Source organism: Dama dama, chromosome 2 (assembly GCF_033118175.1).
Source record: "Dama dama isolate Ldn47 chromosome 2, ASM3311817v1, whole genome shotgun sequence".
NCBI lineage: Eukaryota > Metazoa > Chordata > Mammalia > Artiodactyla > Cervidae > Dama > Dama dama.
The window spans coordinates 1,076,014-1,216,479 of NC_083682.1; the positions used below are offsets into that span (position 1 = coordinate 1,076,014).

Consider the following 140,466-nt stretch of genomic DNA (forward strand, 5'->3'; position numbering starts at 1 on the left):
CTGGCCCTGGGGCGGGCAGGTCGGGCCGAGGGTTCACGCACTCCCCTCCCGGCCATGATGCGGGGAGCACAGCGGGCTTCCCGGGCATAGCTCTGAGCTTGGGGGCCCTGCTGCAGCAGGGCGGGTCCCGGACTCATGAGGCGACGCTGGAAACCGCCCACCGCCGAGGAGATTGGCGCCCAGAGGGTGCCCTGGGCCCCAGCCCCGCGTGGTGTCCCGTTCACTTCAGCTTAAGAACCGGGGGGAGGGGGGAGTCTGGTTGCTACATCCTGGCAAGGCGCGTGGCCGTCAGGCTCTTGACCGGCCGCCAGAGAGGTTTTCTTGACCCCATGGTTCTGCACGTGCTTCACTGAAAGCAGCTGACTCGCCACAGACCTTCCCGGCTCTCCCCCCGGCCCTCTTGCAGTCTGCAGTCTGACGAGTCGGCCTCAGTGGGCATGACTGGCATCCCCAGAGGACACCACAGTCGTCAGCAGCGCCCTCAGCCTCCCGTGGGAGCCCACCAGCGCACCCCTGAGGCGGAGCACCCCTTCCGCAGCCCCGCTTCTACACCAAGTTTGCTCTTGGTTGTAAACAAAAGAAACCAAAGCAAGCTAAGCCACAAGCTGCTAGGGCTACTGTTTCCTCCTATAACTACGTCAGTGTGTGCCAGACAGATGCCTTCTGAGCACTTTACACTGAGCACCATGTCTGTGAAGTAGACTTCAATGGGCCCTTGCAGAAAACAAAAAGGATCAGAGGATGACGTCGCAGGCCTGCTGACCCACCAACCAGTGTGGGTGCAGCCCCCCCAGGGTAACCCTGGGCGGGGGGCCCCGGGGGCAGAGTCGGTGGGCAGGGCACCCAGCTGTGGGTGGAGCCCCCACGCAGCCCTCCCTCCGACCTGCCCGGAGCCCACCCTGGCCTGTCCACGCCCTCAGCTGACAGGGGTGCCCGAGCCAGGAGAGGCGCTTCCACCCGCCGGCTTCTCTGCGGAGCAGAGCTCGCTCGCCGCAGGAGGGGCCTGGCCCTCCACCCGCCCCACCCGGTCCCCACCCCGCCCCCCGCGGCTCTGCGCCCACTCCTTCCTCACCCTAGGCCACCAGGTCCAGTCCACAGCTCCTCCCTCCTGGGCCCGCCCCCACCGCCCAGCAGCCCAGTCTCCCTGTGTGGCTTGGCAGGGGTGGAGGTGGCAGGGCGCAGAGACGGTGGCCAGGGCTGGGAGGAGAGAGAAGCAGTGTGGACGTCAAAGCCGGGATGTCAGCGAAGGCGGGGGCCGCGGACACAGTCCCCCGCCAAGGCGGGGAGGCAAGTGCCGGCCCCAGGGTGCAGGTGGGACTGCGGAGTCTATGCTGCGGTCACGCTTGTCCGTGGGGTCAGGCCCTGGGTACAGTGCCTGTGTGGACCCTCTCGGGCCCTCGATGACCTTGTAAGACTTCCATGGCCCGCCTTACACATGGTGCTGGTATAACGTGTTCTCAAAACCTAGGGGCTTAAACTATACAAACGTGCCTTCTTAAGTTATGGAGTTCATGAACGGGGTTTCACTGAAATGGCCTCACTTCTGCAGGCCCTGGGGGAAGATCCGCTTCCTTCCTTAGCTTTTTCTTTTAGCATTTGATTCACTCTTGGGTGCCCCCGGGCTCTGTCACTGGGGCACACAGGCACGGGGCCGACCAGGGATTGAACTACCCTGCGCTGAAAGCTGATTCTTAACCACTGAGCCACCAGGGACATCCCCGTGGTCAGCTTTCGGAGGCCCCCCTGCCTCCCTGGAGCCAGGAGCACAGGCCAGCCCTCCTTACGCTGCGTTGCCCTGGTTCTCCCCCCTCCGTCTGAAGGAGCCCCGTGACCACACTCGGCCCAGGCTCCCCCCTGAAGTTCAGCCGGTGAGCAAGCTTCACTCTACCTGCAGCTGTCCCCCTCCGCTGGGGAAGGTAGCAGGCCATAAGGTTCCAGGCACGTGGGGGTGGACCCTTTTTGGGGGGAGGGTGTGTTACTCTGCCCACTGCAGACTGCTCCCTAGCAAGTTCCACATCCATCTCGTGTGTAAAACACACCAGTCTCCTGAGCTTTCCTGAAGTCTCAACCTACTGCAAGGTCAAGTCAAACCCCAAACCTCACCTCAACCACCTGAACCAGGTAAAAGCCAGACGCAGAATGTGAACTGTCCTGGCACATGCTGGGGAACTGCCCCTTTCCATGTTGGGCCTCTGAGACGAGAAGTCATCTACTTCCAAAATACAACAGTAGAACAGGTACAAGAGGCCAGGTACGGGTGTTTCCATACAAAAAGGGAGAAAATGAAGGAGGCGGATTTCGAAGTCCAATGGGGCACACCCCTTGAGGGAGGTGCCCAGCAAGGCCTGGGAGTTGCCCTCTGCAGCTGAGGGCTCCACGCCCAGGACTCTGCCCCCTTCAGCCCTTCATTTTAGAGAAAAGGAGCCAGCGTTCTCAGCTGAGGCTCCATCAGCCTGTGTCCTGCCCAGAGAGCTGTGAGTCCAACAGCCTCCCACTCAACCCTCTGCCCCCTTCAGTCCTCGCTGGCAGCGTTTGTGACGGAATGAAGTTCTCAAGAACCATGGAGGTATCGTGGTACGTCGTGGGGGTTCTCTCCCTAAGGCAAGAGGCTCCTTCAGATCCTCCCGAGATCCTTCCTGTTTCCGGCTCTGCCGGGACGACTGAGGTCTGTTCCAAGACTCTCTGATGGAATCTCTGCCCTCGTTCATGTTCCGAGTTATCAGCGAAAGGCTTCCCAGCAACCCTTGGCTTTTTCTCTAGGGGGCATTTCCCGACCGGCAATCTCCTCATTCTAGTGTCTTTTTCGTCGGGCTGGGCTGAGAACTTCTTAGACCATCGAGTGTTTTGGTCCCTTTTGTCACTAGCTCTTTCTCAGTCTCTCAACGTGTATTTTGCTATAAGCAACAGAGAAAGCAGGCTGCACCTCTGACACTTTGGCTGGAGTCTCCTCAGCTAAACATCCAAGCTGCTTGCTCACAAGCCTGCTGCACGGACATTTGGGGACCCAGTAGGCCGGCTCCCTTCCACCCTCCCTCCGGCTTCCCCCAGAGGGTCCTCCCTGGGTGCCAGGTCAGCCGTGGTCCAGTTCCCCTGCGTCTGGAGGCCTCTACTTCAGAGATCCATACCCAAAGAGGAGGGGGACAGCCCATGCGGCCTGTGGGCCAAGGGCTCACAGTGAGCCGGGAGGCAGAGGGGAGCTGAGCAGGACGGGCAGGGTGGGTGGCCTGGGAGGGGCTGTGGCCTCCCAGAGGCACAGAGCTCTTGCAGCCTGCGTGTGGGCGTAGGGTGGTCAGCTAGGAGCCTGTCCTTCTGGGAGGTGGAGGGAGCAGCTGGCCCCGCCAGGCCTGGGGGCTGGTGACATGCCAGGGCAGCAGAGGAAGGGTCTGCTGGCCATGACTGAGTTTGAGGTCAGCTGAGCGTCAGGAGGGCTGGAAATTCAGGATCCAGCAGGGCACAGGCTGGCAGGGGGCAGGGGCGCATGACAGGAGTCAACATGCGGGGACGGTGCAGGGCCCTGCGGGAAACCCGCGTCTCTGCCCACAGGGGGCTGGACCAGCTCCAGGGCTGTTCATACCACCCCCCACCCTGCCACCCCCCCAGCTATCCTACACCCACCCAAGTGATGCTGCCCGTTCCAGAGGTGGCCCCCGCAGCGGAGCCTCTGTGCCAGCTGGCCAGGACGCTCACCTCTGGCCGACTGCGGCCCCTACTCCAGGGTCCCTGCTGCCCGGGTGGAGAGGGCACACCACAGGGAGACTGAGGGTCCGGAACCCCTGGGGACCTGACCCTCGGAACACAGCCCCGCCCCCAGCTCCCAGCAACCCCTGGACGCGTGCCGCAGAGGAGTCTGGGGTGGGCCCTGGCAGGAAGGCAGCACCTGCTCTCAGCCAGCACAGCTGTGGTCAGTGAGGGCTCCCTGGGCTGGCCTGCAAGGGAGGGCGCTGCCCCGGGCCATGTGAGGAACAGGGCACACGGCCAGGCCGCCCTCTGCACCGAGACGCTGAGGACACACACAGGAGCTGACCTGAGAGAAGTCTCTTTATTACACCCGCACAGGGACGCCAGGCTCTCCTAACCCCCGGCCGCGGCTCCACACAGGCCGCCCCCCGGGCACCGCGGCCCGGACCCTGGCTGGCCCGGGGCCCCTCCTGGGCAGTGAGGGCAGCGGAGGGAGACACTGCAGCTCGCGGAGCTCCAGACACCCGGCCTCCCTGGCCCTCCAGCCGGCCCTGAGCCAGAGTGAGTCCAGATCGGGCGGAGAGAGGAGAAAGCCAGGCTAGGGTCTCTAAAAGCCAGTCCAACCGGAGCCAAGACCAAGGGCGGCGGAAGCGAAGCCTGCGGCCCCCGCCTCGGGGAAGGGCCCCCCGCCCCGCTGCGTGTCTCCCCGGAGGCCAAGGCCCAGCCGGGGGCGGGGCGGACGCGGAAGACCCTAGAGGGAGACTCGGACGGGCGGCCCCGGAAGTGTCTGCCACGGACGAGCGGAGTCCAAGGTGCGCACAATCCGTGCGCGCACAGACACGGACGCGCGCGGCGCGCCGCCGCTCCCCCGGCGTGGGCGCCGCCGGGCTCACCTCTCCTTGACGTGGTTCTGTGCGCCCGCCGCCCCGCCCGGCCCGTCCCCGCCGCCCCCGCCGCACAGCGCCTCCGTCAGGTCGTCCATGACCGCCGTCTCTTTGGGGTCGAGCAGGTTGAACTCGCGGGCGAAGAGGATGAAGTGCACGTAAAGCGTGTTCAAGTGTCCGTGCAGCTCGAGCGCCAGGGTCTCCTTGAAGTGCGCCGAGTAGATGTGCGCCAGCACGTGGAACAGGTACTTGCAGATCTTCTTCACCAGGGCCTCGAAGGAGCTGGGGAACTCGCGGCCTGCGGGACGGCCGGGTCACCACCCCGGCCCCGGGGGAGGAAGGCCGTGGCACCGTCCCCAGGCCCGGACCGGGGGCCTGCCCCCCTCCCCTGCCACAGGCCGCCCTGCGTGCCCGCCTGCAGCGCCCGAGTGAGTGGGCGCCACGCGGGGTCCGGACGGTGGGTGCTCTCCCCGCTGGACCGGGCGCCTCTGGGACCAGGGGCCCGCGACCCAGCTGAAGCCGGCCCGGCGCCCAGGGCTCTCGGTGCCCCGGCCGCAGAGGAGGGGCCTGGGCAATGGTACCTCCCGCCGGCCGGGTGCTGCCGCGGCGGCTCGGGCGGGTCTGGGCTCCACCCTGGCCCCGGCGCGGCCTGGAGTGGGCGGGGCCACGGGCGGGGCGGGGCGGGGACACGCACCGTACTTCGTGGGGAACACGTCCTCGTCGGTGACCAGCTTCTGCACGGAGCTCATGACGAAGTCCACGTACTGCGGCGCCGTGCACTTCAGCTTCTTGCCGCGCTCGTCGTGCCAGTAGTACTGTCTGTGGGGACACGCGCGCTGACGGGGCCGCCGGCCGCGCTCACGCTTCCCTCCGCGCGGGCCTCCCCCTAGGTTAGGGGACCGGCAGCGCTGCCGTCCTTCCCCGGAGACCCTGCCTGGGCTTGTCAGGGTCCGGGGCTGCCCTGGTGGCTCAGATGGTGAAGAATCTGCCCGCAGTGCGGGAGAGCGGGGTCCGGTCCCAGGGTCGGGAAGACCCCCTGGAGAAGAGATGACGGGGGCCTGTCGCCTCTCCTGCACTCTCACCTGGAGCATCCCATGGACAGGGGAGCCCGGCAGCCTACAGTCCATGGGCCACGAAGCGTCCAACAGGACCGAGCGACCAACACTTTCACTTTCTCCACGGGAGGCTTCCTGCTGCCCCCAGGAGGGGCCAAACGTGCGCCCTGGGCCAGGTTGGGCGAGGGGGCCTCTGCACACTCACTCGGTCTCTGGGTACCTCAGAAACTTCCCCAGCAGGTGGGGGTAGGGCGGGCAGTCCTCAGGTGGGAGTGGGTCAGGGCGTTGGGAGATGTGGACCCCCAGCCCAGCACATATCCTAGTTCACGTAACACTGTTGTTTGGCCGTCCTTCAGACATCAGCCCCTGCGGCCGCCAAGTCCCACTCTCCCCTCCCGCCTCAGGGTGGGCTCCAGTCTTCCCAGCAGGGGGCCCTGTACCTGCAGGCGGCTGGCCAAGGGCTGCACGGAGCCAATGGCGGGGAGGGGGGAACTGCATGCTGCCTGGGTCAGTGAGTGATGACCAGGGCAGCCCCTTCTACAGCCGAGGCGCCAACCCTGCCCCAGCCAGACGGCAAGGCTGCACACAGACTTCCACCAGCACCGCACCGCCTTCTCACTGTCTTTACTGGGCTACAGAACAGACAGCTTTCCCCGACACCATCCCACTTAATCGCAGGCCAGGACCCCAGGCTGGCCCTGAGCACCCTGCCCTGATTTCCTGAGCTCACTAGGCACCCCTGGGTGACAGCCCCAGGGCCCCCCCTCCCAGCACCTGGCCAGACCTGCTGTCAGGACAGCAGGCTCTCCAGGTCTCATGGCCAAAAGAAAGGACATGGCCTAGGGGACCTCAGAACAGCCCTGCTGCCCACCCCCACTCCTCGAGCAGGAACCGGGGCTCTCCACCCCCTTTGCCTGTGAGTTCATCTGTGCCCCTGGTCGGGATGATGGGGTCAGGCTGCAAGACAGGAACACAGCCCACAACAAATAGGCAGGCCACCAGGAAAAAGGCCACCCCTCTGTGGACAAGGGAACACAGCCCTGACTGCCACTGGGTACCTGGCTCCGGCCTCCCCGATGCAGAAGGCAGACGACACCTGCCAGCCACTTCCACCTCGGCAAGGCCTCCCTGCCATGCCTGCGCCCACACTGCCCCGCAGAGCCCAGCACCCGCACACCCCACAAGGCCCCGGAGCAGGTCAGACAAAGTCCTGAGAAGCTTGCCGAGCTCCCTGCAGGCCCCCAGAAAGCAGACACCCAGCAAGGATCCAGAGCCCTCCCCACCACAGAGTGGCCCTGCTGACTGTCTGGCCCCTGCCCGGGCCCCTGCCCCATCCAAGGACGCGCTGAGAGAAGACAGGTGACTTGTCCCTCCCCTCACAGCGGCCCCTGGGGTCCTGGGGCCAGTGCAGGGAAGAGGGCAGCTCCACCCCAGCGATTCTCCAGCCTCGTTTGGTGCAGATGTCCCTGGCCACCAGTGCCAGAGTCAGAAAAACACTGCAGCTCGAAACCAGGAGAGCTTCCATGAGGTCAGACCCGAGAGACCAGGTCCTCAGGGGCCCTGCTGCGGTTGCCCTGCCTCCGTGACAGCTGGGATCCTCTGCTTTCAGCACTCCTTTTCTTCGTTCTCGTTTTATTTTTGCACTGTCTCACAGTAAAGCTGACTGGCTCTGGCGTGCAGCCTGACGGGTTTTAACCCCAACAGAGGACACGTGACGAGGCACAGCTCCCACCCCGGCCCCTGGCCTGCCGGTCAGTCCTCCGTACATTAGCGATGTGTCCACAGGAACTCCAGGTGATGTCCGGAGCCCGGCTCTGCCATCCACCCTGTCTTTTTCCTCGTTGAGATGGACTCCTATGTGGATGCACTAGTCCATCTCGTCACCTGCGGCAGGACACCTGGGTGGCCTGCAGTTTGGGGCAATTATGGGTCAGGCTGCGAAACCCTTCCTGGGCAGGTGTCTGTATGAGCTCCAGTTCCCGTTTCTCTTGGGTGGATGCTCAAGAGCAGCAGCGCCGGGTCCACAGTAGGAACGCCACCAAGATGTCCTCGGAATGGCCGCCCCACCGGCAGCCCCTCCATCCTCGCCAGCACGTGGCGAGGAGCTAACAGACGCTCCCACAGCCAAGTCTGAATTCGTGTTCTCCACTTGCTGCTGGTGCTCCTCTGTCCTGCTCGGGTCCTCCCCCGTGGCCGGTCTGAGTCCTGTGCTCAGTCATAACCAGATTTCTCACTGTGAGCTGTGAGGGTTCCTCATCCCTTCCAGGCACTAGTCCTTTCTTGATTAGTCTGCAGTTGTCTTTCCTTTCTCTCAACAGTGTCTTTCACAGAACAGAAGTTCTAAATTTCGACAAAGTCAACTTTACTGATTCTCCTTCATCAACAGACTATATCTTGTGCCAGTCAACTCTGGCAGAAAGAGGCATTTGGATGACCGGTTTTTCTAACAGCTTTAGGTGAAAAGACTATCCTTTCTCCACTGAATGCTTCTGATCCCTGCCAAACACCAAGGGGCCGTGTTTGTGGGGGTGCATTTCTGGACCCTGCTCTGTGGCACTGACCTCTGTGCCTCTTCCGTCACCAAGCCCCCAGTCTCGATTACCACAGTTTTATAGTAACTCTTAGCACAGCGCTGTTGGACTCTACTGATCTGACTGTTCTTTTTTCAAAATCACTGTAGCTATTCTAGGGATTCTGCTACTCCATGTACATTCTATAATCAGCTTATTTATGGATAAAAACTCTGCTGGGAGTTTGACTGAAGTTGCATTAAATGAATCTATACTTCTGGTATGCTGTCTTCCCATCCATGAATAGTGTCTCTCCATTTACGCTGCTGGTCTTTGGGTTCATTCATCAGCATTTTGTAGTTTCCAGCATGTACACGTTTCCTTAAGTCCATATCTAAGTATTTCACTGTTTTTGGAGCTACTGTAAATGATAAAACTGTATCAATTTTGTGTTCCAGTTGTACACTGCTAGTATACAAACTATGACTGATTTTTTTGTGTGTTGAGCTTGCTAAATTTATTGATTCAACTTTTTGCCAGAGCTCTTGGGCTTTTTTACATAGACAATCATGCTGTATGCAAATAGTTTTATTTTCTTCTCCAATTTAAATGACTTTTATTCATTTTTCTTGCCTTACTGCATTCATTACCCATCTTGGGTCAATTGTGATATTTTGTGCTTTCCAAGGAACTAATTCACTTAACCTAAACTGTTAAATTTACGTATGCAGAGATTTTTCTGATGCTTCCTTATTACCCTCTTAATTTCTGCTGGGTTTATAGTTATTTCCTCTTTTACTCCTTATATTGATAATCTGTATCTTTTCTCTTTTTACTTTTGTTAGTTTTACTAGAGGTTTCTCAATTTTACTTCTCTTTTCAGGGAATCGGCTTCTGGTTTCATTAATTTCCCCTATTGTTTTCAGAAACAATCATGTCAGTGGCTTCTATTCTTATTTTACCATTTCTTTTCTTCTGCTCCATTTAGGGTTTTGTTTTTTGCTCTTGTTTTTTCTGGGATTCCCCACGGGCTCAGTAGTAAAGAATCTGCAATGCAGGAAGTCACAGGAGATGCAGGTTTGATTCCTGGATCAGGAAGACCCCCTGGAGGAGGGCGTGGCAATCCACTCCAGTGTTCTTGCTGGGAAAATCCCATGGACAGAGCCTGGCAGTCTGTGGCTGTAAGAACTGGACACGACAGCACACATATAAACCACACGCATGCTTCTTTTTTTCTCATTTCTTAATATGGAAGCTGAGGTTGAATTGAGATCTTTCTTCTTCTAAAATAAGCATTTAATCCTCTAAACCTTGCTTTAGCTGCATCTCAAATGCAGTTCAAATATGCTGCGTTCTCATTTCAGTTTACAACGTTTTCTAATTTCCCTGGAGACTTCCTCTCTGACCCATGGACGATTTGAAAGTGCGTTAATTTCTTGGGATGTCCCCGACATTCCAGTGGTTAAGACTCTGTGTGCCCAACGTAGGGGGCACATTCGATCTGCCTTGATCAGGGAACTACGAGTCTACATGCCACACAGCGTGGCAAGGGAAAAAAAGTACAGTGATCTCTAAATGTTTGGAGACTTTTCTGTTACTGATTTCAAACGTAACTAATTGTGGTCAGATAACTTACTCTGCACCTCTGATTAGTTTGCTAAGGTCCGTTTTGTGAGCCAGGACGTGACCTCCTCTGGTGAATAATCCCAGTGCACCTGAAAGGAATGTGAATTTTGCTACTGAGGGTGCAGTGAATGTCAATTCAGTCCAGTTGGCTGGTGGTGCTATTTAGTTCCAATTCTTGATGGCTTTCTGTCCACTAGTCTGTATATTACCAAAAGAGGCATGTTGAAATCTCCAACCCTACCACTTGTCCTTTCGGTTCTGTCTGCCTGCTTCGTGTACAAGCTCTGCTATCTGGCACAGACGCATTCAAGGTCAGTGCTTCCTGACTGGAAGTCTGCTTTGTCCGTATGAGTGCAGCCACTTTAGCTTTCTTCTGACTTATGTTTTGTTGGCATCTCTTTGTCCATATTTTCACTTTCAACCTGCCAATGTCACTGCTTTAAAGGGAGTTTCTCATATACCCTGTACAGCTGGTTCATTTTGAAAATCCAGACTTACGGTCTCTGTCTTGTCACTAGCATGTTTACACCACTGACATTCACTGCAATGACGGATCTGTCTGAATTTAAGTTCACAATCATTTGCTATTTGTTCCCTTTGATTCTCACTCCTTATATTTCCTGCCTTCTTCCCCACTCTATTTCCTTTTAATTTATCTATTATGATTTATGTCCCTCATGCAACGTTTTTAGAGGTTGCTCACAGGATTACAAAGCGCGTCCCGATGTTTCCACCCTGCACCTGGCGCCCAGGACCTCTTCCGCATCTGAGTCAGAAAGCTGACCAGCACACAGGGCTCTCTGCCCGCCCCCAGGCCACCCTGTGGCAGTGCTGCAGATGCACGCTGGAGACCTGTCAGACGGTCATGGCTTTTGCTCACCTTCCAGACGTATTTCAAGGAGCTGAAGAGAAGAGGCGGCCATCACGTCGCCCCGCATCCTCTGCCCCATGCTCCCTCCTAGCACAGCCTCCCTGACTGCACTGCAGGTGAACTCTCCAAGTCTCCCTTCACTGACAGCTGTCTCTATCTTACCTTCATCCTTGAAGGACATTATGTGGAACTCCCGGGAGACTGCTGTTTCCATGCAGCACCTTAACCATGCTGTGGGGCCTCCTCCTGGCCCCCAGATGGGACAGGATGGCCACAGCCACCCCACCACATCCCTGCAGGGGCGAAGCTGCTGGCTCTGCTGGCTCTTACAGCGTGTTCTCTTCAGCAGTTTGATTACATGCCTGGGGTGGATTCATTGGATTTATCCTATTTTGAATTCATTAGGCTTCCTAAATCTGTAGGTTTGTGTCTTAGCCAAATTTGTTAAGTTTTCAGCTGTTAGGTCTTCAAATGTGTTTTGGGCACAGGCCTTCCTTCTTTTGGGACTGCAAACTCCCCTTTGGTTCCAGTCCTTCAGGCATCAGCAGGGTGGAGAAGGGTGTCCGGCCTGGGCCCTGGGTGGACTTGATGGCCCTGCAACAGACAGCACACGGCTCTGTGGGCCTGACAAACCTCCCGTTTCCTTTAAACTGACTCGTGTGAGTTTCCATTCCTTGATCTTGAACGATTCCTAGAAAGGCATCTGCTCCTTGGAAGAGAAACTATGACAAACCTAGACAGCACATTAGCCTTCTCTAACTCAATGAAACTATGAGCCATGCTGTGTAGGGCCACCCAAGATGAACGGGTCATGGTGGAGAGTTCTGACAAAACATGGTCCACTAGAGCAGGGACTGGCAAACCACTTCAGTGTTCTTGCCCTGAGAACCCCATAAACAGTATGAAAAGATAAAAAGATATGATACAGAAAGATGAACTCCCCAGGTCGGCAGGTGCCCAATATGCTACTGGAGAAGAGTGGAGAAATAGCTCCAGAAAGAATGAAGAGACAGGACAAAATGTAAACAACGCCCAGCTGTGGATGTGCCCGGAGATGGAAACGGTGACGCTGTAGAGAGCAGTACTGCACACGAGCCTGCAGTGTCAGGCCCACGAATCAGGGTAAACTGGAAGTGGCCAAACAGGAGATAGCAAGAGTGAACAATGACACTTTATGAATCAGTAAACTAAAATGGACTGGAATGGGAAAATTTAATTCAGATGACCATTATTATAGCTACTACTGTGGGCAAAAATCCCTTAGAAGAAATGGAGCAGCCCTCATAGTCAACAAAAGAGTCCAAAATGAAGTACTTGGGTACAGTCTCAAAAATGACAGAATGATCTCTTTGTTTCCAAGGCAAACCGTTCAACATCACAGTAATCCAAGTATATGCCCCAAAAGCAATGGTAAAGAAGCTGAAGTTGAACAGTTCTATGAAGACCTACAAGACCTTCTAGAACTAACACCAAAAAGTGATATTGTTTTCATCATAGGGGACTCGAATGCAAAAATAGGAAGTCAAGAGATACCTGGAGTAACAGGCAAATTTGGCCTTGGGGTACAAAATGAAGCAAGGCAAAGGCTAACAGAGTTTTGCAAAGAGAACGCACTGGTCATAGCAAACACCCTCTTCCAACAACACAAGAAGACGAGTCTACACATAGACATCACCAAATGGTCAATACCGAAATCAGACTGATTTGCAACCAAAGATGGAGAAGCTCTATACAGTCAGCAAAAACAAGGCTAGGAGCTGACTGTGCCTCAGATCATGAACTCCTTATTGTAAAATTCAGACTTAAACGGAAGAAAGTAGTGAACACCACTAGACCATTCAGGTATGACCTAAATCAAATCCCTCACAATTATACACTGGAAGTGACAAATAGATTCAAGGGATAAGATCTGATAGAGTACCTGAAGAACTATGGGTGGAGGTTCATAACACGAGGCAGTGATCAAGACCATCCCCAAGAAGTTCAGTTCAGTTCAGTTCCTCAGTCGTGTCCAACTCTTTGTGACCCTGTGGACTGCAGCACACCAGGCTTCCCTTTCCATTACCAGCTCCCAGAACTTGCTCAAACTCATGTCCATCGAGTGGATGATGCCATCCAACCATCTCATCCTCTGTCATCCCCTTCTCCTCCTACCTTCAGTCTTTCCCAGCTTCAGGGTCTTTTCCAGTGAGTCAGTTCTTCCCATCAGATGGCCAAAGTATTGGAGCTTTAGCTTCAGCATTAGTCCTCCCAATAAATATTCAGGACTGATCTCCTTTAGGATGGACTGGTTGGATCTCCTTGCAGTCCAAGGGACTCTCAAGAGTCTTCTCCAACACCACAGTTCAAAAGCATCAATTCTTCGGTGCTCAGCTTTCTTTATGGTTCAACTCTCACATCCATACATGACCACTGGAAAAACCATAGCCTTGACTAGATGGACCTTTGTTGGCAAAGGAATGTCTCTGCTTTTTAATATGCTGTCTAGATTGGTCACAGCTTTTCTTTCAAGGAGCAAGCGTCTTTTCATTTCATAGCTGCATCACCATCGGCAGTGATTTTGGAGCCCAAGAAAATAGTTTGTCACTGTTTTCACTGTTTCCCCATCTATTTGCCATGAAGTGATGGGACTGGATGCCATGATCTTAGTTTTCTGAATGTTAAGCTTTAAGCCAACTTCTTCACTCTCCTCTTTCACTTTCATCAAGAGGCTCTTTAGTTCCTCTTCACTTTCTGCCATAAGGGTGGTGTCATCTGCATATCTGAGGTTATAGAGATTTCTCCCTGCAATCATAATTCCAGCTTGGGCTTCACCCAACCCAGCATTTCACGTGATGTTCTCTGCATATAAGTTAAATAAACAGGGTGACAATATACAGCCTTGACGTACTCCTTTCCCAATTTTGAACCAGTGCATTGTTGCATGTCCGATTCTAACTGTTGCTTCTTGACCAGCATACAGATTTCTGAGGAGGCTGGTATTCCCATCTCTTTCAGAATTTTCCATAGTTTGTTGTAATCCACACAGTCAAAGTCTTTGGTGTAGTCAATAAAGCAGAAGTAGATGTTTTTCGTGAACTCTCTTGCTTTTTCTATAATCCCCAAGAAAAAGAAATGCAAACAGGCAAAATGGTTATCTGAGGAGGCCTTACAAATACCTGAGAAAAGAAGAAAAGTGAAAGCCAAAGGAGAAAAGGAAAGATATATCCAGAGTTTCAAAAAATAGCAAGGAGAGATAAAAAAGCCTTCTTCACCGATCAATGCAAAGAAATAGAAGAAAACAACAGAATGGGAAAGACTAGGGATCTCTTCAAGAAAATTAGAGATAAAAGGAACATTTCATGCAAAGATGGACACAATAAAGGATAGAAACGATATGGACCTAACAGAAGCAGAAGATATTAAGAAGAGGTGGCAAAAATACACAGAAAAACCATATAAAAGAGATCTTAATGACCCAGGTAACCACGATGGTGTGATCACTCACCTAGAGCCAGACATCCTGGAATGTGAAGTCAAGTGGGCCTTAGGAAGCATCACTACAAACAAAGCTAGTGGAGGTAATGGAATTCCAGCTGAACTATTTCAAGTCCTAAAAAATGATGCTATTAAAGTGCTGCACTCAATATGCCAGCAAATTTGGGAAACTGAGCAGTTTTGGAACTCAGCAGTTCCAGTCTGGCCACAGGACTGGAAAAGGTCAGTTTTCATTCCAATTCCAAAGAAGGGCAATGCCGAAGAATGCTCAGACTACCGCACAATTGCACTCTTCCCACATGCCAGCAAAGTAATGCTTAAAATTCAAGTCAGGCTTCAACAGTACATGAACTGAGAACTTCCAGATGTACAAACTGGATTTAGAAAAGGCAGAGGAACCAGAGATCAAATTGCCAACATCCACTGAATCACCGAAAAAGCAAGAGAATTCCAGAAAAACATCTACTTCTGCTTCACTGACTATGCCAAAGCCTTTGACTGGATCACAAGAAACTGTGGAAAATTCTGAAAGAGATGGGAATACCAGACTACCTGACCTGCCTCCTGAGAAATCTGTACGCAGGCCAAGAAGCAACAGTTAGAACTGGACATGGAATAACAGACTGGTTCAAAATTTGGAAAGAAGTACATCAAGGATATATATTTTCACCCCGCTTATTTAACTTATATGCAAAGTACATCATGCAAAATGCTGGGCTGGATGAAGCACAAGCTGGAATCACGATTGCAGGGAGAAGTATCAATAACCTCAGATATCACCCTTACAGCAGAAAGGGAAGAGGAACTGAAGAGCCTCTTGAGAAGCTGAAAGAGGAAAGTGAAAAAGCTGGCTTAAAACTCAACATTCAGAAGCTAAGATCATGGCATCCGGTCCCATCATTTCATGGCAAATAGACGCGGAAACAATGTAAACCATGATAGACTTTATTTTCTTGGGCTCCAAAATAACTGCAGATGGTGACTGCAGTCATGAAATGAAAGACTCTTGCTCCTTGAAAGAAAACCTACAACCAACCTAGACAGCATATTAAAAAGCAGAGACACTACTATGCTGACAAAGGTCCATCAAGTCAAAGGTATGGTTTTTCCAGTGGTCATGTATGGATGTGAGAGTTGGACTATAAAGAAAACTGAGCGCTGAAGAATTGATGCTTTTGAACTGTGGTGTTGGAAAAGACTCTTGAGAGTCCCTTGGACTGCAAGGAGATCCAACCAGTCCATCCTAAAAGAAATCAGTCCTGAATATTCATTGGAAGGACTAATGCTGAAGCTGAAGCTCCAATACTTTGGCCATCTGATGGGAAGAACTGACTCACTGGAAAAGACCCTGAAGCTGGGAAAGACTGAAGGTAGGAGGAGAAGGGGATGACAGAGGATGAGATGGTTGGATGCCATTACCGACTCAATGGACCTGAGTCTGAGCAAGTTCCAGGAGACGGTGAAGGACAGGGGAGCCTGGTGTGCTGCAGTCCATGGGGTCACAAAGAATTGTGCATTACTGAATGAATGAACAACAATAATCATTCATATAAATCTACAAAAGCCATATAAAGCAGGTTACAGGTAGGAAAAATAAACAGCAGAATTCTCAAGATCTCCAGATCTCCAAGTTTGACGTGGCAGAGCCAACATCTAGACACAGGTCTGCCTCACACCCAATCCTGGGCTCCTTCAAGGAGCCTCTCCTCAAGCACATTGCTGCCTGAAAGGTGCCCGGTGGTGCCTCAGAAGGACCCTGGCTCCCACACCTGCCAGCCCGCAGGCCCCCTCTGACGCCTGGGTGCCTGGCCGGGCCTCTCATGCGCACAGGCTGCAGGCAGGGCGATGCAGCCCTGCCCTGCCCACTTCCGGCCGCCCGGCCACATCTGCTCTGGAGGCCACCGTCCCACTGAGGGGCCAGGGCTCACTTCGCGTGTGCCCCCAGCACTGCTGCACCTGCCCCGGGCCAGGCCGGGCTGTGGCTCTCTGGGGAACACAGTGACACCTGATCATGCCATCAGCAGCTCTAGCCACGTAAGGAGTGGAGAGCAGCCGTCTTCTGCAGTCATGCCCTCTGAGGGGCAGGGGCTTTCAGGGGTCTCAGCAAGAGCAGGGCCCCGTGTCCGGCCTGAGCCAGGCTGCCCGCGGCAGCACAGCACGTCCACGAGTGGAGGCTGGCTGCTCGCACACGCTCATGTCAGCTCGGCATGCAGGCCGTGACCCTGACAAGGAGCCATCAGAGGAGCATCCGTGCCTCCTCCTCGGCCCACGCAGCCTCCTGTCTGTGGCCGCTTCCGTGGCTTCTGCCCCCGGGGCTGGGGGTGAGCCTGGGGCCACGTGGTGGCTCTCCTACCCATGTAGCTTCAAGAGCTGCCACAGAGGCGGGGTGTCCTGGAGCCCTGGAGCTCCTGGAGCGGGGTGCCCGTTTCCAGAAGAGAGCAGGCCCACGGGAGGGCATCCCAGCCCCATGGGCCAGCAGCACCTCCTCCACGCAGAGCGGGAGATCTGGGTCGGGCCTCAGCCGGTGGGACCAGCGCCGGGAAGTGTCTCTGGCTGCACATGCCCCACGGTCTCAGGGAGCACGGTGGGCACGTCCCGTGGAAATGTCTCTGCTCCAGGACACAGCCCGTTGGGCCCCAGCTGGCTCCCGGCACCCATGCCCAGGGGTACCCATGCTGCCCGGGTCCCCCACTCTGCTGGGCTCTGCTTCCCGTTTCCCCACCAGGTTGGGGCCTCGGGGGACAAGGGAGCAGCCCTGGTAAGGGCCCTGCAGAGACCTCAGCAGGGACGCTGCAGGAGTGGAGTCAGACAGGGGAGCCCCGGGCGTGGCCGCGCCGGGCCTGGACTCACGTGTTGCACACGGCCATGGTCTGGCACGCCTCCCCCGTGCAGAACTCCGAGATGGTGCTGTACTGCAGGTTCACGTGGTGGAAGAACGTCGTGGCTGCAAAGGAAGGGTGGCACCTGAGAGCCTCACTGTGGTGCCCGTCTCGTCTCCGGTGTCCTGCGGGCCCAAGAGGACCGGAGCTTCTCCGCAGGCCCTGGGTGTGCGGGCTGGTGCTGACCACAGAGCAGAGACCACAGCCTTAGCACAGCACGGCCCTCAGGGGTGGGCGGCACAGGCCACGGTGCTGAGCTGGGCAGGGTGCCCCTGGCCATTGAGACCAAGTGCCCTCCACGAAGGCCTGGGTAGAAAACCTCCCACCCTAGTCTTAGCATCCCCAGCTGGTCAGGAACACCATTAACATGGCCGGCAGCACCAGCTTGCGGCCACAGAGATGACTTCCCCTCCAAGGAGAGCCGGCACACGGCCCTGCGGGGGGTGTCCCGCGAGCGGAGCCCCGAGCCTGGCTGGCAGGTGTGGGGAGCCATCCCCCAGGCCATGGCCCTCCCCACCGCAGCCCTGCCACCACGCTTGCATCCCACAGCCTTCCCTGGCCCTGGTGTCCCGCCCCCGGCGTGACCAGGACCCCCACCAAGTCGCCATCTCTGCGGGGACCCCAAGGCTCTGTTGGTTGGCCATCCCGTGCCTCAGCGTCAGTCAGCTTGTGCGCAAGGATGCTGAGCACCAGCTCCGGGGTTTCGGGGGAAACGAGGGGCCGCCCCACCCTCCACCCCGCCCCGGCCCCACCCCACCCCCACGCACTGTTGCTGGCCAGCCACTCGTTGAGGTCGATCTCCCGGGGCAGCACCACCAGCTCCTTGAACCCGAAGTCCGTGATCCTGGACTTGGCGTACTCTGGCTCCAAGTATACCTTCTTCTCCTCGGTGGCGGGCTTCTTCCCGTTGGGCTTGGCTTTGGACTTCCTGCAGAGAGAAGGGAGGCAGGGGTCACGGCGGAGGCAAGCATGGAGGCCGCAGGCCCGGCCCTGGGGGCTGCAGCTCCTGCGGCCCAGGTGTGGGCGGAAGCCGCCCTGCGCCTGTGCCCTCCCTGCCCTTTCAAGGCCCAAGCCTGGAACCCGAGGCAGCAGGGGGCTCGTAGCCCACCCAAGGACAGGAGAGTGGCCACATGAGCCGGCTCACCCCCCAACGTGTGACACCACGGCCCCGCAGCCCTCCCGGCCCCCACCAGGCCCGGGCCCCCACTGCAGGGGCACCGGGGGCACGTGGCGGGGGCACCACCTGGCCGGGCCCGCGGCCTCACAGGGTCCTGTCTGACGTCCTTCCACACAGGGGAGCCAGCAGCCCACGTTCGTGGAGGCCCTGCTGTGTGCCGGCACCCCGGGCCGCCCCGAGGCCTGCTGTCCCCACAGGCCCCCCTGCCCGCTGCCCACACACTCGCTAAGGGGCACCACGTGGTTCCAGGCACAGACAGACGTCGGCATGAGCGGATGTCACAGAGATCTGACAAAATGGCCACTTCTCACTAACATTTTTCTCATCTGTTAAGAGTCTGATGCCGTATAACAGAGGACACAGGGCTTTGAGATGTTCTCTGAACATGAGCAACAAGACTCAGAGCTCCCTGGGCTTGAGGGAGGCCCTGCCCCACTTCGGCGGGATGGCGGTGGCCCTACAGCCAGCCTCGCCCCCACCCGAGGCCCGAGATGGAAGGGACGGCACATCCCCCAGGGAGGAAACGCCCAACGGAGCAGACCCGGAGCCGTAGCCGGGACACCAGCCCGGGCGGGGTTTGACCCGAGTCCCCGTGTCTGCCACAGGCTGGGGCTGAGGGAGCCAGTGTGTGCCGTGTCCGGAGCAGGGCCCCCCCCGGGCCGACACGGGGGGACACTGCTCCCCCCCGCCACGTTTCAAGGCTGGTCAGGCTCTCGCAGAGGGTGGGGGAGGCTCCTAAGAGCAGGGACTCGTGTCCTTCCTTGGCTCGAGTGCCTGGGATCTCCAGTGGCAACATCCCGACTCTGAGCAAACACACGGTCGGTCCATCAGCCGGCCTGAGCCCACCGGCCAGAAAAGGCTGCCCTCAGGGGCGGACTCTTGGGGACGGGCCATCTGGGATGGGGGTGGGGGGCATCCGAGGGCACAGACGCCCAGCGAGGCCCCCAGCGAGGGGCAGCCACAGGCCCGAGGGATGCAGCCTGGCTGGGGGTGGGGGGCATCCGAGGGCACAGACGCCCAGTGAGGCCTCCAGCAAGGGGCAGCCACAGGCCTGGGGGGATGCAGCCTGGCTGGGGGGTGGGGGGCGGGCAGACGGAGGACCCGGGCACCAACCAGACACTGTGTGCGCCCCCCAGTCCCACTGAGGTACAGAGGTCGGGGGGGTCACACGGGATGGAAGGTCTGCAGCTCCTGACCTTGCCCCTTTTGTTCTTCTGTTTTGAAAAGTTGCTAGTGGTTTATTTAAGAGAAACAGGAAGGAAAAATGCTCCCTGAATGCCAGGGAAACGCTCTCCCCTCAGCTTCTCACAGCAGATCTTTGCCTTAAAAGGCAACGTGTGCTCGGCCTCTGGGTGCGGCACGGCAGCGGCCAGCACTGGGTGGGGGCCGCGGGATCCTGCGCTGGGCCCAGGTGTGGACACTGCACACACACACACAAGCACACGCAGGGGGCACCTCGGGAGTCCTGGGGGGGGTGCGGGTCACAGGGACAAGCGTGGACACGGACCTCTGGGGGCCGTGCAGCTCCCTCAGCGGGCACAGAAGCGACCAAGGGATCGGTGGGTGGAGCGCCTTCCTGAGCCTGGGTCTGCGCCACGGAGCCGCCGCCACCCGGCGGAAAGCCTGCGCTTGCCTGGAAGGTGCCTGCGTCCACAGCCCGGGCACCAGGGGCCAGCCCGCAGAGTGCACCTCCAAACCTGGGTGGCCCTCTGCTCTGCCCACCCCCGAGCGTCTGCCCATGGGCGGACTGTCCACTGTGCCCCGGCCCCGCTGACCCGACCCCCTTGCCTCTGCTCCAGGTGGCGCATCTGGCTGGGGCCAGCCACCCCGAGGCGGTGGCGGGGGTGGAGGGCGCCACCATCGTCCACGGGGGCTGGGGTGAGGGGAGCCCGGGCCGGGAAGCCCCTGACGGCCCCGCCCCTGAGGCCTGCGCCTGGGCACGCACAGCAGCCTCCCCCGGGGGCCTTCACATGGGCGGTCGGGCAGAGGGGCAGAGGAAGTGGGTGCCATGCAGGGGTGACGCAGGGCCTCGCGCAGGCCTGCCCAGGGCATGGTGTCCCTGCGCCCACATGTCCCTTCCAGGGGGATGGTCAGCCCCTCTGGCGAGGGGTGCCCGCTGTCTCTGGTTCTTGGGGGACACACCCCCCCGGAGGAACTGGGCTTCTGCTCCATGAGATGGGCCTTGGGGGCCCTGGGCTGTGGTCTGTGTGGTCAGAGGCCTTGCCTCCCCATCCGCTCACTCCGCCGTCAGCACCTGCCCTCCTCAAGCTGGCCAGCAGAACTGCCCTGGGCCCCAGGCTCCAGCACTGCTGGGAAGCAGGCCTGGCCTTCTCTGCATCCACACCCCGCACATACCTGCGCCCCGCACACACACCACCATGAGAGGACAGCTGCTGGCCAGAAGGCGGCAGGACAGAGGGCAGGGCCTGCCTGGGGCGGGTCTGGGGGCTGGCAGGGCCGGCCACACCCAAGGGCCTCCGCCTCCGTGCTGTCCCTTCCATGAGGGGAAGGCCTGGAGCCACAGCCCTCACACACGGTGACCCAGGCGCCAGTGGGGAGGACCCGGCTCCAGGCCCGCAGGTGGTGGGTGCCCCTCCAGCCGAGGCCGCCAGCTCAGCTCAACTCCTTCCAAAGGCAACATGGATGGCTCGGCCCCAGGCAAGGCCGCCCCAAGGGCCACCACAGGGACACCTGTGGTGAGGTCCTGACCTCCAGGAGTGGCGGGCAGCGTCAGGCGTAGGCGTCCGTGCTGGGCGAGGGGCCGGGGCCTCAGGCATAGGGCCGGGTGGGCCGGAGCCGGCAAGGTGGCGCCGGACTGCGGCGGACACAGGGGGGGCGCGCCTCTCTCCCCTCAGAGCCCGGCCGGCCCGCCGCCTTCCCCAGATGCCGACACAGATACCAGCGCAGCCAGCGCATTCCCCAGGAGGGGGCTCGGGGCGGTCTGGGCCAGGGGCCGCGGGAGCAGGGCGCGCGGAGGCACTGATGGAGGCGGGCGGCCCGCCCGGGCGCGGCCTCACGGCTGGAGGGGAGCTGGGTCACGAGCCTCCTGAGACGTGAGGACGTGGACTCTGAGTGAAACCTGGGTGCTGGGTGGGCCCCACAGCGAAGCCCAGGACAGAGAGAGCGGTGTGGCAGGCGGCTGAGGAAGGAGGTGCCCAGGGAGAGCGCACCCCTTCCCCAGACCCCAGGTTCTGACAAGCGGGCCTGGGGCATCTGCACTCTTGACACCTGGAGACCACCCTGCCCCCGGCCATGTTCTCATGGTCCTCCCGGGCCCTGGTGCCCAGCCCCTTCGCAGAGCAGGGACGTGGGGGCAGAAGACCGGGAAGACCCCCACGAAACCCCCATCAAATCCCCAGGGGCTGCAGCGGCTAGACGCTGTGGGGAGACACGTGAAGGCGGCCGATCCCCGAGACAGTCCTCACACCGGGTGCTCATGGCACGGCCCACCCGGCAGCGCAGCCTCCAGGGGGCCGGCCGCTGAGACGCATCCACGGGACTTCCCTCCCCACTCCTGGCTGAATTTCCACCTTTGTGCGAAGTCCTCCTGGTCCCGCGGCAGGCCTCGGCCTGTCTCCCCCAGACGGCTCGGAGGGCCGGCCCTGCCTGTGGCCTCCAGGGCGCCCACTCCGGGTCCGGCCACCCCCGCCACGCCGGGCGCACACAGCAGCCCCCCGCATTGTTGGGGGCGTCACCACTCCTGATCAGAGCCAGCGTCCCCACACCCCACACCTCTACACGGCAGCTCACTCTGGGCTTCTGCTTGCAACCCTGCGGAGTCCTCCATGGTGGGGGGCGGCCGGGGGCGGCCCTGTGGGGGAGGAGGGCGGTAACCACAGAAACTCGGGCCGCGGGTCACAGCACCCGTCAGTGGTCCTTCCCCCAGGGCCAGCAGCAGCCACAGCTGGGCCTCACCCAGACCCTCACCCAGAGGCCTGCATAGCCTGATTACAATCAAAGAATTAGAAGAGCAAAAGACAGTTTTACTTAAGAGCTGTGATGCACCCAACTCACAAGCAAACACAAGAAGCACACACCGAGGCCGGCCAGGTCTCGTCTGAACTGCGGCTCCCAGGAGGGGAGGGCAGTGCTCCACCCGCCAGCAGCGTGTCCGGGGGCCCCCTCACCACAGGGCTGAGCCAGGCCCCCAGGGCACGCAGCACAGGGCGGACGCCCTGCCTGGGAAGGCCCAGGAGGTCTGCTCCCCAGCCCCCCGCGCTCCTGAATGCCCAACCTGGACACTTGCACCCTGACGCACAAGAGGCGGAGAGGCTCCAGCCTCTCACGTGGGACGCTGGAGGCTCCGTGGAGCAGCTGAGGGAGACGAGTGAGGAAAGAGGCCCCACGGCAGACAAGACCAGGGCAGGCTCCGGACAAGGTCGCTCGTCGCTGACTCCGGGCACTCTGCCCGGGGACCGGGGTGGCGAAGGCACGGTCCAGGGGGCTCAGGAGGGCACGACGCAGGTCTGCTGCGGGCACGGTTCACCGCAGGCAGACGCCGGTCTCGGGAGCCCCCTGCTCTCACCCAGACCCTCTGGGCTGAGTACCCGCTTTGGGGGCTCCCTGCCTCCCACAGACAGCTGGAAGGGCTGAAGTCTAGGGAAAGCCTCGTTCCAAGCAAAGTTCTGAGCACACCCAGCTGCTCCCGCCCGGGGCCCATCCGCTCCCCGGCCCAGGCAGGGTCTGCACGCCACGGAGACCTGAGCAGGGGGACGGCTACTCCTCCCCAGACAGCCCTGGGGCAGGACGAGGGACACTCCGATGCCCCGCGGCCCTGCCACGCTCACCTGAGCACTTTGCCAACTGCCTGAAGCACTGTCTTGCAGCTGAGCCCAGCCTTGGGGGGCTGGTTGAGCAGAGCTCGCTCTGTGGGGAGACCGCTGTGGTCTCCGAGCATGGTGGGCAGTGCAGAAGCGGCCGGGGAAGCAGGCGCCCAGCCCCAACGCTCCCCGCCGGCCTTGCAGCCCTGACCAGGAGCCAGCCACGCCGGCCAATAAGCACAAGTGGGGCGGGGAGGCGGACGGCCCAGCGGGCCGGGACAGCAGCTGCTCCTTTTACAGGCAGGCCGGCCAAGTCTGGTTACTTGAGGGAACATCTCAGTTGCCTTTCAAAGTGGCGCCGCTCCGGCGCGGTGTGGGGCAAGGCCTCTGCGGCGGGGTCAGCGTGGCCCCAGAGAGGACCTGCCGGGGGCCCTCCTGACGTGGCCGGGACGTTCCGGGCGGGCAGGCTCCACACAGCAGAGCGGGGCAGGCGGGCAGCATTTCCACCCGATCGGCCCCGGGAAGACAGCGTGCCAAGTGGGCAGGAGGCAGAGGGCGGCAAGCCCCGTGGACACAGCTAGAGGCCTCCGAGGGGCACGAGAGGGGTGTGGCCAAGGTCTTTGTTACCACGGGCCCCACACAGGACCATCAAGGACTAGAGAAGCAAGCGTCCGACAGGATGAGCCCGGCTGGGCTCCAGCCTCCGGCTGACCGCAGGGCCGGCTCATCGTCAGTGCGGGGCCGACCTGCAGTCAGCAGGAGTGCGCCCCCACGCCCGGGCTGTGGCCAGACTCCGGCCCCGTGGCCGCGTCCCACAAAGCCAACCACTCACCCAGGCTCGAGCCAGCTCTGCGCCGCGGCAGAGCCCCCACACGCAGTGGGGCAGGCTGGCTGCCTGGCCACACATGAGGACCAGGGCAGGACCCGGGTACCGTGCCCACCGGGGAGCTGAGCCGTGGCGGCCCTGGGTGGGGAGGACGCGGCCTGCCAGGCAGCTGGTGCACCTGAGCAGAGGGTGCCTGACTGCCCGCCAAGGGCTGAGAACTGCTGCTTCCTCAAGGGGCCCCGGGCCCATCTATCGGAGCAGATGAAAGACCGAGACCTGACCCGTCATCCCACTGCTGCCAGGGTCCCCGTCCTGGACGCTCGGGGTTGACAAGCGAGGACACGGGTGTGCACACTCACCTCCATGTCTGCGTCCCCACCCGGTGGGACACGGCATCCACGTGGAGCCAGACGTGCGTGCACCCTGACGCCTCCGCCTCTGGTCCGGCCCCGGGGACCACGCCCATCTCCTCCCAGCCTGTCTGTAACCCTCCCACCCATGGCGCACCTGGAGGCTCTGAGCGGCGCCCCAGCTGTGAAGGCAGCAGAGCCCAGAACCCTGGCTGAAGGCGCAGGAACACGTGGTTCACGTGAAAGCAAGTGGGCAAAGCTCCAAGGCCAAGTCCAACGAAAATGGAAAACAAGAGGGAAGAGTAATAATTAAAACAATCTAAAAAGACACACATAAAACAGGTGAAACCCGTACCTCAATAAATTCAAATTTGGAAACCTCAGAAATAAAGCGAATTAAAGAACTGAAATGACAGACAAAAAGGCTCACAATGAGAACCAGAAACGGGAGCTCCTAAATGAAGTCTAGACTACAAGAAACACCGCGGCAGTGCCGAGGAGACACTAGGGGAAGGGCTTTGGTTTTTAATGAAAAAGGAATGAAGAGCTTCTCCACAGGGAGTAACTGATGCTGGACTTGCCCTCCACCATCAACAACCTCAAACTGGATACAACATAAGAAGCAGCTGGTTTCAGACGCTGGACAATGTGGGGGATGGTGCCCTGGACGACAAAGAAGGCCTGGGGAGGGCCGCGACAGCCTGCTGGAGGGCCCCAGGGTCTCGGCCACAGCGAACTCAAGAACAGAAGCTGGGGCTGTGGACACGCACGGCAGAGAAGCAGAGTGGACGGGGCACACCAGAGCAGGGCCACGTGGGTAGAGAGAGGGCCACGAAGCCTCCAGCCAACTGCTGGGCTGAGGAAGCTTTCCCGTGGTGTTCATGGAGAGTGCCGTGCGGAGCCGGGCCTGCCTGGCGGGGTCCTGTCATATTCTGGCCTCGTGGAGTTGGCTGGGCAGTGTCTCCTCCTCCAGGCTCCTCGGCAGGGAGAGGACCCCACTGAGGGGCCCCAGAAGCGAGTCTGGGGGGCCAAACGGGCAGCAGTTGGGGGCAGCACACCAGGAGGATGGGACCCCGAGCACTGTGCGGATGTGCTGTGGGCCCTCGGGTCCCCGGCTAAGCCCCCCAGGACACACGCTCCAGGAGCATACCCCACCCAGGAGGATTGGCGCGGCTGACCTCAAGGCCCACAAGGGCCTAAAACGAGTTCCTTCCCCTCAACCAGAGCGGGACAGGTGGAGAACTCCAGAGGTCAGTGGTGAGAAAAACTGGCCAGATATGAAATAGCGCCATAACCCCACCAACACAGAACACACACAAGACTGAAAGCAATCAATCATTTCCAACCTGAGTCCAAGCAACTTACAGACACACAAAAATATCCAGCAGCAAACAAGGCAAAAGACCCAATGCTGGGAAAGTTTGAGCGCAGGAGGAGAAGGGGGCGGCAGAGGGTGAGATGGTTGGATGGCATCATTGACTCAATGGACATGAACTTGAGCAAACTCTGGGAGATGGTGGAGGACAGAGGAGTCTGGCATGTTACGGTCCACAGGGTCACAGAGTCAGACACGACTGGGCAACTGAACAGCAAAAACGAACACCACACAAGGCAAAGCTCGCGAGGTTTTGTGTCCAATCAGAAATCACCAACCTCGACAAAGGAGGAAAACAGTGCATTGCTAGGAATCAAATCACTGATCAAAAAAGACCCCAAGGGGCTCAGGGGCAGAGAGAGAAGACAGTGGTGTTAGGGTCACTATGACTGCCCCACCTGTTCCAGAGACAAGAGAAACAGTGGACACCTCACAGGGGCGTTTAAAAACATGCGTTTTGAAGATCCCAGTTGAACTTGTAGACATAGAAACTGAAAGATCTGAGACAAAAAGTACCCTGGATGGAGGTGAGGGCAGGCCGAACGCTGCAGACACAGGGGTGACGACGGAAGGTGCTGCAGCAGGAGTTCGAGGGGCCAGCTGTGAGAGGAGGGGCCGCGTTCGCAACAAGGCCACCGGAGGGCGAGCCGCCAGCCCGCCCCCGCCCGGAAGATCCAGCTCCTGCATCTCAACAGCAGGACCGCACAGGAAACGGGGACCCTCCAGGCAGAGCGGGGGGTCAGCACGGCCACCAGGCTGGACACACAAGTGGCACCCACACTCAGAGGCTGCCGCGAGCTCAGAGAGGGCAGGTGGGCCCACCCTGGGAGAAGGCGGCCCAGCATTTTCGGACCCCAGAGAGAGCGCGCAGATCTACACAGAAACCTGCCCACCAGGTCACAGACTGGAAACAACCCACGTGGCCACCAGCAATGGGCGGACGGGCCTCCAAGGCACCAGCCAGCAGAGCGATGCCCCTCATGACAGGACAGGCCCCAGTGCCGACAGTCCGGGGGCACCCACCCGGCCAGCGCTGCAGGCAGGCCTCTGCCTCTGCACGGGCGCTCGTGCCCTGGAGCACAAGCTGTCCCCGGTCTGGTGCCCTGCGTTCAGGCACGCTCGGGCGTCTGCACCCCCATACTTAGGCCCCCCGCCAGGAGCCCAGAGCTCAGAGCCCATTCCCAAGGGCTGCTGTCTCCAAGGAGAGGGCCTTTCAGAACACAAACCACGGCCTGGACCTTGCTTCCACCGCCCCCCGAGTCCCTCACCGCCAACCAATAGGGGCTGGGCCCCGGCCCCACTGCCAGCAGGTTGCCCGTGAGCACACAGAACGTGGGGGCTTGGCCCAAGTGCCCTGGGGGCAGGCTGACCCAGCCTGAGGAAGGAGGGCCTGAGGCCCCTGACGAGTTACCCTGCCCGCTTCCTCAGTAAGACCGCAGGCAAGATGCCACCATCAGGTCAATGCCCCCACTCCCGTGGGTGGACTTTCAGGAGAACAGAGAGCAGCCTGCTATACTGGAAGGAGAGTCTGGAGAGCTCAGGCCTCTGCCGAGGCCAGGAGGCAGGAGGATGGCAGAGCTGGACCAAAGGCGCTTCTGCGCCAGAAGCCTCACTCACAGTGAGGGCCCTGCACTCAGGGTCCCGACAGCCGTCCCAGCCTCCGAGCTCCTCTCAGACCACTGCACCCCGGGAAACAAACCCTAACCACACCGTGCAGGGCAGATGTCACGTGCGTCCACTTAAAGATACAGAAACACACCCCCCACTGAGTGGGCAGAGATGTTCTCCCGGTCGGAAGCCACCCTCATGTTTATTTTCAGGACAAGCACCTGGACTGTCCAGCCCCGTGGGCGCCTCCAGGGCTGTACAGGTGGAGTGTGTATGTGTCTACACGGGGAAGCACCGTGTGCGTGGGTGTGTGAGCACAGCTGTGGGGCAATCGTGCCCTTTCTTCCCACCCCTGGCCCAGGCTTTCCCCGGTGCCACCCCCGCCACCCTGCTGGCCCGAGGGTGCTGTGAACGGGCACAGTGAAGGAGCGGCCGCCCTCCGGGACCACGGGCCCTCCTCCACGGGCCTGTGGCTGCTGTCAGGATGCATCTCTCTGCAACCCCCACCTTCCTGAGCTCCAATAAGCTCAGTTCAGTCGCTCAGGCGTGTCCAACTCTTCGCGACCCCATGGACTGCAGCACACCAGGCTTCCCCGCCCATCACTAACTCTCGGAGCTTGCTCAAACTCATGTCCATCGAGTCATTGAGCCCCAGCAAAGGACAGAGAAACAGAGTCAGGTGCCCACATCCACCTGGACACCCTGCCTGCCCGCCCCTACCCCCTTCAGGAGGCTGGCCCCAGGCGTGCAGAAAGGGGCATGCACCAAACTGGGCATCCTGTCCAGAAGCAGCAGCAACCTACGCTCAGTCCTTGCACATAACAGAGCAAGCCACCAGGGCCCGGTCGCCGGACAGCGATGAGGAGCTGGACACAGTCCACAGCAAGGACATCTGCACCTCAAGAGATCCCGTGAGAGAATGAAAAAAAAGCATCATGTATTGACCCAGGACTTGCATCACCAGCAGACACAGCACTCTCAAAACGCAACTGAAAATGGACAGGAGATGGTGACAGACATTTCCCCAGAGAAGAGCCACCCACATCCACCAGGACGGTCAGAATCAAACCACGGAGGCTGATAGGGCCAGAGAGCACATGCAGACACAGAGCCCGATCCTCCGCAGGCCACACGCACCTCCCTGGGGACCCAGCCACCTGCTCCCTCGGCAAAGGACTAAGGTGCCGGGCACATGGAGGCACGGAGAGTGCTCAGGCGGCACGATCCTGGTCTGAACACTCAGGAACGGTGGAGCCGACCAGGTTTCCGCTGTGAGGCTGCTCCTCACGACAGGACAGAGGACTGCTCTGCACAGCGGCCGGCAAACCTCACTGCAGCAGGCTTCAAGGGCAGACCCCACACACGGACACTCGAGGATCCCCTCCAGACGGCTTTTAGTCGGAACCTGAGGCCGTGGCAGCTCAGTGGGTGCTAAGCCCCCAGGGTGTGGCGAGGGCAGTCCAAGGTTCTAGATCAGCCTTGGAGGAGGTCGGAGGCTATGCATACGTCAAAATTCAACAAAGCTTACACTTCAGACTCAGTGGAATGTAAATTACACCTCCGCAAGCTGACCGGAGGCAAATGCGCCCACAGCAAAGCAGGAACTCTCGCTGGGGCCCCTGCAGGGAGTCCCGAGGGCCCCAAAGAAGCCGCTGCCCACAGGGCTCCCGCCGAGGACTCCAGGCACAGGGCGCCCAAGGGCAGGAGGGGCCAGAGGCGGGCAGGGGGGACCAGAGGGCCAGGGCCAGGTGCCACTGCTCCTTTCCGGTTCCGTGACTCGGGAGGGGCGCGGGGCGCTAACCTGAAACCCACACACCTGCGCACTTGGAACTGCTGTGGTTTCTCTTCCTGCGTTACATTGCAAAGAGCTGTTCACTTATCGCAGGAGAGAAGAAGAGGACGACCGTGCTGGAATGTCTTCTTCCCAGGATGGATGTGGTTTCAGGCTCTGTTACCACTTTCTCCAGTCCCTTTTCTCTGACTGATCTATTTCACAATAACAAAGAGCTTGATCTACGTTTTCAAAGACAAAAGGGAGTAGGCAAAGGTTTGAGGGCCTGGAGTGGCCGCACAGAGGCTCTCTCTTCCCAGGCCCGCCCTATCTCTGTCCTCAGAACCCCCAGAGCACCTGCCCCCCCAAGAGGGCCCTGAGCACCCCGCACAGCAGCCACACCACTGGGGCCACATCCAGAGGCGCCAGCAGCCTGGTGAGCTCGAGGCTGGGGGTGTGGACGGAGACCCTGTTCAAGGCCCTGCAAGTGAGGCAGGGGCTCCTGTGGTTTCACTCGGAAGGGCGGTACACCTCGCTGAATGTCCCAGCTGATGCTTCCGGCGGGGGTGGGGTGGGGGGGTTCACCACGCTGGATCTCGGAGGGGAAAGCTAGAGATCCACTCAAAGAACCCGCGTGGAGCCAAGGGAAGGGCGCACACTGCAGGGGACAACCTGGGGCACACGCCCGCTGGTGGCGGGAGAGGCGGAGAGGCGGCGGTGGGAGGTGGTGGTGGCGGGGGGGGGGGGGGGGGGGTCCTCTGCGGTGACTGCCTCCGCCACCAGCACAGAAACAGCCTCCTGAGACCAGAGGCCCCCAGCCCAGGGCCCCCAGAGGGGAAGAGGCAGGCGTCTCCTCACAGCCCGGCCTGCTCCGCCCCACCCCGCTGGACCCTCAATAGCCGGGAGCCCCGCACACTGGCTCCCGGGCTGCCACTGCCCAGGGCGACACCCTCGTGCCAGCCCCAGGCCTGGGCCACCCCCCGCCCCATCCCGGCACTGCCCTCTCCAGGCCCGCTCACCTGACCCGACGTCCCATCTCACAGTGCAGGAGGCGGAGGCAGAGCCGAAACCAGGTCCACATCTGACCCCGCCACCGGCTCCGGGCCGCTCACACCTCCAGGAAGGCAGGCCCGGGACCCTGGTGAGAGCGCAGCTGCCCTGGGCAGGGAGAGGCAAGCCTCACAAACAGTCCCGCAGCTGCTCAGGAGGCAGGTGAGTCACTGGAAGTGCAAGGGCCACACCCCGCCTCCCTCCCAGCCCCGTGCTCCCTCTCCAGAGGAAGAGGAAGCCCCGATCCGCCAGGGCTCCTGGGAAGCTGCCCACACACCTCGCACTCATGGGAAGGGCAGCCCCCCCCATCACGCAGCCCCGGGTAAACAGGAGCCCCGCTGGCCTCGCCCGCCCGAGGCTGAGTGCCGGGCTCCCTCCGCATCCCTGTGTCAGCCCCCCACCCCGGACGGCCTGCCAAGGAGGGCAGAGAAGACGACATGAGGGTTGAGGCAGAGTACCCACCTGGGCCCGGCTGCCAGGGGGAGCTTGGAAGCAGGCTGCACTGCGCGGGCTCGGGGCTGGGAGAGCAGCACAAATGCCCGACAGGCCGTCAGCTTTGGGTGAGGTTCCAGCCAAGCCAACTGCACCCTGGTGGGAGAGGCTGGTGGAGCCCTGCAAGTGGGCTCCTGGGCCACAGCCTACGGGGCACCCAGGTCACGCAGCAGCCACTCCTGACCCCCCAAGTGCTGGCCGCAGGCACAGGGACTGTTGCCTTCCCCCACGAGCCTTCCCAAGCCCAGCAGGCACAGAGCCCAGGCTGCCTAAGAAAAGGCTGAGGTGGGTCCTGCCAAGTCACCCCGCCCTCCCCGCTGGTATAAAAACGTTGGAGGCAGCATTTAGCCCCGGCTCAGCGCACAGGAAGGAGGCTGGTGGAGCACATGGAGCAGGGGAGCTGCCCCCCTGCCTGGGGCCCAACCCCTACAGGCGCTCAAGCACAGACACTGGGAATCCTCCGAATCTAAAATACTGGAATCCAATCAAGAAACAGACTTCCCTGAGAAAAACGTCAGAGAGAGCTGGATGAGGTCCACTGCTCATGCAGGGCTGTAGGGAAGCTTCCCAAGAGGAAAGGACCCCAAGAAAAGACAGGCTGGGAGCTCAGCGGGGATGGAGAGTGACAGGCCCCACAGCCCCCACCCACGGTGAACGCCCCAGGCTGGCCCCCACCGCGTCAAGTGTCCGGGAGTGCCCCGGCACGTCCGTGGAGATGTCCACGCGCCCCAGAGGCGCCCGAGGCGTGCCGAGCCAGTGGAGCAGCTTCCTGTTGTGGACACAGCACACGGGCGAACCTGGCGGCACCTGGGTCGAGGACCACCAAAGAGCTCCCGCCACCCTGCCGGCTGCTGTCCCGCCGTGGCCGGGGGCGGGCCTGTCCCCGGGGGGTCTGCAGGGCTGTGTGAGACGGTCTGGCCCCTGTGGAGGCTGCCATGTGAGCTCTGGGCACGGCTGAGGCGGGTGAGGAGGTCACATGCACTGAATGCCTTTTCGGCGCTCTGTATTTTCAGCTTATGAGAGCTTTGGCAGGAGGTGATCCCACCGTGAGTCTAGGGAGATCTGCTAAGGACAGGCCCCCAACAAGGATCAAACTCCTCCAACAGAACCTGCACCCGCCTTGGTACCTCCCAGGCGGGTTCCTGACAGGAGCCCAGGAGGAACGTCTCGGCCTTGGCTCTTCCCGCAGCCCGGCCACCCCCAGCCTACTGGGCTGCGCCACCTCCCAAGGACCCCTTTCCTCTCCCTTGGGCACTGGGCCTCCCCAGCAGTTTCCCAAAAGTTAGCGGATGAGAAGTACTACTTTTTCCAGAATTTTCAAGTGGAAAAACATTTTATTCTATCCTTGCATTGGATTAATAGTTCAGCTGATGTGAAATGACTTCCACTGATTTGGCTGATGTGAAATGAATTCCTTGGTTTTTAGTTTCCGGGTTGGATTTTGTTCAGATTCCTGGTTAGTTTTGCTCTGTTGCCCTCTGAAGGTTTCTGAAATCCTTCCCTTATCCCGTGTTCTGAAGGTCCCACTTGTGTTTCCTGGGGGCAGCGGGGAAGCTTTCACTCTGTGGGGCACGGGGTGAGCCTACTCAATCTCAACTCACTTCCTGTGATTCTAGAAACTTTCCGAGTTGCTTAAAAGTCCCTCTTTCTGGAACCCTGCTGTGGCTCAGAGCCCCCTGCACCGATGCACCAACGTCTTCACTCCTGCCGTCCAGGTGTCCACACCTGATGTTCTGTTCCCTTGCTGGGAAATGCACCCCATTTTTTGCCTCTTCCTTCACCAGGACTTCACTGTGCCATCACACCTCCAGCTTCCAAGCACTCCTGTTAACTCTCTGGACATTCCTCTTCTCTACCGGTTGGTTCTCACTTGCCAGGGGACCCTCCGTGCCCTGCAGGTCTCTCAGGGGACTAAGAGGGGGCAGCTCATCTGTTTGTTCAGTCTGCTCCCTCCTTTTCTACTGGTTTTGGCCTCTGCCTTCCTTGTTCACACAGTCCATGAAACACGTGGTGATCACAGGCCATCCACTCCTATTTAAAGACGGGCACTGAAGGGCTCACCGACAGTTTCGTGTCGGGGGATGAGGGGGGCGGGGCTGGCTCAGGCAGGCCCTGGGGGACCACCTGGCTCCCAAGCAGGGGGCACACCCACCACGTCCATTGGCAAGTGTCTGGAGGGCTCTCTCTTGGGCAGGTCAGACTCCACTCTTCTGCCCGGAGAGTGGACTGCAGGCGCCAGGGTCTTGGGCACAGGCTGGGTTGGGGAACCTGTCCTCGTGGCTTTATCTGCATGGGGGAGGCCCTGGTGTGGTCCGGGGACGCGCGCTCTCAGGACAGCGATCCTTGGGTTCGAGGCAAGCAGGAGGGAGCAGGCTGTCCGCTGCTCCTGCGCACCTCCAGACCGCCAACGGGCCCCCTCCAAGGTCTGAGGTCCCACGGCCCAGGGAGCCACGCTGAGCTTCCTCAGGTTTCCGCTTCCTCGCGGCTGCATTCCACCTGATCACCAGCTTTCCAACTTCTGACTTTGCTGCCTCCCACCTTTGCTCCCTTCGGTCTCTGCCTTTCCAGAGCCCTCAGCTCTCATTCCGGGGGACTGGGGAGGGAGTAGATTCAACATACAAGTGCAAAGCCCACTCTCTTTAGGCAAGGGGCCAAATGCGATGGGACACTGGCGGGTGGCCCCCTGCTCCCCTTCCAGTGAGGGCCCCTGGGCTCTCCCCTTTCTGACAGCCCCTCAACTCAGCTACCAATTGATGCCCACACTCCTCCTCTGGGCAAGGCTTCCCACCCAGTTCAGGCAGACTCACGGAGGCGGGCCTAGCCTGCCTATGGGACTGGTGGGCCTCAGAGAAAACTCGTCTTAACGGTGTCCCTGAACAGCTCAGCCTTGCCCAACTCCCCTCCCTCCATCCCTCACCCTCAAATCCCAGAGTCAGAGAACCCCGGAACCCAGCCCTGAGGGTCAGTGGGCCGCGCGCATCCTGTCCAAGGCCTCCAAATGGACACCTGTGTCTTCACGGAGACGTGCCCAGAGGCCAGGACAAAGCACAGGTCCGCCTCCCCTGGGACTCTCCAGCCGGAGCCAGGCCAGGGCTGGGAACCCAGGCTCCTGCCTGCACAGGAATGTGGGGAGCAGGCGCGCCCGCATCCACTCAGAAAGCGGCCCTGGTGAGCCTTGTGTCACGGCCCCACGGGCACCTTGCCTTCACAGGACCACACCACCACCAGCCACTGCCCCCCCGGAAATTCTGAAACCAGAGCTCCTGGAGGAGGGCTGTGTGGCTCAGAGACGCCCCCGCCCCCCCTGCCGAGGCCACAGGCGCAGTCCCGGGTGCTGGATGGCCTGCCCCGTTCTCAGGCCGTTGTGGCAGAATGGGCACAAGTGGGCAGTGTGCTCCGCCTGGGGTCGATGTTTCCATGAGGATTCTAAGAAGTACTGACAGGAACCTCACTGAAGGTCAGTGAGCGCAGAACGCAGACCCTGGCCTTGGCTGCCCTCAGCTGCTCAGACACCGGCAGTCACTGCAGCCAGCCCCTGGTGGTGGCCAGGGCTCCCCAGAGCACGGGGCACCAGATGGACACGTGCCCCCGAGCGCAGTCACCTGAGGGCTGCTTCCAGACAGGGGGTGCTCACAAACTGCCAAGAATCCCTCAAACAGGATCCCAGTGGTGGCGGGAGTGGGGGGCGTGGGGGGGTGGAGGAGGCAAGATACAATGAAGGAGGCCAGCAGTGGGGCCAGCGGAGCCAAAAGAACACCTGCTTCACCTTTCAGACACTCAGACACTGAAACACTGACGCTGCCGGGAGCCCCCGTCCCCACACCCTGCCCCCGCCCCACGCAGGTGGGAACGGGAATCCTGTGCAGGCCCCGGAAACCCGAGGCTCCCATCTTCCCACCAAGCCCACCCCGTGTCACGTCCACCCAGCGGAGCAGCAGCACCCAACAGCCCGTGCGGACGCGGGGCCCAGCGGCAGAGGGAGACCGTTCTGCCCACCCGCGCTGGGGTCTGAAGCCCCGCCCCGGGGCTCGGGCGTCCTCCGTGCCCGGCGCGCCCTCTGGTGGACGCAGGAGCCACAGACGGCGCTTTCAGCCTGCAGAGCCTCCCGCCTCCTCCAGCAAGTGCGGGAAAGAGCTACCGCAGCCTCCCCACCCCCGCCCCCGACAGGAGAACCACGAGGCGGGTCAGACCGCCTCCTGGGTACCTCTGGGTGCCCCTAGACCAGCCCAGAGGCCTGCAGAGCGGGCTGGGTGGGCTGGGGCAGAGAGCGGCCAGCACTTCCCAGTGCGCCCCCTCCCCATGGGACAGCTGCGGGGCGATCCAGCAAGCTTCTGGCTCGCAGAACTTCTGCCCAGCCTGGGCCCCCAGGATACACCGCGTGAGGGAGCGTTTCCACAGGAGCAGAACGCAGGTGGCAAGGCAAGGACGGCCCTCCGGCAAGCGTGGCCGTGGGAAGAAAAGGAAATCTTCCTGCGGCACAAACACGGCGCCAAGCACCACTGCTTCCGAGGTCTCGCTCCACCTGACTGTGACGCCCGGCTTCTGCCGCCGGACGAAGGCCCTCGGCAGGGTGAGCGCAGCTGAGGGAAGGGGCAAGCAAAACGTTTCCCCACAGCGGGCACATGAGCCCCAAGAGCACCCCGAGGCCCTGCCGAGCAGTTCACAGAGGAAGGCTCATGAAAAAAGGCAATAAAAACGTCGCAGCAGGCTCAGCCCCACTGGCAAGAAACGCCGTGACGGGAGTGACGCTCCACTCTGCACACGGAGGACCAGAAAAGACGGACAGCGGCAGCCAAGGCAGGGCCGGTCAGCAGGAGGAGAAGGCGCGGGACCCCGTGGACCAGCCGCGGTTTCCTGAGAACAATCAGCAAGGGGAACGGTTGCTCGTGACAGCACCCAGGAGATGACCACCGCAGGCTGTTACACTCACGAGTGACACGGCCACGGGGGTGCGGAGCCATAGCAGGTTAGGAGCCAGAACAGACCCACCCTCCTGCCGCTCACCCCTCTCCATGGTCTCCACGCCACCTCGTCCTGGGCCAGGCCAGGGAGAGGGGCTGGAGACAGAGCTGGGGCCCCGCAGCCTCCCAGCCATCGGCATGGGACCACCAGGCCCTGCGGGCTGGACGTCTCCGCGCAGCAGCCCTCCAAGACCCTGCAGCTCTTGGCAGGCGCCACGAAGGCTCAGGGGAAGGCTCGGCCCGAGGAGGGACGTGAGACGGGACTTCAATTTGGGAAAAGCATCCCTCACGCGCTGACATGTGATGCTCTTGACAGAATCACGGGCACAGACATCTGAGCACCTCGCTTTCTCCGGGGCTCTTGCTTCTACTCATCACCACAGCCTCACCGCTCTAGGTTCCGGGAGCGGAGGATGTGAAGTCAAGGGCCCCGAGCTCTGCGGTGAGCTCTGTGGGGGCCCAGGGAGGGGCTCAGAGAGAGGAAGGGGTGTGGGGCCCCCCGCGAGGAGAGGCCGGGGGGAGGGACTGCACCAGCACAGACGGGGCCCCCGTGCCGCCCCCTTCACCGCAGACAGCAGCCGCCAGGGACTGCGGAGGATCGCCCAGGGGCCGGCGCCTCGAGGGCCCAGCGCCCAGGGACCCCCAGGCAGGACTGTGCTTGGCTCACGCCCATCCCAACAGCACTGGCTCCAAGGCCGGGTCAGGCTGCATCTCAGCCCCTCCCGGACACTGCCCGCGGCGTGCGCACACATAGCACACACATGCGCACACAGCACACTCTAGGTCACGTGACAGGATGCATTACTAGGGGTCATCATCACAACTGGACCAGAGACTTCTGGAGGCGGCGGCTGCTGCCTCTGGCCCTCCGTCTGCGGCGGTCTGCACAGGGCCTGGGGCTGGGCCCCCCGGCAGGTCCTTCCTGCAGGGGGGCACACGAGTGCCTGGTATGGGCAGCGTGGCGAGCACCGGGGTCTGTGACAGTGCTGAGGAGACCGTCCTGAGAAAAGCCAAGCTGTGCCTAAAATCAGAGCCGACGGGAAACGCTCTCCAAGCGTGATGCCCTCAAGTGTGTTCAATGAATCCGTGTTTCCACAGGCTGGCCGTGAACTTCAAACAAAGGCTGCTGTTTTTAGACCTGCTTTTCAAGTTCTACTCCAGACAGTTATTCAGTGTCCACTTAATGAATAAATGCCTTTCCCAAACACACCTTAGAGAACTGACACACCAACGCCCCGTCCCGCTATCCAGCTCGCCACCTGGGCACCGTGGTTCCCTTTCTGTGTCCGTCTCAGGCTCCAGTGTGACACTGGGCCTGCATTTCCCAGGCCTGCAATTCTCCAGATCCAGTGGGTTTGGCGGTTTAAGAGTCAAGACAGGTCGATGAGAAAAACCTCGAGCTGGGGAGCAGGCCCAACCGGGGCCTTCCTGCTGGACCTGGTTCCCTCCAGTCTTTCCCTCCAGGAACCTAGGCTCAGCTTCGAGCCTGGCGCTGGCTGCTCTGCGCCCTGGCACCTGGGTGTGGGTGCTGGGCCAGCGGCTCTCTCTGCTCCGGATCAGGCTCCCCGCTCCAGGTCTCCTTGGATCTGGAGCCCTTCAGAGGCCCGACCCCGGCCTCTCACCCAGGGAAACCCTGCCTGTCCCATACAGATGATCAAAGCCCTGCTGCCCCAAACCCAGGGCCTACAGCGGGTCAGGAAGCTTTGTGATCACGGCTGCCCTGGGCAGAGCAGGCAGGTGAGGAGGAGACTACTGCTCACGCGGAAAAAAAGGAAGCTGAGAGATGAGGGGACAACAGGGGGATACCTCTGCTGGCTCTGAGGCCAGTCCACCCAACAGGACTCCCTCCACGGGCAGAGAAGGTGCTCAGTGCCCCCTGCTGATGTCCTCACTCACAGGAAACATCTCGGCGCATAAACAGATGGCTGGCTGAGGAGGTGAAGACCATGGTAACCCCGGAAAGGAGAGCCACTGAGTCCACACCTCGTTCCCCAAAGGCAGGCCCAGCCCAGGGGCGGCGAGGCTGGGCCTTCAGCCTAGAGCAGAAGGCAGAGCAGCCCACCTGACCTTGCAGAAGAGGTGGGGCACAGTGGAACTGTATGCCCAGGCCCTCACACGGGGCTGAGCAGGCTGCCCCCGGGCACAGCCACTGAGGCTAACCACACGACGGGGTGGCTCGATGAGCGGAGAGAGCAAGGAAGGCACGGGGCTCTGTGAATGCCAGGGAGCCCGCCACCAAAAACAGGCGCCTGGAAAGCAAGGAAGGTGCCCATCAAGGCGTCTGGGCTCGGGTGGACCCCGACACGGTGAGGTCTGATGCTGTGGATGGGCCAGCCAGGGCCAACCAACCACAGCTCCTTTCCGAGGGGGAGCCTGGCTGGGGGAGGCCAATCTGGCCCAACTTTGTCACTTCTGATAACAACAGAAGTGGGACCTCTAGAGCACAAAACTAAAAAAGCTAGAGCAGGCCACCCAACATACACAGACACACACACACAAGAAAACTCACTCTATTTAAAAAGAGATCAAAAGAAAGGGTGATGGGTGGTCTGATTCAAAGTTATTAAAAAACAACACAGAGAACTTTCTTGGTGGCACAGAGGATAAGAATCCACCTGCCAATGCAGGAGACACAGGTCTGACTCCTGACCCAGGAAGCTCTCCGATGCCGAGGGGCAACTAAGCCTGTTTGTCAACTATGGAGCCTGTGCTCTGGAGCATGGGGGCCCCAACTACTAAGCCCACGAGCTGCAACTCCTGTAGCCCGCACACGGACAGCCTGTGCTCCGCAACAGGGGACACCACCATGATGAAAAGCCTGCACATGGCAACCAGAGTGGCCCAAACTCGCCACAACTAGAGAAAGCCCAAACACAGCAATGAGGACCCAGTGCAGTCAGAAATAAACTTAAAAATAAATAAATGTTGTTGTTTTTTAAAGTGGAGCTCTCTTTCAAAAAATAAAAAGACAACACAGAGAATGAATAAATAAGAATTAGAACATCCTCTATACCAGGACAGCATGCCAGAAAGATCTATTCCTGAAAATAAAAACTATCACCTATAATTCCAAAATTGTTCTAAGCATTAGGAAAATTTAAAAAGCCAGGACAGAACCACCATAATCATGAATCAGAATTACAAACATTCAGACCGACAGCAGAGAAGCGCTATCTATAATCATATAATCAGTTAGTAGCAGAATCTCCTGGGAAGAAACCCACCCCAGTGACAATGGAACAGCCAGACGTGACTGAAGGGTGGTCAGGAAACCCCCTGCTCCCACCCCCGCTTTCAGCACCGCCTTGGGTTGTCAGGAGAGTCCCCTGTCCAGACAAGAAGGAGTCAAGAGGCTTGGTCAGCAGGCGACGGAGCACCTGGCTCCTCAGCGTGGTGAGACGGCTGCAGAATGGGCCGGGTAATTCCGTGAAAGCCCTGTGCCCTGCAGTGGAATGGGGAGGGCCAGCATGACTCCAGGGCACCTTCAGTCTTCCCACGCATGGTCTGTTCCCCGGGAAGCCCCAGAGACGATGACCACCCCAAAGCAGCGGGCGCCCCGGCACCTGGAATGTGGTCTCTACAAGCCACTCCCACCACAAGAAACCAGGGCTCCTTGGAGGAAAGGCGGGCTCTAGCCAGGGCCTCGCTGTCACAGCAGAGAGCAGGGACAACCTCCAAAGCCCCCCGAGTCCCTGTCACAAGGCTTGGAACCAGCTTGAATAAACGCCCAGAGGCCGCGGATGGGGCAAAGTGACCATCAAGGAGGATGAGAGCTGCGGTAGCCTCCAAGACCGAGACTGTTTCAATCAGTGAATTCCTAGTGAAGCATACACTTTAAACCTTCTCGCTTACTCGGAGAAGGCGCTACAGAATCAACACTTGATTCTGAGAGCTGGTAAGTAGACGCAAGGAATCAAGCATTTATCCGGACTTGTATATATTAATGTGGGGTAACCAAAGGGCTGACAGGAGAAAGTGTCTCTTCAGAGGCGTCACGGCCAGAGCCCCCGTGCCCCAGGCCGCCCCAATGCTGGCCTGCAGTCTTCGTCACTGTGTCCACACCCCAGAAAGGTGAAAGCTCACACCTGCTCTCTCCCCCTCACCCCGTGAGGAGAGAACAAGACACACAGTGAACAGAAGTATGTGCCCAACTCCGACCTGGGAGGCGAGCGGGGACCCCAGAGAGACTGTGAGCTCCGAGAAGGGAGGTTCTCTGGCCGGCACTCAGAGAGGTCACGTCGGGCTTTGCAGATCGCACTCTTGCCCTGCCTGTGGCCACTGCAGGAGGCGGGCACTGCCTCTCGCCGTCTCCTCTGAGCGCTGAGGACAGGCCCCGGGCCACGACGGCCCAGGAGGACATCTCCCCCGTGGACCAGAGGGGACTGGGACGAGAGGCGGTGTGCAGCGGCCCGGCGGGGCCTCCTTCAGCGGGCTGTCAGCTCTCAGGAGGCCGAGGGTGTGTTTCCCTCTCCCCAGTCCCCAGGCACCAGGGTGGCTGAGCCAGGGGAGGCAGCAAGCTGCCCCGTCCTGAGCTGCATGGAGCCCAGCACTTGCCCTGTTCCCGTCACAGAGGGGCTGCTGCCATACCTCAGACCCGTGGCTCACAGGAAGCTCTGCAGGGCGCGGTCCTTGCTCACACCACACGGGACCCACCAAAGAGGCAGCCTCGGCTCCCCTCCAAGGCAGAGGGCCAGGCAGACCTGTCTCAGCAGAGGCCTGGTCAAGGGCAGGCTGCTGTGTGGGGAGGACCATGTGGTCTCTCTGGGATGCCAGCGTGAGGCTGGGAGTGGCAGCAGGCGGATGGGGTGCACGCTGCAGTGGGCACCTCCCCAGACCGGCCCCAGAGACGACTCACAGACGTGAGCCCTCCCTGCCTGCCTCCAGAGGGACAGCCAGCAAGGGGCGCTGACACGAGGGACAGCTGGAGGGGCCCGACACTGCAGGAGCACGGGGACGGGGCCTTTCTGGGCACGTCTGGCCACCCGGTGGAGAAGCAGGGAAGAAAGAGATGCTGAACGGGATGGAAGGAGAAGCTACCAGTGCGTCTAGGACGTCCTGGAAACCTGTGGGGGGTGCCGCGGGGAGAGCCCGGGCCCCACCAGGGCATGCGTGAGGCCTCTACTGGGAGGGTCGCCAGCGGGGTCACATGATGTCTGCTGGGAAAGGAAGCACGCTGGAGCAAAGCCTGCCCAGAAACCCCAGTGGACACTGGCCCACTGACCTCACAATCAGATCAAGGGGCTCTAATGCCACCACCCAGCGACCCAGAGCAGAGGCAGGGCCTGCAGACAGGAGCAGGGGAGCAGCCTTCTCTTGTAAACGGCTTCAACCTAAATACTGCAAAATCAGCAGACAAAAAGGAAGGGTCTTACTGATTATCATCAACAGAGGCTGCTTTCAAAATCCTTCAGTAAGAAACAGGTTGAGTCACTCACGCAGCCGATGTCTGTATAGGACTGTCTTGTTGAAGAAGGGATAGGCTAGCCACTCCAGTATTCTTGGGCTTCCCTGGAGGCTCAGCTGGTAAAGAATCTGCCTGCAACGCAGGAGACCTGGGTTCCATCCCTGGGTTGTGAAGATTCCCTGGAGAAGGAAAACGCTACCCACTCCAGTACTCTGGCCTGGAGAATTCCATGGACAGTCCACGGAGTCCCAAAGAGTCGGACACGACTGAGTGCCCTTCACTTCACTTCAGCCTCTCTGCCTCTGGCCCTGGAGCAGCAGCCTGGCTGCTCCTGGCAGCCTCTCCTCCCTGTTTCGTCCACGCTGCCCTGCGCCTCAACCTGAGTAGGGCTTCGGCCCACATCTCGGGAAGGCCGGAGCCTACACGTGCTCACTAAGGGTGAAGGGCATCTCCGTACGTGTGCTTGCCCACTTACACGAGGCCAGCAGAGATGGGCAGTCTTGCGTTGTGACGGCCCCTTGACTACAGCCACGAGCAGCGTGGCCAGGCTCTCCCCAGGGGCCGGGGGCACATCCTCCACTGCCAGGAGGCCCCTGCCCATTCCTCCGTTCTCTGATGGGGTCTGGACGTGCCTTCTGCCGGGGCCGCGTGCACCACGCCTCCCCAGGAGGCTGGCGTTTCCTTAGAGGTCTCTGAGTGCACACACAGGTGCCGCATTTTTCCCATCTGTTCGCCCGCTAATCGACACTGACGTCACTTCCGTTATCTCGGCAACCGTAACTAGTGCCGCCGCACACACAGGCGTAGAGAACGCTCTTCAAGAAAACAACTCCCTTTGGATGTACTCCTAAAAGTAGGCTGCTGCATCAGATACTAGTTCCATTTTCAGTTTCTTGAGGCCCCTCCACGCTGTTTTCCACAGTGGCTGTGCCAGTTGACATTTCCACCAACCTAGCACAAAGCCTTCCTTTTCTCCACATCTGCACCAACTCTTGAGACCTCTCGTCTTTTTTATGACCATTCTGACAGGGGTGAGGTGATATCTCAGTATGGTTTTGACGTGCGTTTTCCTGATGATTAGTGATGTTGAGCATCTTTTCATGTGCCTGTTGGCCATCTGTGTATTTCCTTTGGGAAATGTCTATTTAGGTCTTTTGTACACCTTAGTTCATGGTATATTTTGGATATGAACCCCATATCAGATGGGTGGTCTGCTAATATTCTCTCCCATTCCCTAGGCTGTCTTTTCATTTGTTGATGGTCTCCTTTGCTGAGCAGAAGGTTTTGACTTAATGTAGCCCCCCTTATTTTTGCTTTTGTTGCCTTTCCTTTTGGTGTCAAATGCAAAAAAAAAAAAAAAAATCATCACCAAGACCGTTGTCAACATACTGCCTATGCTTTCTTCTGTAAGTTTTATGATTTCATGTGCTAGGTTCAAATATTTAATCCACTTTAAGTTCACTTTTATGTGGCAAAAGACAGTGGTCCAGTTTCATTCTTTTGCATGTGCATGTCGTTTTCTCAGTAACATTTACTAAAGAGACTGTCCTCTGCCCATTGTACATTCTTGGCTCCTTTTTTGTAAATTAACTGACCATATACACATGGGTTTGTTTGTTTTTTTTCTGGGCTATGTATTTTGTTCAATTGATCTACATCTGTTTTTATGCCAATACCACACTGTTTTGATTATTACAGTTTTACAACATGGTTTCAAATCATTGCATGTGATATCTATCTCCAACTCTGTTCTTTTTCACAATTGCTCTGGGGTCTTCTGTGTTTCCATACAAATTCTACAATCATTTTTTGTATTTCTGTGAAAAATGCCATTAGAATTTTGATAGTGATTATACTGAATTGCTAGGTTACTTTGGATAGTGTGGACATTTTAACCATATTAGTTCGTCCAATCCATGAACACAGAGTATCTTTTATGCTTTCAATTTAATTGATGTCTTACAGTTTTCAACATACAAAATTTTCACTTCCTCAGTTTATTCATAAATATTTTATTCTTTTTGATGTTGTTGGAAATGGGATCATTTTCTTAAATTTTTTTTTTTTTTCTGGCCATGCCATGTGGTATGCAGGATCCTCAACCAGGGACTGGCCCCACACTCCTTCAGTGGAAGCCCAGAGTCCAACCACTGGACTGCCAGGCACGCCCCCTTCATTTCTCTAATGGATACGGCAAGCATCTTTAAGAAGATGGCTGGGAAGCCCAATCCTTGCCCTCATTCGTGTCTGGGCCCTGAAGCTGGAGGTCAAATATTCTAAAAGCCCGTGACCAGAGAACCACACAGGAGTCAGGCAGGCAGACGGGAGGGTCTCCAAGCCAAGGAGACACGTGAGCACAGGCAGGGCTTTTGGCGTCAGAGGCTCAGTGCAACGGGCACCCGTGTGTGTGTGTGTGTGTGTGCGTGTGTGGGGGCGGGGGGGGGGGGGGAGCGGATGGAGGGAGACGAGGGCTCCACCCCTCAGACAAGGGGGTCCAGAAGGTCTTCTGGGCAGGAGTACGACACGGTCAGTACTCTGCTGGTTTGCAGAAGATGCGAACCAAAGATAAAGACGTAAGCTCCCCAATCCTACCCATGGGTGCCTGAGTCTAGGAGGGCCTGAGGCCCTGGAGTTGGGTCAGCCCAGGCCCGCCTGGAGGGAGCCCAGGGAAGTCGTGACCCTGGTGTGGTCACACCGCCTACAAGTGACTCCTGGATTGGGTCCCATGGCCAGGGCCGTAGGCTGTGCAGTCAGGACCCTGCCTGCTCCAGCACAGGCTCTAGCCCAGACATGAAGGCCAGGGTGCAGTCTCTAGCCCAGACCCCTCCAAACCTCATTTTAGGGGACATTTTATTGTTTTCATTAGAAACCAAGTGACCCAGACTTCTGAGAAAAACATGAGAGGTGGAAAACTGTGGCACTACCTGTGAACTGCCCCCGGCGGGTCACTCAGCTCCCGGAGGGACCCGTGATCACCGCTGCTCTCCCATCAGCTGTGCTACCGGAGGGCCTGTGACCCCGATTACAGCCAATCAGCAGAGAGCTGGGGACGTCTGGGGGCCCAGTGTCCTGATGCGTGCTGACGCCGTAAGGCCCAGAGACACTGGGAAAACAGAGCGGTGCAGCCAGCCCTGCTCTCCCCTCCCTGCTGGGAGGCGCAGGGCACGGGCGCTGTGGAGACATGGTCACCAGGACCCTCGCAGCAGAGCCTGTTCCCACAACACAGCCACCACTGCAGGCATGACAGGAACAGACACCAGGACACGGCCTCCTCCCAGCGAGGGGCCACAGCCCCCGGGGGAGGCGGGGGGCCAGACTGAGGCCTGGAGACCTGAGAGCAGCCGCGGTCACCCGGCTGGAGGCAGACAGAGGCCTGGAGCCCAGCGGTGAGGCGGCAGGGGCAGAGCCTCTGACCACCACATGCAGGGCCAGCCATGCCGGCCCCGGGTCACCCTGTGCCCACGGGTTCTGGCTGTGCTGACAGGAGGAGGCCAGCCTGAGGTGGGGCGGAGGCTGAAGCAGACCCCGTCAGGCCCCTGCTGCTCCGTCCTGAAAGGGTCCTCGCAGGTCCCATGAGCACGCCTGCACCCCAGGGGAGCTCCAGCTGGGAGGGGAGCTAGACCTGCCTCAACCCCCAAGCAGGAGCCGAGCGGGGGCAGAGGGCCCTGGGCTGGTCCCCATACCGTGCGGACGGCCACGTGGGCCCGGCGGAACCCAGCTCGATGGGTGGGCAGGGTCCGGGGTGGCGCGTGAGTGGACATGAGCTCCACGGGCCCCACAGCAGGTGGTGGACTGCAGCCTTACATGGCGCCATCTCAAGAGAGTGGCCATCTGCTGTGAACCAGGGCCCGCTGTCTTCCTGGCGACAGTTCAGACTCAGGGCCCGCAAATCACCAATGCGCCCACCTGCACCCACACGTCCAACGAGGAGGCAACACACGAGAAGAAACGTCTCCCCGGCCTCGCACAGGCTGGGGTTCCCGGGCCCTTCCTGCCTGGTGGGGCTGACAATCGTGCACCATTTAACCCGGCTACTCTCAGTTGGCCTGGGAGGAAGTGCATGAAAGCCAGCAAGGTCACAACAAGAGGACACATTTATTTTTGTATGAATTATAAACGCCAGCACTCTCAACAGAACTCAGCTGAGCCCAGCACTTCTTCAGCCAAAAAGGTAGGAGGCCTTCCAGCAGGAACAAGAGAATGTACTTGAAAACAAGGGTTTTCATCACAAAGGGCCCTGCTGCAGGCCCACGTCCGGAGAAGCGCTTGGGTCTCCTCACAACAGCGCAGCGCCATGTGGGGGCACTCTGCAGACAGCACCCGCAGACCCAGGCCTCTGCACAGTGCCACACGGACCCAGCCCAACGTCCTGCTTCCAGAAGGCGGGAGCGGGCCAGGCAGGGAAGGCAGGGACAGCCTGTGGTGACAGGCAGGACCCTCAGGACCTCACCGCATGCCCTGGCACTTTCAGCAGTTGGTAGGCATGAGCACGTCCACGTCCCTGAAGCTAGTGAACATGACCGCGGTCACGAAACCACCTGCCACACAGCAGGCGCCTCCCAGAAAACCCCTCCCAGCCAGAACCAGTCTGCAAGGCTGGGGCTGGAGCCTCCCCATGGGGCACCAGGGCTCAGGGGGTAGCCGGGACCCCACGCTGACCTGAACTGCAGACGGCAAGGGTCGGGGGTGGGAGCGAGCCCCTCCTGGCGCTTCTTCCGGGACCAGAGCCCGTGGGGCCGACGCCCCGAGGCCACGCGTATTCTGGGAGAGAAGAGCAGCCCAGAAGGGAGGCCACACGCTCACCGGGCCGCCAGAGGCACGCCTCCTCTCGGGGCGGGGGGTTGGGCGGGAGGGGACAGAGCCCTGTCCTGGGAAAAAGCCATGGCCCAGCGGACCCCAGCACGCACTCCGTGCCAGGGATGCTCAGGAAGATGGGCAGCCCCGGCCCCGCGCCCGGACACCACGCTGCCGGCCGGACAAGGGAGGACGTGCACACCGCCAACCGCCCCACAGTGCCAGCAAGAAGGTCCTCCGAGAGGACGTGGTCCTCCAAGAGAGTCATCCGCGCCCGGGGCAGCCACAGCCTGCATTTCCTCCTGTTGAGTCCTTCTTTGTTCACTCATCACCTTCAAAAGCTAAAAGACCAAAGGACAGAGGACCAGGAAGTGGGCAGCAAGGTGTCCACAGTCTCTCCCTCGGCACACTGCCCCGGGCTCTCCATGTGCCCCACGCCTGCCGCCTTCTCCACAGCCCCAGGGACCAAACGCGGCCCGGACTGGAAGCCCAGCACAAGGGCCTCCCAACACTCTGGGAGGGCAGCGAGAATGGAATTCCTTTCCCGACAGAATCAATTAAATGGCACGCATAGTCCCAACACAGAGTGTGTGTGTGTGCGTGCGCACACACGTACCCACCTGCACACACAGCCAGGAAGGAGAAGGGCAGGGGCACAGGCGCTGGTCCAGCCCTAGGCCTTGCTGGGGTGCAGCCCGCAGACGCACACTCGGGCCCCGGCTCCCTCGGCTTGGACACACGCACACACAGCTGCCCCTCGGGGTCCTTGCTGGGGCTCCCGCATGCCGCACCCCCTCTCCTCTCAGCAGCAGAGCCCGCGTCCAAGGGAGACACAGCTGGGCAGGCCGGGGAGACAGCGCCCTTAGCTGGGAGCTAGCACCTCCCAGTTCCTGTCTCTGCTCCTCCCTGTCTCTTTAAGAACAAGTCCTATTCATCCTAACACTTGGGATCAGATCCCCTTACAATACTGGGCTGGCCAGAAGGACCACGTGTTTCTGTGATGACCAGGTAAAACCTCTTATAGCTCGGCTGGGAGGTTCCAATTCATCTCCATATCCATCAGACAGTGCACCTTCAGATTTCCCTTTATTTGGTCGTTAAAAATTCTGCAAATGGAAAAAAATTCAATTCCCTGGTAGACTGTGAAAAGGCACCTGCAACAGTTCTTTGCTCAAAAAGATAAAGAAGTTTTAGAAAGATGAAATCATGAAGCTGTTTTGTTCTACTACCTGAAAAATGGCAGAAGGCAGTGGAACAAAACAGTTCAATAAAGTTCTGGGTGAAAATTAAAAGCTGTGTTTTTTGTTAGTATTTAAAAACTGAAGGAACTTTTTGGCCAACATCATAGCAAGGACTCAGCTCAGTCATAAGCAGCCAGACGGTTCTGCAAAGAGCAGGCCTGCGAATGACAACGGAGGCCATGTGCCCAGCCCAGCCAGGGGACAGTCCCGCCCCCGCCTCCACGGCCAACGCAGACCAGCCAACACCTTCCCCACCTGCACCCGGCGGCACCCCCAGCAGGGCACAGCTCCAGGCCCTGCCCAGCTGGAAGGTGAGATGGCTCCACGCGGAGCCCCGCTGGCAGGCAGCCTGCTCCTGGGGCTGCGGCAAGGCCAACGGGAGGACCCCGCACCCGGCCCAGGGCCCAGGCCCTGCTGCCAATGCGCCCGGCCCTGCAGAGCCAGAAGCAGGTGCAAGTCAGCACTGGACCCACACAGGCGCAGGCTCACAGACAAGGAAGGCAACCTGGCACCACCCTGCTCGGGGTCTCCAGGTCCCTCACGGCATCAATGAGGGGCCACAGGAAAGAACCCGAAACTCAGCAGTTCAAGTCCCTCTCTGAAAGACTCAGAGGCTCAGTTTCCAGAGGGCTGACAATGCCCTCAAGACAGCCCTCTGGTCCTAACCAGCACCTGGCACATGAGGACACAAGAAGGATGCCAACCTCTCCAGTCCTCCTGGGCTGCCCCTGTACCAGGGGCCTCTGGGCTGTGTGGAACCACACCCTCCACCCAGCATGGGAAGGAAACTGGCTCTATCCCATTTCTACGGGTGGGAAGGGGAATGAAGGATTTTATGAGGGCCAAGCTGTGCACACAAACCTAGACGGCATATTAAAAAGCAGAGACATCACTTTGTTGACAAAGGTCCATATAGTCAAAGCTTCGGCTTTTCTAGTAGTCATGTATGGATGTGAGAGCTGGACCATAGGGAAGGCTGAGTGCCAAAGAATTGATGCTTTGAACTGTGGTGTTGGAGAAGACTCTTGAGAGTCCCTTGGACTACAAGATTAAACCAGTCAATCCTAAAGGAAGTCAACCCTCAATATTTACTGGAAGGACTGATGCTGAAGCTCCAGTCCTTTGGCCACTTGATGGGAAGAGCCAACTCAATGGAAAAGATTCTGATGCCAAAAAAGACTGAGGGCAGGAGGAGAGGCGGGACACAGAAGATGAGATGGTTGGATGACATCACTGACTCAAAGGACATGAGTTTAAGCAAACTCTGTAAGATAGTCAAGGAGATGAAAGCCTGGTGTACTGGAGTCACAGGGTCACCAAAAGTCAGACACGAATTAGCGACTGAACAATAATAAAGGCCACAAACCGGGTCCCCCCACCCACCCAGCTCCCCTCCTTCCACTCCCAGTCCCTGGCAGCTATTAGGGCCTGACGAGGTAAGCTCGCCCAAACCAGTGAAAAGCATGAAGGTCTCTGAGCAGGCGTAGATAAGGGCTCTGGAGACTCAGCAAGTCCTGTCCAGAGGGAGCAGGCCGGCCACTCTGAAGCCCCTTTCAGGTTTCCACATTTTCCTTCTGCTCCGAAGCCGTGGCTTCCCAGCCCAGCGTACACACACACCAACCAAGGCAGCAAGGGCCGGGAGCGGGTGTGTGCCCCACGCCTTCAGACATCTTCTTCTCACAGAGTGTCCGTCCCGTGGCCACAAGGAGGACCTCCGGGTGACACCACCGAGTCAGCCCAGAAGTGGGGGCAGACAAGGCCACACTCTGCTGGAGAAGCGGCGAGGACCCTGCAGCCCCAGCTGGGAGACAGAGTCCAGCAGAGGCACCCCTACAGGAAGAGGCCCTGTGCTGGGGTCGCACCTGTCAGCCCACAGGCTGGCAGGAAGTGGGAGGCGCCCCCCTGGAATGAAACCTGCCACTGCCCAGAGGCCTGTCTGTCTCAGAAGCGCCTCACTGATGGGCTTCCCAGGTGGCTCGGTGGTAACCCGCCTGCAGCGCAGGAGGCGTGAGAGACGCAGGTGGGGTCCCTGGACGGGGAGATCCCCTGGAGTGGGAAACGGAGACCCATTGCACTATCCTTGGGGGCTTCTCTGGTGGCTCGGACGGTAAAGAATCTGCTGCAATGCAGGAGCCCCGGGATTGATCCCCGAGTCAGGAAGATCCCTGGGAGAAGGGGATGGCTGTGCTAACTTGCTTCAGTCATGTCTGACTCTTTGCAACCCCATGGATGGTAGCCTGCCAGGCTCCTCTGTCCATGAGATTCTCCAGGCATGAATACTGGAATGGGTTGCCATTTCCTTCAGGAAGATCCCCGGGAGAAGAAAAAGGTTATCTTTTCCTTAAAAGGTTATCCCCAACTCTTGCCTGGAGAATTCCATGGACAGACCATGGGGTCGCAAAGAGCTGGACACAACTGAGCAACTAACACTTTCACTTTCTTTCACTAACAGGCAGCTGGGACAGGTGATAACCACTTCCTCTGCCCTCCCTCTGAGACGCCCCCAGGAACTTGGGGGACAGACCAGCGGGGCCAGTCATGACCACCACGAGCTGGACCACACTGACGGGGGAGGTAAGCCTGGGACCCGAATGGGCTGGCGTGAGGACAGAGCCAGCAGAAAGCCCTGCTGCAGGTGGCCCCGCAGCCCCAGCACGCACCCCTGGGGTGACCCAGGATGACTCTCAGTGCAGAAAGCGTGGACCCGAGGACACGCCGCCACAGCAGCTTCACCTCCATACCCGCAACCACCACCTGGAGGGAGAGGAGACCCAAGGAGTGGCCAGGCAGCTCCCGCAGCACCTGGGGGGTAGGAGAGCGGTCCAGGTGCACCAGCCCAGGGCCAGCAGCACTGGGCACTGTCAGGGGCAGCCAATGGGAGGGTCACAGATGGAGGGCACGGCCGGCAGGGGCTGGGATCAGGCACCTCAGGGCACAGAGCCCCTGCACCCTCACTCCCCGCCTGGGTCACCCTGGAGCTGGGCCTGCTGCAGAAGGGGGCCGCGTGCACCGGGACCAGGGCGGCTGCTCGCCACAGCAGCATGGCAGGGCGGGGGGAGGGGGGCAGTGGCGACAAGGGGGCCTGGGGGCCTGGCGTGCAGCGCCCTCACCCACACTCTGCACACAGGCACCGCCGAGGGCATGGAGGGCCTTCTCCATGTGGACGTAGAACACCCACCCACCACCCGCTGGGAAGGTTACTATTCATCCTCCGTCCATTTCACAGAGGATGAAACTGAGGCTCTCAAAAGTGAAACAGGACATCTTGTGAAGCTGCAGTCGGGATTCAAACCCCAAACCATCTGGGCCCTGAGCCCCATTCACATCCCCCAGCTCTTAGCTCAAACAGAAAGTTTTCAAAGGCCCTCCAGAATCCCCACTAAATGGCTCTCGCGCAACTGCCCACAGGACCCCGCCCCACTTCCCAGCGTTGCACCCACCCTCTGGGGAAGCCCCGCCAGCAGTGGCAGGGGGACATCAGGCCTGGCCACTCGCAGGCGCACGCACACAGCCGCGCTTCCCGCCATCAAGGAGACTTCTTCAAAGAGAAGAAAACCAGGCGATGCGGAGAACATGGCTGAGGCCCAAAGGCATGCGGCTCCACTCAGAGAGAACCACAGCGCCCAGCCCCGCGCCAGCCCCTCCTCACCTTAAGTGTCCACAGTCTACCCTCCGGTTCCAACTGTCCCCAGGCCCCATCCTGTGGCAGAGCCCTGCACAGGGCCAGGGGCGCCCCGGGCCCGGAGAAATGCCTGGCAGAAAGAGAAACAAACACGAGGGGGACAAAGAAGGGCAGGCCCTCCAGCCAAGTCAGCTGGGAACAGCACGCGCCGCTGCCTCTTCCAGACGCAGCCACTGCTGGGGGGACATGCACAGAAGTCGCCATCGGGCGCTGAGACCAGCTCGCGGGGCCAACGTGCTCGACACAGGCACAGAGGGCACTCTGCCAAGCACACTGCGCCCAGGCCCAGCCTCCCTCTCGGACCCCGCAAGTCCCTCCCCGACAAAACCATGTGGGTCTGGGCACAGCCGAGTTTCCAGGACACGGCAAGGGTGGCATGGGAAAGGCTGGTACAGGCAGAACATCTACAGGGGCATCCACACAGAGGCGGCTGCCAGCACCCGCCTGAGCAGGCACCTCCCAGGCCGGCACGAGTGCTGGACAAGCCCGGCAGCCAGTGCCCCGGTGCCACCCAGCTTTCCCACATCCTGAGACAGGGCCTTAGTGAGCCCAGCGGGCAGTGACACCAGGGGCAGGGGTGAGAAGCAAGGCCGATGGCTGGAACGGGGTGCTGCGGCTGCCCCAGGGGCATCTGCCAGGCGGAAGGTGGGCCCTGCCCGGCACCCACCGGGCTCCCTGTGGCTCTGCTGGGCTCCTGTCCGCCAGTCTCTCACCAGCAGCACAGCCCTGGGGATGCTTCGTGCGAGGGCTCCCTGCAGACCCTCCAAGCAGGACATGTGAGAAATGACGTGTCACCACCAAGTGTGCAGACACATGGGGCTCGTTCCACGAGGGCTCCGCATGGACCTCCCTGGTGGTCCAGTGGTTGAGACCCCGCCTGCCAATGCAGGGGACACGGGTTCAACCCCTGGTCAGGGAAGATCCCACAGGCCGCAGGGCAACTAAGCTCCCGCATGCCCTGCTCTCTGCAACAAGAGAAAGCCCATGTGCAGCAACAGAGGCCCAGTGAAGTCAAAAATAAATAATTTTTAAAAAGAAGAGAGAGAGACAGTGCGCTCTACATGACCACGGCTCTCCTTGAAGGGGTCAGCACACCTGCCCAGGCCCACCTGCCGCATGCCCTGCCGCTGCTCCGGGACGGGCAGGCAGGGGTCACACTGCTCCTGCTGCGGTGCCTCTGCACGTGCCATTCTCCTCCCAGGACATGACCTTCTCTCGCTCCTACTTGGAAAGCTCCTACGCACCTTCCCAAGCCACCTGCCTGGCCCTCGGCGCCCCCAGCGCCAGCCTGACACAGCACAGACTATCTTCTCCATCTCATCCTGGGCTCAGGGCCCGGCGCACGCCAGACGGCAAATGCAGCAGGACCTGGAGGTCTCCCGGCGGGAAGCGTCCAGCTCACGGCTGGCTGAAAGAGGCTGGGTCACAGCAACATCTCTCAGGACCAGCGAAAAGCAGTTAGAGTCCAGGTGTCCATGAAGAGGCGATACTCACAAATCTCCACACCATGGATTATCACTTGGCAACAAAAGGACAGCTGAGACCAGTGACAGCACGAAGGACGTCTACAGCAGAGCTGAGCGAGCGGGTCACAGAAGACCACGTGCTGTGCCTCCGTCCCATCTCTACAAAAACGGCCCAGCAGGCAGATGTGCAGACACGGACCGTAAAGCAGTTATTGCCCAGGGCTGGGGTGAGAAAAGGGAGCCACCGAGCACCAGGTTTCTTTCGGGTGACCACAATGTTCTCAAACTAAACTGTGGTGATGGTCATGCTACTCTGTAATTTTACTAAAAATTACTTAATTGTACATCAAATGCAAGTAAACTTTATGGTATGTAAATTACACCTCCATGAGGCTGTTAAAGTTCAGCCTGGGTGTTCTCATGATCTGATTTGATAGCCAGCCACCACGACATCCTCCTCAGAGGCAAACTGCCAAGGGACGGTCATCAACACCCAGTTCAGACACCCACAGAGGTGGCAACCACAGGACTGGGTCCCCTTCACTCGAGCACGAGGCCTGCGGGCAGAGCCACTGGGCCCAAAAGGCCCTGTCTGCACAGCAAACCCTAGGCACAGCCCAAGAGCGCCAAGCCCATCACCCTTTGGAGTAAGTGACCTGTCTAGGAGCCGATCTTCTTCGGCCAGGAGAGCCAGGAAGCCCTACCCTGCACCTCACCCGCCTCCTCTGCCTCCAGGGAGGAACAGGAGGCGCCGACGTCAAGGCTGGGAGCTGCCCCAGTCAGGGGTTGGCGGGGTGCACGGGCCCCACCCAGGCAGGCAGGTCCCTGCAAACTTCACCCTGTGCCCCCCCAGGCAGAAGCGAAGGGAGTGTTTCCTCTCCTGCATTCCCAGATGCTCGCTGGGAAGCTTCTGGAGTGGTTCTGTCGGGTAAAACAGAAACCTCACTGCTCTCGACCACTCCTAGACGCCCACCACTGCCAGTGAAGGACGGAGGAAAAGGCGCCTCAAACCACCACGCTCTGTCGGGTGGGTCCCTCGCTGCCCCAGCTCACGCAGCTTCTGCTCTGGGCGAGGAGAGTGCCAGCCTGCCAGCTACTGTCCAGAAAGGACAGAGCCAAGGACCACAGAAGTGACCCACACAAGAAGTCACGGCCCTTTTCAAGTTAGAAATTACTTTCATAAAAAGAGAGGGACAAAGCTACTACGCACCGACTTCAACGGCCGGCTCAACGCCAAGCAGAGGAAACGCACAGGAAGACAGCGGATGTGAGCTGCCTGGCACAAAGCTCTCCTGCAAGTGAGCCCAGCAAAGCCCAGCAGCAAGTCATAACATGCTGGCTTCATTTCTAGCTCCCCGAGCAGGTTTCCTGCAGGCCTCCCTTTCCTCACCCACGGCAGGGAGAGCTGAAGATAAGGCTGCCAGCGTTACTCAGCAAGGCCCTGCAGTGACGGGGAAGATGCAAGCTCACAGAACCGTCTGTCAGCCTCTCCTGTGGTCAGGACAGCGTGCAGAAGAGGAGGAGGGCGCCCCATTCACCGCTCCAGTTGCGTCCACACTTTGTCACTCAAGATGAATGAAGGCAAAGAAAATCCTTCTTTTGAAAAGAACAAAAAACAGGAAAAACATGAAAACTCTATTCCAAACAACCTGGTTGAGAACGAATGGTGTGAATTAACAAAAATATCAAGAAATAGTAAAACACACATACACAAATCTTCGATTCTTCCAGGCTGCAACCTGGCCAACTGCAGCCCCAGCACTGAGCGCGCAAAAGGTGTCGGCAAGAGCCAGACCCTTCACCTGCCTCTGGCCAGCTCTCCTCAGAGGGGCGCCGGGGGAGCGGCAAGTGGAGCAGGGTGGGAGGCCCGGGGTCTGCACTGCTCATGTCCCCCGTGGCTGTGAAGTTCGGGCCTCGGCAGCCTCCTACGTCACAGCAAATGGTCAATAAACTCGTGGGAGAGACAAGGGGATACCCCGGCCCTCCCAGCTCTAGAGTCCTAGGACACCCACCCTGGAAACACGTTCTCAAGAAGATCAGAACCTGATGACTGAGATTATTCCGCATTCTTTTTTTTTTTTAAGGAGCAGGGGGTTCATAGCTAAGGAGATGTGAAAGAATTCATGATTCACCAAATCCGACCCACAGTCCATCAAGTTTAAAAAGACACACACACACAGATAAGCAAACTCCATCCTAACCTCTCTCTGGAGAGCTCAAGTCACTTTAGAACTGCCTACTTTATAAACAAGCGGCAGCGAGGGCTCCTTCCCTCCGCAGAGACCACAGAGGCATCAGCTCCAAGATGGTCCCTTTCAAAACTGTCTTCCTCCAACATGGGCACCGGCCACCAAGTGCAAAGAAATAAGTGGTCTGCTGACCTTGCCCAGATGACCACCTGGTTGCATAGTCTTGACAGGGCCCTCAAGAACAGCTGCGTTAAATTTCTGGTTGTTCACAATGATAACAATAAAGTCCATAAAGCACAGACCTTGGGCAGTTAGAAAAAACAGACTGCCAGTCAGTTTCCAGGGACAGAGTACCTGCTTTCTACAGACACAAGCACAGAATAACAGGCAGAATACGATCAGTTGCCTCCTCAGTAACCCCGCTGATCAGGCTGGTCCCTCTGATATGAAGGCCTGCGAATTCAACTCAGCCAATCAGTAGTCTACTCCTCTGAAACCGACTTGCAGGAGGCCAAGTGGCCTCCAACACCATCTCTCCTGATAAAGGCAGAAAACAAGCACCCACCATTCATAATAAACACGGCTGTCTGCCCTCCGGTGAACACCTCTAGTTACACCCACCAGTGCCAGGCACTGTGCTACACGCTTTGCTCTGTCACCTCAGCATACCCTTCCACAGTGCCAGGTGACAAGGACCATGGCTCCCACTTTACAGATGACTTTGTAAAAGGTCTGGAGAAGAAGTGATCACCTAAAGTCACACAGCTATTGAGCAGCGAGGCTGGGATGTGAGTCCCACCTCTACAAGAAACCAGGTGAGCTGCCTCGCCCCACAGTGCCATGCCGTCCTGGCCCCTGCACTCTGGCTCCAGGTCATCCCCGACACACTCAGCACCTGTCTTTGGCCTTCCAATTCCTCCCTCGCGCTGTCTGGTCGCCCCTGGCCTCCCCCTTCACTAGACTGCAGCCAACCTGCCAGTTGGGAAGGGTCTCACTCATCTCCTGCTGACTATCCTGCCAGCGCCCTTCACTCTGCCTGTGCCTGCAAGGGCCCGATAGACACTGACATGAAACGTACATGGGACTTTTCATCTCCTTTCCAGGACTTCGGTGTCCAGACAAGCCTTCCACCCACCCCGGCCAACAACACGGCAAGCTCTCCCTCACTCCCACCCCGAGGCCCTAGAGTAACTACCCTGACTCCAGAGGAGCGCTGTGCACGTTCGAGCCAGGCTGACGAAGGACCGCCCAACTGGGTGAGAAGTGCCTGTCCTTCTCCATCCTCAAAAAGTAAAAAGAAAAAAAAAAAAAAAAAACAGAAAGAAAAGAAGAAAAAAGAACCGAGGCAGGTAGAATAACTTGTGGAGAACGACGTGACGTTCCGCACGTTGATCTAACCTCCAGCAAGCCCAACACACGCCGAGGGAGGGAGAGCCCAGCCCGGGCCCGGTGGTGATGCTTCCTTCCTACCCCGCCCTGCGGCGGCCGCCCGCGGAAGCGCCGAGCGCACCCTGCTCGCCGACCTCGCCCGGCAGACGCTGGCAGAGTTGGGTTGTTTTGCTCCTTTTCCTTCCTTTTAAAGGGACTGTCCTCTGCCGGCATCAATGTTATTTCTTGCAGAAGCAAGTTCCCCGCGCGGACTGGCGAGCAGCCCCGGTCCGACATGCCCCGCCGCCCGACAACCAGCAGCGAGGTGTGGCCGCCGGTCCCGGTCCGGCTCCCGGGACGCGGCGCTCCGCTCGAGTGCTCGACTGCAGGCCGGACGCGGGCCCGCTCCCGGCCCGGCCCGGCCCCGAACCCGCTCCAGGGAGCCCCGGCTCCGGGCCTGACCCGGGGACGCCCCTCGCCCGCCCGCTAGGATGTCCTTGACCGGTGCCGCCCGCGGCGCGCCCCGCGGCCCGGCCCGCCCGCCCCGCCGCCGGACTCACCCCATGAGCCAGTCCATGGCTGCGCGGGGCCCGCCGCGCCCGCCGCCCGACTTGCTCGGCCCTCAGCCCGCGGCTGCGGCGGCCGGAAGTAAACACTCTCTTACTCACTCCCACACGCGCGCCGCGGGCGCCGCCGGAAGTGACGCATAGCGCGCCGCCTGCTGGGAAAGGTAGTCCCGGCTGCCACTGCGGCCCCGCCCTCCGGGTCCTCAGGAGCCCGCGCAGGAATATTCCCTACGCCCTGGGATGTCCCTTCACACCCCGCTTGTCCCCTCACACTCCAGATATCCCCTCACACCTCGGATGTCTCCTCATAACCACGGATGTCCCCTCATACCCTGGATGTACCCTCACACCCACTGTCCCGTCACACCCCGGATGTTCCCTCACACCCCGGAATGTCCCCTCACACCCTGGAATGTCCCCTCACACCGGCTGTCCTTTCACACCCCGGATGTCTCCTCACACCGGCTATCCTTTCACACCGGCTGTCCCCTCACACCCCGGATATCCCTTCACACCTGCTGTCCCCTCACACTGGCTGTCCCCTCACATCCAATGTCCCCTCACAGCCCGGATGTCCCCTCACAGCCCGGATGTCCCCTCACACCGGCTGTCCCCTCACACCCCTAGATGTCTCCTCACGCCCCAGATGTCCCCTCACACCTGCTGTCCCCTCACACCCCAGATGTCCCCTCACACCCCCGATGTCCCCTCACACCGGATGTCCCCTCACACCCCAGATGTCCCCTCACACCCCCGATGTCCCCTCACACTGGCTGTCCCCTCACACCCCAGATGTCCCCTCACATCCCGGATGTCCCCTCACACCGGCTGTCCCCTCACACCCCAGATGTCCCCTCACACCCCGGATGTCCCCTCACACCTGCTGTCCCCTCACACCCCGGATGTCCCCTCACACCCCAGATGTCCCCTCACACCGGATGTCCCCTCACACCGGATGTCCCCTCACACCGGATGTCCCCTCACACCCCTAGGTGTCCCCTCATGCCCCAGATGTCCCCTCACACCTGCTGTCCCCTCACGCCCCAGATGTCCCCTCACACCTGCTGTCCCCTGACACCCCGGATGTCCCCTTACACCCCGGATGTCCCCTCACACCCCGGATGTCCCCTCACACCCCCAGATGTCCCCTCACACTGGCTGTCCCCTCACACCCTGGATGTCCCCTCACAGCCCGGATGTCCCTTCACACCCCGGATGTCCCCTCACAGCCCAGATGTCCCCTCACACCCCGGATGTCCCCTCACAGCCCGGATGTCCCCTCACAGCCCAGATATCCCCTCACACCGGCTGTCCCCTCACACCCCCAGATGTCCCCTCACGCCCCAGATGTCCCCTCACACCGGCTGTCCCCTCACACCTGCTGCCCCCTCACACCTGCTGTCCCCTCACACCGCTGTCCCCTCACACCCTGGATATCCCCTCACACCCCGGATGTCCCCTCACACACTGGCTGTCCCCTCACGCCCCAGATGTCCCCTCACGCCCCAGATGTCCCCTCACACCCTGGATATCCCTTCACACCTGCTGTACCCTCACACCCCAGATGTCCCCTCACACCAGCTGTCCTTTCACACCTGCTGTCCCCTCACACCCCCAGATGTCCCCTCACACTGGCTGTCCCCTCACACCCCAGATGTCCCCCCCGAGGATGTGTCCATCTTCCTGCTCCAAGACCAGCTATCCTATGTCCCTGTGGCGGTCTGGGCTTCGGGTCCCTGCTCTTCCACTGACTGGATGACCTGGGGAAGTTGTTTACCGCCCTTGTGACTCAGGTGGTTTATTTGTGGAATGGGAATGACAATGCCCTAAAAATCTTGAGGTCACAGGTGGAGGCTGAAGATGGGGAAGCCGGGAGCTGTGACTTGGCATATTGTGAGTGTGACCCTCCTGCTCAGGCAACTCACCTGTGCTCAAGGCCCACCCCTTCCCCTTGATCGTGGTTTATTCTTGGGTGCACCCCACTGTATGGCTTTGTGTCACCCAATCTGTAATGGGACATTCAGATCACATAGTCGTGAAGTGTCCTGTGGTCTTACGCATGGTCTGAAGTGGAGCCCAGTGGCAAGTCAAAACTCGCATCTCAGAGAATCATGACTTATTTCGTAAGAGGATGTGGCTTTGCTCCAAGAACCTGGGGCCCTCCTATCTCATTCACCCATGACAGCTCCACCATCTCCACCAAGCACCACTGGATTTAGTGAGGCATAAGTGCCAAGTGGTAGAACTGCTTTACTGCAGCCTCAGCGAAATCATCTTCTCAAATTGGGGCACATTCAAAGTGGGCAAACCCTTAGGTCTCTTACTAATTAGATAAGAATAGCACATTCAAGGCTTCCCAGGTGGTTCAGTGTTAAAGAATCCACCTGCCAATGCAGGAGACACAGGAGAAAGCAGGTTTGATCCCTGGGTGAGGTAGATCCCCTGGAGGAGGAAATGGCAACCCACTCCAGTATTCTTGCCTGGAAAATCCTGTGGCCAGAGGAGCCTGGTGGGCTACAGTTCATGAGGTCGCAAAGAGTTGGACACGACCGAGCAGGCACACAATGAGCTCAGCACACTCAATGAACTCTGGTCAGAGATGGTCTTACCTGCCCAATGTCATATCCTTTTCTTCTCCTTTCCTTTTTTCTGTTCCTTCATTTTCCTCCTTCTACTCCTTTATCCCAGCTTTCCATGTAGACAGAGTGGCCAATGAGATATAAGTGGAAGTTGTTAGGTGGCTTGCAGGGTATCCTTTTATCCTTCCATCCCACCCAACCCTGGCCCAGTCTCCTGGTTCCTGCCAATAATAGGAAGACAATGGCTAGAACTTCTGCAGCCATCTTGGATCATGAGGCATGCTAATGATGGCAGAGCAGAAAGATGGAAAGGATTTGAGTTCCTGCTGAAACTTTGAGACTTCCACAGCAGTCTTGCACTTCTTACTTCTGGACTTTTTTTTTTTCCACACTGTGTGGTTTGCGGGATTTTAGTTCCCCTCCAGGAATTGAACCCAGGCCCTTGGCAATGAAAGCATGAAGTCCTAACCACTGGACCAGCAAGGAATTCCCTGGACTTCTTTTAATTGAAAAGATCTTATGTTGCTGTTCTTTCCAGTTTAGACAGTTGCCTGATTGATATTCCCATCAAAATATGTGTACTCTTCCAGTGTTGAGGTGCTCAGGTGTAAAAACTTGTCCTTCACATTGGAGGGGACGTCTTGGCACTTCCAGATAACTGAACCCCCCCAAAGGTACAGTCACCTAGGTGTGGCAAGTTCCTAAATTTTCATGAGATCTATCCCTTCGGCATGCACGTGTGTTATTTTAGCATCTAGAATGTCCCAGAGTGCTGGGCTCTGCAGTCTCTCAAGGGGACATCATCCGTGTGATGGCATGGTGAGACCTCCTGCGATGATCAGACTCTGCATGGACTAAACCACAGTGGGGGGCAGCAGAGCTGGTGGGACCCTGCAGTGAGGTGGTGGGGGTGCACCCCTCATACTGGCAGATGGGGTCTTTGCAAATGAAATTAGTTAAGATAAGGATACGAGTGTGGGCCCTAATCCAGGATGACTGGTGTCCTTATAAACAAAGGATATTTGGATACACTCAGGCGCATAGGAGAATGTCATGTGAACATGAAGGCAGAGATCAGGACTCTCAGCACCAGGCCCTGCTGGGCATTGGGGCCACAGGCAGAACCCCGATGAAGGAGGACAAGTGTGAATGGCTGCTCAGCAATGGGGGGATTTGAGTGAGGCCCTGCACCTAGATGGAGAAGGGAAGGGCAACCCACTCCAGTATTCTTGCCTGGAGAATGCATTGGATGGAGGAGGCTGGCTGGCATACTGTCCATGGGGTCGCACAGAGCTGGACACCACTGAAGCGACTTAGCACACAACTGCACCCAAGACTGGCGGAGCCATGGATGGACATGGAACACATTGGCACCAGGGCAGGGGCACCTTCCAGGAAGAGAGAAGCAGTGGCTGGCGGAGGAGGGTGCTTGCAGGCAGCTCAGTGGAGGTGGGAAGGTGTGGGGACCCACGGAGGAGGCCAGGACCCCACCCAGATGAGAGGTGCAGGGGGTGGGAGCCACAGTCCATGCTGCTCACTGGAGGGCAGTGGGGTGAGGGGAGGGAAGCAGGGGTGAGGGGTGGGCAAGGGGAAAGGAAGGGAGCCGAGATGCCAGCTAGACTGTAGGTGGCACCTGGCAGCTTGTCCTTTCTGGTTCTGAAGGCCAAGGATGAAAGCTGGCCAGAGACACAACTGTGGCCGTTGACAGCAGATGTGACCCTGAGCCCTGGGGTGTGGCAGTGGGCCAGAGGCCCGCAGCAGGGTGATGCTGCGAGCAGTCGGGGCTGCATGTGGGCCAAGGGGAGGGTCTCGGAGGAGGATGCGGGAGGGTGCCGGGAGGCTGGAGACCGCTGAAGACCTGAGCTCCCAGGCCAGGCTTCCTCCCAGGCTGCAGGGCCCTCAGGGTCCGGCTCCCGCGGACCGGCCGCCCCGTCCAGGGCGCAGGCAGCAGGTGGCGCTGCCGGGCTTCTCGCCTGGATCGGGAAGAGCTGGGTGGGAGCGGAAGGCCGGCCAGGAGCACTAGTAGGGGCGCCCTTGTCTCGTCCTCGCCCGGCAGGTGTTGGCGCACCTGGGGCCTGGGGCGGGGGCACGATGCCCTCGGGCTTGGCGCGTAGCAGGTGCTCACCGCGCCCCCCTACGGGCCCGCGAGGGAGCGCGGAGGCGGGGGAACAAACGGGCAGCGGCGCTTGGAGGACCAAGGGCGCCGTGGCGGGCCGGGTCCTTCCCCGCGCGAGCTCAGCGCCCGCGGGCGGCGCACCCACCGCGCCTAGCCTCCGGGCCCTGGGAGCCTGGGACTGGCCTGGCTGTGCGGGGCGGTAGGGCGGGGTCTGCACTCCCAGGAGGGGGACCCCAGGGACTGGAGTGTGACGGCGAGGCCGACTCCCTGGGAACCCCTGCACTGGGCTGACGTCACCGCCCAGCCGGCCAGCCCTACCCTCGCCCTTGGGGGCCGCGCCCACTCCCCGCACTGGCGGTGCAGCCACACCCTTCCCCTGCTGGGCCCAGGGGAGGGCCAGGGCACCAGCCACCGGCGGCGGGGAGAGCTGAGGCCCCCGACTGTACCCTCACTCCGTCCTGCGCGGCCCCAAATCCAGTCCTCCGGGCGTTTCCTGTTAGGGCGGACTCAAGGGGAAGGGCCTCATCACCTCCTCCCCACCACCCCCTTCTATTAGATCTGCTCTAACACTTGGCGCCCAGCTCCCCTCAGCCGACCACCAGCAGGGACCAGGAGCAGAGGCTGGCTGTTAGGTGCGGGAACCTCAGAAACAGTGATGCACCCAAGGGGACCAGGGCTGACATCAGCCAGGAAGGGGGGTGTGTGACTCAGGGAAGGAGCTCTGAGGATCTCTCTTCTTCTCCCTCTGGGCCCACAGGGGGCCTCAGTCCTGCAGGCCTCTGGTTGCCTGATTTTGGCCTTGACGTCCACAGCCCGAGATACACGGGACCCCCATCAGCCCAGTATCCTGGGCAGGTGGGCGGTGCCGCTGAGGTTCTGGTAGAGGAAGCAGGTAAAGGCACAGTGAGGTAGCCTCCTTCCTGCCAGGCCAAGTTCCCCCTGATCTGGGCCCCTGTGGAGTTGGGGGCCTGGTGGGGGGCGGGGCTCCAGGGCCAGGGGCTTGACCCCGGGAAGAGGCAGAGACCGGAGGCATCGGAGCAAGGGGCTGCTCTGCCCTCAGGTCCCCTGGGAGCCACCGGCCCAGAGCCAGGCGAGAGGTATGGACAGCACTGGTCGAGCTGTTGTCCCGCACACCGCCCCCCAACTCCGGGCACCGGGCTGGCTGGACTTCACCCTGCTTCCTCAAATGTTTCCAGATGTGAGCTCCCACTGGACAGGTGGGGTGGACTGGGGCGCTCCAGAAGGGGGCTTTGTTTCCTACCCTGGTGTCAGCACCCAGGCCCTCTGTCCTGCCTGCCTGCCTCCCTCTGGGACTCCGACCCCCCCGCAGCCCCCCTCCCCTTCCCCTACTTCTATTTCAAAGTCTCCTCGGCTTTTTATAGCTACGTCCACCAATTGTGTCAGTCTGAGGCTGGCTTCCGCCGGCCCGATGCCCGTGGTGCCAACACTGCTCTCCTGGGTGGATCTGCTCTGGTGGATCTGGGCAGAGTCTCCAGGTGTCTGTGTGGGGGGAGCCCCAGGAGCGTATGTGCCGCCAGGAGGTGGGGTGCTCCACTTAATTCAAGGGGGAGATGGGGTAAGGGGTATCTCTGCCTGTTCCCGAATTGCCCCTGGCTGCCCTGGTCTCCTGAGTGGTGTTTGCTCAGAGATGGTGAGAACCAGGTCTGCCCCGGTTCTCCCCAGCCCCTCGCCTGCCATTCCCCTGGCCCAGGGCGTTAGAAGGCTGGCTCGGTTTCGAAAGGCTGGAGGGAACTCCCCCAGGGACCTGCCTAGAGCTGGCCAAGCCTGGCTCTGGCGTCACCCTGCCCCCCAGCCTTTGTGTGTTTGGGGTGGGGGCGGGGCGGGAGCTTGTTTGTCCTCCTTCGTCCCCCACCTCCCCTCCCGGCTCTGGGAATGGCCCCTGTCGCAGCCTCCCTTCTGTCCAAGACTAGCTTTGGTCCCGTCCTCGGTCCTTACCAGTCCTCCTTTCTTAAAGCCACACCGCATCCTCAGGGTCTGAGGAGGGTCCTTCAGTAAGACCCTGTGTCTGGAGACTCCCCAGCCCCAGGGCCAGGAGCAGGCCAGAACTGCCTTACTAGTCTAGAAACCCTGCCCCCTGCCAAAAAGGGTTAAAGACCGGGGTCTCTCTGGGGTCTTGGCCTGATGAGCCCCCACTGCCTGGCACCCATGAGAAGTCCTACTGGTATCAGCTCCGCCCCCCCCAACTTGTGTGCCCAGCGCCCAGGCCCCTCTTTCTGGAACAGTGGCACACCAACTCCCCTTGTCCATTCTTCAGGCCCTCGGAGGTTCTGTGGCTTCTCCCCTTCTCAGGACGGACCACTTTTCTGCAGAAGAGATGAAGCCCCAAGCTGTCTTCCAGAGCCACAGAGGGCCGTGTCTCCCTCCCGCTCCCTGACCAGAGGCACTCGGCTCCTGCCTGGCCCTCGTGGACACAGCCCCACCTCTGCCCTCTGCCTGAGCGTGTCCCAGCCTCTCCACATGCAGCCTGGCCTTCAGAGACCGAACCACCACCTACAGCCTTCCTGAGAACCGGCCCTCTTGGCTCTTGCCACGCTCTGAGCCTCAGAAACACCTGGACCGACCGACTCACAGAGGCAGGGTCTCAGCTGCAAGGGTCCTGAGGGGCCACTGAGGTTGACCCTGACCCTCTGTGCTGCTGGAGAAGCTGGGTCCCCTCCTGGGATCTTGGAGAGGGATGACTGGGTCTCTGCAGTGGTGTCCAGCTCCAAGGCGGGTGGTTTGTGGTTGTCATTGAACCGTCACTGAGCACCTTCCTTAACCAAGGACAGGATGCCTATTGTCCAGCAGGAGGATGGATGGGAACATACAGGTGGCGCCAGTGGGAAAGAACCCACCTGCCAATGCAGACAGACTTGAGAGACGCGGGTTCGACCCCTGGGTCAGGAACATACCGTGGAGGAGGGCACGGCAGCCCACTCCAGTGTTCTTGCCCAGAGAATCCCCACAGACAGAGGAGCCTGGCAGGCCGCAGTCCTCAGGGTCGAACAGAGTCAGACACATTTGAAGTGACTTAGCACGCACACAAGTGTGTGACAGATAGTTCCTACACACCCACCTTCCTTCTCTCCCTCCCTCCCTGCCTTCCTCCCATTTACCCACCCACCATCCATCCATGTACCCCTATTCACCCATCCTCACCTTAATCCCCCACCTGTCCATCCATGTCTCCCTCCCATCCACTCACCTACCCACTCATGTAGCTACCCATCCAACTGTCCATCCACCCCTGTGCCTGATCGTTAGCTTTTCTGATTGTAAAGGTAGTGCCAGACACTAAGCTTTTGATTGTTGAGGCGTCCATTTCAAAGATATCCATCTGGAATAAATACATCACAGCTTTGATCCCTGGGTCAGGAAGATCCTCTGCAGAAGGGCATGGCAACTCACTCCAGTATTCTTGCCTGGAGAAAGCCATGGAGGAGGAGCCTGGTGGGCTACAGTCCATGGGGTTGCAGAGTCGGACATGAATGAAGTGACTGAGCAGGCATGCACGCCAGCTGCACCGCTGAAGGGTCAGGCCGTCCTACCCATGAAGAGCCCCATGTGGAAAGCCCTGGGTGACCTAGACAACTGTCCCCTTCCCTTAATTCCCACTCATATCTTAATTCACCAATAAAGAGGGAAACTGCAAAACCCTAGGCACCCCACACTTGACTCCGAAAAGAGCAGAACCCCAGGCCTGCACTCTTCCTCTCTCCTTGTGACCTCTTTGTATGACCCCAGGCGGAGATGGCTACCCACTCCAGTATTCTTGCCTACGGAGCCCCATGGACAGAGGAGACTGGCAGGCTACAGTCCACAGGGTCGCAAAAAGTCGGACACGACTGAGCGACTAACACAGGCTTACTGTGAACTTCAGGGCCTGTAATAAACCTTGTTTTTTCAAAGTTTCCTGATGGTGGTTGCTGAGATGTGCGGTGGGCAAATGTTTGCGGGGGTGCCTGCAAGTAGCACTGGCCCAGGTGAGGGCCATGGGCATCCCGGCCCGCAGCATTGTGGTCAGCAGTCTGAGGCCAGCCGCAAACAACCCCAATGCACCATCTGTCCCCCATCCCAAACCTGTCAAGGGCCTAGAGCCCCTGGTCTGGGGGTGAGGGGTGGCGGGGGCAGATGTGGAAACATAAGCAGAGGGCCCAGAACCTAGGTGACCCGGTGTGGCCGGGACCAGACTGTGGTCGAGAGCAGACAGAGGCCAGCCCCCAAGGTCCAGATCCGATCACCCTGCCTGCCTGGTTCAGTGCTGGGGCCGGCTGACCCCTGGGAGCTGGGGGGTTTGGAGTCTTGCCCTGGCCCCAGGGCCCCTGCTGGTCTCCCGTCCTTCTACAGAGTTGGGGTGGGGAAGCGCCACTGCACTGCTGCAAACAACCATCAGCTTTTTCCAGTCCTCCTCTTTATTGACTCCAAGGGGCTGCCAGAGCTATAAATAGATGTTCTTGAGCTAAAAATAGCCTTGCCAGAGAACAGCAATGCTTCTAGCTTTTGGCCTCTTTGAGGACTCTTAAGGATGCAGGATTCAAGGACCCTACCTCCTCCCGAAGACCTGGATGAGGGGCCGGCCTAGCTTTCTCCTGCTTCCTGAAACACACATACACCACACAAGTGTGTGTGCTCACACGCATGCACGTGTGCTCATGTGTACACGTATGTGTGGTCACCCACACTTGCACAGACACAGGTCTGGCTGGTGTCACTGGTTAGGCTACCTGCCTGCTCAGAAAGCGGAGGAGGGTCCCCAGGATAGGCAGGTCAAACCCCCAGGAAGCGTCAGACCCCCCAGTGGAGACCTTACGCCACATTAGCCAGAGGACGGCGGGGCAGAGGGCACAGATCTGCCGGGGACACTGCCCGGAGACTCCCGAGATGAGGTTCCCAGGAAATTCAGGGAGTGGTGCCTGGCACATCACAAGCCGTTGTTATAGTAACGGCTGGGCAAACTTTGGAGGGAGCCAGGGGAGTCAGGTCCAGAATGTGTCCCAGGAGACACCGCGGGGATGCTCAGCGCTGCAGCGTGGGCGGAGGACGCTCCGCGGCTGGGGGGACACTGACACTGCAGCCCGGCTTCCCCGGCAGGGAGGGAAAGAGGCCTGCAGGGGGCGCTGGCTCCAGGGAGAGGAGCCCCGGGGCTGGTGACGCACAGGGTGCTTCCCACCAAGTATCCTCTGGGCCTTGCGCGTTCAGTAAGGAATTTAAACAACGCCCTAAAAGCTAGATGCAGACGCTCTGTAGAGCTGGACCCCCATTTCTGTTGAAAAGGAAGAGCTGTTGTGTGGTAGGTACATGCGTGCACTCACATGGAGGTCTGCAGGGAGACGTGGAACTGCTCCCAGCAGTTTTCTGGAGAGGGGGGTGGGGGGAGCTGAAGGCCGAAAACTGAGATTCCCTTTTTTATAGTTCTACGTTAATTAAATTCTCAGTAGCTTGAAACAGCAAAAAAAGGGCTGTTCTACATCCTACATCTGCCCCTCCCCGCTCCGTCCCTGCCCCCTGGGTTTAGGGTTCTGAGTTCAGAACCATGAGTCGGAGGCAGTCTGGCTTTCCAAGCCCCATACCCCCACCTCCTGGCCCCAGGAAGCCCCTCCACACCACTTCCCACCAGCCTGAAGAAAGAGGCAGCCAGACGCATGGAGAAAACACCCATCTCAGGATTTATTACAACACGTTGTTTCCAAATACAAAAGAAGGGGACAGGACAGGGAGCAGAGAGCGGCCGCGCTGGGGGAGGGGGCAGCGAGGAGGGGCGGGCAGGTGGGTGGGCAGCCCAGTCCAGAGGGACTGGGAGCCGTGCGGGGGGACCTGCCACCTCTCCTCCGCTGGACTTTCCAGCAAATAATAGGAGGGGGCCAGGTCCATTCTGGGGACCCCGTGCCAGGGCACTGGGCCAGCAGGAGGGGGGAGGGACCTGGGGCCCCACTCCACCGCGCCCCCCCCCAGGGAGTGGGTGGGACTGACCAGGGAGGGGCTCTTGACCGGTGCCTGGTGCCCCCCCCCCACACGGAGAGAGGCTGGGCTGGGGGGCTGAGACAGGGACTTCTCCCTTCATAACGACTCACTTCAGCCAGTGTCTCAAGAGCAAAAGCCCCCACCCATGTGCCCCAGGCCAGAAGCCACAGGGCACCAGCAGCCTGGAGAAGGACGGAGAGAGGGGAACGGGCCGTGGGACCTGCCCCCAGGGTTGTGGGGCTCAACCAGTGGCCCCCACCACTGTCTCCTGGACAGCACAGGCGTGGGGCGCGGAGGGGGAACCAGTGCATCCTCCACACCCAGGGTCACCTCAGAAACCCAACGCGATAGACAGACAGGAGGCAGATTTACATAATCAATAATAATAATAATAATTAACCAATAATAATAAATACTTAAACCTCTAATCCATAGATTGCAAATACAACAATGATAGCTTATTTTCTTGGGGGAACGGGGTGGGGACAGAGGAACAGGAACAGGACTTCTGCTCAAAGGAGGTTTGACGGGACAGGAGCTGGGGTCAAAAGAACAAACAGAATAAACAGCTGGAGGGCAGCTGGGGGCAGGCAGCCTCCGCCCACCTGCCCAAGGACTCAGTCCTGCCCAGGCCACCCCTCCGGCCAAGCCTTGGCCTCTTCCCAAGGTGACCAGCATCCACTCCTGGATGCTGCAGGACATCTGAAGGTCGGGGGACACCCACTCCTGTCGCCAAAAGCCTTGGGTCCCCTTTACCCCAGATGGTGGGAGGTGAGGATAGCTGGGGCTTTTATCCTGCCCTCACCCCCAGGCTGGCCCACCTGGGCCAAAAAGCTAATGGGGGTTGGGGACTGGCAACCTCGAACATACCAGGGAGACTTGGGAGGGGAGTGGGGTGTACGGGGTTTTTCTCCTCCGGCAGCCCTATGGGGGCTGGCAGACTTGGGGGACACCTCCAGCATCTGCTCACATGAGGGGTCTTTAGCTGGAGGGGGCTCTCCCAAGCAAAGGGAGGCGTCCACACCCACACCAACCCCCCCACCAGAGGCATGAGGTGCCTCCTTTGAGAGGCCCCTCGACCCGCAGAACAAGACCCTGAATCTATCAGCCCTCTGACCAGTGGAGCCAGTACTGGCTGGCCCAGCTATTCCCACTGCCCCCCAGGGGCCAAGCTCCCCCTTTGTCGGCTCCCCACCTGGCAGCTGGCGCTGGGGGGGGGGGGGGGCCACAAAGTGGAGGAGAGGGTAGCAGCCTCCTCGGAACACGTGAAGCTGGACCCAGGCTCAGACGGGAGTGGAGGTGTTCCACCTCCACCCCTGCCCTGGGGTCCCATGTCCCCTCACACTCAGAGCCCCCTTCTCTGCACTGCCACCCTCTTCCGGACCCCACCCTGACCCCCCAGCACCTGGCAGGCAACAGACTGGGGGGGTGGGTGGCAGAGGCGCCCTCGGTGGCACTGAAGCTTGGTGCCTGGAGGGGGCAGGGGGCAGTGAGCGCCTCCTCGGGGGGCCCCCCGGCTCCCAGGACACCCCCTCCCACCTATGGCTTTGGTGAGGAGCCAGGAGAGGAGCAGAGAAGGGAGGGGCAGGAGAGGACGCAGCAGGAGGGCAGGGAGGCTCTGCGGCTCAGTCTGCGGCAAAGGTTTTTTATCCTTTTTTCCCCTTTTCTTATGTAAAAAGTGCACGAAAGCTCAGCAGCCTCTTTGCAATGGTCAGCAGTGTTTCCTGGGGGAGGGGGCGGGGAAACCCCAGACCTGGCACCCCAGCTTGCAACTGAAGGTGGCCTCATATTGCTTAGAACCGTGGGTTTCAGTTTAAATACCAGACAGTAAAAATAGAGCTCCGAGGACCGCCCGAACTGTTGCCAAATCATTGCCAGAATGAACAGCTTAAATAAATAAAAAATTGAAATATTTACTTCTCGATAAAAATCGCAGTAAAACCATTTACCTTTCTTTGCATTATATATAATATATATTTATAGCGGGCCCAGCCGAGGGCAGCCGAGGGCTCGGGGTGCCGCGTCCCCGCGGAGAGGCCGCTCCGGCCGCGGTCAGGATACCTCGATGACCTCCACGCTGCCCGAGAAGCTGGCCTGCTTGCCCAGCGCGGCCAGCTCCTCGCCGCGCGCGCGCCCCTCCACCATGCCCTCCTCAAACTCCATTTGGCAGCTCCGGCGCTTAAACTGCGTCTCGGGGGCCGGCTCGTCGGGCCAGCCGGTCCTCGAGTCCCGGGCCTCGGGCCTCGCCGCCTCCCGCCGCCGCAGGTCGCCGCTGCCCGCGCCTGGCCCCCCGGCCCGGCCGAAGGGTGCGAACCGCGCGCCGCCCGCGCCCTGCGCGCCCTCGGGGCTGCAGCACCAAGGCCCGTCGGGGGAGGGCGTGCCCGGGGAGTCGAGCGGCGGCGCCCAGCCCCCAGGGCCGGCCGGCTGGCTAGGGCCGGGCAGCCCGGGCGCCGACAGGGCCGAGAGGCCGTGCCGCGGAGTCTGCCGGGTGGCGTCGCCGAAGTTCAGGCCGAGGCCGTGAGCCGGGGAGCGCGCCGGGGAGCCGGCTGGGGGCCGGGGCCGCCGGCGGGGACGGGGGCGCGGCTCGGGCGCCGCGTCCGGGCTGTCGGGGCTGGGGGAGGGAAGGCCCAACGTGCCCCCGGACGGGCTGTCCAGTTTGCAGAGCTTGGGGGCCTCTCCTGGGTCCAAGGGCCCGGGGTCATCGGGCCGCCGGATCGGGGTGTAGGCCGACTTGATGTCCAGCGAGAAGGAGCGCTTGAGGCGGTTGGTGTCCTGGAGGCGGTCGGAGGAGAGGTGCAGGCCGCGCAGGCCCTGCTGCAGCGCGCTGGTGGCCGGGGCGGGGCCGGGGGTCTCCGCACCCCCCGTCTGTGCAGCCTCCCTGGAGGCGGCGGCCGCGGCGCTCCCGGTGGCGGCACTCTCTGAGGTAGGTGGTGGCGGCGGCGGCGGCAGTGGGGCGGCAGGGCCCGGCAGGGGCTCCGGGGTCCCGGGGTGGGACGTCCCGTCACCTTGCAGGGCGGCCAACAGCTTCAGGCTGCGCTCATACTCCAGCAGCTGGCCCAGAAAATTGAAGTTGGGCGAGATGGACGGGCGCCGGTCCTTCACGAACCTGGGGGAGAGCCGCGGGATGCGGGCAGGGCTCCGGCTGGGCCAGGCGCAGCTCCCCAGGCTCGCCCCCGCCCGCAGTGCCCACTCGGGGGCACCTAGCCGCTGGGCAGACCCCGGTGGGCCCGGGCTGGGCTCAGGCCCGCTCCCCGGCCGAGAACCGTGGCTCCGCAGCAGACCAGGTGGAGGGGGCGGGGCGAGGGCGGAGGGGCGGGGCGAGGGCGGAGGGGCGGGGCTACCTGTAGGCGTCGTCCGAGGACATCCCCATGGTCTTCATGATGTAGGCGATGGCGATGGTGGCAGAGCGGGAGATGCCGGCCAGACAGTGGACGATGACTTGGCAGCTGGACAACTTGGCTTTGTCTGGGGGCAGGGGTCCACGTGAGGGCTGGGGCTCGCACAGCCCTTCCCTTCCCCCAGGTTTCTCCCGCCCTCCCCCGCCTCCGGCCTTCCAGCCCTCCCCAGGCCTGGGCAGGAGGGTGCCGGCCACCTCACCGATGAACTCGATGGACTTGTCCAGCCAGGGCAGCAGCTTTTCACAGTAGTTGTCATTGATGGGAATGCGCAGGAAACGGCTCTCGCAGATGAAGTCGGGCTTGGGGCAGGAGTTGCTGGCGTTGAGGACGTAGCTTATTCCATTTTGGGTCATCAGATCCTGGGAGGGTAGGGAACAGGGTGGAAGCTGGTGCAGCTGGGCAGGGGGCTGAAAACGTATGCCCTGGAGGCGGGGCCGGCTCCTGGGGCCTTGGAATCTGGTTCCTGGAGCCCCCCCACCCCCCACTGCAGAGCTTGCAAGCCCCCCGCTAGGTGGAGAGGGGTGGGGGGCCCGCCCCTGTGAGGGCCGCCCACAGCCTGTGTCCAGCTAGCTCCCAGGAATTTTAAGGCTGTGCTGCCTGGGCGGTGGCTTTACCCTCTTTCCGCGTCACCATTTTTAAAACACGGGGTTCTTTCAGGGCTGGCCAGGGGCCCAGTGACATCAGCAGTCTGGCATGTAGGCTGCAGAGCCAAAGGGGCAGGGAGCCGCCTCTCTGTCCAGCCCTGCCAGGCCCTGCCTCCCCCCTGACGCCCTGGTCCTGCCAGGACCTCTGGGGTCCTCCTGCGCCCCCAGCCTGTGAAGCCATAGGCAGGTTCACACCCAGGCATATCTACCCCCACATCAACGGTCAGCTCCCAACCCACCTCCGCCAGCCCAGCCCAGGAGCGGCTCTGGGCTCTGGCTGCACACGCACCTTGTTCAGGACATCCTTCTGGGAGCCCAGGTAGAGGTGAGGCAGGATGCGGGTCAGGCCCACGCTGGGGACAGGGAGGCAGGGCTGGGAGAGGCTCATGGGAAGCAGGGTAGCAGGCTTGCCCTCGCAGAGGCCGGGGAAGCAGGAGGAGAAGGTGGCAAAGCCCCCTGTGGGCAGACGGATGAGACTCGTGTCAGGGGCTGGGCTGGCTGGGGAAGGAGAGCGGCCTGCCCTGCCTCCCCCTGCCCAGACCCCCAGCAAGCCCCCGGCTGGAGCACCTGATCTCGGTGCTGGTCCTGGAGGGCGCCAGGCTGGCACGCTCCCGTGACCTGCCCCTGGGTCCACATTCCTCCTCATGCCAATCAGGGGCTGGCCTCCCTCAGGACGCCGCTGTGATGCCCATAAAAGTGGAGGCCGCAAAAAATGACCAGGCAGCACGCGCGGGGACCAGGCACGGGCAGGTTCAGAGGCCACAGGGGTCTTCACACCGTGACGTGGGGCCAGGCTGGGCCTGCCCGCCTCTCCCCCAGGGCTGATGCAATCCCTCCAGTTGGCCGGGAGCCCCGGGCCAGGCTCGGATGCCAGGACAGAGAGGCAAGGGCTTCTGAGGGCCCCTCCCCCGCCCCGCTGCCCCGGGCATGACATCACTCTCTGGAGCTGGCATAGCCCACAGGGGCATGTGCGCTTGGGTTACGCCTCCATTCCACCCAGCAGGGGACGACAGAGGAGCAGAGGCTGGGCTGAGAGGGGAGCGCTGGGGACCGGAGCACGCGGGCCACACGCTCTACATGTGGCCACTGTGTGTCCTGCCTCCTTGCCCGCGCGTGTGTGCTGGACCACACATGGGCAGAAGGAGCCCCTCCGCTGGTCAGGAAGGGGCTGAGGGGGACCCACGGGCACACGTCTGACTCAGCGAGCGACCTTGGGCTCGGGTGTCCTGGTCCTGCCTGCCCCAGACACTGTGCTGAGGGCCATGGAATGGATAAGCAAACAACCAGGCCATGGCCGACCATGTCCGCAGGAGGTAGAGGGGCGAGGCGGGGGCCGGCAGACGCAGCTGGGGCCAGACCTGGCTGATTCCTGAGGCCAGAGATGACTGGTGACCTTGCTCTTCACCCCGACCCAGCTCAGTGAAACCAGAGTGCCTGTCTCGTGCACTCCCGGTGCCCCTAACAAAGGCTGGACTTTGGGGGACCACGACCTCCAGGCTAGGGGCATGGAGGTATCAGCCTTGGAGGGGAGCCTGCTGGCTGGACAGGGAGAAGCAGGTGGCAATGGCACCAGCACTGCCGCTCAGGTCCCCCCAGGAGAGACTGGGCCCGGCCCCAGCTCACTGTCCAGAGCCAGGGATCCCTGGCTGCTGGGACTGGGGGACAGTGCCCTTGGGGGAGGGGCGGGGGGGGGGCTGCACCATCTCTCTGAAGACCCTTCTCTGCCAGTTCCTTTCCTCTGCTCTCTCAGCAGCAAAGACAGGCAAATGTGTGGGGTGGAGAATTCCACCAGGAACCTCCTCTTCCTAAGGAGGGGCAGAGATCTGCCAGCCTTTGCTGCAATTTCTGGAACCCCCAAGAACTCCCTCCAGGCAGAGTCAGGCAGCTTGGAGTGCTCCCGATAGACTCCAGTCCTCCCATGATTTCAGGACACCCCAGGTCCTGGGAATGGGTGATACGGGAGGGGCAGCATCCGTGCCAGCAGCCCTGGACCCTCTGTCCGCCACTCCCCCCGGGTGCAGCCCTCTCAGGACCTGGGGAGGCGCCCAGATCTCCCAAGGTTCTCCAGGGAAGCCTTCTTCCGTAGGGTGCCCCCGCCCCGGCCCCCCGCCCTCACCACCATGCCTTGCAGGTCAGGGGAAAACGCGTGTCCCAGGAGGGACTCCCGGCCCCCTCTCTCACTGTGCACTCTGGTGCGGATGGGGCTCGGCCCCGGTTGAGGGGGGCGCGCCCGGGAGCCCCCGCTGCCCGCCGCAGTCCCGGGTCGGGGCTGCACCTGCCCTCCGCGGGCCCGCAGTCTCAGGCCGGCGGGTCCGAGGGCGGCGCGCAGGGGCTGGGCGGCCCGCATTCCGCAGGGCCACGCGCTTAAAGCGCCAGGCGTCACGGCCAGCAGCCGAGCGGGAGGGGCGCGGCGTGGTCTGGGCATCGGCTCCGGATCCCGGCCCGCGTCCACCGCCCGCTACCGCAAAGCGCCCCGCCCTGGAGTTCCCTTCTCCCTGGCGCCCCTCTGCCCACCCACGGAGGGGGTCTGTCTTTCCCGCGGGCGTCTGCTCAGCCCGCGCCGTGTGCCTAGCTCACTGGGCCGACGGCCTGCCTCTGACCCCCGGGCCCTGCCCCAAGCCTGGGTCCTCCTCACAGGGTCATGGCTGCTCCCTGGCTTGGTCCTCAGAGAAACGGGGGAAACCCTCTAACCCTGGGGCGGGGCACCGCCAGGTCGCAGGGGACTCCCCCCTGGGGACTTCCCCTCCCCCACCGGGGACAGACCAGTAGGGGCTCTGCCCAGCCCAGGAGTAAGGGGGGGGCGCCGCTCTGGGACCCTCTTCTCAAACGTCCCGGAGGGCCTCTGATGTCACTTGTAGCAAGGGCACACACGCGTGTGCATGCACACACACGGGGCTCCCTGGGGGGGCTGCGGGCAGACCGTGACACCTGTGGCCGCCCCCACCGCTCGGCCCACACAGCCCCAGGGCACATCAGCGGTGTCAGCTCTGCAGCTCTGCGCCTTCTGGTTCCCAGAGTGCGCACACACACACACACACACCCCATCCACACATGGAGGGCACAGCACATGCTCACAGGACCCCTCCTCTGAGGGGTCTGCCTGGAGCCCCGGCTCCCGCAGCTGCAGGCCCTCTCCTCACAGGATGGCCGGCCTGGTGCCCCCCATGCCCGTCGTGCTCAGCAGGTGCTCCCGGCGGGTGTCAGAATGAAGAGAGGCACCCTAGCAGCCGTGTGATAGTGGGGGTGATGCTGGTGTGGGCCCTCCCCCCACCCCCTTCTGCTGTAGCCCAGGGCACCCAGGCAGGGAGGTCATACATCCGGGAGGACAGGCCCTGGGCCACCTGGGGAGGGGGCTGGCCAGCCTGATCTGGGGGAATGGAAGCCCGGCGGGGACCTCCACCGGCTGGGCAGATAGCGGTGGTGATCAAGTAGGGGATGGCTAGGCTCCCTGTGACAGCTGGAGCATTCAGAGGACCCCTCTCAGTGGGGGACCAATTCCAGCTCAGACTGGGGTTTCCCCAGGGTGGGGCCTATGCCTCCTCCCTCAGACAGTGTGTGTGTGTGTATGTGTGTATGTGCGCACATGTGTGTGCAAGGGGGGCAGCTTCCAAGGCACACCAGGTCTTTGCCTAGATCCCTCCCCACCTCCCCTGCCTCAGGCCTATGTCAGGGTTTCCCACTGTCCATGTCTCACCTGCTAGTGGTGGGCCTGGGCCCACACTGGAGGGGGGATCTGAAGTGTGGGGGCCCGGGGGAGGGGGTCGGCAGAGTCCCTGAGAACTCAGAGCTCCAGAGCTTCGCCCCTACTGCCCCTGCAGACTCTGGGCTCTGGGCTTAGGAGAGCAGAGGCCAATCCGGGACGTGACCCTTTGGACAGTGGCACCCCCCGCCCCACGCCCTACTGCCAGCCGGGGAGAGAGGCTCTCAGGAGGGCACCTGTGAGGATGGCCACGCTGTCGAAGCAGCCGTCAAGCTTGCTGAGCAGGAGGGACAGGAAGCTGTCTGCGGCCAGCACGCTGGCGTCCCGGGTGCTCTGGTCGTAGACCACCACGTCCTGGGGCTCCGCGGCCTCCACCTGCGCAGAGGGCAGAGGTCAGGGGGCCAGGCACCCGCCAGTCACCGTATCCCCTGCTGCCTCCACTGCTGCTGGTCAGGCGGTGGAGAGGGGTGCCCTGTCCCTGCGGTGCCTTGAGGGCAGGGAGGGCGGGCGCCCAGCCGCGTGTACACCTGGACAGCTGTGAACCTGCAGCCACAGGGCAGCCCCCCCGGAGCAGGGAGGGGCGGGGGACACACCCCCCGAGGGCTTGGCCCCTGTGGAGGAGACTCGGGACAGGCATGAGTTCCTGGAAGGCGCACACGGGCGCCCTGACCTCCAGGGCACAGGGAGGCCAGGCTGGCTCCCGGGGAGGCCGAGGGCCCCAGGAGGCTCACTTAGGGGATTCCGAAGGCTGGGTGGAGGGACCTCTGGGTCTGGCTCTCCCACTGTCCCTAGCCAGTGATGGGGCTACCGGGGGCTGCAGCAGGCCCTCCTCACCTCCAGCCATCCAGGCAGCAGCAGTGGAAAGCTGAAGCCCACCGGCCCTCCCCTCTCCGCTGCCGGCCGGGGCGGGGGGGGGGGGGGGGGCCCAGATGTGCAGCCGCTGGGCTCGGGGCAGCTGGTGGCCCGCCCGCAGCACACTCAGCCCTTAAGCCTGCTGAGCTGCCGGCCCTAGGCCGATGATGTCACCGACAGCCAATGGGAGAGCATTCTGGCCGAACGCTTGCTGGGGGTTATTCATCACTGGATTCCCCTCCCTGGAGGCCACAGGGGACTCCTGTCTGGCTCCTGCTCAGGGCAGGGCTGGTGACCAAGACCCCTCCTTGAGTCTCTGGGCCGCCTGGCGAGCCACACCTCCCCCACACGGCCTTCCGGGGTCACAGTCCAACGTGGGCTCGATGCCCCTGGGGAACAGAGACAACTGTTGACTGCAGGTGACCAGAGACAGTCTTGCGGGCCTCAGAGAGGATTCCTGGTCCTCAAGACTCCAGGGGGGAGAGACTGGGGGCTGGATGCCCCTGTGTCTGTGTGAGCCCCCCAGCCGCCCGTCCAGTCCTCCCGAGTCCTCAGGGTGGTCAGAGTGGGCCTGGCCGCCTGCCCCTCGCTGCCTGTCCGTCTCCCATGTCCCTCACCCCCATCCGCGTCCTGTGCGCGGCCACATCACACGGCTGGGCCCTGCATGGAGGCCTCCGTGTGGGGCTGAGTGGGGACCCGGGCAGGGTCAGTGGCTCTGCGGGGAGGGCGGGAAGCCGGTAGGAGGGTGTTGAGTCTGTCAGCAGAGGGTCGCCCTGGGGAGGAGCGCTCTTGTAGTCCTCAGGTGGAGAGGGGCGCTGCCCGCCAATGGCTCGGAATCTGACCTCGAGGAGCACAGGGCAGCTTCAAGGGCAGAAAAAGGGAAGGCTGCCCAGCCCTGGCTCCCGGAGGGCCCGGAGCGGCGGGCAGGCCGAGTACCTGGCTGCGGGCGGCAGGCTGGATCAGCTCAGCGATGGTCACCTTGTCCTGCTGCAGCCGCCGCTTCACCAGCTTGGAGCAGCAGATGTTGACGGAGCTGAGCACGTGCCAGCTATTGTACTCCACGAAGGAGCGGCTGTCGATGACCAGCGGGCCCCCGGGCCCGCCCCGCAGCAGGCTGGCCAGCCTCTTGGCGTCCATCACCTTCCGTGGGAGCCGGTCCCCGGCCATGGCGTGGCAGTGGGCAGTGGGGAGGGGCAACCCCGGGAATGGGCAGGGGCAGCTCCAATGGCCTGAGTCTGGCCTAGGGTTTGGAGTGCCCAGACATGGCGCCAGACCTGCAGGGAGAGGCGGACGGTCAGAGGTGCCGTGGGCTCCCAGGGCCTCAGAGGGGCTGGCGCATCTGGGGCTGACACGTGCCCACAGGGAGGGCTCTCGCCCCTGGGGCTCCTTCGTGGAGGAGCTCCCTAACCCCGCTGCTCTCCCGTGGAGTCTGTGACCCCGGGAAGGGTGCTCGGGAGTGGCCTCTCCAGTCCTGCGCCCCCCAGGTCACAGCACCAGCCTCTTAGCAGGACGTGGCAAGGTGAGTGGGGACCACAGAAGGCAGGGCCATGGGACTCAGGCAGGACGAGGCCCAAGGGTCCCTCCCCCGGGCCCAGGACCCCCGGACACTCACCCCTCCCAGAGCACACCCTTCTGCTTGTCCCGTCTTGGGGACGCAGGTCTCTCCCCGCCGCCCGCCCCCTCCTGCCCACTGGCTCCATAAGCCGATCATCCGGACGGGGTAGAGGGCGGGGTGCTGACTGGCTGGGAGCTCGGTGTCCCAGTTCCGCAGGTCAGGGTTCAGGCGCACAGGGGGCCAGCCTCCTTCTCCTGCAGGGCTGGGTCAAAAACTTATGGAACGGGGGAGACCGCACAGTGGGGCACCCCAGACACAGCAGTGCCCTGGGGTCGAGGAGGCCCCTTTGGGGGCCTGGTGGGTCCAAGGATTGCGATGCGGTGGGGGGCACCCAGGGAGGGGTCAGCGGTGAGTGTGGGTGACTGTGTGTAGGACCCTTGGGCTCAGGGGTGCCTGGAGGGAGTGGGAGGTGGGTGGGATGTGAGGCGCCAGAGTCTGGGCGGAAACCCCTCTGATTTGGTGCCAAACCTCTGCCACGACTGGCCCATCTGCCAGGACTGGCCTTTCTCAGCGCCCCCCACCTCCCAGGCCTCACAGCGCCCAGGGAGGCATGCATCTTCAGGATGTTGCTCAAAAGCTGGGGAAACTGAGGCTTGGGGGAGGGGTGGGATCAACCCAAGGTCACATCAAGGACACTGGACAGAACCAGGCCCACAGCTGCCCTGTTCACCCGGGGTCTTTCCTCTGCCAGCTTGGGGGCGGAGAGGCTGGGAGACGGACTCCGCCGCAGGCCCAGCGAGTGAACTCCCTCGGTAAGCCCCCAGGCTGCAGCCACAGAAGGTGCTGGGGTGGGGCACTTGGGGACGCGCCTCACCTTTCAGGCAGCACTGACGGCCCTGGGCACAGTGGCCACCGTCTCTATGCCAGCCCTTGGGGTGAGCTCCCAGGCTGGGGAGGGGGTGGCAGAGGTCACAGAGGAGTAGGTGCAAGGCAGGTGGGGACCGGCCCGCCTGGCATGGGCAGCCCAGGGCTGGGCCACTGGAGCTGGTGCCAAGGGAGGCCCTGGACAGCGCAGGGGCCTCGGGGTCCTGCTCACAGGCGCTGCTCCTCCAGCGCTTGGGCGCCTGGATGGTGGGGGCAGGGCCTGGGCTGCAGACTGAGGGCCATGCCAAGACGGTGGTTCTGCCTGCTGAGGGGCCCTGCCTGCTCTGAGGCCTCTATCCGCATGTCCAGGGGTCCCCAACTCGACTCCTGTGCGAGTGGTTTTGAGAGGCTTTTCCTGAGTTCTCGCCTGACTCCCATCAAGGATGGGACAGGCCCCGCCTCCAGGCACCCCCCTCCCCGATCTACCTGGGCAGAGCCTCCCATTGTGGGGTGTGGGACCCGCGTCCAGTTCAGAGGCTCAGGACCCCGACCAGGAGGCCGTGGGCTGGGGACACCATGGGCAGAGTGTCCTCCCACGGGGGGAGGCTGGGCGGCGGAGGGGGCCTTTGCTGCTCTGTGTCCGGCATGCTGGCCCCTGCCCTCCGGTCCTTACACGGCCGGACAAGTGTGGAGGGGTGCCCACTGCACAGAAGGGAAAGGAGCCTGGCGGAGGGGCCGGGAGGCGAGGCCCGAGACCCATGGTGGGGGGGGGGACGGGCTGGAGGGGTGGAGGGCTGGATCGCGTGGTCCACCTGGTACCTGGTCCCCACCCCGGGCTCCTGAGGAGCCTCCGGCTTGGCCCTATTAACCACTGTAGTATTGTTATTTGCAGCTGAGGGGGACTCATTAGCAAGTTGGCACCTCCGTTGTTGCCATGGCAACAGCAGGGGTGCCAGGCAACTGCTGCTCCTGCGGCAGCGGGCGGAGCTGCAGAGCCAGGTCCTCTCCTCACCCCCTCCCTGCAACCACCCTCAGGTGTCCACCCCAGCCCGGCCAGCCCGCCCTCGCCCGCCCCACCCGGTCCTGGCCCTCCTGTCACCTCCCACAGGCACAGGCTCACTCTCCCTTCCTGGGCAAGACCCCCTGCACCGTGCCGGCCCCCCGGGCGGGCACCTGGCCCCCAGGCCCTCCTTGGGCAGACCCCTCACCTCCCCAGCTGCGACAGTCAGACCAGGGCACAGAGCTGGGCAGAGCAGGGAGGGGGGAGATGCTGCAATAGGCTGGGGGGCGCAGAGGAAACCGACATGGGAGGGGCTTGGGCCTCCCCGCTTTTAAGGACCCCCTGCAGGCTCAGTTGAGACCCCTCCCCTGGGGAGGGAGCACCCAGAGCCTAGGTCAGCTGGGAGCCTGAGTCAGCCCCACCAGAGGGCGGCAGCCGAGGAGACAGTGGGTCCCAGGCCAGAAGCAGGAGGAGCCCCTACCCTCCCCGCCTGCCCCTGGTAGGCCACCGGCACCGCTTCCCCGCTTTCCTGGGGGAGGCTGGGTACACAGCGCCGCCTGGCCCTCATGTGAAATACAGGCTGGACACAGCCCTTTGCATACTGGCCATGCTCAGGGCTCGGTACATACCCCGTTCCCACAACTCATCCCAGCCCTGCGTGCCATGATTCACATGACAATGTGTGTGCGCGTTCATGTGGTCGCTGCACGCATGCGTCCTCACCTTCTGCATGCAAGTGCCCTGAGATCCCAGCACGCCCCAGCCCCAGAGGCAACCACAGCCTCTCACCGGCTCCCATGGCCTCCAAGAGGGACATCCTTGTCCCTCAGCACGTGTATGACCAGAAAACTCCAAACTAGGGGCATCCTCACCTGGGCACTTTGTGCTCAGCATCGGGGGAATGCGGGACCCCCAGAGACAGGCGGGCAGAGACCGTGGCCACCACTCAGCATGGCTCCAGCCTGGCAGAGCCCGGCCACAAAGGCAGGCCTCAGGCAGAGCTGGCGGCAGATGGACCCCGGGTGCTGGGTGTCTGGCTCCCTCTGACCCTGGGGCAGGCTTGGAGGCAGAAACTGCTACCCTCAGGAAGCCAGGAGAGAGGCTGGCAGGGGGTGACCTCTCACAGGCAGGGGGCCCACGTGCTCACCTGGTTTGCTTTCTGCACGCTCCCCCCCCCCCGCCCCAGCTCTCCGAGATGATTGGCATAGGACCCAAGCTGCGTCCACCCTGTCCTGGCTGTTCTTGGCAAGGCCAGGCAGAGCCAGCCTGACCTGGGGAGGGTATGGACTTGGGAGACAGTGGGGTGGGGATCTACCCTCAGTGCCAAGGGGTTGGGGCTGAACTGGGACGGAGGGCTTGGCACAAGGGTCCTCGGGGAGGCAGGCTCAGGATGCACCAGTCTCAGCTTCCTCTGCTCCTGCCTGGCTGGTTTTAGCTCCGCTGATCTGCAGGACTTCACTAGGCACCCCTCCACCATGCTACCTGCCTGGGCCAGCACCTACTGGTCACTGTCTGAGGGTTCAGGCAGAGGGGGCCTCTGCCTGTGTGTTCCGACAATCAGAGCCCGAGCCTTATCACTCTTGCTGTGGGCTCGCCCCTTCCTCTCCTCTCCATGGGAGCTGGACATCTAGGAGACAGGCAGACAACCTCCGCTTCTTCCACCCCCGGCCCACGACCCCCCGAGCTCTCTGTCTGGTTGCAGGTTCTGGGCCTCAAGGTCAGCTTCAGCCTAGAGGAGAGGTAATGCTGGGAAGGGTCCTGGTGCAGACAGGGGCTTCAAACATCTTTCTGCATCTCTGTGCCTGGAACCCGCCCTTTCCAGAGGCAACCTCTGGGACCCAGGAAGCTTCCCAAGGGCAGCAGGGGACTAGAACCTGCCTAGCAACTCTCCCAGGGCTCTAGGCTGACTACAGCAGGAGGTATTTCAGTTAGACTTCAGGACGAACTCCCTGTCCCTGGTCACATGACCTGGCTATCTTTGGCAGATGCTTATCAACCATCTGAGGAGCAAATGCCAGGGACACCTGCCCTCCTGGGGCAGGACAGGGGTGCTGGATGCTACCTGCATTCCCTGGGCTGCCGTGGGAGCAAGGAGGACTCCGGAGATGCTGGGAACGGACAGTCTCTCAGACCTCCACAGACCCCCAGGAGCAGAGGGCACAAAAGAGGAAGAACCTTCCTCCCCTACACCAAGCTGCACAAGAAAACTGCAGACTGCACACTCCATCCGCCACCTTTCTCCTCCATCCTACGGAGGCCGCCCACCCCCCACCCCATCACCGCGGTGCCCAGGCCCCAACACTCCCCCTTGTAAAGTCAGTACATTTTTTGCAGCAAGAAATCAGAGGGTAAATTCTCCCAGAAGGGATGACCTCGTGCGGGCTGGGCCCATTTCTGCCCCTTCTCCTCCAGGCCAGACTATTACATACCCCTCACCCCAAGGTGGGCGCACAGGCTGAAGGAGGCTGGTTGCACTCAGCCTGGCAGTGCCAGCCCCTCCCCCAGCACCCGCCGCGTCTGCAGCAGGCTGGCGGCTGGCCTTTATTCCGCAGAGGCCAGCTGAGCTCCCCGAGGTGGGGGTGCCCATCGCAGCCTGGCAAGACAGGGAAGGCCAGACACGGAGCGAGCCTCTCCTGAGGCTGCCACCCGCCAAACGCCCTCAGCTCCTACGGCCCAGGGCGCCGCATCTCCGCGCCCGGTGCTGGAAAGGACGAACCTCTCCAATCCTGGTCCCTGTGGGGGGGGGGCTTTTCGGGGGACACATGGAGCTCGGATAGATCCACGCTCGATTTTAATGGTCGTCCTCGTCCTTAATTCATGCCCCTCCCCCAGCCAAAATAAGAAAGAATTGCGCGTAGAAAGGTTGCGAAGCGGCAGCCGGTGTGTGCCGGGCCGGGGTCCGCGGGGCGCCGCGGGAAGCTGGGGAAGGACTTCTTGGTCGGGTCCGAGGCGCTCCTGAGGGCCGGTGGGGGCTGCTCACCTCCAGGCCATCTCCTCTTCCCCGTGCCCGCCCCGCGCAGCCCCTCGAGCGCTCTCGATGCAGCGCCCACCCGGCCGAGCCGGGCGCTCGGGCCGCGCGCCGGTGAGCACCGAGCCCCCCGGCGCCCCGCGCGTACCCCCAGCCCCCCGGCGCCTCGCGCGTCGCTCCCAGGCCCCCGGCACCCCGCGCACCCCCCCGGCCCCGCCGGCGCCTCGCGCGTCCCCCCCCAGCCCCCCGCGCGCCCCCCGCCCGCCCCGCCGGCGCCCCGCGCGTCCCCCAGTCCCACCGGTGACCCGCTCACCTCGCTCTCGCTCGCCTCAGGGCGGCACCCGGGACCCGCGCTGCGCTCAGCGCGCCCGCTCCGCCGCGCAGCCCATGGGCCCGGCGGGGGCCCGCGCAGCCGGGGCCGGGGGAGCGCGCGGGTCGCCGCCGTCGCCGCCGCCGCGGGGAGCGCTCGCACGGGCCCGAGCGCGCGCACTGCGGGCGGGCACGCGCGCATCCCACCCCGCGGCTCGGCGGGCGCGGCCGGGGCTGCTCCGGCTCGGGCTCGGGCTCGGGGTCCGGCGTCCGGCGGGGCGGGGGGCGGGGGCCGCGGAGCCGGCTTGGCCGCCGCGCTCGGCCGCGAGTGACAGGCCCGGGGCGGAGGGCGGGGCCGCCGGCGGGGATGAGGTCATGCCGAGCGAAAAAAGCCCCTGACGTCACCTGCAGCCAATCAGCGCACGCGGCTCGGGGGCAGGTGACGTCAGCCAGCGCCCCGGCTCCGGGTGCAGATTAGAGGCGGCGGCCGTGGGGGGCGGGGGCCGGGCTCCGCGCCGTCGCCGGGCGCCCTCTGCCCTCCCCTCTCGCCGCGGCCCCGGCTCTTAAAGGGGCCGCGCGGCCTCGGATCCCGCGCCTGGAACCCCACCTCCAGGAAGCCCTCCGGGCCCCAGCGGTCCGCTCCACCCGGAGACCCCCCAGTCTCATCTTACACCCGCGGAGGGTCCAGTCGTCCGGGTCCCGAGCGCAAGCGTCCTCTCTCCGCCGGCCTGGCAGAAGCTACCCCCAACCCCACCCCACCCCACCCCACCCCTGGCAGTCTTTGTTCGTGCGGGGTTTGCCTCGGGCAGCGGCTTCTCTAGCCCGGGGCGGGCACAAGCGCACCCCGCGAGCCCGGCCCAGGCGGCGCTTTACCGTAGGCATCCACGCGTCCCCTCTCCACGAGCCCTGGCGGTGGGAGCCTGGGTCTGCGTTTTACGGGGCGGGGGGTAGAGTGGGAAGCTCAGAGGCGAGAAGGTGTGCCTCTGGTCACGCATCTGAATTCTGGCGGGAGGTGGCGGCCCCCTGGACAGCTCTGTAACCTCTGCTCCACCGATGACCTCCAGCCTTTGTCGCTTCCAGTTAGAAATCCACCCTAAGCGGCGCTCTCGGGACCCGCCCTCGCAGGGTGCCCCCAGCCCGGTAAAGGCAGTTGAGGGTTCGCCCCAGCCGACCGCTGTTGGAACACAAGCCCTCGGCCGCTTGGACGCTGGTTGTCCAGAGCGGGAGCAAACATAGGTAATTACACCTCGGCCGGTCTCTGGCGGAAACACCCCGCAGCGGGGAGGGGAGCGTCCGGGAGGCCACCCCAGGATGGACAGCGACTGGAGGCCACGGAGGCGCTGCAGAGACCTCCCGCAGGCTGCGAAGACCTGGGTCCTTCCGCCGGCGCAGGGCAGCCGGGGCGGCTGGTGAAGGGGGGGAGGGGGCATGTTTCGGGCATCTGTGTTGCGCCAGGTGTGAAATGAGTACCTGTACCAGGCCCTGGGGGCCTCGCTCTGAGGAAGGAGAGGAAGACTTCTGCCTAGGGGGCCAAGGAGCCCTGGGAGCTGTTGAAGGTGATAATTTTGAGGTGGGGGGGCTTTGTGACCAGACGAGCCAAACATTCCTTAACCCCCGTCCCTACGGCTGCCCAGTGGAGAGTGAGGGCGGGGCCTCCTCTAGCCCGCGGGGGCATCTCAGGCCTCTGAGAGGCTTAGCCCCCCGGAGAGCGGAGAGCGCAGCCCCTTCGCCTGGAGGGAGGGATCTGAGAGGCGCCCCCAGCCTCGGCTGTTTGAATGAAGGGTCACAAAAATTCTTGCAGGAGACTGCTTTCTATACTCTCCTGGGACAGGTGGGCACTCGGGATCCCAGAGCTGTGAGTGCAGCTGGGGACGGTCGTGATGGCCAGGCCTCCGCTGGGCCCTCTCTTCCCTACTCTCAATTCTCCTGACCTCTGGCCTCAGAGCTTTGTCCACAGTAGGTGCTTAGTAAGTGCTTGGGGCCCCTCCAGCAAGGTGGGGGGCGGGGGGGGGGGTGTGCGTGTGTGTGGGAGATAGTGTGTTCTTGGCTCGAAGCCAGCACTGAGGATACCAAACATCGTGTGGTGGGGGTGGGGTGGGGCTGTCCCGGAAGGAAGCAGGGCTAACTCCAGGGCTATTTGGGACTGGGGCTGGGTTCAAGTCCTTCCTCTTTCCCTGCCGAGGTGGACCCAAAGGAGGACGGTGTTGCTGAGGAGAGAAGTCCTGGCTGGAGGTGGACCCTGAACTCAGCAAGATGCCCAGCCCAGCTGCGTGGCCAGGTCAGGTCCAGATGGAGTGTAGGGTGTGGCGGGGAGATTGTTGCATTTGGGCTCATTCCATGTCTGAAAAGTGGGGGAGGCTTGCTCCTGGGAGAGGGTAGGAAGATTCAGGCTGAGCCCCCCAGCTGGCTGGGTGGCCTGAGTCCATATCTGAGGTCCTTGGGGAAGCATGGACAGACCCCAAAGGGCCTGGGACCCTCAGGAGTGGGGGACAGGGGAGCTGTCAGCTGGGCTGGGAGGACTCCCTGCTCCGCTTCCTCCCTGGGCCAGACCCAGGTTTAGCCCAGTGGAGAGGGTGGGGGAGGACCGTCCAAGTGGTTCCTCTTCTGCCCAGCCCAGGCGTGGTCAGCACCTGCATGTGGCCAAGGGCAGCTCCTGGCTCTGTGCTTGAGCAGGCGGCAGTAAACTGAGGGGAGGGGTGGTGTCCTCGTGCCCCCTCTGGGAGCGAGGTGGTGGTGTGCAGCTTCGCTGGGTGTGTCTGGCTGGCTGGGGGAGCGTGTTTGGGCCAGGGTTATTTTATTTTTTGGCCGCACCTTGCAGCTTGCGGGATCTTCGTTGCCACCAGGAGGGATTGAACCCGCGGCCTGGGCAGTGAGGACAATAGCCTTAATCGCTGGACCGCGGGGGAATTTCCAGTTCAGGATTATTTTATCATCCTAGGAGTAATTTCTGGTGTAAAAGCTGGGGTTCTGCAAGAATGGGGCATTTGGGTAGGGCGGCACCCTCTCTGGGGAGGACAGCAACTTCCAAGGTCACCAGGATGCCTAGCAGCATTCTTGGGTTCTCTGCAACGGGGGCGAGACCACCTTCCTCCGAAGCACCAGCCGCGGAGGGCCATCGGTCTAGGTGCGCTGCCTGGTGGGTGGCCCTTGCCGCTCACGCCCCCAGATCCCGCAGGCTCAGGGAGGGGCGGCCAGCATCTCGGCGGGCGCGCGGCTTTGGAGGGGCAGGGGCGGCTTGGGAAGCTGGCTGCGGGCTGAAGGGACGCCTCGCGTGGATTACAGCTTCCCAGCTGGCCCTCGGGATGGGGCGGCAGTGCCAGGCGGTCAATGTCCAAGTCGGGCAGGTGATCGCTGCCGTGCCAGCCCGCACATGCAGGTGCCGCCTCGGGGTCCCCAGGGTGGAGCAGAGTTCTGCGAGGGCCCCTGGAGGCGCCGTGGCTCCTAGGGGGCGGGTCGAGTCTGTTTGGCCCGGCGCTCTCGTAGCCCGCAGCCCTCGAGAGACCCGCGCCCGCCGCGGGCAGGTGCGAGGGAGGTCGGTGCGGCCCGTGCGCTCCCCCTGCCGGTCGCCCTGAAAGCCGCCTTCGGCGCCAAAGGAACCGGAGCTCACTAGTTCCTGAAGACACACAGTAAGCCTGTGCCCGTGGCGTCACTTGTCCCACAGCCTTTCTAAGTCACGGTGTGGTTAGTACGACGCCCACCTCGGGTGTTCCAACAGCGGCTTTTGCCAGCTGCGCTGACCCCCCGGAGCTAGTCCTAAAAATGCCCTGGCGATCCCCTTCCCAGGCTCCCCTCACTTTCTGACCCATCCCCACTTAGTGCTGCTGCCCTAGAATTTCGTACACGCGGGAGCAAGCGGTGTGCATGCTTGTGTGTCTTTTTTTTTTTTTTTTCACGCAACAAAGCACTTTTGAGGCTCGTCGCATCCCCGCTTCCCACCACCTGGTTGTAACCGTGTGCAGCTGTATGTTGTGGGTGTGCGCGGAGGCTTCAACCAACTCTCCGTTTTTATGCTCCGGATTCTTTCCTTATCTTGGCTGTTAAAGCCGTGCAGTCAAGTGGCCTCAGTCTGTGTGCTGTTTCTGTTTGGCTGTGCTGGTTCTTCGATGGCTGCATTTGGGTCTTTCTCTAGTTGCAGCCGGCCGGGGCAGATCCCCAGTTGCAGTGTGCGGGCTTCTTACTGCGGTGGTTTCTCTTGTTGCAGAGCATGGACTCTAGGCGCTCTGGCATCAGTAGTTGTGGTGCCCGCGGGGGGCTCAGTTGCTCCTGGGCCTGTGAAATCTTCCCGGACCAGGGATTGAACCTGTGTCTCCTGCATTGGCAGGGGATTCCTAAGCCCTGGACCACCAGAGAAGTCCCTTTTATATGCTTTTAATCTCAGATTATTCACATTTCAGGCTATCTTCTTTCCTAGTATGCTATAACATTTTTGTAATGTACAAATCAATACAGAGAATGGTATAACAAACTCCTAGCTCGGGGACCCAAACATGTCAACCTTTTCTCCTGTTTTGCTTGGATTGTAACACCACAGTGCAGACGCCAGCGGGCTCTCTGAACCTCTCCCACCTCTGTCCAGAGGCATCCATAACTCCAGATGGCCAGTGTCTTCCTGGTTCTGTTTTTGTCACTTTGCTGCATGTTTAAGCCCCATGAACATCACACAGTATTATCTTGTTTGCTGTAAAATATTTATGTATAGAACCATTGTAACTGCCCTCCTGCAGTTTCCTTTCTTCTCCCATTGCCATCTTTTCATCTTTGATGCAGGCGAGCCTGGTCCATCCATCGTAGCTGTTGTGCAGGTCTCCACTGACAACACATTTCCTCTGCTGCTTGTTTTCCTATGTGTAGCAGTGCTTCCAGGAATATTTTAGTAGGTATCTCCTAGCGCCAGGTAAGGTGGTCATCCAGACAAGCTGTGTCAGCATCGCTGGCAAGTCTGTTAGAAACACAGACTCTTTTGCTATGTAGGTTCTGAGGATTAGAATGTGAACATGTCTGGGTGTCCATTATTCTGTCTACCACAGGTGCATGATATCTTCCTTAAGTATCTGGAGGTATTCACTCTTTAAAAAAAAAATGTTTTATTTATTCGGCTGTGTTGGATTGTAGTTCTGGCATGTGGGATCTAGTTCCCTGACCAGGGATCAAACCCAGGCCCCCTGCATTGGAAGTCAGAGTCTTAGCCACTGGACCACCAGGGAAATCCCTGAAGATATTCACTCTTGAAGACACTGGCCTTCTGCTTTCTTCCTGGAAAGGTTTTCAGTTACAGATTCAATTTCCTTAACAGATATAGGACCATTCACACTTTATTTCTTCTTATCTCAGTTGTGATATAGCTGTGTTTTTCAGGACTTTGCTTATTTCATATAAAATTTGAAATTGTTCATGTGATTCATTCTCGTGCCTGGTTATATTTTTATTCTGTGCATGGTGTGCAGTGATGTCACCTTTTCATTTCTGTTATTTGTAATGTATCTTTTCCTCTGTTTTTGGACCAGTATTGCTGGTGGTTTATAAATTTTGTTAATCTTTATGAAGAGCAAACACTTGACTATGTTAATCTTCTCTGTTTTACATCTGATTTCAATTTCATTGATTTGTGCTCCTTTTTAATATTTATTTTTATTTTATTACTTTTATTATTTTCTTTCTTCTACTTTATTTCAGATTCAGTCTACTTTCCTTTTTCCAGTTTCTTGAAAGTTTAGATAGTTGATTTTCACTTACTCTCCTTTTCTAATACATGTGTTTTGACCTATATAGATTTTTCTTTGTTGTTCAGTTGCTAAGTCATGTCCAACTCTTTGTGACCCCATGGACTACAGCATGCCAGGCTCCCCTGTCCATCACCATCTCCCAGAGTTGGTCAAAGCCATGTCCATTGAGTTGGTGATGCCATTCAACCATGTCATCCTCTGTCATGAGGATGACACGCCTTCTTCTCCTGTCCTCAGTCTTTCCCAGCATCAGGGTCTTTTCCAGTGAGTTGGCTGTTCACATCAGGTGGCCAAAGTATTGGAGCTTCAGCATCAGTCCTTCCAGTGAATATTCAGGGTTGATTTCCTTTAAGCACTGCTTTAGCTGTATCCAGCAGGTTTTGATGTCATATTTACATTATAAGGCAGTCAAAAATATCTTCTAATTTCCACTGTGGTTTCTTAGGCTTATGGGTTATTTTGAAATCTATGCCTTAATTTTCAAACATTTGGGGTTTTGAAAACATATATCTTTCTCTTACTGAGTATGTGTCAAAGCACATACTCTGTCTCTCTGTCAAAGCATATACTCTGTATTATTTCAATAAATGTCAGTGAGGTCAAGTTGGCTAACCACATTCAGATCTCTTAACTCCCTACTGATTTATCTCCTTGTTCTATCAGTTACTGAGATATATTGCAATAAAAGTGAAAATTCTCAATTCTATTTGTGGATTTATATTTTCCTTCTTTTAGTTTTGTCAACATTTGCTTTATATATTTTGAAACTCTGTTATTTGGTTAATAGAAATTTAGGATTGTTTAGTTTTCTGGTCTCGTTGACTCTTTTAGCATCATGAAATGCTCTTCGTTCTCTCTGGTAAAAGTTTTGTCTTAAAGACTACCTTGTCTGATATTAACATAGCTACACTAATTTTCTATAAAATTAGTGTTTGCATGATATATCCTTTTCCCATTTTTCTCTTTCTGCCTTTCTGGGTCCCATTATTGAAAGTGTGTCTTTTGTAAATAATATGAGGTTGAAAATTCTTTTAATTTTCCAATCTGACATTTGACTATTTAGATTATTTGCATTGACTGTAATTGCTGATGTTGTTGGGTTTAATTGCTGTTTTTATTTTCTATTACTTTCATCTCTTCTTTGTTTCTTTATTCCTTTTTCTCACCTTCTTTTGGATTCACTGAATTTTAAAAATTCAGTTTATCTCTTCCATTAGCTTTTGAGTTATATGTTCATATATTATTCTTTAATGATTATTCTGGAGATTAAATTTTACATTCTTGAAGTCTCATGACTTCCTGAATTGGGAAAGAACTTCACAACTCTTTAATTCCATTTATACTTCTACATTTTATTTCTGCAAATGTTAAAAATCTTACAGGATGTTAGTGTATTGTTTAAAACAGTTAGTTTTTTTGTGCTTACCAATATTTTTACGCTTGCCACTATCCTTTGCTCAATTCCTGACCCTCCATACTTCCATACGGAGTTATTTTTCTTCAGTCCGAAGAACTTTAGTATTTCTTGTGTTGTAGGTCTTTCAGTGATATCATCTTTCAGCCAAAAACAACTCTACTCCACTTACATTTTGGAGCGTATTTTCATTATGTATAAAACTCCAAGCTGGGAGGTTTTTTTTCCTCTCAGCTCTGTAAAATGTTGTCCTATTATCTTCTGGATCCCATCATTTCTGTTTAAAAGTCAACTACCATTTTTATGATTGTTCCTTCAAAGATATTGTGGCCTTCTCCTGTTGCTTTTACTATTTTCTCTGTTTTTTTTTTTTAATATTTATTTTTATTTATTTGGCTGTACCAGGTCTCAGCTGCCACCAGCCCTGCTCGTTTTTCTTTCCTTGTATAGTCCCTCCTTCTGGGTTATCCTGGTGACCGGCCCTCACCCAGAACTGGGTAACCACCTGAAGGAAGAGAACACAGTGATCGATGCTCCGTTTATCTGAGAAGAGCTTTCCCTCTCTGGAATTTATTTCACCTGGACCTCATTGCTTCCACAGTTCTCTGATGTCATATATATATTAACGTATACATCCCACTTAAAAATATAAATGAATAAATTGTGGTGAAACACGTAAGATTTACTAATGTCTTTTTAAGTATTTTAAATTTAATTTTTATTTTATATTAGAGTATAGTTGATTTGTGTTTGTATTGGTTGCTCAGTTGTGTCCGACTCTTTGCGACCCCTTGGGCTGGAGCCCACCAGGCTCCTCTGTCCATGGAATTCTCCAGGCAAGAACACTGGAGTGGGTTGCCATTTCCTTCTCCATGGTTGATTTACAGTGTTGTGCTAATTTTAGGTGTACAGCAAAGTGATTCAGTCATACATATACATGTATCCACTCTTTTTCCGACTCTTTTCCCGTAGAGATCATTACAGAGCATTGAGTAGAGTCCCACGTGCTTTGCGGTGAGTCCTTGTTAATTATCCATCTTGTATATGGTCGTGTGTATATGTCAATCCCGATTCCTGACTTACCCCTTCCCCAGTCTTCTCCCTTTGGTAACCATAAACTTGCTTTCAAAGTCTGTGAGTCTGTTTCTGTTGTGTAAATAAGTTCATTTGTATCATTTTTGGGAGCTCCTACAGGTAAGTGATGCCATGTATTTGTCTTTCTCTGTCTGACTTACTTCACTTAGTATGATAATCTCTAGGCCCATCCATGTTGCTATGAATGGCATGATTCCATTCTTCTTTTATGGCTGAATAATATTCCACTGTAAATATGTACTGCAGTGGAATATTGTATATATATACATATATATACCATGGGCTTCCCAGATGGTGCTAGTGGTAAAGAACCCACCTGCCAATAAAGGGGACATAAGAGATGTGGGTTTGATCCCTGGGTTGGGAGGATCCCCTGAGAAGAGCCTGGCAGTTCACTCCAGTATTCTTGCTGGAGAATCCTGTGGACAGAGGAGCCCGGCGGGCTACAGTCCATAGCGTCCCACAGAGATGGACATGACTGAAGCGACTTAGCATATATGTACCACATCTTCTTTATCCATTCCTCTGTTGATGGACATTTAGGTTGCTTCCATGTTGTGGCTATTGTGAATATTGCTTCTATGAACACTGGGGTGCGTGTATCTCTTTGAATTGTGGTTTTCTGAAAACATACGCTCAGTAGTGGGATTGCTGGGTCATGTGGTAGCTCTATTTGTAGTTTTTGAAGGAACTACCATTCTGCTCTCCATGATGGTTGTGTAAAATTTACTGATGTGTTTTTACTTATGGGTTTTGCAATTAATTTGGCCTTTTCCAGTTGCCAAAATGGGATTGTGGGCCTTCCATAAATGTTATATCCCCTCTGGAAGTAGAAGCTTTGCTCTCTTGGTTTTTGCACACCATCACAAACCGTCACATTCCAGAGGGTAGGATTGTGGGCTCAGCATCAGCCTTTGAGGTTTTCAGTCCTGGCTGCCCAGCTCTGTAAGTGGGGACACAGGGAAGTGTCACTGGTTTGTGGCTGCCCTGTAGGAGGTGGGATGAACCGTCTGCCCCCACACTGGCTCGGATATCAGCATTGATGACATCGAGAGGGCAGGACAGGGTTTATGACTCACATCGTGAGACTCTGGGTGAGCGGGTCTGGGATGGCTTGGGTGGAGGGAGGGTGTGGCTTTGGTTTTCACCGTGATCAGGGATCGGGCCATTTCACACCGGTGCACTGGGGCTGCTGTGGGCTTTCAGGAGGCGCACAGCGCCAGGCCCACACAGGAGGGGCTATGTTCTGGTCTGGCTGCTTCGGTCAACGCACTACTCAGCTCAGCACTAAGCCCGGGGTGTGTGCAGAACTCAGCGCTGGCCGGCTCAGCGTAGTCCCGCCTCATGCAGCTGCTTTACTGTTCACGGAGCATTTCCTGCAAGGAAGGTGCTGTCAGCGCCTGTCTTACAGGTGTGGACACTGACGTCCGGGGAGGAAAGGTGACTTGCTCAAGGCTGCTCAGCTAGCTGGCTGTGGAAAACACACACACAGCGTTTGGGAGACGGAGATCCACATTAGCTGAGGACGCTATGGGCAGCTCGGGCAGGTGGGCTGTTAGCAGGTCCAGGAATGAGCGTGGCCACAGGTGTAATTCTGACACACACCCTGCCCACCCCAGCAGAGGGCTGTAGACAGACAAATAGAGCAAACAGCAATGGGTTCTGGGACGAGTGACTTTATTAGGTTAAGGGACAGAGAGATCTGAGTGGCCGTGACACAGAATGGGCAGAGCTGAGAAAAGCCTGTGTTGTCTGCTCAGATGTCCTCGCGGGAGCAGATGCAGCTGGGCAGGGCTTGGGACTGGCCACTCACTGCTGCAGGTGGCTGGGGAGGGTCTCCAGATGCTGGGAATGAGGCTTTGGAAGTCATCATTGGACATACACCCCCATCGCATTTGACAGGAGGTCAAAAAAATGCTCACGCTTGGAAAGGGAGGAGGATGGGGTGGCTGCACTGGAGCCCAGGACTCCGGACCAGGGATGGTGCTGGGTCTAGTAAGAATCCCTGTAAAACCGAAAATTAGATCTTGCACTGGCAGCAAATGGGGACGCAGCAGCTGGACTGGGAGCAGCTGGGTTTGCAGCAGCTGGACTGGGAGCAGCAAACAGGGACACAGCAGCTGGACTGGGAGCAGCAGGGCTTGCAGCAGCTGGACTGGGAGCAGCCACAGGATCCACAGCCCCCCTTAGACCCCCCACACGAGCCACAGCCCCCTTGGCCGCAGCCGGAGCAGGAGCAGGTTGGCACACAGCGGCAGACGGGCACACAGCAGCTGGAGCCACAGCCCCCCTTAGACCCCCCACACGAGCCACAGCCCCCCTTAGACCCCCCACATGAGCCACAGCCCCCCTTGGACCCCCCACACGAGCCACAGCCCCCTTGGCCGCAGCCGGAGCAGGAGCAGACGGGCACACAGGAGCAGACGGGCACACAGCAGCTGGAGCCGCAGCCCCCGGAGCAGCCAGAGCAGCCCATGGTTCTGGTGGGTGGAGGGTGGAGCAGGTCAGAGGAGCAGGTGGAGAGAGAGAGAAGGTGCTCAGTGTGGGGCCTCCGGGGCCAGGAGCCGCTATATACCTGCCGGGGCAGGTGTGACCTGGGCACGTGCTCCCTTCCTGGTTCCTGTTTGTTCCCAGTTTGGGAGTTTCTTCTTGTTTTCCTCTGGATATCAGCCCCTGAAGTAAGGTCCACGTGTCATTAGCTGTTACTGGCCACTCATTGAATCAAGTTCCCCTTGTTGAATCTGTGTCCAGACTTGAGGGAGACCCCCAAGGGTCCATCCCATTCCTGAGACTCCTTGATTAAAAATGATGTCTTTTAGCTCTACAAAGGGTATAGATAACAACACAGGTGAGGCACATGGCTCTGTTTATCCACTGCTAAAGTTACAAGGAAGTGGAAGTGTTATTCGCTCAGTTGTGTCCGACTCTTTGCAGCCTCATGGACTGTGGCCCACCAGGCTCCTCCACTGACTTATCCCCTTTTACCGGTTGTTGGACATTTTGTCTCTTTTTTGTCGCTATTTCAAACAATACTGCACTTTTCTTGTCCAAAGCTCAGTGCATGGTGGATTAGAAAAATTGAAAGTGAAAGTGTTAGTCGCTCAGTCAGGTCTGACTCTTGGAGGACCTATGTACTGTAGCCCACCAGGCTCCTCTGTCCATGAAACTTTCCAAGCAAGAATACTGGAATGGGTTGCCATTCCCTCTCCAGGGGATATTCCCCACCTAGGGATTGAACACAGATCTCCTGCATTGCAGGTGACTTCTTTACCATCTGAACTACCAGGGAAACCCAAGATTGGAGTTTTAGGAATCTACCTGGAATGAAATTTTGGACGTTTTTTGAAGTCAGGGTTTCATTTTCTTATTTTTTCCAATATCAAGGTCTTCCCCATAGGTTGCAATGTCACCTTGTTCACATCCACTCAAGGTAATGCTTCTAACATTTCACCATTATATGAAACACTGGTTGTGAACTTTTGGTGCAGATTTTTGTCAGATAAAGGGATGTTCCTTTTAGTCCAGCGATTTTCCCTTTATCTTCGGTGGATGTTGAAGTTTATTGAGTATTTCTGCAGCTGTTGAAGTGGCTAGAAGTTTTCTCCTTTGATTAGTATGGTGAATTTTAGGATTGATTTAAAATGTAAATAGCCCTTGTGTTCCTGAGCATGGTTACAGCTTTCACATTCTGTTATTACTGGATTGGTTCTGCTCATGGAGTTTTTATGCCTAGTTCATAAACAAGCCCGTCGAGTGGTTTTCATTTTCCCAGACTCCCCTGCCCCACTTCTGATGTTGGGCTCACACCGGCTTGGGGGTGGGGGTGATGGGTGTGTCCCACATCTTCTACTGGCTGGAGAGGTCTGTTGCGTGAGGAGTTACTCATCACTCGGTCATTTGGTAGAACCTGTTTGTGACGCAATGTGAGTCTCATTCACTGTCCGGAGGGTGAAGTTTCACACACTGATTCATGTGGCTGAGATATCCTTGGCCTGTTCCTGTCTCTTAAGACAAGATTGTCACAAATTCAAGTTTTTCTCATTTATTGGCAGGCACTTTTCCACCGAGGTCTCCTGTTTGATAACTGCTGGGTCTGTCGATGTGCTGGTTTGCCTCCTACTTTATATACACTGCTTTGCGACCCCATGAACTATAGCCCGCCAGCCTCCTCTGTCCATGGGATTTCCCAGGCAAGAATACTGGAGTGGGTTGCCATTTCCTTCCCCAGGGTCATACACTGCTACACTTAGTATATATTCCTGCTTCTTCCCTTTTGTTTCCCTGGTCAGTTTTGCCAGGAGTTGGTGACTTTCTTAGTCTTTGCAAAGACCAGTTTCTGGTGGTGTTGATCTTTATTGTGTATTTAAAAATATTTTTTTATTAAAATAGGTAATCAACAAGGATGTACTGTATAGCACAGGGAACTATATTCAATGTTTTGTAATGACCTATAAAGGAAAAGAATCTGAAGAAGCATAGATTATGGACACGTATAACTGAATCAGTTTGCTCTATACCTGAAGGTATCACAACACTGTAAATCAACCATGCTTCACTAATAAAGAAAAACTAGATCCTGAAAGTATGTGTAATGCTGAAAGTCCTAGGATAAGATGAGAAGAGTACAGCTAAGTGACTAAAGCAAGATTCTAAACTATGTGTGTCTGTGATGCCGATACACAGACATACTCAGGCATAGACACAGGGAGATGTTTAAAAATTAACATAATTGCTTTTTTCTTTTCTTAAAAAACCTAATGCTATTTTATATTGCTTTATAATAATTAAGCATTTGTAAGTTTGAAAAAATATTAACTATTTTTGTTCTCACATTGATTTCCTTCTACTCTATTATCTTTCTCTAGTGTTTCTCTTTCTACTTTCTGTTATAGATACTTTGCTCATTAATCTCTAGTCTTTTTTTTTTTTTTTTTCCCCGAAACAAGCATTTTGGGTTAAATATTATTTTAAAATAAAGTTTTAGTTCCATAACCCAAGTTTTGACACGTGCTATTTTCATTACTAATCAGTTGTAACTATTTTTATAATTGCCCTTTTGATTTTCTCTTTGGCCCCTGCGTTGTCTAGAAACGGTGGAAGTGTTCCTAATGACCAGGTTTTTGTGGCCGATGGCACAGCCTGATTTCTGCCTGTGGTTTGAGGAGGCCTGAGCATAGGGTCCTGGTGTCTGGCGTTTGTGGGGATGCCCCTGGCTGGCACGTGGGGACAGTTCCTAAGTGGCCCCGATGTGTTTAAGAGCCCTCTGTGTTCCCCAGGCTCAGTGAACCCTTTACGACAACCTACGGTGTTGTAGATACTCTGCGGCCTTACAAACTCTTTGCCTGCTTGATTATCACTGACTAAAGGAGCATGTTCAGAACCTCCTACTTGGGACTCTCCCGGTGGTCCAGTGGCTGAGACTCCGTGCTCCCCACGCAGGGGGCCTGGATTCGATTCCTGGTCGGGGAACTAAGATCTCACATGCCACAACTAAGACCTGGTGCAGCCAAAGAAATAAAAAGAATTAATAAAAAAAAAGAAAACCTCTTACTCGATTAAGCATTGTCCTGACACTGGCTGGCGTGCCTTTTCCAGGCCAGGGTCTTTCAGCCTCCTGTGCACTTATGTTTTGGGGTTCTCTCTTGTGACTAGTGTAGAACTTCCTGAAAAACTCCCATATTTGGGGGTTCTGTCCATCAACCCATGAGCAGAATCCATGTGACTCAGTGTGATTTCTGATATATTTACTTTTGTTCCTTCCTTTCTTTGCATTTAATTGTCCTATTTTAATGCTTTCTTTCTCTTCCTCCTAGCAAATATGGGGTTTTTAAGAGTTTTTTTTTTTACCTTGATTGACTTAGGAGTTATTTACTGTATTCCCTGTGTTACTGACAACCCTCTCCATTTCAGACATATTTTTATTCATTTATTTTTTAGATATTTATTTTTATTTATTAATTTGGCTGCTCTGAGTCTTAGCTGCAGCATGTGGGATTTTTAGTTGCAGTGTGTGGGATCTTGTTCTCTGACCAAGGATTGAACCTGCGCCCCCTGCATTGAGAGTGCCAGGAAAAGAAAGTGTTAGTCACTCAGTGGTATCTGACTCTTTGTGATCCCATGGACTGTAGCCCCCTGGGCTCCTCTGCCCATTGAATTCTCCAGGCAAGAATCCTGGAGTGAGTAGCCATTTACTTTTCCAGGGGATCTTCCCAACCCAGGCATCAAACCTGGGTATCCCGCATTGGCGGGCAGGTTCTTTACCACTAAAGCCCCTATTTCATACATATTTTAAATAAAACATTGTCTAAATGTGATCGGCCCTCTACCTGCCTCCGGAGCACAGTGGGAGGACCTCAGGAAAGTTCGACCCGAGCTCCATCCTGTGTGGGTGTGTTTTTCTGTTGCCTCCGTGGTGTGTTCTTGTTTATTTTTACAGCCAGTGTTTGCTCAAACTCACCCCCACGTCTGCTGACAGCTCTGTTTACCCTCTTCTCACACCTGAGTCCTTCCTCCTCTCACTTTCCTGCTTCTCAGGACCGTCCTCTGCAGCCCCCTCACCGAGCATGTCTTAGCAGACTGTTTTCCATGACGGCGGTTGGCTTTCCCCCGGCACTTGTGGACACTATTTTCACAGGGGACAGAATTCCAGATTGGCGGTTGTCTTCCCCAGGGCTTTCTGTGCGCCCACCTGCTGTCTTTGCTGAGGTCCGTCTGTCTGCACCTCCTCTCTGAGCATGCGTCTTCTGTGTCCACTTTTAGAGTCTGCTGAGGGTTTGACTGTTTAACCTGCCTTATGCGCAGGGTGCTTCAGGGCCCCGAGGGTGCTTAATGTGTCGTGTGCTCAATCGTGTGGGACTCTGTGTGACCCCCTGGACTGTGGCCCACCGGCTCCTCTGCCCATGGTGATTCTCCAGGCAAGAATGCTGGAGTGGGTTGCCATTTCCTCCTCCAGGGGAACTTCCCGACCCAGGGATCAAACCAGTGTCTCCTGCTTTCCAGATGGATTCTTTACCACTGAGCCACTGGGAAAGTCAGTGCTTTTTTCTCACTGTTTCGGGAGATTCTCTTTGGAAACAGCCTGTCCTCAGTCTGTCTATTCTCCAAATGGACAAATGTCATGCTGCTCTGCCCATGGTTTTTTTTTTAAAAAACAGCTCTACTGACATAAAAGTCACATATCACACCATTCATCCATTTAAGGCACACAATTCAGGGAGCGCCTTGGCGGTCCAGTAGTTAGGACTGGGTGCTTTCACTGCAGAGGGTGCAGGGTCCCTCCCTGAGCAGGAAACTAAGATCCCACAAGCTGCATGTCCAAAAGAAAAAAAAAATCACACAGCACAGTTCCATGATGATGCTGTACAGGCATCACCATGATCAAATTTAGAACATTTCATCACCTCAAAAGAGACCCCACACCCATTATTGTCACTCCCCTTTCCTCCCCAACCCTACACCCCTGCCCCTCCCCCATCCTAGGTTACTTTCTGTCTCTAGATTTGTATGTTCTGGACATTTCACATAAATGATACTATGTGAGATCTTTTGTGACCGGCTTCCTTCCCTTGGCATGTTGAATTTAGGGCTCATCCATGTTGTCAAAAGAGTCTGCCTGTTCGATCCCTGGATGGGAAAATCCCCTGGAGAAGGGACCTGCAAACCACTCCAGCATTCTTGCCTGGGAAATCCCATGGACAGAGGAGCCTGGTGGGCTACAGTCCATGGGGTTGCAAAGAGTTGGACACAACTGAGTGACTAACACTCTCACTTTCATTTTTTTTCACATATTGTCAATGTATCAATACATCGTCACTACTTCATTTCTTCACTCCTTATCAGCAAGTGTTATTCCATCGTGTGGATGGTCCACCTCGTATTTACCCATCTACCTGTTGATGGATATTTGGATTGTTTCCAGTTTTTGGCTCTCTTGGGTAATGCCACTACACATTTGCATTCAAGCTTTTGTGCTGGTGTGTGTTTTCATGTCTCTTGAGTGGATGCCCGGGAGAACTGTTGGTTGTGTGGTTGAGTCTTTGAGGATCTGCTGACCTGTCCCCGTGTATTGGAGGCGACTTTCTCAGGTTCTGTTTCATCTCCTGGGTGGCATTCTGGGTATTTTCTCTGGATTCAGCTTTCTCTTCAGCCATAGCTGATTGGAAGCTACTTTGAATGTTAATTGTCAGAAGTTCTACTTTGTCTTTTTCTTCTTTTCAGAAGCTGAAACCGTAATCAGCCTTGTCTCAGTTTGGCGACATAGGGGAGCAGAAGCACCTCGATTTAAGCCTGTTGCCTTGTTTTTAACACCCTGAGGAAAGGTCGGGGGTCTGTGCGGGGGACACAGCCTCGCCCAGCCCCGTCGGGGCGAGTGTCCGTTTGGACAAGGCGCCCTACCCTCCTTCTCTCAGTAGAAGCCGCCCCTCACCTGTCTGCCTTGACTTCCGCCTTAGACGCTGACCTTGGAGGATGTTTCCTCCTCAGACTGCTCCCTCTAGCGGCCGGGAGGAGCAGGACGCGCCCAGTGGGGGCGCCCGTCCTCTGGGCCTTTCTTCCTTGCCCTGCCCCGCTCCCCACCCCCCATTGTGGGGGGCAGGAGACTCCCCAGGGCCCGTGGAGTGCTGAGCCGGAGCGGGAGATTCGGGGTGTCCAAGTCGGTCCCCTGCAGTGGCCGGGGTACCCTCCGGCCCCAACAGGAGGCCAGTTGCCTGGTGGCCAGAGGAGATCTTGAAGGCGTTGTTGCTCAGAGGAGCTGCACAAGTCGAGCTGTTGGAAGCAGGGGTCCAGCGGGCAGGGGGTGGGGGGCGGTCTTCAGAGATGAGGATATATCTGCAGGGCCTGGACCAAGGTTTGCTGACCAGAGTCTGGGTCCTCAAGGCGGTTCTGGTCCCCATGGGGGCTGGAAAGATCAGCGGCGAATGCATGGAATGGCTGCATTCCCACCAACGCAGTCAACGTAACCCTGAAACCCTTGGGGGAAACTGCAGACCCTCTGCGGAAACCTGGCAGCGAGCCCAGCCCTGCGCTCAGCGGAGGATGGGAGGAGGGATGTCCTTGCCCTCTTGTAAAGAACGTGATGATTTAAATCACAGCCTCAAAAAATACCGTTGGTAGCTTGATAGGGATTGCATTGAATCTATAGATTGCTTTGGGTAGTATAGCCATTTTGACAATATTGATTCTTCTAATCCATGAACATGGTGTGTTTCTCCATCTCTTTGTGTCCTCTTTGATTTCTTTCATCAGTGTTTTATAGTTTTCTATGTATAGGTCTTTTGTTTCTTTAGGTAGATATACTCCTAAGTATTTTATTCTTTTTGTTGCAATGGTGAATGGTATTGTTTCCTTAATTTCTCTTTCTGTTTTCTCATTGTTAGTGTATAGGAATGCAAGGGATTTCTGTGTGTTAATTTTATATCCTGCAACTTTACTATATTCATTGATTAGCTCTAGTAATTTTCTGGTAGAGTCTTTAGGGTTTTCTATGTAGAGGATCATGTCATCTGCAAACAGTGAGAGTTTCACTTCTTCTTTTCCTATCTGGATTCCTTTTACTTCTTTTTCTGCTCTGATTGCTGTGGCCAAAACTTCCAACACTATATTGAATAGTAGTGGTGAGAGTGGGCACCCTTGTCTTGTTCCTGATTTCAGGGGAAATGCTTTCAATTTTTCACCATTGAGGGCGATGCTTGCTGTGGGTTTGTCATATATAGCTTTTATTATGTTGAGGTATGTTCCTTCTGTTCCTGCTTTCTGGAGAGTTTTAATCATAAATGAGTGTTGAATTTTGTCAAAGGCTTTCTCTGCATCTATTGAGATAATCATATGGTTTTTATCTTTCAATTTGTTAATGTGGTGTATTACATTGATTGATTTGCGGATATTAAAGAATCCTTGCATTCCTGGGATAAAGCCCACTTGGTCATGGTGTATGATTTTTTTAATATGTTTTTGGATTCTGTTTGCTAGAATTTTGTTAAGGATTTTGGCATCTATGTTCATCAGTGATATTGGCCTATAGTTTTCTTTTTTTGTGGCATCTTTGTCTGGTTTTGGAATTAGGGTGATGGTGGCCTCATAGAATGAGTTTGGAAGCTTACCTTCTTCTGCAATTTTCTGGAAGAGTTTGAGTAAGATAGGTGTTAGCTCTTCTCTAAATTTTTGGTAGAATTCAGCTGTGAAGCCATCTGGTCCTGGGCTTTTGTTTGCTGGAAGATTTCTGATTACAGTTTCTATTTCCTTGCTTGTGATGGGTCTGTTAAGATCTTCTATTTCTTCCTGGTTCAGTTTTGGAAAGTTATACTTTTCTAAGAATTTGTCCATTTCATCCAAGTTGTCCATTTTATTGGCATAGAGCTGCTGGTAGTAGTCTCTTATGATCCTTTGTATTTCAGTGTTGTCTGTTGTGATCTCTCCATTTTCATTTCTAATTTTGTTAATTTGGTTCTTCTCTCTTTGTTTCTTAATGAGTCTTGCTAATAGTTTGTCAATTTTGTTTATTTTTTCAAAAAACCACAAAGACAGAAATATAGATCATTGGAACAGAATAGAAAGCCCAGAGATAAATCCACGAACCTATGGACACCTTATCTTCAACAAAGGAGGAAAGGATATACAATGGAAAAAAGACAACCTCTTTAACAAGTGGTGCTGGGAAAACTGGTCAACCACTTGTAAAAGAATGAAACTAGAACACTTTCTAACACCATACACAAAAATAAACTCAAAATGGATTAAAGATCTAAATGTAAGACCAGAAACTATAAAACTCCTAGAGGAGAGCAGAGGCAAAACACTCTCTGACATAAATCGCAGCAGGATCCTCTATGACCCACCTCCCAGAATATTGGAAACAAAAGCAAAAATAAACAAATGGGACCTAATGAAACTTAAAAGCTTTTGCATAACAAAGGAAACTATAAGTAAGGTGAAAAGACAGCCCTCAAATTGGGAGAAAATAATAGCAAATGAAGCAACAGACAAAGGATTAATCTCAAAAATATACAAGCAACTCCTGCAGCTCAATTCCAGAAAAATAAATGACCCAATCAAAAAATGGGCCAAAGAACTAAACAGACATTTCTCCAAAGAAGACATACAGATGGCTAACAAACACATGAAAAGATGCTCAACATCACTCATTATTAGAGAAATGCAAATCAAAACCACACTGAGGTACCATTACACGCCAGTCAGGATGGCTGCTATCCAAAAGTCTACAAGCAATAAATGCTGGAGAGGGTGTGGAGAAAAGGGAACCCTCTTACACTGTTGGTGGGAATGCAAACTAGTACAGCCACTATGGAAAACAGTGTGGAAATTTCTTAAAAAACTGGAAATAGAACTGCCATATGACCCAGCAGTCCCACTTCTGGGCATACACACTGAGGAAACCAGATCTGAAAGAGACACTTGCACCCCAGTGTTCATCGCAGCACTGTTTATAATAGCCAGGACATGGAAGCAACCTAGATGCCCATCAGCAGATGAATGGATAAGGAAGCTGTGGTACATATACACCATGGAATATTACTCAGCCGTTAAAAAGAATTCATTTGAATCAGTCCTAATGAGATGGATGAAACTGGAGCCCCTTATACAGAGTGAAGTAAGCCAGAAAGATAAAGACCATTACAGCATACTAACACATATATATGGAATTTAGAAAGATGGTAATGATAACCCCATATGCAAAACAGAAAAAGAGACACAGAAATACAGAACAGACTTTTGAACTCTGTGGGAGAATGTGAGGGTGGGATATTTCAAAAGAACAGCATGTATACTATCTATGGCGAAACAGATCACCAGCCCAGGTGGGATGCATGAGACAAGTGCTCGGGCCCGGTGCACTGGGAAGACCCAGAGGAATCGGGTGGAGAGGGAGGTGGGAGGGGGAATCAGGATGGGGAATACATGAAACTCCATGGCTGATTCATGTCAATGTATGACAAAACCCACTGAAATGTTGTGAAGTAATTAGCCTCCAACTAATAAAAATAAATGAAAAAAAAATATAATAAATAAATCACAGCCTCGAAGAACCAGCAAGTAGCAAAGCCAAGTTCATGTTTTCAAGGTTTCCAGATCAACCAACAAGAACAGAGCATTCCTTTTCACCATAAATAATTAGAGAATCCAAAGGAGAGTAAGCCATTATTTAAAATACCCGCAAAATCTTACATATCAAAGGATTGATCTGTAAAGAATGCCTGAGACCCCTAAGGGTAAAGTGTAAAAATCTGCTGGGAATCTTAGCCATTGGGCCACCAGGGCAATCCCTCTTTGATTTTTTTTTTTTTTTAAAGAACTTAGAGGAACTGAATAAATGGTGGAGTATACTGTGTTTGCATGGCATCTCGACTCGATGGACATGAGTGTGAGCAAGTTTTGGGAGTTGGTGATGGACAGGGAAGCCTGGCGTGCTGCAGTCCATGGGGTGGCAAAGAGTCGGACACGACTGAGCAACTGAACTGAACTGATACTATGTTTTGGGTGGAAAGAATTAACATTATAAAATGTTAATTCCCCCATATTATGCTCCATATTCAGTTCAGTTCCAATAGAAGTCCCAGAAGGATTTAATTTTGAAATTTCTGCATAGATCTAAAACGTCTATGTAAAGTTGATGAGTAACTGAGGCAGTTATGAATAACGGGCAAGAGTGGGCCCTCTGGCAGATATTAAGGTGTTCTTAAACTCTCAGATGCTAAAAGTTGGCTGCCAGCACCGAAACAGATAAATAGATGAAGGGACAGAAGAGGAGCCCAGAAAAGACTATGCATTGGAAACCCTAATTTTTTAGTGTTGAACACTTATGGACACATATGTTGTCTCCATACAACTTATGGCTGTTGTAAATAGTGCTGCTGTGAACATTGGGATGCATGTATCTTTTCAAATTAGTGTTTTTGGTTTCTTTCAGATATATGCTCAGGAGTGGAAGTGTTGGGTCGTATGGTAGTTCTAGCTTTGGTATTTTGAGAAACCTCTGTACTGTTCTCCACAGTGGCGGCACCAATTTGCTTTTCCACCCACAGTGTGCAAGGGTTCCTTGTTCTCCACTCCCTCACCAGCTTCTGTTACCTGTTTCCTCTTTGGTGATGGCCATGCTGACCTGTGGGTAGTGATATCTCGCTGTGGTTTTGACTTTTATCTCCCTGATTGTTGTTGCTGGTGAGCATCTTCTCACGTGCTGGTTGGCCATTTGCATTTCCTCTTTGCAAAATTATCTATTCAGTTCTTCTGCCCTTTTTAAAAATTGGGTTATTTTTCTTTTCGATGTTGAGTTGTGTGACCTGATTGTGTGTGTTAGACATTAACTCCTTATCTGCCATATCATTTGCAAATATTTTCTCGCATTCATTTTGTTGTCTTTTCATCTTGTTGATGGTTGCCTTTGACGTGTAAGAGCCTTTAAGTTGAATTAGGTCCCGTTTGTTTATTTTTGCTCTTACTGCCTTTACTGTGAGAGATGGAGCCAAAAAATACTGCCGTGATTAACGTCAGAGTGTTCTGCTTGTGCTTTCCTCTAAGGGCTTTATAGTATCTGCTCTTACATTTAGGTCTTTAATCCACTTGGAGTTTATTTTTGTATGTGGTGTTAAAGAATGTTCTAATTTCATTCTTATACTGGTAGCTGTCCAGTTTTTCCAGCAGCACTTATTGAAGAGACTGTCTTTTCTCCACTGTATATTCTTGCCCCCTTTGTCATAGATTAATTGACTATATGTACATGGGTTAATGGGGCTTCCCTGGTGGCTCAGTGGTAAAGAATCTGCCTGCAGTGTGGGAGACCTGGGTTCGATCCCTGGGTTGGAAGATCTGCTGGAGGAGGGCATGGCAACCCACTCCAGTACTCTTTCCTGGAGAATTTCATGTAGAGAGGAGCCTGGTGGGCTACAGTCCATGGGGTCGCAGAGTCAGACACAACTGGGCAACTCAGAAGCAGCAGCATGGGTTTATTTCTATCCTGTCTCATTGATCTGTGTGTCAGACTTGTGAAAATTGTAAAGCACTATAGAATTTGAAGGACTTTTCATTCAATAATTTATGAAAGGTGGAATGTGGCTTGATGATTAGGGGATCCTGGTGTTTTACAGATCCTCTCCCCAACCGTGGCTGGCTCTGTGGTCTTTCTGAGGACCAGCATTTCCTGTCCTGGGACCTGGGAGGAGAAGGAGATGGGAGAGTGGGCATCTTTTACCCAACTGGGTACACATACCATATCCCTACTCGATGGGTGTCAGTGCTCAGAACTGTCTGCCCATCAGGACCTCCTGGGTAGACGCCTCCGCCCCCCCGCCCCCCCCCCCCCAACGCCACTCCCCCAGGGCTGAGCCCTCTTGTTCTGGGAGCAGAGAGGGTAAGGCTATTTGGGGACTGCTGGGAAGACAGAAACTAGTAGATGGTTTGTGAACATGTGGGCTTTCCAGCCTGGACCTCCCAGCATGATTCTCGGGATCCCAGAGCACATTTACAAAGAAGCCGCTAATCGTCACCACCCAAGAAACAGGGTGAAAGGAAGACAGTCACAGTTGGTGTCAGAGATGGGAGATGTTTATTAGACGGAATTCAGTTCTTATTTCTATAAACAGAGGGAGCTGGAGGCAGCAGGAAGGAAGGAAGCTCTCGTAGGGAGCAGAGGGCCCAGGGAAGGAGGGTCTTTAGCCATCACTCAGAACATGGACCTGGCCTTGCAAGGTCCCAGCTGGCCCAGGAAGAGCAGAAGGTGACCCACACATGACTCAGAAGGGCCACCTGATGCCAAGGAGATGCGTCTCCTGTGACCGAAAGTACACATCTCCCTGGAGAGGAGGGTAAAGACAGGCCCCAGTGTTGAGCCTGGAGGGAGATGTGTACATGAGCGAGGAAGAGAGGAGGCTGTGGGTAAATCAGGGAGGATGTGTGGAAGGGAGCTGATGCAGGAAAGCCATAAGAACATAAGATTCCAAACATGAGGAACACAAGGTCTGGGGGCAGAGCCTCAGATCTTGCACTGACAGCAAATGGGGACACAGCAGCTGGACTGGGAGCAGCAGGGTCTGCAGCAGCTGGACTGGGAGCAGCAAACAGGGACACAGCAGCTGGACTGGGAGCAACAGGGCTTGCAGCAGCTGGATTGGGAGCAACAGGGCTTGCAGCAGCTGGACTGGGAGCAGCAAACAGGGACACAGCAGCTGGACTGGGAGCAACAGGGCTTGCAGCAGCTGGATTGGGAGCAACAGGGTTTGCAGCAGCTGGACTGGGAGCAGCAAACGGGGACACAGCAGCTGGACTGGGAGCAGCCGCAGGAGCCACAGCCCCCTTTGCCACAGCTGGAGCAGGAACAGGTTGGCACACAGTGGCACACGGGCACACAGCAGCTGGAGCCGCAGCCCCCCTTAGACCCCCCACACGAGCCACAGCCCCCCTTAGACCCCCCACACGAGCCACAGCCACCCTTGGAGCCCCCACACGAGCCGCAGCCCCCTTTGCCACAGCCGGAGCAGGAGCAGGCTGGCACACAGGAGCAGACGGGCACACAGCAGCTGGAGCCGCAGCCTCCGGAACAGCCAGAGCAGCCCATGGTTCTGGTGGGTTGAGGGTGGAGTAGGTCAGAGGAGCAGGTGGAGAGAGAGAAGGTGCTTAGGTGTGGAGTCTCATGGGCCAGGAGCCTCTATATATCTGCAGGGTCAGGTGTGATGCTGGGCACATGCTCACTTCCTTGTGACTGTTTTTATGATTTTTCTAGCCCTGTTTTCCCTTTTGCTGCTTCCTACTTCCTCCTGGCTCGGGAGGAAGCATCCACTTTTTTTGTTTCCTCTTTATTCTCTTCCCCTTTTTCTTGGCCCCTGTATTTAGGACCTCAGGCTTCAGCACTTCCCCAGGGGCTCCAGAGCACTAGTCACCTGGCCTCTCTGCTGACCTCAGATGACCTACAGATGACAGAGTCCACTCAGGTGCTCTTAGCTTTGCTGTGTTGGCTTCTCCCTGACAGTGTTAATCTTACATGAGAAGAGTTTAAAGATCATTCTTGGTCTTTACTGGAAACAGTTAAAAAAAAAAAAAAAAAACTAGAGAAGAAAGCAGATTGCCTGTAATCCTGTCACCTGAAGATGGCTTTTTGTTTGGTTTCTAGGCATGAACAAGTATGTCGGTAGTTTTGCTTCTTTTTACCAGAGCCTCTGTCAGTTCTCTGGGGATGCCCTTTTCTTTAATATCCAAATAAGAAGGATTATAGCCCCAATCCCCTCATCTGACTCATTGGTAAGTGGACTGATGCTGGGAAAGACTGAGGACAAGAGGAGAAGGGGGTGACAGAGGACAGGTGGGTGGATGGCATCACGGACTCAATGGATATGAATTTGAGCAAACTCAGAAGACACAGAACTCGGAAGGATGCGGAACTCGGGAGGACGGGGAACTCAGAAGACAGGGAAGCCTAGTGTGCTGCAGTCCATGGGGTCGCAGACACGGCTGAGTGACTGGACAACAACCCCCTTCCTGGTGTTATAAGGGAGCCCCTTTCCCTCCCTGAGTGGTTTTGCCCTTCCCAAGGGTCTTTGGTCCTGTTCTTCCCCTCTTCATTCAAACCATCCCCTCCTGATGCTGCTTCTTTTGGCTTCTGGTCCTCCCTCCCAACCTTGCTCCATGTGAGGAAGAGAGGTTCCCGTCTAGTCACCAAGCCATTGTTGATTCAAGGACACTGTTTGAAGGGATGGTTTTAAGCCCTGAAGAGGGCGTAAGAGGATTACGCTACTGAAAAGGAAGACTTAAGCCTGTGTCCCAGGTGTCAGTACTCCTGAATCCACTTGGGCACCAGCTCCTCCTTGAGCCCCCAACCCAGCGCCCTTGGCTGGGCATCCTCCCTTTTCATGAGAATTCCCTGCCTTTTTCCCTGCTTTTCTTTCAGTGTCTCCCTCTGATTCTGGTCCTGAGAAAGAACCCTGCAAATTACACAATGCTATCGGTAAAGATGCACCTTTCTCCTCGTGAAGTTTGTCTTCTGCTTGATTACACAGTCAAGTTCCCTCACCAATCTGCAGCACGAATGTTTGGTTGTACCCTTATCTCAGGGCTTCTTAGTAAACAGTCAGATAGTGAGCTCTACATCTGTGGGTTTGACTAGATTTCCTGGTATTGAAAAATCCTTGCATGCCTGGAATAAACCCACGTTGGTCATAGTGTATGTTTAGTTTGATACAGTGTTGGATTCTGTTGATCAATATTTAGAAAATTTGCATCTCTATTTAGAAATAAAATTTGGAGGGAATTCTAGGAAGATGGCAGCTTAAATACGTAACATGTCTCCTCTGTTGTCCACTTTGGTTCCAACCCATGTGTTTTTCAAGGGCAGCAGGCAGGGAGGTCATGAATGGGGTTATGGATGAAGTTTCAGGCTTTCCTTGAAACTCTGGACTTGAAGAGAACTACGAAAGAGTCAGGACCCTGGCCTGGGGAAATATTGGGATGCAGTGGGTCTGGAGGGAGACTTGGATCCTTGTCAACAGTCACTGGTCATATAGATGAGAGTTTGTTTCTACGCTCTCAATTCTGTTCCATTGGTATGTGTGTCTGTCTTTATGTGGACCACAGAGGACCCTGGAGCAGAGTGGGAGTCAGGTCAAGTGTCCTCACTCTCTGTCCCCAAGGAGGTAAGAAAAAGGAAGCATGAGTCCTCTCTACTTCCGGGAGAACAGGGGGAGAGTCCTCTCTACTTCCGGGAGAACAGTGGGAACACTGGGGAGCAGAGTGGATTCCACCTGATGCCCCGGTGGGGGTCTGACCTTTCCTTTGTACTGCCTAATGGTCCCCAGGGCCAGAGCCCAGAGACCCTTCCACGTCCTGTGAGAATGCAGCCAGCACAGATGTCCTAGCAGATGGCATGGATGCCACGGGGCAGCAAGAGGTCTGAGATCACACTTCTGGGTTGATGGAATTGGAGGCCTGGGCACCAGTTCCCAACAAGATGGAGCTGCTGGTGTGGAGGCATGACAAGTAAGCGACAACAAGACTGAAGAGTCTCTAAGGGGAGTCAGAGGCACACCCAAAGATTTACAAACATTTCATAGACTTTTTTTTTCTGGGACAGTTTTAGGTTGACAGAAAAAATGGAGTAAAAAGTACAGAGGATTCCCTTACACACCCTTTATTTCCACCCATACGATTTCCCATATATATATATTTTAACATTTTCCATTAGTGTGGTACATTGGTTGCAGTTGATCAGCCAATACTGATCTGTCATTACTTAACCAAAGCCCGTGTTTTATTTTATTTATTGATTTGTGGGTGTATCAGGTCTTAGCTGCAGCGTGTGGGCTCAGTAGTTGTGAGTTCAAGGGCTCTCTAGTCGTGGCACACGGGCTTCATTGCCCTTTAGCATGTGGAATCTCAGTTCTCCGACCAGATATTGAGCCCATGTCCCCTGCATTGGAAGCTTGGACTCTTAACCACTGGACCACCAGGGAGGTTCCCATAGTCTACGTTAGAGTTCACTCTTCGTGTCGTACATCCTGTGGGTTTTGACGAGTGTTGTGTTATACAGAATGATAGTTTCACTGCCCTAAACATTCTCGGCCCTCCATTTGCTCTTCTCATCTCCTTACCATCACCCACCCCTACAAACCCTGATCTGCTTACAGTCTGCACAGCTTCGCCTTTCCCAGAAGGTTGTGTGGTTGGGGTCATATGGTGTGTAAACCTTTCAGATTGGCTTCTTTCACTTAGTAGCATGATTTTAAGGTTCCTCTCTGTCTTTTCCTGCCTTGATAGATCATTTCTTTTTTAGCACTGAGTAATATTCCACTGTCTGGATGGACCACAGTTTATTTATCCACTCACCTACTCAAGGGCATCTTGGAGATTTCCAATTTTTGGTCATTATTAGTAATACTGCTGTGAACATCCATCTGCAGGCTTTTGTGTGGACACCATTTTTCCACTCCTTTGGGTAAATACTAAGGAATGTGATTGTTGAATAGTAAGGTAAGAGCGTGTTTAATTTTTTGTGAAACTGCAGAAGTGGCTGCATCATTTTGCATTCCTACCAGAGTGTCTGTAGTGGTATCTCATTGTCACTTAAATTTGCCACTCCTGAATGATCTACCACACGGGCTTGTTTTCATGTGCTTATTTGTCATCTGACATCTCTTTGGGGATGTGTCCTTTCAGATCTTTTGCACACTTTTAAATTGAGTTGTTCATTTCCTTTTGTCAAGTTTAAGAATTCTTTGTGTATTTTGGATACCAGTCCTGTATCTGAGACGTGCTTTGGAAAGATTTTTTAACTTCTACCCCAGGCTGTGGCTTGTCTTTTCATTCTCTTAGCAGTGCTTTTGAAGAGCAGATATTTTTAATTTTAATGAAGTGCAGCTTATTGTTTTTTATGGATCACATTTTTGATGTGTCTAAGAAGTCCTCACTGAACCCAAGGTCACCAGGTTTTCTCCCATTATCTCTTTAAACAGTGCATGTGTATGTTTATTTCTGACTGCACAGCGTCTTTGCTGCTGGGCATGGGCTTTATTTAGTTGCGGCAGATACTCTCTCGCGGTGCCTGTGCTTCTCATTGTGGTGGCTTCTCCTGGTATTTCATTGTGGTTTTGGTTTAAATTTCCCTGATAACTAATGATGCTACAAACCTTTTCATGTGCTTGTTGGCCATTTCTAGACCTTCTTCAGATAAATATCTGTTGAGATCATTTGTCCACTTTTTCATTGGGTTATCTGTCTCTTTATTTTTGAGTTGTAAGAATTCTTAATATATTCTGGTTACTAGGCCCTAACAGGTATGTGATGTGTAAATATTTTCCCCATTCTGCTGGTTATCTTTTCACTTTTTTGGTCATGTCCTTTGATGCACAAAATGTCAAAACTTCAGTAAAGTGTGATTTTCTTCCTTTTTTTGTTGCTTGTGTTTTGGTGTCATACTTAAGAAACCATCGCTAAATTCAAGGTCATGAAAATTTACCCCCATGTCTTCTAAAAGTGTGGAGGTCCAGTCTTCTCCACATCATTCTTTTTTTTTTTTTTCCTTTTTGGCTGTGCTGCTCAGCTTGTTGGATCTTAGTTCCCCAACCGGGGGTTGAACCTGGGTCTTTGGCAGTGAAAGCACGGAGCCCCAACCACTGGACCTCCAGGGAAGCCCCTCAGCACTGCTTGTTGAAGGACTATCCTTTCCTTGTTGATCTGGGCATCCTTGTCAACAGTCACTGGTCACACACGGAGGTTCGCCTCCAGGCTCTCGAGTCTATTCCATTGGTCTGTGTGCCTGTCCTGCTGGGACCACACTGTCTTGACTACAAGAGCTTTGTAGTAAGTTTTGGAATCAGGAAATGTGATTCTCCTTTTTAACTATGTTTTTTAATTATGCTTTTAAACTGTGTTTCTCTTCGGAAGGGCTGTTTTGCCTGTTTTGGGTCCCTTGAGTTCTCATGTGCATGTTAAGATCAACTTCTCAGTTTCTACAAAGAGGCCAGCTGGGATTCTGATGGAGGTTTCATTGAATCTGTAGATCAATTTGGGAAGTGTTGCCATCTCAGCATTGCTAAATCTTCTGCTACATGAAGGCTATATTTGTCAGCCTGAGCTGCCACAACAAAGTACCATAGACTCATGGCTTAAACAAAAGAAATTTATTTTCTCACAGTTCTGGCGGCTGGAGTCCAAATCAACATGCTGCCCGACTCAGCTTCTGGTGAGGGCTTGCCCTTTGGGTTGTCAATGGCCGCCTTCTCACTGTGTTTTCCACATGGTCTTTCCTTAGGATGTGGGTGCATAGGCGTGGGGGGAGGGAAAGAGAGAGACAGAGAGAGAAAGAGAGGAGAGACAGAGAGAGAGAGGGAGGGAGGAGGAGAGGGTTCTCTGCTCTCTCTTCTCATAAAGACCTCCTCCTAGGAGTTCCCCATCCAGTGCTTAGGATTTGGCACTTTCATTGCTGAGAACCTAGAGATATGACAAAAAAAAAAAAAAGACACTTCGTACAGGATGAAGGCCCACCCTTGTGACCTCACTTAACCTTAATGACCTACTTAGAGGCCCCACCCCCAAATACAGCCAAACTGGGGCTTAGGGCTTCAACGCAGACTTTTAGAGGCACATAAACACAGCAAACACGTGACGGTTTTTGATTTACTTGGATCTTCTTTAGTTTCTTTCCATAGCGTTTTCTCATCTGCAGAACATCAGTTTCACACTTCCTTTGTTAAATTTACTCCGAAGTATTTTATTCTTTGTGGAACTATGGAATCGCATTCTTAATTTGATTGTTCATTATAAGTGAATAGACATACAATCAAGGTTTGCATGTTGACTTTGTAGCCTGAAAACCTGCTGGAGTCATTTATCAGTTCTAAGATCTATAGTCATTAACAGCTCTTACAAATTCACAAGTAGAATACAAACAATCCAATAGAAAATAGGCAGTTATCTGAAGAGCAAATTGTTGTGTTCAGTTGTGTCCAACTCTTTGTGACCCCATGGTCTGGAGCTGGCCAGGCGTCCCTGTCCTTCACTATCTACCCGAGTTTGCTCAAACTCTTGTCCATTGAGTCGGTAATGCTATCTAAATGTTTTATCCTCTGCCGCCCCCAACGAAAAGTAGATCAAATTCCTTGGTAGTCAGATAAAAGCAAATCAAAGTAAGAATGAGTTATTTTATGTCTACTAGTTGGGAAAAAATTAACAAGAATAATAACAACTATTTCTGGTGAATTTGAAGAAGAGGGTGCCCTTATACACTTTTTCTGGGAATATAAATTGTTACAGTTTCCTTTTCTTGAAAACAACAACTAAAACAGTTAGGTGATATCAATACAATTTGACTTCAAATCGCTAAAAATAAAAGCAAACATAAACACACACATAGATACTTTATATTTAGATTAGCATTGGCCAAAAAATACCAGCCAATTAGAAACCAATAATAATGCCCTTTAAGAAGGTTAGATGAGACACATCAGTTGGATGGGAGAAATTTCCCTGAGGCATCGGTTAGTGATAAATGCGTTGTTGTTCAGTCAGTAAGTCGAGTCCGACTCTTTGTGACCTCACGGACTGCAGTTTGTTAGGCTTCCCTGTCCTTCACTGTCTCCCGGAGTTTGTTCAAACTCATGTCCATTGAGTTGGTGATGCCATCCAACCATCTCATCCTCTGTTGCCCCCTTCTCCTCCTGCCTCCAATCTTTCCCAGCATTAAGGTCTTTTCCAATGAGTCAGCTCTTCACATCAGGTGGCCAAAGTACCACAGCTTCAGCTTTAGCATCAGTGATAAATGTAGTTGCAGATAATGAGCAGAATAGCATCCTATTTTGTTGCAAACAATACAGAATGTCTCCTGCATGTATTTTGGGTGTGTCCCTGAGGCTGGGGTAGCATGGCAGTTGGGTGGGGTTGGGGTGGGGGGAGGTCGGTGGGAGGCTGCTTAAGAAGATGACAATAGAGAAGTGAGTCCAGTGTGGAAACTGTGCTTGTCTAGGTGTAAAGACAAAGAGCCGAATAAAAGTCGGACCTTCATCCACTTCCTGGGAGGGGTATCCAGGGTAATATGTGTTATTGGAAAAAATCAAGTTGCTTAAAAAGTAAAGTAAATAGTGTAATTCTAGTTGGTTTGTGCAGAGGGTAGTTAAAATGCGTGTATGCGTGCCTCATCACTAAGCCGTGTCCGACTCTTCGTGACACCATGGACTCTACCCTCCAGGCTCCTCTGTTCGTGGGATTTTCCAGGCAAGAATACTGGTTGCCATTTCCTCTTCCAGGGGATCTTCCTGATCCAGGGATCGAACCCCTGGTCTCTTGCATCTCTTGCGTTGGCGGGCAGGTTCATTACCACTGAGCCACCTGGGTAGCCCATACGTTAATATGCAGCCATCAGCAACGTTTGATCTGAGAGCTTGTGTGTGCTTTTCTGTGAGTGTCCACGGGGTGTTTTCCTATTTCAAAGTGGATCCCCCAACAAATCACATTATCGGAGGGGCTTTCTCATCAGGGGCTCATGTCTTATTAGGACCAAGAGAGTGGCTCTAAGGGTTCTGGATTTCATGGGCCTATGGAATTTTACAAAACGGTCCTAGGGAACGACTGATTGTTGGCAGCTTTTATTTCTGCCATTGAGGCCGTGGAAAAGCACCCATCGCTGAAACCAGTGTCAGGTATTGCCTCGATCGTGAGCAGAGATTGAAACTCAGTGGCAAGGTTAGCTCTTTGCATTGAGTTTTCTTCTTCCTTTTGACCACTCAGCATGTGGGATCTTAGTTTCCTGATCAGGGATTAAATCCATGTCCCCCACCCCATGCTCCGCCGTTTTAAATTAATTTAAAATATTTAATAAAAAGAAAAGAAAATAGGTTCATAAAGACCACCTGTCCTGGTGGCTGTCTGTCCATGGTTCCAAATTCCTGAAGTGGCAAATTCAGCCGTGGACCTTTAGGACAGAGGATAGAGGATATAGTGGGATATTATTTCCCACTGGCCCCCAAATACAGAACGCTTACACTAATCTGGCTTTCAGCTTTTGCCAGAACCCTCATCCCCTTTATTGAAAGTGTTGTCTTAGCCAGTGGACCTCCAGGGAAGTCACTGCATTGCACCATTTCAACTTCGTGAAAAACAGATTTTTCCTTTTTTTTTTTTTTTTATGGGTGGGGAGAGTGTTGTCATAAACCAGAACCTTCTTGTCTCCTGCCGACCTTGGGAAGTGTCACTGCTCTAGTCTGAGGGGGAGGAGGCTGCCACCCACGTCTGTGTCCCAAGTGCCTGCAGGTCCTCCATGTGGCTGTGAGCTCCGCACCGTGATGCTGTGGCCCCAGTGATGCTTGCCCTGCCAGCCTTCCCTCCAGTTTCCATGGCGCTGTCTCAGCGCCCAGCATAACCTTCGGGCTGATCATGCTCTTCCTGTCTGCTCCTCTCGCCTGGACAGTCAAGATCTCGAGAGCAGGTCGTTTACACTGTTTGCTGCTATTTCCTGAGTCAGAACAGGGCCTGGTATCCGCAGGTGCTGAATAAGTGCACATGGAGCCGGTGAGGGCTGGCAGCCTCTGAGAACCAGAGATGTTTCTCTTCTGAGAGGCCATGAGTTCTGATGTCTAGAATGCCTTCCTTTAGGAATTACTTAGAAGATCTGGATCATTTCTTTTATCATTTATGTGTTATTTTAAACCATATCTTTGAATCAAAAATATGTGAAATTAAAAGACACCTGCTTCTTGGAAGAAAAGCTATGACAAACTTAGACAGCGTATTAAGAAGCAGAGACATCACTTTGCTGACAAAGGTCCATATAGTCAAAGCTATGGTTTTTCCAGCAGTCATGTATGGGTGTGAGAGTTGGATCATAAAGAAAGCTGAGCACTGAAGAATTGATTCTTTTAAAATATGGTGCTGGAGGAGACTCCTGAGAGTCCCTTGGACTGCAAGGAGATCAAACCAGTCAATCCTAAAGGAAATCAATCCTGAATATTCATTAGAAGGACTGATGCTGAAGTTGAAGCTCCAATACTTTGGCCACCTGATGTGAAGAGCTGAGTCATTGGAAAAGACCCTGATGCTGGGAAAGATTGAAAGCAGAGGAGAAGGGGACGACAGAGGATGAAACGGTTGGATGGCATCACTGACTCAATGGATGTTAGTCTGAGCAAACTCCGGGAGATGGTGAAGGACAGGGAACCCTGGTGTGCTGCAGTTCGTGGGGTCACAAAGACTTGGACATGACTTAGTGGCTGAGCAACAACAAAATAAATGTGTAGTTTAAAAAGGCTCATGAGATAAGCTCAGAGTCTCATAAGAGGCTGGTCCGGACTGCGTCAGAGCAGAACAGAGCACCAGCCAAGCAATGAAAGTGAAGTGTTATTAAGGTCCCGAGGGCGCAGAAGTTGAGAGAAGGCCATGTCCCAGCGAGTCCTTCCTGACACCAGAGCCATCCTTTCAGGTGGCAAGGACGCACAGGTGTCTGTGCCCTCTGCCTGGTGCCCACCTGGGGATGGAAAACTTACATCACCGGGTCACACTGGCTGTATTTGCAGGCACCGCCCAAGTTCTCGATTCTGTAAATAATAATCTGACTCATAGCCTTATCATGTGTTTCTGGGGAATAACCAGGAATTGTCCCTTAGGACACATTCTGAGAAAACGCAGCTCTCAAAGAGGGAATTTGAGTTCAACATTTGTAAATGTCATGAGACTTCACCGGTTTTCACTCCCACTGTTGTTTCTATGGTGTTTTGTCTACAGAGCAAGTAAAAAAGAACCACAGTGAGCCCCAGGTGTGTGTTGGAGAACGTGTTTATTTAGGGGTTCTTTGGGGTCTGGAGCAGACCTTGGTGGACAGAGGACAGAGAGAGCAGGTGCTGGAGAGCAAGGTCCAGGGAGGAGGGGAGATGGACTGGGGGTCCTGGGCAATCCCAGGACTGGGGAGCGTTAGCGACCTCCTGGGGGTCTTGAACCCACACAGCTCAGGTATTACAGGTGGTGAAGAGAGGTGATGGGAGGTGGGCTGGTCTCTGGCAGTAACAGCACTAATTGGTCCTTGGAGCCAGTGAGGAAAGTGGGGGGTGTTTCTGGCTCAGCCCTGGGTAAGAGAGCAGAGGTGAGGACGACAAGCTGGGGAGGGAGCACAAGGTGGCCCTGCAGCGCCATCAGGACCCAGAGTCTCAGGTGGTGCCTTTCCCAATGAAGATGCACGAGGCTCTGCGTTCTGAGGGTACCGGCTGTCTCACGGGCCATGGGAGCTCAGATTGGAGACACTTGTCGGGGGTTCAAGGTCACAGCTTCAGATCTTACACTGACAGCAAACGGGGACACAGCAGCTGGACTGGGAGCAGCAGGGTCTGCAGCAGCCGGACTGGGAGCAACAAGGTTTGCAGCAGCTGAACTGGGAGCAACAAGGTTTGCAGCAGCTGGACTGGGAGCAACAAGGTTTGCAGCAGCTGGACTGGGAGCAACAAGGTTTGCAGCAGCAGGACTGGGAGCAGCAAGCAGGGACACAGCAGCTAGACTGGGAGCAACAAGGTTTGCAGCAGCTAGACTGGGAGCAACAAGGTTTGCAGCAGCTGGACTGGGAGCAGCCACACGAGCCATAGCCCCCTTGGCCACAGCCGGAGCAGGAGCAGGCTGGCACACAGCAGCAGACGGGCACACAGCAGCTGGAGCCACAGCCCCCCTTGGAGCCCCCACACGAGCCGCAGCCCCCCTTGGAGCCCCCACACGAGCCGCAGCCCCCTTTGCCACAGCTGGAGCAGGAGCAGGCTGGCACACAGCGGCAGACGGGCACGCAGCAGCTGGAGCTGCAGCCTCCGGAACAGCCAGAGCAGCCCATGGTTCTGGTGGGTTGAGGGTGGAGTAGGTCAGAGGAGCAGGTGGAGAGAGAGAAGGTGCTCAGGTGTGGAGTCTCCTGGGCCAGGAGCCTTTATATACCTGCCAGGATAGGTGGATCATATACTGACTTCCTGTTAGTACTTCCTGTTTGTGCCACTTCTCCAGGGCACACGAGTGAGAGTGTGTGTGTGTTTGTGCATGCACTTCCTGTCCCTGGCCTCTCACTGGCTCTGTCCACCATCTCCTCTCTCATGTTTCTAAATTTGATCTCTTGCCATTTTGTTTTGCACTTATTAATGGAAAGAACTTTCCAGAATTCGTAGCTTTCCTGGACTTTTCTAGAATGCAATATCTGCCATTCATAGGTGTGTGCGACTCTGTCTATGGGGCCCCAAAGAAAGCCCAGACCCCCACTTATCTGCAGGTGCCTTTGTACTTCTACTGTCCCAAGAAGGTGTTACAAAACCAAACGTGAGCCGGCTTGCCCAACACACAGCAAAGCCAGTGTGCTGACACAGGCTGCCGGAAAGAAGTGCCATGTCTGCTGCAGGCATCAAGCAAGGAGAATTCGCAGCTCAAGTTCAGAAGACCTGAACTCCCCCATGGTCTCAGAGAAGGGGCTTTTTTTTTTCTTTCCGAATTACATTTATTTATTTATGGCCATGGCTTGCAGGATCTTAGTTCTCCGAGTAGGGATTGAACCCACGCCCTCAGCAGTGAAACCATGGAGTCCTCACCATTGGACTGCCGGAATTTCCCCGGGGAAGGTCTTTAAAGACAGTGTGAGGGAGAGGGTCACAGGGTGGGTGACTAGCTAGCGCCCAGCTCTCAGAGAGGTCATAGGGTGAGGTAATAGGGTGATGTTTCAAGAGCCTCAGTCATCGTCCTTCTGGTTCCAGCTGTGCTTGTGGGCAGCCTGCAGTTAACTTCTTCCAGCTGGTGGGGGTTTCAGTATCTGCAAAGCAGCCCCAGGATGTGGCTCAGGAGATGATCTACAGCTGCTGAGGAGGAAGTAGTTTATGGCTAAACTATTACTACTATGTCTTGCTTGACTGTTTTCCTTTGCTTCTGCTTTTTTTTGCTTCTCTGATTTACCCTTTGGAACTCAGGGAAGGCCTCGGAGGCTAGACCTTTTCTGCAAACAAGAGGCGGGGAACACGGGTGGGAGGTCTGTCCCTGGGAGTTGTTGTTCCTGATGATTTTGGATTTTCTCCACATACGATCATGTCACCTGTGAGCAAGGACAGTTTTATTTCTTCCTTCCCAGTCTGTATGCCTTTTATTTCCTTTTCATGTCTTCGTGCGTTAGCTGGGGCTTCCAGCGTGGTGCTGGAAAGCAGTGGTGAGAGGGGTACGTTTTTGCCTTGTTTCTGATCTTAGTGGGAAAGCTTTGAGTTTCTTACCGTTAGGTATGATGTTACCTGTAGGTTTTCTGTAGGTGTTCTTTATCAGTTTGAGGAAGGTTTCTATTTCTAATTTCCTGAGAGGAAATCATTGGCAATCACCGTCAGACAGAGTGAAGTTTGTATAGATCACATCAGTTCGGTTCAGTTGCTCAGTCGTGTCTGACTCTTTGCAACTCCATGGGCTGCAGCACGCCAGGACTCCCCGTCCATCACCGACTCCCAGAGTTTACTCAAACACATGTTCATTGAGTCAGTGATGCTATCCAACCATCTCATCCTCTGCCATCCCCTTCTCTTCCTGCCTTCAATCTTTCTCAACAACAGGGTCTTTTCCAATGAGTCAGTTCTTCACATCAGGTGGCCAAAGTACTGGAGTTTCAGCTTCAGCATCACTCCTTCCAATGAACACCCAGGACTGATCTCCGTTAGGATGGACTGGTTGGGTCTCCTTGCAGTCCAAGGGACTCTCAAGAGTCTTCTCTAACACCACAGTTCAAAAGCATCAATTCTTCACCACTCAGCTTTCTTTTCTTATAGATCACATAAAGGCCCATTTAGATACATAATTTGCAAACATTTTTTTTCCAATCTGTGTTGTCTTTTCACTTTCATAGTGATATTATTTGAAGCACAAATGTTTTTAATTTGATAAAGTCCAATTTATCCATTTTTTTTCTGTTGCTTTGCTTTTTGTGTCATATCTAAGAATCCTTTGCCAAGCCCAAGGTGGTGAAGACTTACACCTATGTTTTCTTTTAAGAGTTCCATAGTCTTAGCACTTGTCTTGGGTCTACTGTTGAGACTGATCTGTTTGTTGATTGCTGCCCTGGGTCTTAGCTGCGGCCTGGGAGCTGCTCTCTAGTTGTGGCTTATGGGCTTGGGGCCCACGGCTTGTGGGATCCTGGTCTGCAGGGGTGGTACCTCTGTGCCCTTCATTGCAAGGTGGATTCTTAAGCACTGGACGACCGGGGAAGTCCCTCTTGGGTCTCGTCTGGTTAACTTTTGTGTATGGTGTGAAATAAGGCCACGTGGGTCTCCAGCTGTCCCAGTGACATGGTTGAAAGAGTCTTTTTCCCCGTTAGACAGATCCCTCCCCACAAGGTGGGAATGTTTGGCTGCCGATGATCACCAGTGAATGATACTGGGTGGTGCTCATCAGCCTTGCCCCTGGAACACACAGTCCTGTCTGCAGAGCCCCCGTACCCACTGCCCCTTTGGTGATGGGCTGTGCAGTCTTTGTGTTTCCCTCCACAGCTCTTGGCCTGGGCCTCTCTGGTACCCTGCAGGGCTTTTCCTAACTCTGAGCTTCTGGGAGACAAGATTGACTCTCACGGAAGGTTTCAGGCTCTGTCCCAACTTTTCTTGGTGTTGACAATGCCAGCAGTCCTGGAGGGGCAGCACAGGCGGAAAACTATATGCAGGGCCAAGCTCTTGGCTGAGGCCTCTGGTCCTCTATCTGGCAAAACGAGGCAAGTGATTTTCCCCTGACATCCAACGCTGGACTTGACATGATCGGTTCTTTAAAAATTTTATTTTTAATTGGAGGATCATTGCTTTTCCATGTTGTGTGGTGTCTGCCATGTAAGGTGACTCAGGCACAGGTAGGCTTACGTCCCCGCCCTCTTGGCCTTCCCTCCCACCTCACCCCATCCCACCCCTCAGTCGTTACGGAGCGCTGGGCCGAGCTCCCTGTACCGGACGGCAGCTTCCCAGGAGCCCTCTGTCTGACGCGCGTCAGCGAGCTTCCCACGGGCCATCTGTCTGACGCGCGTCGGTGAGCTTCCCACGGGCCGTCTGTCTGACGCGCGTCGGCGAGCTTCCCACGGGCCGTCTGACGCGCGTCGGCGAGCTTCCCTCGAGCCCTCTGTCTGACGCGCGTCGGCGAGCTTCCCACGGGCCGTCTGTCTGAGGCGCGTCGGTGAGCTTCCCACGGGCCATCTGTCTGACGCGCGTCGGCGAGCTTCCCACGGGCCGTCTGTCTGACGCGCGTCGGCGAGCTTCTCTCGAGCCCTCTGTCTGACGCGCGTCGGCGAGCTTCCCACGGGCCGTCTGTCTGAGGCGCGTCGGTGAGCTTCCCACGGGCCGTCTGTCTGACGCGCGTCGGCGAGCTTCCCACGGGCCGTCTGTCTGACGCGCGTCGGCGAGCTTCCCACGGGCCGTCTGACGCGCGTCGGCGAGCTTCCCTCGAGCCCTCTGTCTGACGCGCGTCGGCGAGCTTCCCACGGGCCGTCTGTCTGACGCACGTCGGCGAGCTTCCCACGGGCCGTCTGTCTGAGGCGCGTCGGCGAGCTTCCCACGGGCCGTCTGTCTGAGGCGCGTCGGCGAGCTTCCCACGGGCCGTCTGTCTGAGGCGCGTCGGCGAGCTTCCCACGGGCCGTCTGTCTGACGCGCGTCGGCGAGCTTCCCACGGGCCGTCTGACGCGCGTCGGCGAGCTTCCCTCAAGCCCTCTGTCTGACGCGCGTCGGCGAGCTTCCCACGGGCCGTCTGTCTGAGGCGCGTCGGTGAGCTTCCCTCGAGCCTTCTGTCTGACGCGCGTCGGCGAGCTTCCCACGGGCCGTCTGTCTGACGCGCGTCGGCGAGCTTCCCACGGGCTGTCTGTCTGACGCGCGTCGGCGAGCTTCCCACGGGCCGTCTGTCTGACGCGCGTCGGCGAGCTTCCCACGGGCCCTCTGTCTGACGCGCGTCGGCGAGCTTCCCACGGGCCGTCTGTCTGAGGCGCGTCGGTGAGCTTCCCACGGGCCGTCTGTCTGAGGCGCGTCGGTGAGCTTCTCTCGAGCCCTCTGTCTGACGCGCGTCAGCGAGCTTCCCACGAACCGTCTGTCTGACGCGCGTCGGCGAGCTTCCCACGGGCCGTCTGTCTGACGCGCGTCGGCGAGCTTCCCACGGGCCGTCTGTCTGAGGCGCGTCGGCGAGCTTCCCACGGGCCGTCTGTCTGAGGCGCGTCGGCGAGCTTCCCACGGGCCGTCTGTCTGAGGCGCGTCGGTGAGCTTCTCTCGAGCCCTCTGTCTGACGCGCGTCAGCGAGCTTCCCACGAACCGTCTGTCTGACGCTCGTCGGCGAGCTTCCCTCGAGCCCTCTGTCTGACGTGCGTCGGTGAGCTTCCCACGGGCCGTCTGTCTGAGGCGCGTCGGCGAGCTTCCCACGGGCCGTCTGTCTGAGGCGCGTCGGTGAGCTTCCCACGGGCCGTCTGTCTGACGCACGTCATGTGTGTGATTCAGTGCTGTTCCCTCAGTTCACCCGCCTCTCCCTCCCCTACTGCATCCCCAGGTCTGTTCTTTATGTCTGAGTCTCTGTTACCGCCCTGCCAGTTGGTTCGCTCAGCAGCGCCATTTTGCTGGATTCCATGTGTATGTGTCAGTATGCAGTGTTTCTCCTTCTCTTTCTGACTTGCTCACTCTGTATATCAGGCTGTAGGTTCACCGCCTCACTAGGACTGACTCAAGTCCATTCCTTTCACGGCCGAGTGCGGCCCCACTGTGTGCGTGTGCCGCCACTTCATTCATTCGTCCGTCTGTCAGCGGGCGTCCAGGCCGCTTCCCCGTGTGGGCCAGGCTGAGCGGTGCTGCCGTGAGCATGGGCTGCATGTGTCTCTTTCCAGTGACGGTTTTCTCAGGGTGCATGCCCAGCAGCGGGACTGCTGCATCTTACGATAGCTGTCGTCATAGCTTTCTGCGAAATCTCCACAGAGTTCTCCACAGTGGCCGTATCAATTTACATTCCCACCGACTGTGGAAGGGGCTTCGATGTGACCTATTTTTTTAAATGTTTATTTACTTGGCTGCACCAGGTCTTAGCCATGGCACACCAGGTCTTACGCTGCAGTGTGTGGGATCTAGTCTCCTGACCAGGGATCTAACCTGGGCCCTCTGCACTGGGAGCACCGAGTCTTAGCCTCTGGACCACCAGGGAATCCTGATGTGATCTGTTTCTTCATGTGACTTAAGGGCATTTGGATAATGCATTCTCATTTCTGTGCTTTGCTTTTGATTTCAGGTGGGATAGTGGATCTACCGTGAACGTTTACTGCTCCTCGAACTTCTGTTCCCATGTGACCACCACTTGTGAGACTCAGGAGTGCTCACAGTGTCCCAAATCTGCGTTTTTTTTTTTTTAAAGTTTACTAGTGTTTAAAATTAAAAATAGAATATTAAGGAAACATCAGCTCATCCATCTCTTGGCTACACATGGTTTTGATCACCTGCTTATGATATTTTGTGTCCTGACTTTTTGTCACTACATAATAACAAAACCACAGTGATCCCACAGGCATTGGTACTTTTGTCTGGAATCCCCTTACCATCCACCCAGAGAGTATATCATAAGTCATATAAACAAGTGTCAGCCATTCAGTTTTAGGTGGTGGCTAATTGCATCTTCTGATAAACAATTTTGTGTTAACCAGCTTTTTCAACAAAATTTGTGAATTTGCAGTATCCTTTCCTCCCGATAAATACTGAGAACGCAGAGCACAGAATGAAAAGGTCTGCCTCTGGGCGTCCTTGGTGGTCCAGGGGTTAAGACTTCGCCTTCCAATGGAGGGGGCGCAGGTTCGATGCCTGGCTGGGGAGATATCCCACACACCTTGTGGCCAAAAACCCCAAAACATAAAACAGAAGCAGTATTGTAACAGGTGCAATAAAGACTTAAAACAAGAATGGTCCACATAAAAAAAAGTCTAAAAAAATAAAAAAAAAAAAGAGAGAGAGAAAAGGTCTGCGTGTAATACTGTAAATTTCAGCAAGTATTGCCAACACACTCCGATTTCCACTACCACTGATGGTATGCCAGACATTTAGAAATGTCTTCTTCTGAGGAAGGCTGTAAGAAAAGAATCATGGTGAGACAAGGCTTATTGAGGACAGTCTGTTTATTTAGTGGCTTCAGAAGCCCAGAGAAGAATTTGCTAGACCGAGGTCAGAAGGAAGAGTCACGGAAGAGGGGAGGGCTATTTGGTGGATCTGGGCCCCAGGCCCTGGGAGGTCAGCTCCAGCCCTGAGGTTATGTTAGAACCAGGGCGGAGCAGCAAGAAGCCAGGAAGGAGACGGTTGGAACAGCTCCGTGCCCATCAGAGGACGAGGGCTGGGTTTTCTGGGGCTCAGCCCCTGAGCAGCCTGCAGAGGGAGGAGTTCAGCTGCCAAGGAGGGAGATTCTCCTGGGTTGAAAGTGGCAGCAAATCCTCAGATGGCTCAGGCAGTATGAGGGGAACCTCCTTCTCCATCAGGAAGTGTGGAACAGGATCTCTGGTCGTGAAGATTCAGACTTCACCGCCCTGGAGAGGATGGAGTGTGCCCTGGGGGCCTGGACGTGTCACTGCTCAGAGTCAGGGAGCTGGGACTGGCTGGAACCACCTGAGGTCTGAGGTCAGCGTCTCAGATCTTGCACTGACAGCAAACGGGGACACAGCAGCTGGACTGGGAGCAGCAGGGTCTGCAGCAGCTGGACTGGGAGCAACAAGGTCTGCAGCAGCTGGACTGGGAGCAGCAAACAGGGACACAGCAGCTGGACTGGGAGCAGCCACAGGAGCCACACCCACCTTCGCCACAGCCGGAGCAGGAGCAGGCTGGCACACAGCAGCAGACGGGCACACAGCAGCTGGAGCCACAGCCCCCCTTGGACCCCCCACAGGAGCCACAGCTCCCCTTAGACCCCCCACACGAGCCACAGCCCCCTTTGCCACAGCCGGAGCAGGAACAGGCTGGCACACAGCGGCAGACGGGCACACAGCAGCTGGAGCCACAGCCCCCCTTAGACCCCCCACAGGAGCCACAGCCCCCCTTAGACACCCCACAGGAGCCACAGCCCCCCTTAGACCCCCCACATGAGCCACAACCCCCCTTGGAGCCCCCACACGAGCCGCAGCCCCCTTTGCTACAGCCGGAGCAGGAGCAGGCTGGCACACAACGGCAGACGGGCACACAGCAGCTGGAGCCGCAGCCTCCAGAACAGCCAGAGCAGCCCATGGTTCTGGTGGGTTGAGGGTGGAGTAGGTCAGAGGAGCAGGTGGAGAGAGAGAAGGTGCTCAGTGTGGGGCCTCCGGGGCCAGGAGCCTCTATATACCTGCCGGGGCAGGTGTGACCTAGGCACGTGCTCCCTTCCTGGTTCCTGTCTGGCTGCGTTGTTCTCTCCTTGCCACTGTGCTCTCACTGACTCAGGAGCACCCGTTTTCTTAGGTTTCTAAATTTGGTGTCTTCCCCCCTTTCGGCTCCTATTATTAGGGCCTGAGCTCTGCTTGCCAAATCCTTCCCTGACATCCCTAGGAACTGGTCACCTGCCCTTTTTGCCCATCACAAGTGACCCTCGATAGGATGGCCCAGGTCTACACCCTGGCAGAGTCCCAGGGGCCTCCTTCTCTGTGTCTGCCTGCCCAGGAAGAGGCTCGTGGCTCCAAGTGAATGAACCCAGCTTATGCTCACTGCCCCAAATGTAACTCCTCTCAGCTTTTTTAGGAGAATATTAACTTCCAATTCTTCTTCACACTAAATTTATTATTTACCATATAAAGATTAATTTTAACTTTTTAATCAAGATAGTAGACATATAGTTTAAAAATTTCCATGAGGCTTTATCCCAGGAATTTTCCTCCAGTTAAAATAGATAAATAAATTTAAAAAAATGTCTGACAGAGTAAGACATGCACATTACTAATGAAAGAATTATTATGTGCTTATGGCTAGTTTAAATTGAAATAAAACTAAGAATCATATTATCAATAAAAACTATGCTTTATTTTTAGACAATATCTAATACCAGTCTCTCATACTATCATACCTAAAAAATACATTTCCTTAATATTTGAAAATGAATCAGTGTAGTTAATCATGTTAGACCATGTCTGACTCTTTGTGACCCCAGGGACTGCAGCATGCCAAGCTTCCCTGTCCTTCAGAGAAGCAAAGACAAAGTTTTTCTGTAAGACTCGGAACAAGGTAAGAATGTTCACTATTACCCTTTCTACTCAAAGTTAAGTTTGTCAAATTAAAAAAAAAATGCTAGGGTTTTAATTGAACACAGTAATCAATTTTTGGAAAATTGACATCTTTTCAATATTGAATCATATGATCTGTGAACATGAGTAGCTTTCCATTTATTAAATCCACTTTAATTTCTTTCAGTAATGCTTTATAATTTCACTTTAGAGAATTTTTACACCTTTCATATGATTTATATTTCTAGGTTTATGATTTTCAGTTCAGTTCACTCGCTCAGTCTTTTAGGGGATCAATTATAAATAGTTTTTGTATTTTAATAAAAATAAATATATATTTTAAAATTGAATTTAAATTTCTAATTGTTGTTGTTAGTATACTTGGAAAATTTAGTTTGTTGTTTCCCCACTGATCCTGCTAAATTTATTTATTTATTGTGACACTTTATTTGTAGATTATTTTGGATTTTCTTTTGTGTTTATTCATATCTCACCTTTCAGGATTTCCTTGACAAATTTAGTCCACCTTAGTACTTTTCACTCCTTCACAAGGAGACCGAGAGCATTACTAGGGGTTACCTCCCCTCCTGCTGACTTGAGGGCTGTTACTGTACAGTTCACTTGTACACGCTTGTGAATCCCAGAAGCCACGTTTATTATTGTTGCCTTAAACACTTAGTGTATGACTCTGCTTGGCTGCCCTGGCAAAGGACCACATCCTGGGTGTCAGAGACAATAGAAACTTATTTTCTTACAATTCTGGAGCCTTGAAGTCCAAGATCAAAGTTGATTTTGGGTGAGACATCTCTTTCTGGCTCGTATCCTTTCATGACCATTGCTTTGTGTCAGGAGAGCAGGGGGAGACAGAGAGCTGATGTGTCTCCTCTTCTTATAAGGACAGTAGTCCTACTGGGTTAGAGTCCCATCCTCATTACTCCACTCAACCTTAATTTGCCCTTACAAGGGCTTCCCTGATGGCTCAGTTGGTGAAGAATCCACCTGCAATGCAGAAGACCCCGGTTCGATTCCTGGGTCAGGAAGATCCGCTAGCGAAGAGATAGGATACCCACTCCAGTATTCTTGGGCTTCCCTTGTGACTCAGCTGGTAAAAAGTCTGCTTGCAATGTGGGAGACCAGGGTTTGATCCCTGGGTTGGGAAGATCCCCTGGAGAAGGGAAAGGCTGCCCACTGCAGTATTCTGACCTGGAGAATTCCATGTGCCGTGTAGTCCAGGGGGTCACAAAGAGTCAGACAGGACTGAGCGACTTTCACTTTCACTCACTTTTGGCCCTTACAGGGCTTCCTCAGTGGCTCAGTGGTAACGAATCTGTCTGCAATGCAGGAGATGCAGGAGATGTGGATTTGATCCCTGGGTGGGGAAGATCCCCTGGAGGAGGAAATGGCAACACACTCCAGTATTCTTGCTTGGGAAATCCCATGGACAGAGGAGCCTGGTGGGCAGCAAGTCCATGGGATCACAAAGAGTCGGACAGGACTGAAGTGACTGAGTGAGCTTGCTCTTAACAGCCTTATTTCCAGATCCTACACGAGGGCTTCAATCTAAGAATTTTGGGGGGGACACAATTCAGCCCATTGTGGTCATTACTCTTTTGTGTCTATCTATATATTTACACTTTCCAGTGCTGTTCACACCTTTCTGTAGATCTGTGTGTATTTTATGGGGCCATTTTCCTTCAACCTGAAGAACATCTTTCAGTATTTCTGGAAGTGTGAGTCTGCTTGTGAAGAATTTTCTTAGTTTTATCTTTCTAAAATGTCTTTATTTAAGCTTCACTTTTGCAAAACTTATTTTTTTAAAGTAGAATCTCCAATGTAGAATTGTTAACAAGTTTCTTCTTTCACTCCTTTATAGATAGTGTCCCATTGTGCCCTGGCTTCCATGGTTTTTCTTGAAAAGTCAGTTCTAAATGTTACTCTTGCTTCTTTGGGAATTATGTGCCATATTGTTTGCTTTTAAGACCTTAATACTTTTTTCTTTCAGAAGATGATCATTTTGTAGCTAGGGTTTTAAAAGTTTCTTCTTGAGTTTTGCTGAACTTCTTGAATCTATGGGTTGATCTCTTTGGTTAAGTCTAAAATTTTCTCAACCTCTGTCTTTTGAAATATTGCTTTTGCCCCATTTTCTATCTTATTTCCCTCTGATTTGCCAATTACACTTATGTTAGACTTGTTGGCTCATTCCCACATGTCTTTTACACTCATTTATTGTTTGCATTCTCATTTCTATCTGCTTCGGTTTGGATGTTTTTCCACAGACTTTTTTTTTTTTAAATTGAATGCCCTAATTCTGTTTTTTGCTATGTCCAGTCATCTGTTAAAACCATCTGATAAATTCTGAACTTTATATATTGTACTTTTCAGTTTTAGAATGTCCATTTTATTATATTTTTATGGATACTCTTTTGGCAGAATTTTTCCATCTATCTTTATTTTAAGTCTATGCTAGTTAACAGTAAGATCTGAGTCATTTTTGAGTCTGCTTTTGTTACATTTTTTCCATTTAATTATTTGTTACATTTTCCTTTTTTTTTTTTTTTTTTTTTGCTGTGCCATGCAGTTTTCAGGATCTTAGTTCTCTGACCAGGGTGGACCTGGGCCCTGGCAGTGAAGCACCAAGTCCTAACCAGTGGACTGCCAGGACATTCCCTCCTATTTGTTTTTTTTTTTTCTTTTCTTTCTTTTTTTTTTTTTTTATTAGTTGGAGGCTAGTTACTTCACAACATTTCAGTGGGTTTTCTCATACATTGATATGAATCAGCCATAGATTTACATGTATTCCCCATCCTGATTCCCCCTCCCACCTCCCTCTCCACCCGATTCCTCTGGGTCTTCCCAGTGCACCGAGCCAGAGCACTTGTCTCACGCATCCCACCTGGGCTGGTGATCTGTTTCGCCATAGATAGTATACATGCTGTTCTTTTGAAATATCCCACCCTCACATTCTCCCACAGAGTTCAAAAGTCTGTTCTGTATTTCTGTGTCTCTTTTTCTGTTTTGCATATGGGGTTATCATTACCATCTTTCTAAATTCCATATATATGTGTTAGTATGCTGTAATGGTCTTTATCTTTCTGGCTTACTTCACTCTGTATAAGGGGCTCCAGTTTCATCCATCTCATTAGGACTGATTCAAATGAATTCTTTTTAACGGCTGAGTAATATTCCATGGTGTATATGTACCACAGCTTCCTTATCCATTCATCTGCTGATGGGCATCTAGGTTGCTTCCATGTCCTGGCTATTATAAACAGTGCTGCGATGAACACTGGGGTGCAAGTGTCTCTTTCAGATCTGGTTTCCTCAGTGTGTATGCCCAGAAGTGGGACTGCTGGGTCATATGGCAGTTGTATTTCCAGTTTTTTAAGAAATCTCCACACTGTTTTCCATAGTGGCTGTACTAGTTTGCATTCCCACCAACAGTGTAAGAGGGTTCCCTTTTCTCCACACCCTCTCCAGCATTTATTGCTTGTAGACTTTTGGATAGCAGCCATCCTGACTGGTGTGTAATGGTACCTCAGTGTGGTTTTGATTTGCATTTCTCTAATAATGAGTGATGTTGAGCATCTTTTCATGTGTTTGTTAGCCATCTGTATGTCTTCTTTGGAGAAATGTCTGTTTAGTTCTTTGGCCCATTTTTTGATTGGGTCATTTATTTTTCTGGAATTGAGCTGCAGGAGTTGCTTGTATATTTTTGAGATTAATCCTTTGTCTGTTTCTTCATTTGCTATTATTTTCTCCCAATCTGAGGGCTGTCTTTTCACCTTACTTATAGTTTCCTTTGTAGTGCAAAAGCTTTTAAGTTTCATTAGGTCCCATTTGTTTATTTTTGCTTTTATTTCCAATATTCTGGGAGGTGGGTCATAGAGGATCTTGCTGTGATTTATGTCGGAGAGTGTTTTGCCTATGTTCTCCTCTAGGAGTTTTATAGTTTCTGGTCTTACATTTAGATCTTTAATCCATTTTGAGTTTATTTTTGTGTATGGTGTTAGAAAGTGTTCTAGTTTCATTCTTTTACAAGTGGTTGACCAGTTTTCCCAGCACCACTTGTTAAAGAGGTTGTCTTTTTTCCATTGTATATCCTTTCCTCCTTTGTTGAAGATAAGGTGTCCATAGGTTCATGGATTTATCTCTGGGCTTTCTATTCTGTTCCATTGATCTATATTTCTGTCTTTGTGCCAGTACCATACTGTCTTGATGACTGTGGCTTTGTAGTAGAGTCTGAAGTCAGGCAGGTTGATTCCTCCAGTTCCATTCTTCTTTCTCAAGATTACTTTGGCTATTCGAGGTTTTTTGTATTTCCATACAAATTTTGAAATTCTTTGGTCTAGTTCTGTGAAAAATACCATTGGTAGCTTGATAGGGATTGCATTGAATCTATAGATTGCTTTGGGTAAAGTAGCCATTTTGACAATATTGATTCTTCTAATCCATGAACATGGTGTGTTTCTCCATCTCTTTGTGTCCTCTTTGATTTCTTTCATCAGTGTTTTATAGTTTTCTATGTATAGGTCTTTTGTTTCTTTAGGTAGATATACTCCTAAGTATTTTATTCTTTTTGTTGCAATGGTGAATGGTATTGTTTCCTTAATTTCTCTTTCTGTTTTCTCATTGTTAGTATATAGAAATGCAAGGGATTTCTGTGTGTTAATTTTATATCCTGCAACTTTACTATATTCATTGATTAGCTCTAGTAATTTTCTGGTAGAGTCTTTAGGGTTTTCTATGTAGAGGATCATGTCATCTGCAAACAGTGAGAGTTTCACTTCTTCTTTTCCTATCTGGATTCCTTTTACTTCTTTTTCTGCTCTGATTGCTGTGGCCAAAACTTCCAACACTATATTGAATAGTAGTGGTGAGAGTGGGCACCCTTGTCTTGTTCCTGATTTCAGGGGAAATGCTTTCAATTTTTCACCATTGAGGGCGATGCTTGCTGTGGGTTTGTCATATATAGCTTTTATTATGTTGAGGTATGTTCCTTCTGTTCCTGCTTTCTGGAGAGTTTTAATCATAAATGAGTGTTGAATTTTGTCAAAGGCTTTCTCTGCATCTATTGAGATAATCATATGGTTTTTATCTTTCAATTTGTTAATGTGGTGTATTACATTGATTGATTTGCGGATATTAAAGAATCCTTGCATTCCTGGGATAAAGCCCACTTGGTCATGGTGTATGATTTTTTTAATATGTTTTTGGATTCTGTTTGCTAGAATTTTGTTAAGGATTTTGGCATCTATGTTCATCAGTGATATTGGCCTATAGTTTTCTTTTTTTGTGGCATCTTTGTCTGGTTTTGGAATTAGGGTGATGGTGGCCTCATAGAATGAGTTTGGAAGCTTACCTTCTTCTGCAATTTTCTGGAAGAGTTTGAGTGAGATAGGTGTTAGCTCTTCTCTAAATTTTTGGTAGAATTCAGCTGTGAAGCCATCTGGTCCTGGGCTTTTGTTTGCTGGAAGATTTCTGATTACAGTTTCGATTTCCTTGCTTGTGATGGGTCTGTTAAGATCTTCTATTTCTTCCTGGTTCAGTTTTGGAAAGTTATACTTTTCTAAGAATTTGTCCATTTCATCCAAGTTGTCCATTTTATTGGCATAGAGCTGCTGGTAGTAGTCTCTTATGATCCTTTGTATTTCAGTGTTGTCTGTTGTGATCTCTCCATTTTCATTTCTAATTTTGTTAATTTGGTTCTTCTCTCTTTGTTTCTTAATGAGTCTTGCTAATGGTTTGTCAATTTTGTTTATTTTTTCAAAAAACCAGCTTTTAGCTTTGTTGATTTTTGCTATGGTCTCTTTAGTTTCTTTTGCATTTATTTCTGCCCTGATTTTTAAGATTTCTTTCCTTCTGCTAACCCTGGGGTTCTTCATTTCTTCCTTCTCTAATTGCTTTAGGTGTAGAGTTAGGTTATTTATTTGGCTTTTTTCTTGTTTCTTGATGTAAGCCTGTAATGCTATGAACCTTCCCCTTAGCTCTGCTTTTACAGTGTCCCATAGGTTTTGGGTTGTTGTGTTTTCACTTTCATTCATTTCTATACATATTCTGATTTCTTTTTTGATTTCTTCTATGATGGTTATTCAGAAGCGTGTTATTTAGCCTCCATATGTTTGAATTTTTAACAATTTTTTTCCTGTAATTGAGATCTAATCTTACTGCACTGTGGTCAGAAAAGATGACTGGAATGATTTCAATTTTTTTGAATTTTCCAAGACCAGATTTATGGCCCAGGATGAGATCTATTCTGGAAAAGGTTCCGTGTGCACTTGAGAAAAAGGTGAAGTTGATTGTTTTGGGGTGAAATGTCCTATAGATATCAATTAGGTCTAGCTGGTCCATTGTGTCATTTAAGGTTTGTGTTTCCTTGTTAATTTTCTGTTTAGTTGATCTATCCATAGTTGTGAGTGGGGTATTAAAGTCTCCCACTATTATTGTGTTACTATTAATTTCCTCTTTCATACTCGTTAGTGTTTGCCGTACATATTGTGGTGCTCCTATGTTGGGTGCATATATATTTATAATTGTTATATCTTCTTCTTGGATTGATCCTTTGATCATTATGTAGTGTCCTTCTTTGTCTCTTTTCACATCCTTTATTTGAAAGTCTATTTTATCTGATATGAGTATTGCGACTTCTGCTTTTTTTTGGTCTCTGTTTGCATGAAATATTTTTTTCCAGCCCTTCACTTTTAGTCTGTATGTGTCTCTTGTTTTGAGGTGGGTCTCTTGTAGACAGCATATATAGGGGTCTTGTTTTTGTATCCATTCAGCCAATCTTTGTCTTTTGGTTGGGGCATTCAATCCATTTACATTTAGGGTAATTATTGATAGGTGTGGTCCCGTTGCCATTTACTTTGTTGTTTTGGGTTCACGTTTACACAACCTTTCTGCATTTCCTGTCTAGAGAAGATCCTTTAGCATTTGTTGAAGAGCTGGTTTGGTGGTGCTGAATTCTCTCAGTTTTTGCTTATCTGTAAAGCTTTTGAATTCTCCTTCATATCTGAATGAGATCCTTGCTGGATACAGTAATCTAGGTTGTAGGTTATTCTCTTTCATTACTTTCAGTATGTCCTGCCATTCCCTTCTGGCCTGGAGGGTTTCTATTGGTAGATCAGCTGTTATCCTTATGGGAATCCCTTTGTGTGTTATTTGTTGTTTCTCCCTTGCTGCTTTTAATATTTGTTCTTTGTGTTTGATCTTTGTTAATTTGATTAATATGTGTCTTGGGGTGTTTCGTCTTGGGTTTATCCTGTTTGGGACTCTCTGGGTTTCTTGGACTTGGGTGGCTATTTCCTTCCCCATTTTAGGGAAGTTTTCAGCTATTATCTCCTCGAGTATTTTCTCATGGCCTTTCTTTTTGTCTTCTTCTTCTGGAACTCCTATGATTCGAATGTTGGGGCGTTTCACATTGTCCAAGAGGTCCCTGAGGTTGTCCTTATTTCTTTTGATCCTTTTTTCTTTTTTCCTCTCTGCTTCATTTATTTCCACCATTTTATCTTCTACCTCACTTATCCTATCTTCTGCCTCCGTTATTCTACTCTTGCTTCCCTCCAAAGTGTTTTTGATCTCATTCATTGCATTATTCATTTTTAATTGACTCTTTTTTATTTCTTCTAGGTCTTTATTAAACATTTCTTGTATCTTTTCAATCTTTGTTTCCAGGTTATTTATCTGTAACTCCATTTTGTTTTCAAGATTTTGGATCATTTTTATTATCATTATTCTAAATTCTTTTTCAGGTAGATTCCCTATCTCCTCCTCTTTTGTTTGACTTGGTGGGCATTTTTCATGTTCCTTTACCTGTTGGATATTTCTTTGCCTTTTCATCTTGTTTAGATTGCTGTGTCTGGAGTGGGCTTTCTGTATTCTGGAGGTCTGTGGTTCCTTTTTATTGTGGAGGATTTACCCAGTGGGTGGGGTTAGACGATTGGCTTGTCAAGGTTTCCTGGTTAGGGAAGCTTGCGTCAGTGTTCTGGTGCGTGGAACTTGATTTCTTCTCTTTGGAGAGCAATGGAGTGCCCAGTAATGAGTTTTGAGATGGGTCTATGTGTTAGGTGTGACCTTGGGCAGCCTGTATGTTGAGGTTCAGGGCTATGTTCCTGCGTTGCTGGAGAATTTGAGTGGTATGTCTTGCTCTAAAACTTATTGGCTCTTGGGTGGTGGTTGGTTTCAGTGTAGGTATGGAGGCTTTTGGACGGTCACTTATTACTTAAAGTTCCATGTAGTCAGGAGTTTTCTGGTGTTCTCAGGTTTTGGGCTTAAGTCTCCTGCCTCTGGATTTCAGTTTTATTCTTCCTGTAGTCTCAGGACTTCTCCAACTATACAGCACTGATAATAAAACTTCTAGGTTAATGGTGAAAAGATTCTCCCCCATTAGGGACACCCAGAGAGGTTCACAGAGTTACATGAAGGAGAGGAGAGGGAGGAGGGAGATAGAGATGAGCAGGAGGAGAAAAAGGGGGACTCAAGAGGAGAGAGACAGATCTACGCAGCTGTCTGTTCCCAGAGTGTTCTCCGTAGCCCAGTCACCTACAAAGATTCACAAAATTGGATTGGGAAGAGAAGGGGAAAGGAGGAAATAGAGGTGTTCTGAGGTAGAAAACAGAGAGTCAAGATTGGGAGAGAATAATCTTCGGTTTAAAAATAGGGCTTCTCTTCTTTTTTTTTTTTTTTGTAAGGTTATAGTGTATTGAAAATGAAAATTAAGGAGTAGTAGAGGAGTACTAGAGGACTTTAAAAGAAATAAGAGAAAAAGAAAAATAGAAAATAGAAGAGAAAAAGGAAAGAAAAAAAAAGAAGAAAAAAGAAAAAAAAAGAAAAAGAAAAAAAAAAAAGAGAAAAAAATATTTTTTTTTCCCTAATTAAAAAAATCGTGAAAATCTATGAAAATGAAAGTTAAGGAGTAACGGGGGAGTAATAGGGAATTTTAAAGGAAAATAAAAGAGAAACAATAAAAAAGAAAAAAAAAAAGAAAAAAAAAAAAGTAAAAATATATCTGGGAGTTTCTCTGGAGCTGTTGGGTTCGGCTCAGTTTCAGATAGCTCCTCGTTCCAGCTTACGCTTCTCGATATCTACAGGCCCCTTCCAGTGTAGTTGGTGTTTTCTACAGGGATTTTAATCTGTTGCACCAGTCCCTTCTGAAGCGGTTCCCTTTATTTGGCTTCTGTTTGCCGGTCTCTTCAGAGCCTCATTTCCGCCCTGACAGGCGGGCGGAGGTGGACTCATTCAGGTAGCTAGTTCCGTCGCTCTGCGGGGAGGGGCCGGCGCTGCGGGGAGGGGCCGGCGCTGCGGGGAGGGGCCGGCGTTGCGGGGAGGGGCCGACGCTGCGGGGAGGGGCCGACGCTGCGGGGAGGGGCCGGCGCTGCGGGGAGGGGCCAGCGTTGCGGGGAGGGGCCGACGCTGCGGGGAGGGGCCGGCGTTGCGGGAGGGGCCGGCGCTGCGGGGAGGGGCTGGCACCGCGGGGAGGGGCCGGCGCTGTGGGGCGGGGCTGGTGCTGCGGGGACGGGCTGGCGCCGCGGGGAGGGGCTGGCGCCGCGGGGAGGGGCTGGCGCCGCGGGGACGGGCTGGTGCTGCGGGGACGGGCTGGCGCTGCGGGGAGGGGCTGGCGCCGCGGGGAGGGGCTGGCGCTGTGGGGAGGGGCCGGCGCCGCGGGGACGGGCTTGCGCTGCGGGGAGGGGCTGGCGCTGCTTTCTCCGTCTGCGCTGCTCAGGCTCCCGGCTGTTCTATATGGAGCGTGCCCCGCGCTGCGCGAGGTTCCAGCCCTCGCGTGTTCCACAAAAGCGCGGAAGGAAAAGCTGCGCCTGCTCTCTGTGCCTTCCCCGTCAGAGCGGTCCAGGCAGCGAGGGGCTTGGTGGGCGCACTCTCCCCAGGTGTGGCGCCCCCCTCCCTTCCGCGGACCCAGTCTCAGTTTCCGCTGGCGCCAGTCGGGTGCGCGCGCCTTCCGCCCTCCGCGTCCCCAGCCCCAGTCCCCGCCCGCGCCGGTCGGGTGCCTGCGCCCTGTGTCTCGCCGCGACCTTCCCCTCCCCCCTGCCTCCTGCCTCCGGCGGGGCTGGGTCGGTCCGTAGCCTGCGAGCTCTTCTCTGGACTTTCTCGGTCCCTTTGTTCTGTGAACGGCCGGCAGTGTGTTCCGGCCGGTTAATTTTCTCTCTCTCTTTTGGTCTCCCACAGTTCAAGTTGGCAACTCACAGAAGCTCCCTCCGATTGTCCTCAGGGCACTCAGGCCCGGACCCTACCCCAAGCAATGCCGCCTAAGACTCCCTTCCCGGGACGGATCTCCGTCCTTAGCTCTTTTGTCTCACTTTTTATCTTTTATATTTTGTCCTACCTCCTTTCGAAGACATTGGGCTGCTTTTCTGGGCGCCTGATGACCTCAGCTAGCGATCAGAAGTTGTTTTGCGAAGTTTGCTCTGCATTCAGTTATTCTTTTGATGAATTTGTAGGAGAGAAAGTGGTCTCCCCGTCCTACTCCTCCGCCATCTTGGCTCCTCCCCCCTCCTATTTATTTTTATGTCTGGTAATTTTTTTTTTTTTATGGTGTACTGGCTATTTTTTTATGGAAGAACCATAGAAGTTTTACGTGGTATAATCTTCCATCATGGGAGAGCCCTCTTTTTTGGGGAAAGGTTTCTGCTATTAGGAATCCTAGCCATCTAGTCCTTGTTACTTCCATATTTCTCCATTGTCTTTCAAATACACTTTGTGTAATTTACCTGGCTTTATTTTAAAGTTTATTTATTTGCTTTCTGTTTGCGCTGTGTCCTGTTGCTGTGCGGGCTTGCTTAGTTGCGAGAGCAGGAGTCCCCTCTAGTTGTGGCGTGCAGACTTCTCACGCGGCATCTTCTCTCGTGGAGCACAGGTTCTGGGCGCCTGGGCTCAGCAGTTACACTGCACGGGCCGAGTTGCTTCACGGCATGTGGAATCTTCCTGGACCGGGGGTCAAACCTGTGTCCCCTGCATTGGCAAGCGGGTTCTTATCCACTGGACCACCAGGGAAGCCCCTAATTTGTTGTGGTTGCTGTTCAGTCACTAAGTCCTATCTGAGTCCCTGCGACCCCACGGGCTGCAGCGCGCCAGGCTTCCCTGTCCTCCACTCTCTCCTGGAGTTCGCTCAAGTTCCTGCCCGTTGAGTTGGCGCCGTTGTCTCACCATCTCATCCTCTGCCAGCCTCTCCTCCTTTTGCCTTTAATCTTTCCCAGTATCAGGGTTTTCTTTTAGTTGTTATAGTGGGAATTTTGGGAGACTGCAACTTACCACATTTTACATGGCAGTGGAAGTCCTCTTCTTTTTGTCTGCAGTATTCCCCAGTTTCACTCTGACACGATTTGTTTGTATATACTCTTATTCTTCCTCCTAGGTATCAAGTTTGTGCTTTCGATCTGAAGAATCTCCATGTGTCATCTCTCTGAGTGTTGTTCTCTACCATTTCTTTTGATCTCTCCGTGTGGGGTACTTGGTAGAGCTGGGATGGAGCCTCTGATCTCTTTTCCATGGTTCTTGGCTTCTATCTCATGGCTGAACCCTTTAGGAGTCCTCCTACAGTCTGGGTGAATTTCTCAGTGCTGTCTTCCCTCCTTCTAACAACTGTGAGGGAGAATCTGTTCTCTGCTGTCTCCCAGGTCCTGGAGACGTGCGGCCATTCTTGGCGATCCCTGGACGCATCACCAGAGTCCCGCTTCATCTTCTCACTGTGTTCTCCCCGTGTGTGCGTCCGCCTATCCCTAAACTCCCCCTGTATATGAGGACACCTGTCAATCTGGGTTAGGAGCCCAGCCGGCTGCGTTATGACTCTGAGGAACATGGCACCTGTGGCTGGACAGTGGGTGTCGTTAAAGTCCCACACAAAGGTCCACAATACCCTTATCTGCTTCTGCCTTATTTTTCTCCTCTAAACACCATGAGAAGGTAAATGCAGAGTGGCTGAGCCCGTTGCATCTGGAACCATGGCTACAAGAGAGTCAGGAGAGTGCTATCTAGCCTCTGTGAAGTGAGACAGGAGGGGCAGGCAGAGGATGCTGGCCCCAACACAGCAAGTCTGCTGCTCCCCAAAGGGAAAGTCCCACTGCTAGACACTCACATCCAGGACGCACACGCCACATCCTGACTCGGAGCCCAGGCCTGGAATGACCCCTGGCCACAACATCGGTGGTGGAGTATGGTCGTGGCTGGAGGCAGACGGGACACCTGGCGCTAAGTGGAGTCAGCACCTGGTCAGCTGGCATGCACTCCCGGACTCCCGGGCACCCACTTCCAGTGAACCCCCTTGTTCATCAGTATGTTGTACAGAGACTGCTATGAAGAGTTACACTGGGAATGAATTTGATTGGCAGTAACAGAGATAATTTTATTGACAGGACATTTTATTGTATTCTAACAAACAAGTATAGAAACCTGCTGTAGGGAAGGCAGTCCTGCTGGACTGGGCTTCATTGGAGAAGGAAACGTGGATGTGATCAAACTGGCATCTTTTCTTATTGAGAAGCCAGGAGCTGGATGTTCTTGACCAGTCACTGGGAGACCCTTAACATGAGGGTCAGTGCCTGATTGTGGCAGATGATGGCCCTTAGAAGATTCAGAAGGACAGGTGGTGGCCACCTAGTTTTTAGAGGACTGCTAGCATACAACCTTCCGCTGCGTGATGATGTCCTAGATGGGTAGGGACAGCGCCATGGCTCCTCATGTGAATGGTGCTTCCTCTGCTGGAGTCAGGAAATGCAGGGAAGAGGTACAGAGCAAGGTGTGTCCAGGAGAATGACAAGCCAGGGAGCCTCACAGATGCTGCAGTTGGAAGAGGTTAGCTGAATGCTGGGGTGACCATTATATCAGATCTTGCACTGGCAGCATATGGGTGCACAGCAGCTGGACTGGGAGCAGCAGGGCTTGCAGCAGCTGGACTGGGAGCAGCAGGGCTTGCAGCAGCTGGACTGGGAGCAGCCACAGGAGCCACACCCACCTTTGCCGCAGCCGGAGCAGGAGCAGGCTGGCACACAGCAGCACACGGGCACACAGCAGCTGGAGCCACAGCCCCCCTTAGACCCCCCACACGAGCCACAGCCCCCCTTGGAGCCCCCACACGAGCCACAGGGACTGCAGCAGCTGGACTGGGAGCAGCAAACGGGGATGCAGCAGGTGGACTGGGAGCAGCCACAGGAGCCACAGCCCCCCTTGGACCCCCCACACGAGGAACAGCCACCCTTGGACCCCCCACATGAGCCGCAGGGTCTGCAGCAGCTGGACTGGGAGCAGCCACACGAGCCACAGCCCCCCTTGGACCCGCCACACAAGCCACAGCCACCCTTGGACCCCCCACACGAGCCACAGCCCCCTTTGCCGCAGCCGGAGCAGGAGCAGACGGGCACACAGGAGCAGACGGGCACACAGGAGCAGACGGGCACACAGCAGCTGGAGCCGCAGCCCCCGGAACAGCCAGAGCAGCCCATGGTTCTGGTGGGTTGAGGGTGGAGCAGGTCAGAGGAGCAGGTGGAGAGAGAGAAGGTGCTCAGTGTGGGGCCTCCTGGGCCAGGAGCCTTTATATACCTGCCGGGGTGTGTCCCAGGCCGTTGATCACTTCCTCTTGTCTGTTTTTCCAGGGTCATGTTTCCGTTTGTGTCTCCTCTTCCGTGACTTCCTGTTTCTGGGTCACTAACAACTCTCTCCGGTTTCTAAAGTTTGCCTCTTCCTCGTTCATCTGGGTTTCAGCCTGTCCTTCCTCAGCTTACCCGGGGCCTGGTCACCTGCCTCCAGTTGGACTGTGTGTGACCTGCGAGGACGGCACTGGGTCCAGGCTCCTTCATCTCCGTTGGGAGTTTGCAGGTGTGATTAAGCTCAGCATCTTGAGATGAGAGACTGTCCCCCTGGGTGGTGATGGGTTAATAGTGACCACAGCCTTCACTGAGAGGCAGGGGCGGAGCTGAGCACGCAGAGGGGGCGAGGATGTGAAGGTGCACCGGGGGGCCTGCAGGGGCCGCTCTGTGCGTCCGAGTGAGGTGGCCACAGGCCAGGGCAGGCTGGCCGCCCCCAGCCGGCCGTGGCGCTGAGAGACGGGCTCTCCTCGCAGACTTGCAGAGGGACCACGGCCTTGCTGACAGTTTGACTTACGCGGGACTCACGGACCAGGGCTCGAACCCGGGTCCCCTGAACTGGCGGACAGATTCTTATGCGCTGAGCCGGGGATAGTCCGCTCCAGGGAAGTCCTGGGGCGAATATTATTGACCTTAGCCCTGTAGCAGAACACACAGCTGAGTTCTTGAACCATTTTCAGCTTTTAGTTTTATTGTCAGCAGATCGTGTGTACAGAGGTGACTTGAGGCGCTTCTCAAGGGTATTTTTAGCCAGAAGAGGGATCCCTGAGGGCGTGTGCAGGGCCTCTGGGTCTCAGTTCTAAGACTCTTAAGTGTTCTTTCAAGAAACCTGGGTATCTCTTTGGTATCTAGATATCTAGAGCTCTAATAGAGAAAATAAAATGTGTAACTGGGAAAGGAATACCTCAAAATGGAGTGCTGACAGCTTCTTATTAGGAATATTTCAGAAGTTGGGGCTACATAGTGTTAACATCTTCCGTGTTTGTCGTGGAGTTGGGGAGACACCCCCGGCTTCGGGCCACGCGGCCCCGGCCCCAGGCGCGGTTTCCTGGGTCGTCACCAGGGGGCGCCGAGGGGCCCGCAGCTTTCTTTGCTGGAGCAGAACTCGCTTGACTCCAATTTGGCCTCGTTTTGAGATCTGTATGCGTTGTCTGGCTTTGGAGGCCCAACCCACAGAGGGTATGCGTATATTAGAGTTAACCTAGTAAGAAAAGAAACAACACCAAATTACAGATTTAAAGAAATGACAGATCCCACACATAGGACGGAACCTGAGCAAATAGGGGGCTTCCCCAGTGGCTCAGCTGTGAAGAGTCCGCTTGCAGCGCGGGAGACACGGGAGACGCGGCTGGATCCCCGGCTCGGGAAGATCCCCTGGAGGAGGAAGTGGCGACCCGCTCCAGTATTCTTGCTGGGACAGTCTCATGCACAGAGGAGCCTAGGTTCACATTACGGAGCACAAACAGGGAAAATAATCTTATTTTGTTGAATGAATTGCCCCAACCCCTCTTCTCTACCCCAGGGCACTTTCCCCCACTATGGCTTTTCTTTTTTTTTTTGGCCACATATCCTTCATCACTTATTCATATGACAACAACTTCAGAGTTTTACTTTCTAAAGTGACTACAAAACTTCTTCAGTTTTTCCTTTATCATGGCAGCTTGAGGTTATTATTATTTTTTTTAGTTCTTGATTTTGAAAATTTGTTTTAGCCTCATGATACTGTCATGTAAGAATTTAAGTTTGCTTTCAAATCTGGGGAAATATTAATCAAATGTCTTTACATGTGTGCTGTAAAAGTTCCGGGGATCAGCATTTTGTGTGACGTTTAATCTTACTGTTGTTCAGCTGCTAAGTCGTGTCCAGCTCTTTTCGACCCTGTGAGCTGCAGCACGCCAGGCTCCCCTGTCCTCCACCATCTCTCAGAGCTTGCTCAAGCTCATGTCCATTGAGTCGGTGACGCCATCCAACCATCCCATCCCCCGTCGTCCCCTTCTCCTCCTGCCTCCTATCTTTCCCAG

The 140,466-nt window shown here is 55.5% G+C and overlaps 2 protein-coding genes across 7 annotated transcripts; both read right to left on the reverse strand.

Annotated features, from left to right (window-relative positions):
- Positions 1-4,020: 4,020 nt before the first annotated feature.
- On the reverse strand, positions 4,021-56,158 carry MOB2 (MOB kinase activator 2). 3 transcript variants are annotated; one of them, XM_061161233.1, is made up of 5 exons: positions 56,055-56,158; positions 17,748-17,908; positions 16,952-17,045; positions 5,257-5,381; positions 4,021-4,860 (listed from the first exon to the last, which is right to left on the reverse strand). In XM_061161233.1, the coding sequence occupies exons 1-5, from the start codon at positions 56,069-56,071 to the stop codon at positions 4,568-4,570; spliced, it is 690 nt and encodes a 229-aa protein (XP_061017216.1). In that variant the 5' UTR covers positions 56,072-56,158; the 3' UTR covers positions 4,021-4,567. The 3 variants fall into 3 exon arrangements, with proteins under 3 accessions (XP_061017216.1, XP_061017211.1, XP_061017205.1); XM_061161228.1 differs by lacking the exon at positions 56,055-56,158 and adding an exon at positions 29,867-30,006; XM_061161222.1 differs by lacking the exon at positions 56,055-56,158 and adding an exon at positions 22,945-23,083.
- Positions 56,159-66,427: 10,269 nt separating this feature from the next.
- DUSP8 (dual specificity phosphatase 8) lies at positions 66,428-83,238 on the reverse strand. Of its 4 annotated transcripts, XM_061161243.1 has the most exons (8): positions 78,216-80,952; positions 76,923-77,127; positions 76,247-76,584; positions 74,695-74,833; positions 71,048-71,214; positions 70,314-70,473; positions 70,058-70,181; positions 66,428-69,822 (listed from the first exon to the last, which is right to left on the reverse strand). In XM_061161243.1, the coding sequence occupies exons 2-8, from the start codon at positions 77,008-77,010 to the stop codon at positions 68,769-68,771; spliced, it is 2,070 nt and encodes a 689-aa protein (XP_061017226.1). In that variant the 5' UTR covers positions 77,011-77,127; positions 78,216-80,952; the 3' UTR covers positions 66,428-68,768. The 4 variants fall into 4 exon arrangements, with proteins under 4 accessions (XP_061017226.1, XP_061017239.1, XP_061017247.1 ...); XM_061161256.1 differs by lacking the exons at positions 76,923-77,127; positions 78,216-80,952 and adding an exon at positions 82,880-83,238 and having other exon boundaries at positions 66,429-69,822; XM_061161264.1 differs by lacking the exons at positions 76,923-77,127; positions 78,216-80,952 and adding an exon at positions 82,678-82,883 and having other exon boundaries at positions 66,429-69,822.
- Between the last annotated feature and the right edge of the window lie 57,228 nt (positions 83,239-140,466).

Bases quoted from the DNA above. Each gene is read 5' to 3' on its own strand.
- MOB2 (XM_061161222.1), bottom strand. From the start codon at position 23,054: ATGCTCGGAGACCACAGCGGTCTCCCCACAGAGCGAGCTCTGCTCAAC. The intron at 5,382-16,951 runs GTGAGTCCAGGC...GTGTCCCCACAG, and splicing joins ACCATGGCCGTGTGCAACAC to ACAGTACTACTGGCACGACG. The intron at 4,861-5,256 runs GTGCGTGTCCCC...GCCGTCCCGCAG, and splicing joins CGTGTTCCCCACGAAGTACG to GCCGCGAGTTCCCCAGCTCC.
- DUSP8 (XM_061161243.1), bottom strand. From the start codon at position 77,010: ATGGAGCCAGTGGGCAGGAGGGGGCGGGCGGCGGGGAGAGACCTGCGT. The intron at 74,834-76,246 runs GTACTCGGCCTG...CCCTCTGCGCAG, and splicing joins AGCCTGCCGCCCGCAGCCAG to GTGGAGGCCGCGGAGCCCCA. The intron at 71,215-74,694 runs GTGCCCTCCTGA...GTCTGCCCACAG, and splicing joins CAGCGTGGCCATCCTCACAG to GGGGCTTTGCCACCTTCTCC.